A 102,444-nucleotide genomic window follows, 5' to 3' on the forward strand; every position below is an offset into this window, starting at 1 on the left:
TGTTCTAATTTCTTAAGAGGAACACATAATAATTTTTGAGATTATTTTCTTTTCTAACTTAAGTATTTAAGGCTCAAAATTTCCCTCAAATAATCCATTTTGTTTTCTCCCATAAGTTTTTATTGCATTTTTTAAATTGCATTTTTTGAATTACCATTTAGTTTTAGGCATTTCAAAATTTCCCTCATAAGTTCTTCTTAAACCAACAGTTTTTAACAGGAATTTCTTTTTTAAAAAATATTTTATTTATTTATTCATAGAGACACAGAGAGAGACAGAGGCAGAGACACAGGCGGAGGGAGAAGCAGGCTCTATGCAGGAAGCCCAATGTGGGACTTGATCCGGAGACTCCAGGATCGCACCCTGGGCTGAAGGCAGGCGCTAAACTGCTGAGCCACCCAGGGATCCCCCTTAACAGGAATTTCTTAATTTATATTTTTTCCTCTTATGTCTAACTTTATTGGATATCTATTCATTGAAGTTTGTTTAAGTTTTTTTCATGGTCTACTATGTGATCATTTGTAGCTATTCCATGTGTGGTTGAGAAAGATGTATTCTCTCATTGTTCTTCATTTGGTTAAGTTTGTGAATTGTTTCGATCAGGGCTTCTATATATCCTTGTTAATATTTTGTCTGTTTGGCCTATCATTAATGAGAGAGGTGTGTTGAATCACTCAATCATAAGGTGGATTTATCCGTTTTTTTCTGTAGTTCTATAAATTTTTGCTTCATCCATTGTGAGTCTATTTTATCAGGTGTATACCTGTTTTAAATTACTCCATCTAGGGCAGCCCTGGTGGCCCAGTGATTTAGCGCTGCCTTCAGCCTGGGGTGTGATCCTGGAGACCCAGGATTGAGATCCACGTAGAGTTCCCTGCACAGAGCCTGCTTCTCCCTTTGCTTCTGCCTGTGTCTGTGCCTCTCTCTGTGTCTCTCATGAATCAATAAATAAAAATCTTAAAAAAAAAATTATTCCATCTTGGTAAATAGTACCTTTTATCATGGCACTGTGACCCTCTCCATCCCTAACAATGTATCAGCTTTATTTTTGGTTAGAATTTGTCTGACATAATATATACCATTCCTTTATTTTTAATTCTCTATCTGTGTGCTTTGGGCACATGTCTTATGAATGGTACATATCTGGACCTTTAAAATCCAATATATCTTCTGCCTAGTGAGTTTATTCCATTTATCCTTATTGTATTTATTGATATATTTATAAATTGTTCTATCATCTTAATCTGTAATTTCAATTTATCTCATATTTTATTTCCTACTTTTAAAAAAGTACTATAGGGCAGCCTGGGGGGCTCAGCGATTTAGTGCTGCCTTCAGCCCAGGGCGTGATCCTGGAGACCCAGGATCGAGTCCCACGTCGGGCTCCCTGCATGGAGCCTACTCCTCCCTTTGCCTGTGTCTCTGCCTCAATCTCTCTCTCTCTGTCTCTCATAAATAAATAAATAAATAAATAAATAAATAAATAAATAAATAAAATAAAATAAAAATACTATAAAAGCCCCTTATTAGATGAGAATTTTAGTACGTTCTCTTATCCCTTGTTTTCTCTTTACTCTCATCTTCCATATCTTGATCATCTAGAAACTTTCATGCTAGGTTATTGTAAATATATGTTCTCTTTCCTTTGGTTTTAGCAGTTTTTAGACAGGAACAAATACTACTAATGTATTTGTTCATTTTCAAAAATCTATTTTTATATTTCTTTCTGTATCTCCTGGAGATCTTAGTTACCGCTATATAGGAGCAGGCACAGTTTGTCCCAAGAGAATGGTAGCAAAGAAATGAAAACCAAACTTCTAAAATTTCCTGTTTTAATCTCCACTGCCTCCTGCCTCAAGCTATATCCATTTTCCCATAAACACCAGTCCCGAACAGCCACATTGCCCCTTTTTCCTTGGTATTTGGTGTTCACTAGATAACTTGGCATTCTCCTCCCTACCCCCCGACCCCCCAGTAGCTCCTTTGAAGTTGATCTTGGAAGAGGGAGCCAACAATTTTACATTGTCAGCATTTTGGTAGGAAACAGAATTGGAACTAATTTTTCTATTTAATCTTCCCAATATTCCTAAGAGGTAGATAAGGAAATGGAGGGATCCCTGGGTGGCGCAGCGGTTTGGCGCCTGCCTTTGGCCCAGGGCGCGATCCTGGAGACCCGGGATCGAATCCCACGTTGGGCTCCTGGTGCATGGAGCCTGCTTCTCCCTCTGCCTGTGTCTCTGCCTCTCTCTCTCTCTGTGTGACTATCATAAAAAAAAAAAAAAAAAAAAAAAAAAGGAAATGGAGAGACAGAGAAATTGCCCAATGTGAAACTGCAATTAAAAAAAAAAAAAGATTTATTTACTTGAGAAACAGAGAGAATGTGTGCCTGCATGTGTGAACAAGTTGTGGGGGGGGGGGGGGGGACATAGGGAGGAGAGAGAGTCTTAAGTAGACTCTGTGCTGAGCCCAGAGCTTGACACAGGGCTTGATCTCAAATCCCCGAGATCACAACCTAAGCTGAAACCAAGTCAGATGCTTAACCAACTGCACCACCCAGGTGGCCCTAAAGCTGCAGTTAGAAACCCTATCTATTTGACTCCAAAGCCCATGTGCTTTTCCATTCTCAAATCAACATTGAAACAAGCTGTATTTTCAGCCAGGAAGATGAAAATACCTAGGTTTGAGTTCTGGCCTTGCTACTTAATTAGCTGTGGAATCTAATGCAAATCATTAATCTTCAAAGTCCTTTCCCTTCACTAAAAACTTATTTCTTACTTATATCCTCTACCTGTGTTTCAGTAATTCTCAGTGAAGATTTAATTCATTCCAGTATGATTTCTGCTACCATTGTTCAACTGAAATTATTCTCACCAAAGTTGCCAATCTCATCCTTGTTGCTAAATGGATTGAACATGCAATGTTGTGTCCTTCCCAAATACTATACTTTGTTTTATATTTCTTAATGCATTAAAATACTATAGTTTTGGGCAGCCCTGGTGGCTTAGGGGTTTGGTGCCGTCTTTGGCCTGGGGCCTGATCCTGGGGACCTGGGATCAGGTCCCACGTCGGGTTCCTTGCATGGAGCCTGCTTCTCCTTCTGCCTGTGTCTCTGCCTCTCTCTCCTTCTGTGTCTCTCATGAATAAAGAAATGAAATCTTAAAAAAAAAAAAAATACTATAGTTTTAGTTAACTCAGAAAATCACCTGAAAGTTTGCAGAGAGAACTTCCTCACAAATGGCCATACTTACAGATTTCATTTAAATGTGGTGTTGGACCAGTGAGACAAGTGAGAAAAGATTAGAGAAATCACAGACAAATTAATTTGAGACGGATCACATAAGATCCTAAAGATAAGAGCTAATGTTGAATTAGCTTGCATTTCTTGAAGAAAACATGGGAGAATAACTTCCTGACCCTGTGGTAGGCAAGAATTTCTTAAAGAAACAAAACACTAAAGACAGAAGAAAAAATTGATAAATTAGATTCCATCAAACTTGTAACTTTCTACTCACCAATGATGCTATAAATGAAAAGAAAAGGCAACCACCAGAGCCAAGTTTTCTTAAAAAAAAAAAAAAAGATTTTATTTATTTATTTGAGAAAGAAAAAAGAAAGAGCACAAGCAAAGGTACAGAGGGAGAAGCAGACTCCCCGACTGAGCAGGGAACCCAACACAGGGCTTGATCTGATCTCAGGACCCTGAGATCATGACCTGAGCTGAAGGCAGACAACCGACTGAGCCACCCAGGTGCCCCAGAGCCCAGTTTTCTGTTCTTGGTGTGAGAGGTTACACATAAGCAAAGAGAGGAAGATAGGATGATCTCTGTGATAGTGAATTACAATTGGAGACATCAGCGTGAACTCATGATTAATTTAATATAGGTATAGGTGGTTATGTATGGAAATATTTATAGATATGTATATGTATAACTTAGTACAGAAACAGGTATATTTCTTCACTCTGTCAGCTGAAAGACTCTCTAGTAGCAAGGAACACACCTCGTATCCAGATCTTGGTTTCTAGCACCATTCTCCAAAAAAAAGGAACCAGGGCTCCTTGGAGAAATGGCTGGTCCTAGTAGTGGGGCAGTGAAAAAACAAGGTAAGCCCAGAGCATCTTGTAGTGACAGAAAGTAAGGAAGTACTAAAATAAATAAACAAAACAAGCAAAAAAAAAAAAAATAACAAAAAGATCCCTCAATCATGAAGATATGTTACAGTGACAGAGAAACAAACTGAAAAAGCTACCAATGGCCAAAGTTGAAACAATTTGACCAACAAAATAAAATAGTATTACAGTATGACCCAAAGTATAAAATAAATACCCATGGGGTGCCTGGGTGGCAGAGTCCGTTAAGCATTTGACTCTTGGTTTCAGCTAAGGTCATGATCTCAGGGTCGTGAGATCCAGCCCTATGTTGGGCTCTGTATTGGGCATGGAGCCTGCTTTAAGATTCTCTCTCCCTCTCCCTTTGCCCCTCCCACTCGTGCTCTCTTTCTCTCTCTTTCAAATAAATAAATATGTATCTAAAGTAAATATCCATGAGTCCTCATATAAATGAAAAATAAATGATAGAGAAGAGACAAATCTCCCATGCACACCATTCCAAATAGCTTATGTTCATAGTGTTTGTCTTTAAGAAGATAGAACACAACTTCCCACTTTTTTTTAAACATTGATTTTATTTATTTTTTATTTATTTTATTTTATTTTTTTATTTTTTAAATATTTTTTATTTTTTTAAATAATCTATTTATTAATGAGAGACACAGAGAGAGGCAGAGAGAGAAGCAATCTCCACGCAGGAAGCCCAATGCGGGACTCGATCCCGGATCTCCAGGATCACGCCCTGGGCTAAAGGCAGGCACTAAGGCACTGAGCCACCCAGGCACCCAAACTTCCCACTTCTTAATTGTAGGCTGTCCATAATTATTTCCTTCCAAAGGGAATAGTCTGGAAAGGGGGAAAATTAGTAACTTTATAGCAGAGAATCCTGACAAACACTACCTCAACCAAATAGTCAAACTTAACATTAACAGTGAAAAGTCATGTTGATATTATGTTCCCTTGATGTGATATAATAGAATGACTCTTCATCTCTATGGTCTTCCTCCCCAAAACCCATAACCCCAGTATAATTATGGGGAAAATATCAGACAAATTCCAATTGAGGGACATTCTAGAAAATATGTCTGAGGAGTACTCTTCAAAATTGTCAAATTTACAAAAACAAGGAAAGATCTGAGAAACTGTAACGGGGCCATGTAATGGATGTGGGGCTTATGGGAACTCAACTATTTTCATAATTTTTCTGTTAATCTTAAATCACCCTAAAAGTTTATGATTTTTTAAAAGTCAACCAGCCTGGAAAAATATATTCAAAATACATATATATGACAAAGTACCTGTACCCAGAAGAGATAGAACTAATACAAATGAATTCTTAAAAGACAACCAAATTTAAAAAGATAGCCTCCAATTTTAAAAACAGCAAAAGACTTGAGACATTTCACAAGATGTAAAAAGAGTTGATAAGTACATGAAAATATGCTCATCATCACTAGACATTGGGGAACTACAAATTTAAAATTCAGTACCATTTCACACCCACTGGAGGTGTTGTTTCAAGATTTCTTTTCCTTTAGTGCTCATGGTTCTTTGTTACTTCCAAGAATGAAGCGATAGACCAAATGAAGAATGGTGGGTTGCAAAGCAAAGTTTACTGAATGATAATACAAAGCTCCCCAAGAGGGAGTTTACCTGAGAGGGTTGCCCTGGGAGTTTCTAAATCTAGAGGTTTTTATGAGAATGTTGGTGGGCTGTTTTAATCCGATTAACTCTCCATGCACCTGTCACCCAATCAGGTTTCTGTCCATGTGCTCATCTACCTATTAGGTAATTGTTCACGTGGGAAAGGGTGGAGGGCTCCTTCCAGGGAGATGTAAAATCTTTTTAAGGGTAGTTTCCTCTTGGAGGGGGTGCTTTGTTCCTGCCTGCCTTTTTTCCACTATCCTCCATTAGAGAGGTTAAAATTACAGCTTGACTCCAAATGTTAGCAAGCATGTGGAACAACTGGGACTTTTTATACATTACTAGTGGGAGTGTAAAATGGTCCAACCGTTTTTGGAAAACTACTTGTCAATTTCTTATAAAATTAGGCTTACTGGGGTGCCTGGGAGCTCAGTCATTAAGCAACTGCCTTCAGCTAAGGTCATGATCCAGAGTCCTGGGATCAAGCCTGCAACCGCCTCCTTGCTGATTGGGGAGCCTGCCTCTCCCCCTCCACTGCTTGTGCTGTCTCTGTCTCTCTCAAAACAAATAAAATCTTAAAAAAAAAAAAATTAAGCTTACCTACAACGACCCAAAAATTCCATACCTATATTTCCCCCAAGAGAAATAAAACATGCCCACATAAAGACTTGTACAAGAATGTTTATAGCAACTTTATTAATAACTAAAAACTGGGACAATCTAAACGTCCATCAGGAGGTGAATGGATAAGCAAAGTACAGTTGATCCTTGAACTACCAGGGGGTTAGGGGTACCAACTCCCTAACAGCAGAAAATACAAGTACAACTTTTGACTCTCAAATCTTTACTAATTGCCTATTGTTGATAGGAATCCTTACCAATAACAAAAACAGCTGATTAACATATTTCGGTAGGTATTACATATTGCATTCTTACAAGAAAGTAAGCTTGAGAAAATGTTATTACAAAAATCATAAAGAGATAATACATTTAACCGTACCGTATTAAAAAAAAAACCCTACATTATTATCCGACCCACCCAGTTCAAACCCAGTTGTTAAAGGCTGTTATTTACAAGGGAATTCTTCTTGATAATAAAAACAACTAACCGTTGATTCACACAATAGGGATGAATCTTGAAAATAGGAGAGAAAGAAGGCCGATGTGAAAAGAATACCTACCATCTTTGTTTTCGTGATATAGAAATTAGAGTGGCTGTCTAAGCGGTGGAAGATTGGAAGGGGCTTGAGGGAACTCTTGGGTCCTGGTTACACATCTGTTTACATTTAGCAAAACTCATCACATCCATACTAAAAAAAACGAAACAAAACAAAACAAACAAACAAACAAAAAACACAAAAAAAACCCCTGTTTTTCACTATATTTAAATTTTACTTCAACTAAAAATCCGAAGGGGGAAAAATACTGGCGGGGAGCCGGAGTGCCTCAGTCGTTAAGCACCCAGTTTTTTTTTTTTTTTAATTTTATTTGTATTTATTTATGATAGGCACACAGTGAGAGAGAGAGAGAAGCAGAGACACAGGCAGAGGGAGAAGCAGGCTCCATGCACCGGGAGCCCGATGTGGGATTCGATCCCGAGTCTCCAGGATCGCGCCCTGGGCCAAAGGCAGGCGCCAAACCGCTGCGCCACCCAGGGATCCCAAGCACCCAGTTCTTGATCTCATTGAGTTAAAGCCCCAAGGTGGGCAACCCCCTGGGCGTGGAGCCTACTTCAAAACAAAACTAAACAAAAACTGGCACCCTTGAAAAGTTGACACTAAACAATGTAAGGAGAAATTTGATGTGTTTAGTCCTTCCTTTGACAACACTGAGGCAAACAGTCCAATAAACTCTCTGATTTTTGTTAGTAAACAGAGACATCAATAAGCTCTGCAGGGATCCCTGGGTGGCGCAGCGGTTTGGCGCCTGCCTTTGGCCCGGGGCGCGATCCTGGAGACACGGGATCGAATCCCATGTCGGGCTCCCGGTGCTTCTCCCTATGCCTGTGTCTCTGCCTCTCTCCCTCTCTCTCTCTCTTTGTGACTATCATAAATAAATAAAAATTAAAAAAAAAAAAAAAAAAAAAGCTCTGCAAACTCCCAGCTCCCTCTCCTCCAAATCCAGGGTCCTGAAAGCAGCGGTGACGGATCAGGCACGGCGCGGACTCCTACGCCAGTTACGCAGGCCCATCACGCACGCCCACTCCGAGGAACAGCCATTGCTCCGCCCCTCGTCAATTGCAGACACGCCCATTCATTCCACTCACACCGTCCTGTGAACCGTCCGCTCACCTTTCAATCAATTCAAATATCGCAAGGAGCAAACCAATCGCAAGCCTCCTCTACGGGAAGAGGCGGGCATTTCCCCGGAAATGCTGGTTAAAACCCCTCCAATCAGAGGCTTTGTGCGGGATGTTTGAATTTTGCGGCGCTCTGGCTTGTAGGTGTGCCTGCTTCTGCGGCGGCAGCGGGCCTTCAGACCCAGAGGGTTTCTTTATTTTTAGTTCCGTTGAGGTTTTACTCCAAAAGCTGCCTCAGGTAGGTGGGTCCTGGGGAGCTGGCCCGCTTCTTTGTAGAAGGTCTGGAAGGGTCGGAGGATGGGGGCGGTGGGCTGGACGCAGCTCCGGGGAGCCTCCTCTAGGACCGGGCTACCGGTCCTTCCCGTGGTTGGTGACGCAGCCCTCCACAGGAGCAAAGGTTTGTTGCCCCGACCTGTGTAGCGGTCAGCATTTCGCCACCGGGGCGTAATTAATCTTTGGGGCGGGACAGTATTTAGTAGGTACTGCGAAGTATTGTTGCTCCCGACATTGAATTCCAGCAGCTCTTCTCAGATCCCGTGACAACTGAAAACACCCCAGTTGAGAACTCGGCAAGCAAGACTAAGGCATTTCTATAGATTTTCAAGCTGGGAGAAAGTCCAGTAAGCCAAAGAAGAGTTTAGATGCATGCGAAAAGCCATGCTGCCTGGCTTGGGATGCCAGTTTCACCACCTTTTAGCTGTGCTAACGGGAGCAGTTAATTTACCGCATCTGTATAGGGGTGGTAATACTATCTTTTAGGGTTTAGGTGATTATTAAATATTCCTTTATTGTTAGTTCTCTTTCTCCCTCTCCTTTTCTCTGCTGTATGTCATGTGTATGCTGTATTTTAAAAGAACTAATACGTTTTATTTTTCTTTAATATTTAGCAAATTAATAGATGGAGGGAGGGGCACCTGGGTGGCTCAGTGGTTGAGCGTCTGCCTTTGGCTCCGGTTGTGATCGGTTGTGATCTCGGGGTTCTGGGTTAGAGACCCGCATCCGGCTCCGTAAGGGGAGCCCGTTTCTCCCTCTGCCTATATCTGCCTCTCTCTGTGTGTCTCTCATAAATAAATAAAATCGTAAAAAAAAAAACCCAAAAAAACAAAAAAAAAAACCTTGGCGGGAGGTGACAAATCAAGTAGTAGAGGAGGATTCTTGATGAAAAGCACAGTCCTTGGGTGTCTGCTGGCTCAATCCATAGAATATGGCACTCTTAATTTCCTGGTGGCTAAGTGGAGGCCCAGGTGTAGATTTTACTTAAAAACAAAACAAAACACCGTCCTTTGTCACTTCCCCTGGCCTCTTGAAGGAGAATCTTATAGACATCCAGAGCATATGGATTCTCATTTTTTAGACTGTTGATTGCTTTAAATCATCTAACATGTTAATTCATTGCATTTCTTGTGCAGATTTTCCTTTTATTTGGAGTTGTCTAGCAGACTTTCTTAGTTATTCCTGTTGAAGAGTGTAGTGTATTTATAATTTTTTAAGCTTCCTAATGCCTCTTGTTTATATTCTAGACCATAGTTTCCTGGGTTTCACTTCATCTGTCAAGCAGGTACCTATTTAGAACTCCAAAATGTGTTTTATCTTTTGATAATCTCCTTCTCTCTCTTCAGTGTCACATACTTATTCCTTTTTAAATTTTATTTTAATGTTTTTGTTTTCAAAGTCTCTAGGTTAGGACAGGAGTTGAATTGAAATCTTAATATTTTTTTTGAAATCTTAATTTTTTAAATAATAAAAATCCATGGAAGTTGGTCTCTCTTTTCTCTGATAGGATGTCTTCACATTTTGTCAGTCGGCACAGAAAGGACTTAAGTGTCAACATGATTAGAACTAAAATTGCTCATAGGAAATCACTATCTCAAAAAGAAAGCAGATATAAGGAATATGAACGAAATAGACACTTTGGTTTGAAAGATGTCAACATTCCAACCTTGGAAAGTAAAATTCTTCTTGAATTAGATGAGACATCTCAAAATCTTGTTCCAGAAAAGGCCAAAGTCAAGCCAAGTAAGTAAAGATCTATTGTGACTTCAAATGCTTTGAAGAGTGAATAAAATTTGGTTTAGTACCTGAGGTTAAAAATCCCTGAACAGAAGCATGGAGTTTTGAAACATCATTCCAGGTAATTTGGTATTTTCTACACAACTAAATACTATTTGTTTAAGGTAAAGGCTGTGCAAGTTCCTGGCTAAGCTAAAGCCATTCATCTATGGAGTATTATAACACTGTATTACCTATATTGCCTAATAGGAATCCTAAAGTTCTTACTCTTGGAGCTTAGTAAGGTAACTATTGACAAGAGAAATTGATAAGGGACATTAAAAATAGAACTCATTGAAAAATCCATGAAATAAGGATGTCTTATGGGAATATTTCTTAGAAGAGCAAAGAATTTGCCCAAAAGAATTTGGAGTCATTAGGAAGGAAAAAACCAATTAAAGGACAAAGGAATGATCTCGGGAAAAGATAAAAATAATGAAAGTAGAGTGTCTTAGAAGGCAAGGGATGCTACAGACCAAAAGGAAGAGAACTGGGAAATGACTTTCACATTTTGTCAGGAGTCATTGGACTCCTTTTTAGTTGCATTTATACAGCAGGCACTAGGAGCTGGATTGCAGTGAAATAAAGCAAGGATAGATGCTGAGTAAATGACAGATAGTCTTTTTAGAAGTTTTCTAGAGAATGAAATGGGATGCTAAGTTGTTTAACTGTTCACTGCTTCATTTTTATGATATCCAGGACCATTGTAATATGTGGCACTTAGAAGACACTCTACATATTCAAGTTTAATAGATTCTGTAAAAGAGTGTTGGGCTAAAAGATTTCTTCTGGATTTATCATGTTTGTGATTCTAAAGGAAAGTGAGAGAAAAGAATTGGATACAAGTGTTGCAGGGTTTTGTTTTTGTTTTTGAGATGAAGTGATCCATGCATGTTTGAGGGTCAGAGGAAATGGACTGGTAGTCAAAAAGGGAGAAACTAAAAAACAACATCTCTTACTTGTTGGGAGGAAATGAAAACGGGGTCATAGACTGGTAGAGGATGGCTTCCCAGACATTTTTTGTCTGGGAAGCAGTGATGTTCTGACTTCAAGTCCTCTCCTGCCTCTACTCTTGCCCATTCAAATGCTCCATTCCTTGACCAAAAATCTCAAGTCAAAGTCTAACCTTGTCAGTACTATTAAAATATCTGATTTATTTTCCATTTGCAAAGGACTAGGGGTGGGAGTGAGCCTGGCATGTTCCAGAGAAAGCAAGTAGGCAAGCATGGCTAGAGAAGAATGAATAAGGGGTATCTCCCATGGCTAGAGAAGAATGAATAAGGGGTATCTCCCATCCCTGTGGAGCCCTGAAGGTACATGATACTCTCAGGTATTCTGGCTTTTACTGAGTGAAATGAGAAGCCAATAAGGGATTAGTGGGTGTTTATGTAAATCTGATTTTTGTTTTTAGAAGCATTACTTTGGCTGCTGTGTTAAGAATAGATTGTAGGGTGGCAAGCATGGCCTCAGGAAAACCAAATAGGAGACTATTGCAATAATTTAGTTGGTAGTTGATGGCTGATCAAAGTGGTAGCATTAAAGATAAGTGGTTACATCCTGGATATACTTAAATAATTGAACCAATAGGATTTTCTAATGGATTGGATGTGGGGTTGATAAAGAAGAGTCAGGATGATTCCAAGGTTTTTGGCTTAAGCACCTGAAAGTAGGGAGTGGCCATTTACTAAAAAAGACCCAGGGAGGAACAGTTTGGGGGGCATGATAAGATTAAGAGTTCAGTTTGGGACATGTTCGATTTGAGAAACCTATAAGACATGTAAGTAGAGATGATGATAAGGTAGTTGGATATAAAAGATGAGTTCAGGCTAGAAGTCTGAGCTGAGAGATAAATTTAGGAATTGTCAGCTAATAGATGGTGTTGGAGGATACTAGACTAGATGTGATTATCCAGAGTTTTGGTGTGGAACAAGGAGAGAAGAGGGGTAAGCACTCCAAAATTTAGAGGGTGAAGACCCTGAGGAGAAACTAGCAAAGAACTAAGGAGCAGTACAAACTAAACCAGGAGGACAGCAAGAAGATTGTGGTATTCTGGAAACCAAGTGAAGCAAGCATATCAAGGAGGAGAGACTAACTGTATCAATGCTGCTTGTTAAGTCAAGCAATAGTAGAAGTGAGAATTTGAACTTTACCACTGTGAAGGTCATTAATCTTGATGGGTAGTTTTGATGGAGTGAAAGCCAAATTGGAAATGGGTTCAGAGAATCAGGAGATAGTCTTGCCCCAAAAGTTGAACTTGAGTCTAATCAAAACCTTAGATATAATTTCCAGTTTATAGAAAACATGAAGGCTAGAAGAATGAGTTAAAAAAAACAAAACAAGAAAGCAGACAAATACAGTGCAGGGCATTCTGTAGAACAACTAACTAGCTTTTTTTTTTTTTTTTTTTTTTTTTAATTTAAATAGGACCATGGCATGAGAAGTAGGGTGCCAATTGTGTCACCAATGAATATAAGTGTGACAATGTTGATGTTTCTGGAAGGGCCTGGTTGGTCAGAGGTCTCTCTTTGGCTGGTTGTGTTTGGTCATGAGCAAATCTCTCTGTTTGCTCCAGTGTGGTGTGTAAATGTTATTTTTTATGTGTGTCATGACACGAGAAAGATTGAAATACTGGCATGGATGTGATCACCAGAGGATAAAAAGCCTAAGAAATGAGAAGCCAGAGCATTAGAGAGGTCATCAAGATTTGTACAATGATAGTGATGGAGACAGTGACAGTGAGCTAGGAGCTAAAGCCTTAAAAGAACAAGAGGAAACCTGGAGGGCCTATAGATGACAAACTGGGGTACTGGATAATGTGACCCGATGACATGAAATGTAAAGGCGGGATCTTTTAGTGAGAGGAGGAAATCACTGGGAAGCAACAATGAGGACATCTCCCCCTTTTGGATCCAGTGATAGGGCCAGTGTGGGAGAAAAAAAAACAGTCAATCATGTGAGAGGACAGCTGGGGAAACTGTCTTCAGGGAGAGCCAGGTTTCAGTTAGATCAAGAGATGAAGGGAACATTTAGAGAAGAAAAACAGAGGTTTTGTCGGTTAACCATTTCAGCATCTGTGCTTTTGCTTGTTCTGTTCTCTGGCTTATTTTTTAAAAAACAACTTTATTGAGGTGTAATTTACATGGCATAAAAAAATCTACCCATTTTAAGTGCATACTTTTTTAGTAAATGTACTTAGTTGGGGCATCATCTTCCTAAATTATTTTTGACCCTTACCCAGTGGGCCAACATAGATTCATTCTTTGGAACCTTTTTCAGATACTCTCTTTTCTGAGAAGCCTTTCCTGATCTTCCCAGACAGAGGTTTATTCTGATTCTCTATTGTGTGCATTCTCCAATTTGTTTCATGCTAAACCAGACTGAAAGTGTTCATTTCTCCAGGATGCTGTGAGCCCTTCGAGGGCAGAAATTCTCATACTTATTCATACTGCCTAAGCATGTCTTGCACATAGACCCTTGTATTTCCCAAGCCAGGTAAAACAAAGTATGTAGATGGAAACCTAAGTCGAACTAAAGAAACTGATAAGTAGCCCAAATATGGATGGGGATATTCGTTAACCTAAAACTTGGTGACTTAACACAATAAACATTTATTATTTCGCACAACTGTTGTGGGTCAGAAGTTTGGGTTCAGCTTAAGTGGGTGGTTCTGGAGTTTGCAGCCAGGATGTCTTCCAGGGACACATCTGCAGGCTTGAGTGAGACTGATGATCTGCTTCCAAGATGACTCACTGACATGACTGGCAAGCTGATGCTGGCTTTTGGCAGGAGGCCTTAGAATTTATCATGTAAACACCTCCGTAGGGCCACTAGAGTCCCCTTGAGATTCTACAAGGCCACTGGCTTCCTCCAGAGCAAGTGATCCAAGAGGGGCAAGGCAAACTCTTTCGTGTCTTTAATGACCGAGTCTCGGGAGCCACACTCCATCATTTCACAGTACTTTGTTGCTTATCCAGGTCAGCCCTATTCAGGGTAGGAAGAGATGACACACATATCATTACCAGGAGGTGAGAAGCCTTGGGGTCAGCTTGGAGGTTGGTTATCCTACAAGTTCATTAATTCAAAAGTAAGATAATACATGCCTAGTGTGTTGCAAGCAGTTAATAAATATTTGAAAAGACAAAGGCAAAAGAAATAAAAATTTTAAAAGAATAGGGGTTGAAATAGCTTGTGACTGGAGTGCTAAGGAATTAAAAGCATTTCTCAATAGCAGTTGAAGTTAGAAATTAGACTTTTGCCTAACTTTTTTCTGAAATGTTTTATACACTGTGGGTTTTTTCTGCCTAGGGTCAAAGAAAACCATTCTAGGTGATCAACGAAAGCAAATGCTCCAAAAATACAAAGAAGAAAAGCAACTTCAGAAATTGAAAGAGCAGAGAGAGAAAGCTAAGCGAGGAGTATTTAAAGTGGGTCTTTATAGACCTGATATGCCTTGTTTTCTGTTATCAAACCAGAGCACTGTGAAAGCTGAGCCAAAAAAGGTAATTTTACTATCCTAATTTGGTATCAAGGGGTAGTTCGTTTTAACTGGAATTTTCTTTAAGAGGTTAAATAACTAGAATGACCATTTCCCTGTAATCTCTATATTCATTTAACTACTTGGTAGGAGGTGGGAATGACATAATAGCAGCTCAGAAGATGAAAATCAGATCTCTTGATGTACTTTATAGGTTTTTGAGATAGGAAAAACAGTGGGCAGAAGTCAGGTTCCTGGTTGAATGAGGAGGACTGGCCTGAGTGCCTAGAGCACTGAAACAGGATGAAATGAGGAACGATCGAAAAATATTTTGGTCACTGAGTCAAAGAGAATGAAGTTTGAACGGGGGCAGTGGGATTTGTAAATTAGGTAGTCACTGGTGATTATTTTAAAGATATGTATAAAAGATCTTAGACTGTATACTCATTCCTGATTTAAATATGAATTGAGTAATACAAAGGCCTATTGAATACTGCACATTTTAGAGTAGGGAGAGATTATTTATGTTTGGAGGAATATCAAAGAAGACCTTTTGGAAGGGGTTAGATTTTCGAGATATACAGGTTACCAATCATTGGTCTAAACTATAGACAACTATTTAAAAATGTTAAAAATATATGTGGGTGATGGGCACTGGTTCTTACATGTTGGCAAATTGAATTTAAATAAAAAAAATACGTAGTGAGAAACAAATGAACAAAGGAAAAAAAGCGAGACAAACCGAGAAACAGACTATTATCTCTAGAGAACAAACTGATGGTTACCCAAGGGGGGGTCAGTAGGGGTAGGTGAAATAAGTGATGGGGATTAATGAATACACTTGTGATGAGTACTGGGTGATGTATGTAATTGTTGAATCACTGTATTATACACCTGAAACTAATATAACACTATATGTTAACTATGCTGGAATTAAGAATAATATAAATATTATATGTATGTATGTATATGTATGTATGTATATGTATGTATAGGGGGAACAAGAGACCCATCATGGTGTTAAATAATAAAATTCACTAATTGTTTTTTTATTTTATTTAGATAGCCATTGTTGAATTCTGCTCATCCTGCAGTCTAGAGAAAAGACTAATTTCTTTAGGATTAGATTTTCATGGAGATTTGGAGAAGAAAATGCCTTCTCCTTTAGGGGAGAAATCTGATTATGCTTCTAAGAAATTTTACAGAATTGATAAATATCTTATCATTTTTTAATCAGTGTCATGCTAGATTTTTGCCACATTTTGTGATCAGGTCTCCATTTTCTCATTGACAGTGGAGAAATGCATAATCATGAGACTTGAAGGCAAACTGTCAAAGCTTGGAGAGTAAGCTATACAGTATTTTTTCATTAAACTGAAAACAGAAGATCCTAATCTATACCCCCCCCCCTTTTTTTTTTTGAAATGAGATCTCTTACCAAGAGACCCTTTTTTTTTAAAATTTATTTTTAATTTTTAATTTTTATTTATTTATGATAGTCACAGAGAGAGAAAGAGAGAGGCAGAGACACAGGCAGAGGGAGAAGCAGGCTCCATGCACCGGGAGCCCGATGTGGTACTCGATCCCGGGTCTCTAGGATCGCGCCCTGGGCCAAAGGCAGGCGCCAAACCGCTGCGCCACCCAGGGATCCCCCAAGAGACCCTTTTTTAATTTATTCAGAGGCAGAGAGAGAGGCAGGCAGAAAGGCAGAGACGCAGGCAGAAGGAGAAGCAGGCTCCATGCAGGGAGCCCGATGTGGGACTTGATCCCGGGTCTCCAGGATCACACCCCAGGCTGCAGGCGGCGCTAAACCACTGCACCACCGGGGCTCCCCTCTATACTCCTTTTGAATATGTCCAGCTGTCATATTAATGGTGATTCAAATACCTGGAAAATATGGTTTGAAATTTCTTCCTTCACCTCATTGAGAAATGTTTTGAAGCTACTAATGTAAATGTAATTTAAGTTAAGCCAGAACCAGAAAACAAGAATTCAAGTTGGCAAGTATCTTTTTGCCATAAATGATTAAGGATAAAATATAACTTTAAAATGAGAACTTTGGGCAGCCCAGGTGGTTCAGCGGTTTAGCGCCGCCTTCAGTCCAGGGCTAGATCCTGGGGACCCGGGATCGAGTCCCACATTGGGCTCCCTGCATGGAGCCTGCTTCTCCCTCTGCCTGTGTCTCTGCCTCTCTCTCTCTCTCTCTCTGTCTCTCATGAATAAATAAATAAAATCTTTAAAAAAGGGGGGGGGGGTTTATTTCAGAAAAAGACATGAAATTAAACTTTTGTCAATTCATTTTTTGTAACTTTATTTTCTTTGACTGTTTTAAGGCTGTTTCATCTTTTGTACGGATTACAAGGTCAAAGGCCAAAGACCAAATGGAGCATACTAAGGTATAGTTAATAGTAGATAATTGTTACTGAGATGACAAACTGTACTTTTTTCCTAGGGTAAATTCATTTTTAATCTAATACCAGCTTTAAGCATAGTGATTAATTTGCTAGAGTTAATAGTACCAGAATCAGTATTATTGGTATGCTGACATAAAACCATCTTGGCTAGATACTAAGGAAATATTCACCTAAAATACATCCCTTATGAGATGTATGCCAAACTTTGTGTCATACTCTTGTTTACTGGGCTTCTGCTATGCTTTCTGTGTCATCACAAAATGTAGATAAGGATATAAAGCACACAGGGTGGGTGTTGTAAATTTATGGGTCTTCAAAATACCCCATATGATTAAAATTATTAGGAAGATTACTAAAATAAAGTGATGTGAGCTAGGAGGAAAATAGTATCCCTCTTCATCAGGTGAGGGAGCTGAATTTCACGTATTCAATAAAGTTTATGTCCCTACCATGTTTCTCTCTAGGGTATAGTAGTGAACAAAATAAAATTCCTTGTTTTCATTGAGTTTATATATCAAATAGGCAATAAAAAATTAAGTATATAATATGTTAGATGGTCGTAAGTATTATAGGGGAGGAAAAAAAAGAGTGAAGGGAGAAGGGGAGTAGTGGAGTAAGTGTTAGGTGGAATTTTGATTGGGGTTGTCAAACAGAGCCTTGCTGAGATGGTGGCATCTTGAGTGAAGTGAGTGAACTACTAAAAAGAGCTTTCTATCCAGGAAAAGAGGTCTCTAGACATAATTCAAAGGTCTGGAAGTAAAAACATGCTTCGTATGTGTAAGGATTCTCAAATTATGGTCACCTATTTTTAAGAGCTTAGGTTATCAGCATTTTCTAAAGTCTAGGATTCTAAAGCAGCTTAAGGCAGTTTATATAACGGAAAACTTCTTTCTTCATCTCATTTTATTTGGAGAAGTAGATTTTTTGCCAGGTCATTTACAATAGTCAGATTTCAGATGAGGGGTCAATTTATAGATAAAAATGTAGAATTTGAGTGCTTGCTTTGGCAGCATATATATTAAAATTGGAATGATACAGAGAAGATTAGCATGGCCCCTACACAAGGATACCATGCAGAGTCATGAAGTGTTCCACATCCTCCTTGCCCTCTATCCCTGCCTCAGCTTTGTGTTGTGTTTGTGGTTCTATTGCCCCTCTTTTATCCGTTGCTATTTTTGTGATGTCTCCCCACCTCCCATCTCCACCTTTTCTAAGTGGCTCCTTGGGGAAGGGATCTGCTCATTCCTTCTCTCCCTCTCACTCCACCACAGCTTGGAAGAAAGTAGGGGTGGCAGAAATATGGTAGTGGGAGTCTTTGTACCTTGAATGAATAAAATGACTTGAAAACTGCTCCCCCGAGTGGCGATTTGATGCAGTATGCAATTAAATCACATACCACCTAATCTTTTATATAGATTAGTAATGGAAGTGATGTTCGAGCAATCCAACCTGGTCAAAGACAAACTTCTGAAAGAAAAGTGTTGGACAAAGAGGAAAAAGGTAGGAATTTAGCCATTATTATAAAGTATATTCATTATAAGCTCTGGTGTTGCCACAACAGTAATTTAATAATTACAAAAAGCATTTGATTTGATTCTTTCTTCCACAGTTGTACAGCCTGTAATGACCACATCAGTGAGACTGACTCGATCGGCCACTCAAGCAGCAAAGCAGATTGCCAGAACAGTCTCATCTACTACAGCAGGAAAGCCAATCATAAGAGCTACTAATGGTAAAAATTATTTCTTGACCAGTGACTGATCTAGAATGTTTTGGTCTTTGAGGTTTTTTGTGTTCAATATTAAAAATCATCACGTATGGGATCCCTGGGTGGCGCAGCGGTTTAGCGCCTGCCTTTGGCCCAGGGCGCGATCCTGGAGACCCGGGATCGAATCCCACATCAGGCTCCCGGTGCATGGAGCCTGCTTCTCCCTCTGCCTGTGTCTCTGCCTCTCTCTCTCTCTGTGACTATCATAAATAAATAAAAAATTAAAAAAAAAAATTAAAAAAAAAAATAAAATAAAAATCATCACGTATGACTCTGAGCAAGAAACAAGGAAATGGGAGATTCCAGTTCCTAGGGGTAGATTCCATGCCTCAACATTCAGTTAGCACACAGTGGATGCTCAAAGGTGGAAGTACCTGAATTGGTGTGAGGAGCACTTCAAAGAGAAAAATTAAAAAAAAAAAAAAAAAAAAAAGAAAAAAAAAAAGAAAAAGAAAAAGAAAAAGAAAAATTAATCACCCAAATAAATTACAGCCCATCCAGCCATGCATTTGGTGGAATACAGTGTAAACATTTCAGAAAAATGTTGTAAAAGCACATGATGTATTGAGCAAAGAATAACAGATCAAATTCTGAACAGTATGATCACAATCCTAAAATATGTATATGAATATGTGAACATAGAATAAAACTGGAGGGGTGCCTGGGTGGCTCAGTGGTTGAGTGTCTGCCTTTAGCTCAGGTAGTGATCCCAGGGTCCTGGGATCGAGTTCCACCTCAGGCTCCCCACAGGGAGCTTGCTTCTCCCTCTGCCTATGTGTCTGCCTCTGTGTGTCTCATGAATAAATACATAAAATCTTTAAAAAAAAATGAATAAAACTGGAAAAACATACTCTAAAGTGTCAATAGTAATTGTTACTGAGTAATGTGATCTTGGATTATTTTTAAAGATTTGGTCATTTTTGTGCTCTACTTTATTTTCCTAATTTTCTGTAACTGATAACCAGAGGCAAAAAGTAAAATACCTTAACATCGTGCTTTTGTTTTGAAAACAGATGGCTTATACTTGGCAGGAAATTTCATGTTTTTATAATATGATTTTTAATCAAAAAGTGGTTTAAGATATGCATTCCTGTTTTTGCCTTTTTTCCTTTTCCAAATTACCTCGTACCTGTAAAGCAGCATTTTCTATCTAGTCAAAATGATCATCTTATTTCACTTTTTAGATCATGAAATGGAAAGACAGAGACCAAATCAAAGAAGACCTACCAAAAAGACAGAAACAAAACCTGATAAGGTAGAGTATAAACATCTATTTCTGGACACTTTGAAAATCTCACTGCTACTTTCATAAAGTTGAAATTAAGCGTAATACAGAACTACTTCAAGAGGGTTAAGCTACATATGTGTTAAAACCCCTTGAGCCATAAAGAAGCATCAAGAGGATTTATTGTTGTTGTTGTCTTTCAGGTATTATACCCTCAGAGCTTTATAGCTAGAGAAAGCATAATTTGGTTAACGAGACATAGAGAAATACAATAACACAGCCAACAGGAGTCTTCACATGGGAATTTACTTAAGAGATAAGATGGAGTAGGGCAAAATGTATTGACTTTGGATTCATTTAGGCATGAATTATCTGCTTCCAATTAGCCAGATAACCTTGGGCAAGTTGTAAGTTTGTTTTCCCATCTCTAACATGCAATACTTAAAGTAGTTTTAAGAATGAAATAACCTAGGGGAGCCTGGGTGGCGCAGTCAGCTAAGCATCTGACTCTTGGTTTCAGCTCAGGTCATGCTCTCAGGGTCCTGGGATTGAGCCCCCACATCAGGCTTCACACACTCAACATGGAGTCTGCTTGAGATTCTCTCTCACCCTCTGCCCCTCGTGCTCATGCTGTCTCTCTCTCTCAAATAAATAAATAAAATCTTTTTTAAAAAAAAGTATGAAATAACCTAACATTTCTAATGGCATTTAGCATAGGGCCTAGTAGAGTCTTTAAAAAAAAGTCACCGGGATCCCTGGGTGGCGCAGCAGTTTGGCGCCTGCCTTTGGCCCAGGGCGCGATCCTGGAGACCCAGGATCGAATCCCACGTCGGGCTCCCGGTGCGTGGAGCCTGCTTCTCCCTCTGCCTGTGTCTCTGCCTCTCTCTCTCTCTCTCTCTCTCTGTGACTATCATAAATAAAAATAAATAAAAAATAAAAATAAAAAAAAGTCACCAATTTGAGGGTCCAATTCCTTGGCTTATGATTCACATTATAATTCCTTAACCTTAAAAATACGTTTTTCCAAAGTGTAAGAAACCTGGCTAGTTCTTACTAAAAATCAAACCTATTTCCTCCAAGGAAGGCAGTATAGGATAAATCGTCATAAGCAAGCAGCTGGCTCTCATAGTTCTTCCCTTAAGATTGATTTCCTCCTTAAGGATTAATGCTAGGTTTTTACTTTCCCTGCTATGTTGGCCTCAGGGACAGCGTCACCCTTAAATTCTTGTCCAGGTTGAAATACTCTGGTTTCTGTTTATATCTCATTGAAAATCCGAAACAGAGACTTCTAAAAATTACGTGTAAATGAGTATGTGAGGGCAGCCCTGGTGTGGTTCAGCAGTTTAGTGCCCCCTTCAGTCCAGGGCTTGATCCTGGAGACCCGGGATCGAGTCCCGCGTGGGGCTCACTGCATGGAGCCTGCTTGTCCCTCTGTTTGTGTCTCTGCCTCTCTCTCTCTCTCTCTGTCTCTCTCATGAATAAATAAATAGAATCTTAAATAAATGGATGAATGAATGTGTGAAATGGCTATGGGGGGTCAACAGGTACCAACTTCCAATTACAAAATAAATAAGTCCTGGGGCTGTAATATATCACGTAGTGACTATAATTAACAATACTGTATTGCATATTTGAAAGTTGCTAAAAGAGTAGATCTTAAAAGTTCTCATCACAAGAAAAAAATCCTATTTATATGGTGATGGTTGTTAACTAGATTTATTGTGATCATTTCACAATATATACAAATACTGAATCATGTTATACACTTAAAACTAATGTTATATGTTAATTATATCGCAAGTGAAAAAAAACCAAGTAATTAAATTGACTTAAAGAGAAAATAGGCTTCACTTTTCACTAACATTGAAAAACAATTTTGTTCCTATGGTGGTTATTTATAATAATCCAAGATTATGGGCAGCCCCGGTGGATCAGCGGTGTAGCGCCGCCTTTGGCTTGGGGTGTGATCCTGGAGACTGGGGATCGAGTCCTGCGTTGGGCTCCCTGCATTCATGGAGCCTGCTTCTCCCTCTGCATGAGTCTCTGCCTTTCTCTTTCTCTTTGTCTGTCATGAATAAATAAATAAAATCTTAAAAAAAAATGTTTTAATAATCCAAGATTATTTACAAAAAGGATTTCGGACATGACAGTAGTGGTATCTAATAAACATTGGATTTCTGATTCTGAAACTATTGTAATTATCAGCATAATCTAAAAAGAGATCTGTATTAGGTGAGTAAATTTTTCCACCTTAGTTTTTTCTTCTTCTTTTTTTTTTTTTTTTTAAAGATTTTATTTATTTATTCATGAGAGACACAGAGAGAGAGAGGGAGAGGCAGAGACACAGGCAGAGGGAGATGCAGGGAACCTGACGTGGGACTCCATCCTGGGACTCCAGGATCATGCCCTAGGCCGAACGCAGACGCTAAACCACTGAGCCACCCAGGTGTCCCTCCACCTTAGTTTTCATGTATTTTAATTTGTTGTAACACCTAAAACATGTTACTTATTCCTGTGAGGATTGGTTCTCTCTCCTGGATCATAGCAATGATTTAGTGTAGCTGGTCTTCTAGTTCCTTGTATACATTTCATTGTATTTGATTTTGTCCCTTTACGTACATGGGACATATATATCAACTTCCACATTTTCAGGCCTGTAAAAATTGGTCGAATATATCCCCAGAAAAGGAATTCTCACTCTATTCTGTTTACTCATGACTAGGTTGTTTCTTTTAAAGTCGATAGTGAAGATAATACTTTGGATTTACAAATCAGTGCAACAAATGGAATGGATCCAGATGGAGTCTTACCAAAAATGGAGAATTTACCTAAGAATACTGCAAAAACAAAGGGGAAGAATTCCTTTGCACCTCAAGATTTTGTGTTTCAGCCACTGGATGGTCTGAAGACCTATCAAGTAAAACCTATGACTCCCAGAAGTGCCAATGCTTTCTTGACACCCAGTTATACCTGGACCCCTTTAAAAACAGAAGTGTAAGAATATAATGTTAATAATGAATTCCTTGCTAAGATGAGTAACAAATATCTTTCTTAGATTTGGCTTGTGTTTTTTAAAGTTCTTATTTATTTAATTTAACTACAAATCATGAAAATTTAGTTTTTAAAAAAAAATTCAGAAGGCTGCAATAATCCATCTGACAGTTTTGATAGTTCCTGTGCATTGTTATTAACATTATTTTCATAGTACAATTTGTGTTATATTGCTTTTAGTAAGTGACTTTATTGTAACACTTAGAAATAAATTTTTAGAAAGAAATTGCTCTAATACTGTAGCTCAGATATGGGTGTTTGTGGTTTTTTTGCTGAGTATTTAGAAAAATTACCTCTAAAGGCAAAAATGATTAACTTGCAAAGTAGAGGGAGGAGTGTATGGGTAGGGATCATATGGAATCTTTAAAAGGCAAGATTCTTTTGCAGACTGGCTGTGGCAAATTTACTAGAAACTGTTCAGCAACAGCAAGACTATTAAGTGTTTATTCCATTAAGAGATTGTCAAAATCTTTAGATCACATGAACGATTACTAAAGATGGACATCCCCACTGCATAGGTGCTTACATTTTTCTGCTCCAGCATAGATATGTTGTTTTTAAAATGGACATATTTCTAGGGCACTGACTGGCTCAGTCAGAAGAGCATGCAACTCTTGATCTTGGGGTCATGAGTTCGAGCCCCACAATGGGTATAGAGATTAAATTTAAAAATAATAAAATTTCTGTTTTATCCCAGATTTTTAAAAAACAATGTAATTTTGAAATCCTTCAGTTATATGTATAGGGTTCATACTTCATGAAGTATATTTTTTGCTATTGTTTTTAGTGATAAGACTCAAGAAGTGACAAAAGAAATTTTGACCCAAGAATGTAAAACTTACTCTGCAAAGATGATACATCAAGATTCAGATAAACTACAATGTCCTTTGGGTTCTTTAACAGTTTGGAATAAAGGTATGGTATTTTAATTAAATTTTTACTTGCCTTCTGGATTGTGATTTATCAGAGTTTTGTTCACAGCCCCACAGGGTCAGAAGAGATGGGAAACCTGGGGAAAGATATCTGGACAGAGTTGGAATGAGGAATGCAGACTGAAAAAAGGCAGGAAATAAATGTAAATTGGAAGAGATTAAATTATTGAAACACTTTAGAGATGTGGTGAATGAAATCATTGAAGCAGAAATAAAATGTTAAATTCAACAATGAAAGAATGGAAGGATTTTTAAAATTTGTCTTTTGTAGGGGATGTCATTTTAAAAATTGCTGCTTTGAAAGTTATATGTAGTGTTTTCTTTGTAGAACATGTCTTAAATAAAGATGAGACTACTACTAAAAATTCAAATGGCCTTACAATAAAAGAAGTCCCATCACTTGAAATAATTGAAGATCAGATATCTCAGCCCCACCATGATGTGCTGTATTTCAGGTTTGTCCATTTGTTCCTAGTGTAAGATTTTGTATTAATGTGTAGATATTTAAAACCAAAGTTAAACTATTTTAACCTTAATATAATAGATGAATTAGACTCTGGGTGATTTTTAAAAAATTTAATTATTTTTCAGTAGCTAGTACTTTCATTTATGTGGTTTCTAATTTGAAAGATAGAAAAAGGTACAAGCAAGAAGCCCTTTCTCAATTGTCTCCCAGCCCCACAGTTCAAACCTTCCATGGAGGCAAGTGTTAATTCATGTTTTGTGAAAACTTTCAGAGAGATAGATAACATGTAGACAAACATTTTTTTCTTTTTTTATACAAACAGTAGCTCACTATTCTGTTTTCATTTAATGTTCAATGTGGGAGACATTCCATTTTAATACTTAGAGCTTTTTCATGTTTTTTTTTGTTTATGTGTGGGTATGTGGGTGTGTGTGTGTTAGTGACCATATAGTATCCAATTATGTGGATGTGCCACAATTTATTTAGTAGTAAATTGCTGTTGCTGGCTATCTACATTGAGTTTGGTCTTTTACTAACTCACTCAAGACTGCAAAGAACAACCTTGTGTACTTTCCAGTTGTCTCATGTGAAAATATGTAATGGCCTCAATTTACATTCCCTTAAACAAGGTATAGGGAGTTTCTGTTTTCTCATACCTTTTTTTCCCCCCAGAAAGAAACCAAATTAACCTTTATTTTACAAGGAAGTATAGTGGAAGATGGTAGGAGCTCTTTGGCCTACTTAATCATTAGATAGGATTACTTTTCTCTAATGGTTAAGGGTGAAAATTAACATCCTGTTTGGGGAACTTCAACCATGTCACCTAAGGCCTTGGAAACAAATCAGAGGACTGTATTTGGAGAAAGGTCCCAACATTCCATATCACATAGGAAATAATTACATGCTGCTATTCTATTTTTTTTTAAGCTTTTTATTGTGGAAAATTTAAAACATATATGAAAGTGCAGGGACTTATACACTGAACCCCCATATACCCATCATTCATGGTCAGTCTCATTTCATATTTATTCCCATATACTTCTGACTCAGGATATTTTAAGAAAATCCCAGGTAATCATATCACTTCATCCATAAGTATTTCTGTAGGTATTTTTCAAAGTTAGACTCCTATTAACCATAATACTTATTGTTAACATAATCATAATAATTAATGTCATAAAATATCCAGTCAGTATTCACATTTTCTAAATTATAGTCCACGTGCAGGCATGCACACATACACGTTTATGCACATTTTGTTTATTTTTGAGAGAGAGAAAGTGTGTGTGAGCAGGAGGCAGAGAGAAAGAGAGAATCCACACTGGGTGCCTCAGTCAGGGCTCATGTCACAACCCTGAGATCATGACCTGAGCCAAAATCAAGAGTTGGACGCTTAACTGACTGAGCCACCCAGGTTCCCCCATGCTATTTTTGAGTGAATGTATTAAGAACATTCTCATACCTTTTCCAATACAATGTTAACATTTTTTTTGAGCTTTGCCAATAAAGTAGATAAGAAATACTATCTTGCCTATAGTCAATATTTATTGTATTATGAACGAGTATCTTTATACGTTTGAAAGCCACTTCAATTATTTTTAAAGCATGAAATTTTAGAATTGTAGAAGATTTTAGAGATTAGCTAATCTGTTATGTTCTCAACTATGAGACATTGCAATAATAAGCAATTTACCCAAATAAATAATGTCAGATCTAAATCAGGTCTCATTTCTCATAACTTAAGTCATCCTTTGTCATGCCACTAGATATTAAAAGGTAAAATTTTCTTCTAAGAAACAATTATCCTGTTTCTCCTATGAGGATGCTTTCTCTAAAGAAACAGATTACGTTTACTTTGGGCCAGCATTTCTTAACCTTGGTGCTATTGACCTCTTAGACAAAGTAATTGTGTGGACCATCCTTCTGCATTGTAGGTTGTTTGGTAACATCCCTGGCCAGTAGCATTCCTCTAGTTCATGACACAGAAATGTCTCTAGACATTGTCAAATGTGTCCTAGGGAACAAAATTAGACCTCTGTTGAGAACCATTGCCTTTGGAGTGACAAGCAAAGCCTAATAATTATAGAGAATCTGTAAGGCTCTGTCACTGTAATTCCATAGTTAGAGTTTTTAGCTTCAAACTTACTTTTGAGGGATCCCTGGGTGGCGCAGCGGTTTGGCGCCTGCCTTTGGCCCAGGGCGCGATCCTGGAGACCCGGGATCGAATCCCACGTCGGGCTCCTGGTGCATGGAGCCTGCTTCTCCCTCTACCTATGTCTCTGCCTCTCTCTCTCTCTCTCTCTCTCTGTGACTATCATAAAATAAAAAATAAATAAAAATTTTTTTAAAAAGTCTAAAAAAAAAAATTACTTTTGAGAGTTGAGTTGATGTTAGTTCCATGGACAAGAGCAGAACTAATAACAAGAGAAGTAGGGAATATCTGATTCTGTAAAGTCTCTAAAAAATAAGAATGGAAGAAATTGGAAATATTAGCATGAAAAGTGGGCTCTTGGTATTAGTCATTTGTGTAAGTTTTAGATGTAAAAAGAGAAACATAGGGTATTGACTTGTATTTATGGCTTTTAATGTATCACCGTACATAAAATCACCATCAACTCTAAAAAATTAACATTGTACCCAGCTTTTATACCTTCCTAATATCATGTGTGTCATAATGCTAATACTTAGATATTAGTATGAGAAGCATTTGTAAAACTGAAATGTATGTCATAATTTTAGAAATATTCTTCGGTTAGAAACTGAGAAATTAACTTCGCACTGCCTTGAGTGGGACAGGAAGCTTGAATTGGACATTCCAGATGATGGTGAGGGAACATTTATATTTTTATTTTAGTTTTGGTTTTTAAAATATGGTTATAGTTATATTTATCTAAAACATAAAGATCTAGAATTGTCCAACTGAATGGTTACATTGTTATTTAAAGCAGCAAGAATTTTTCGTATCTCAACATACGTTTGCTAGTATCTCTGTGCTAAGATGGCACATGACTTAAAAGTTTAAGTAATTAGAATATTGATTGCTTTTCCTGAAAATTAGACATTTGCCTATTATTAAATTGACATGAGTGACATCTGTAACTGGTATTATCTAATTAAACAAAAATATTTTTCTGAATGAATATTATTACCTGAATCAATATGGAACAGATTTTCAGAAAAGTTCCTTAATCTTTCTTATCTGAGAAGCTGTTTAGAAAAGAATCATTTGTGTATTGTCAATGTGAAGTCCTTTGTAGATACTGATGTGTGATGAGTTGTTTGCAGTTGAAATCTTATTAAACACAAGGAGAGGTAGAGTGCTGCTGTTTGTGCAGCAATATGTATGAGAATGAATAATGCTAATTTTTAGCAGGAATTAAAGCAGATAGTGAAAGCTCGATGTTTGTAAAACAAAATTTTGTAATGGTATTTTTTTGTTTTGCATTAAGGTAAGAATTTGATTCTTCCCTAGGATATTTATGGTGAGATCTTCTTATCAGCTGGGGGCTGGCAATAAAGGTCCAGTTTTGTCCTTTAACTTTTAAAAACCTCATATTTCCTTTAGCTAAAGATCTTATTCGTACAGCTGTTGGGCAAACAAGACTCCTTATGAAAGAAAGGTTCAAGCAGTTTGAAGGGCTGGTGGACAATTGTGAATATAAGCGCGGTGAAAAGGAGACTACCTGTACAGATCTGGATGGATTTTGGGATATGGTTAATTTTCAGGTATGTGGTCAAGCATTTTCAGTGTATTCACTCTGAGATAGTCTTTTTGAAAATGAAGTTAACAAAAATAAACTATGAATAATGGAAGCTGATTTTTAGGTACTTGTAATACTAAACGAGATATTAGATATTATAAACTGTAAAGCACTATCTAAATTTTAAAGATTTTTTTTTAAGATTTTATTTATTTTTTCATGAGAGACAGAGAGGTAGAGACATAGGCAGAGGGAGAAGCAGGGTCCATGCAGGAAGCCCAATGCGGGACTCGATCCCGGGACTCCAGGATCATGCCCCAAGCCGAAGGCAGACGTCTAACCTCTGAGACACCCAGGCGTCCCTGATTTATTTATTTTAGAGAGAGAGCATGGCGGGGCAGGGGGGCATGGGTAGAGGGGGAAGAATCTCAAGCAGACTCCTCACTGAGCATGGACCCTGTCATGGGGCTTGATCTCACAACCCTGAGATCATGACCTGAGCTGAAGAGTTGGACGCTTAACTGACTGAGTCACTCAGGTGCCCCCAGCACTGTCTAAATTTTATAAGTGATGTCCACTTCTTCTCCACTTCAGGATGATTTCTATATGGTTTGGAAATTGAGATTATATTCAACTGTTGCATAGACTATAATGACTCTACATTTGAGAAAAATGAACAAAGTTAGTCTTTACTAGTTCAGATCATCTAGCAGTTACTGAGTTCTTACTACGTGCCTGGCATTGTACCAGAAATTTAAAACCAAGGCACATTCTCTCTCCCAGAGAAGTTCGTAGCTTATTAGTGAGTTAGACACAACATATAATTCTACTCTAATGTACAAAGTGCTGTGATAGAGGGAATCACTAGGGAGATCAAAAAAGGTATGGGAGGAGATGATACTTGTACCTTTTTGACCTTATTTTAGAGATGAACATATAAAATACTTATAAAGGAACCAGTAGCCAATAATCATTAGATGTTTGAGGAAAGCCTTAAACCTGGGAGAGGTGGAGGGAGACAAAGAAGTCAAAGCAAACCCGGGAAGAAAGCTTTTTGGATGGAGGAAATGAGGATAATAAAAGAGAAAAGAACTTTTATTTATTTATTTTTTTAAAGATTTTATTTATTCATGAAAGACGCAGAGACATGTGGGACTCAATCCCAGAACTCCCGAATCACACCCTGAGCTGAAGGTAGATGCTCAACCACTGAGCCACACAAGCGTCCCAAGAACTATTAATGCGAGTGTTAATATTCTCAAAGAGACTCGAGTGTTAATTTCTCATCTGCCAAATAAGAACAGCTATTAAGAAAAGAACTGTTCGAGACCAACAAAAGAATAGTCTTTGAAGATAAAAACTATGAGATTAGAAATATAAGGTTCAATAGAAACGTAGATTGTAAAGTTAAGATCTTCCATAATATGGGGGAGATGTAAAATAGGAGAGACTGAATAAGCTAAGAAACAGATAAGAAGATAAAGTGGACCAACCTAGAAGGTATAACATCCAAATAATAGGAATTTCAGAAAAAGAGAATAGAAAAGATAATGAAGAGGAATTGATCAATGAAATAGTTTAAATTTTCCCCCAGAACTGGAGGACCAGATTCGAAGGAGCCCATTGAGTGCCCAGCTTTATGGGTCAGAGTAGACCCACAGCAATGCACATGATTAAATATGATTGTACTACTTTGGGGATGAAGAGAAAAATCTAGGGACGCCTGGGTGGCTCAGTGGTTGAGCATCTGCCTTTGGCTCAGGGTGTGATCCCGGGGTCCTGGGATTGAGTCCCACATTGGGCTCCCTGCATGGAGCCTGCTTCTGCCTCTGCCTGTGTCTCTGCCTCTCTCTTGTGTGTCTCTCATGAATAAATAAATAGAATCTTAAAAAAAAAAAAAAAAAAAAAGGAAAAAGAAAAATCTAGAAGTTCCAGGGTGAAAAAACAAGTTTTACACAAAAGGTCAAGAATCAAAATAGCCTTGGATTTCTCAACAGAAACACTGAAAGCTGAGAGAAAAATGCCCTCAAATTTCTGAGGGAAAATAACTTCCAACCTGGAGGCTTGTACCCAGCCAATTACATGTGAGAGTGAAAAGGCACTCTTTAGACACCCAAAGTCTCAAATTTTACCTCCCAAGTTTTCTTTCTTAGGAAACCAAGTAAGAATGTATCTCATAAAAGTAAAGGAATAAACCAAGAATCAGGTGGAGGTGGGACTGATCCTCAAGAGTGGGCTAAGGGAGTTGGGGCTGAGGAGACGTGAGGTGAGGTGAGGTGTGCAGGTAGGAAGCAGTAGTTGAGATTGGAGCAGGAGGATGCATTGTTCTGTGAGATTGGTCTCTGCAAAGCTTAGCTAAATACACTACCTGCTTTGTTTGCTTTTTAAATTGTGTTTAATAGATGTATGCAGACTTTAGAGATGAATTGATGATAGATACATAAAAACTAAGCAAATGAAAAGCAAAAACAATGATTCAGTAAAGAAGAAGTGAAGAAAACAATTTCAATCCCTATACAGCCCAGATGTGATTAGTGTTTAGGTAGTCATGATGATGTAAGTGTTGATTTATGACTGGTTTTCTTGTATATTTACCAGTTTTCATAATAATGAGTTGGCTCACTACCATCTTTCAGTAGTTACCAATTAATTTTGTGTTTTTTAGTAGTACTAATTGATAGATTTGAAGGTTTTTGATGTGTTTGTATTGTTTACATTTATCATCTATTGATATTCATTTCCCAACTTTGGCTGATAGGAGCCTCTTCAAGTTGGCTCCTGGAAGCTCTTTTTTTCCTTCTTTTTTTTCTTTAAGAGCTGTTTGAGATTTAATCTAATACCTAATTAGAATTTTTTCAGCATAAAAACATCTTGCGTATGTGCAAGTCAATCCCCATGCCCACTCCAGCCCCAAGCAACTGACTATGGATTTGCCTTTTCTGGACATTTCATGTTAGATACAATAATACAATATGTCATCTTTTGTATGTGGCTTCTTTCACTTAGCATGATGTTTTCCAGTTTCCTCCAGGTTGTAGCATGTATCTGTATTTTGTTGCTTTTCTTTGCTGAGCAGTATTTCATCATATAAATACATCACTCTCTAGTCACCAGTTGAGGGACACTTGAATTGTTTCCACTTTAGTGATTATGAATAGTCTTCCATGAATATTCACATACAAATCTTAGTGTGGACATTTGTTTTCATTATTCTTAGGGTATATATCTCGATATTGCTGGGACATATAGTAAATTGATATTTAACTTTTTAAGAAACTGCCAAGCTATTTTCCAAAGTGATTGTAACGTTTTACTTTCCCATCAACAATGTACTAGTTTTCCTATGACTCCACACCCTCACCAGTACTTGTTATTGTCTGTCTTAGGGAGCCATCCTAGTGGGTGCAAAAATGTTTGCTAAAGTAGTTTTGATTTGTGTTTATCTAGTGAACAGTAATGTTAATGATCTTTTCATGTGTTATTAGCCATTTATATGTCTTCTTTGGTGAAATTTCTGTTTAAATCTTTTGGCCATTTTTAAATTGGTTTTGTCTTTTTATTATTGAGTTGTAAGTGTTCTTTATTCTGGATACAGGTCTTTTATCAAAAACATTATTTGCAAATATTTTTTTTCCCAGTTTGTGGCTTGTCTTAATTTTCTGAGTGGTGTCTTCTGAAGTATAAACCTTTTTAATTTTGATGGTGTTCAGTTTATCAATTTTTTTCTTCTCTATTATGACTTGGCATCATGTCTAGGAATTCTTTTTTGCCTGATGTCAGCTCACAAAGATTTTCCTATGTTTTCTTCTAAAAGTGTTGTAGTTGCACAGTTGGGTATCTGATTTATTTGGAGTTCATTTTTTTGTGTATGATATAGATAAGAGTCTAAGAGTTCATCTTTTCTCTTGTGGATATCCAATTTTCCCAGCACTGTTGTTGAAAAGACTTTCATTTCCTTGTTGTATTACATTGACACATTTGTTGAACATCAGTTGGTCATAAGTGTAATCCGGAATCTTTTTGGAATTTACATTTTATTCAGGAGAGAGAAACTGAGAGTACATATATGTATAAATACATAATAGGGGGATGTGAAGCATGTTTGCTAAACTATTGACAGTGGTTACTTCTTTGGAGGAGATTTGGAAATACCAGAATGATGAGGATCATATGCTGACAACACTGACTCCATCTTTGGCCCTCTATCTTGTTTATGCCTGAACAATGACCTCTCTTGGGCTACGTGTTCTAGGTCCCGTGGAGATTAACATAAGCCCTTACTGGAATGTGGGAAGGCTTGTTCTGATCTTCCCTAAAGTGGCACACAGAAGGCTCCACTTCAGATAACTAGTAGAGATGAGGATCATACCAGGATAAGGATCATACATTCTCATCCTGCTAGTAGATATAGTACTTGAATCTTTTAAGATGACAGTGTGTCAAGAGAATGAGAAGTCAAGCCACAGACTGAGAGAAAGTATTTGCAAAAGACATTTTGTTTAAAAAGCGGTGGGGGATCCCTGGGTGGCGCAGCGGTTTGGCGCCTGCCTTTGGCCCAGGGCGCGATCCTGGAGACCCGGGATCGAATCCCACGTCGGGCTGTGCATGGAGCCTGCTTCTCCCTCTGCCTATGTCTCTGCCTCTCTCTCTCTCTCTCTCTCTCTCTGTGACTATCATAAATTAAAAAGGGGGGGGGGGCATATTGTTCACATTGTATAATTTAGGAAACAAAAGCATCTAGTGTATCTTTCCTACATTTTAATGGTCAAAAATAAATTAGGACAGTTCTATCCTCTCTATGTAGATTCTGGAGCCTGTAAAACCAAAAATAACAGCAATTTTACTATAAGAATGCTTGATTTGAACACTAAATTGAGAATGACTTAGTCTAATTTTATATGACACGAGTCCAAGTCACCATTCTCAATTGTTTTTGAAGCTTCAGTTCATTAGTTTCTCATTTTAATATGGTTAGCATTAATCTGATAAACTTGTGCTTTATTTACTAACAGATAGAAGATGTAAACCAAAAATTCAACAATTTGACCAAACTCGAGGAATCTGGATGGCAGAACAATAATAATGTAAGCAAAAAAGTCCCTCAGGTAAGTTTGTGGTTTTATATCCAAATTTCTAATATAGATTCTTCTACTTTAATGAGTTTTTACTTTTAAGCTATAAAAACATTTAGCTTCAAATTTTTCATCTTTTTACAAATAAAGTGCCATATATCACTTAACAATGTCCCAATTGCCTTTGAAGAAAGAATAAGGAAATGGTCAACACTAAATTCAGTATTAATTCTGGACAGAAGTAGGTAGGTAGGGGCTATAATTGAATTGGGACACCCAGAGGGCTTCTAAGTTACTAAACAGTGGGTATATGTATGTTTGTTTTATACTTCAAACTGGGCATATCCATTTTGTTTTAATAATAGTAGTAGTACATAATTTATATAATACTTTATCTGTGCCAAATATTGTTCCATGTATTTTACACATATAAACTCATTTAGTCATCACAACAGTCCTGTGAAGTCGGTTCTGTTCTCCCCATTTTACAGTTGAGAAACCTGACATCCAGAAATCGCTTGCCAAAAGTGGAGCTGGATTTCAAGGCCAGACTTTCTCATTCCAAAATCTGTGTTCTTAATCAGGACACTGCTTCTTCTGTGTTTTATATGCTCTTTTGAGTGATCTATTTCAACGTGAAAGAATTTTTTTTTTTTTAATTTTTATTTATTTATGATAGTCACAGAGAGATAGAGAGAGGCAGAGATAAAGGCAGAGGGAGAAGCAGGCTCCATGCACCGGGAGCCCGACGTGGGATTCGATCCCGGGTCTCCAGGATCGCGCCCTGGGCCAAAGGCAGGCGCCAAACCGCTGCGCCACCCAGGGATCCCAACGTGAAAGAATTTTTAAATAGCAAAGAGGAACAATGGCACTTTAGAGCATCTATCTTCTTCCCTATGTGTTCTCTAAATTTTCTTATTTTCTCTGTAAAATTTGCTTTGTTAACATGATAGATTACATTCTTGTCTACTTGTTGCCAGTAATGTTTTGAACTCAAAGTTTGTGACCAGATGGATGCTTCTCAAACTACCTTAGAGCGTTGCCAGTTATTCTTTATATTTTAGAAGAACACCTTTGGTTGTAGAATCGGGTTTCTAAATTAGCACTTTATTATTGTGTAATGTAATCCAAATAAAATCTCTGTTTTAAATCCTATCGTAGGAGTTTTAAGATGGTAGAGTATTAAAAGAACCTATTACAAAGTCATTTTACTAATGAAATCTCATGACAATTGACTAAATTAAATGAATGGATTTCAGATCTATTAACAGTAAAGAATACTGGAACATTTTGGAGCCCCTGTGGGTATCTCTTATTGAGTACCTGGTTCCGGGAACATTAATATCCTGAGCGCAGCAGATAAGGGCTATGTCAGTATAGCATTCTATGAGAGCCTTGTAATTCTGTCTTTGATCACCAGGTGTCTCTCTTCTCTTACTTTATTCTACAGGCTACTGTTAAGATTATGGAACAAACTATTACCTATACTTTGATACTTTTCCCTCTCACCTCTTATTCATTGATCTCTCATTCCATTAGTTAGCCTTGTTTTCTCCCTTCCTCTCTTTTACATCAGTTTTTAGACATGTTTAAGGGTCTTTGTTTCCATTAAAGAAGAAAACCACTCGTGATGTTCTCAACTCCCAAGCACAGGCAAGCATCTGGAATAAGTTGTCTATTCTGTTGCTACTATTTTGGTTTCTATCTCTCCAACTCCCTGTGTTTCAGCTTCACCCCTCTCTCTGCCTCTAGAACAGTTATCACTAAGGATATTGATTCTCTAGTTGCAGAGTTATCAGGTATGTACTTATAAAATCCAGTCCCTCTGCAGGATTAAATATGGTTGATTCCTTCCTTCTTGAAATTATGTTCTGATTTTCCTCCTGCCTCTGTGCCCGTTCTTCAATCATGTTTGCAAGTTTGTTTTTCCATTTATCCCTTACATGTTTTGTGAAATTCACATTCCTAACTCAACTCTCTTTTTCCCTTCCACATTCTTCCTGTGCAGCCTTACCCATCCTGTGATGAGTCCCAAATCTTTATTTCAAACTAGACTTACTGCTAAACTCTAGCTCTATATATCTTGACTCCATGTACCTTAAAATCAGGATGTCCCAACTGAAGTCACCCGCACATGCATCCCTGTTTCTTGATCTAAGAGAATGGTATTGACATCCCACTAGGTGTCTAAGGTAGGAACCTGGCTGTCTTCTTTAGTCCTTTCTCTGTTTCACCATCTCCACCCACCACACATCCAGCAGATTGCTAAGTCCTCTCAATTTGTCCCCTTAAATATCTCTTGAAGCCATTCACGTTTTTCCATTTTTCCTCCTCAACCTAACTACTGTCCTCTTTTCCCAGTATCAGTGCAGTGGTGTCGTTTCTAACTGGCTTGTAACCCTCCAATCCATTCTCTGGGCTGTAGACAGAATGACCTTTCTGAAACACAAAGCCAGTAATGTTAATCTCCTGATTAAAAATCATCAGTAAGCTCTACTGTATAAATGTAGCTCCTTAAAAAGAGTTATGTGCAAGGGATTTTTTAATCTAGCTGTTGCTTATCTCCTCCCAGCTCCTCTGTGCTTTCTTTTGCTTCCGGCTTTGCAAACATGCTGTTCTCTGCACCCGCTCCTTTCCTCAGCTCATCTTGAGGTTAGCTTGACTGTGATTCCAGACCAGGGGCTACTTCCTGTCAGCCTTTCTTGATGACTCTGAAGATTGATTTGGGCGATAGTCTTGTGTTCTCTTACAGCTGTTGGATTTTGTCTGAATCATGACATTTATTATTCTTAGTGTGTCCATATCTAGCCCTTCCTTAAGCTGGGAACTCCTTGAGGGCAGGGGACTTTGTCCTTCACCTTTTGACCCCCAGCATTTTTAGCACATATGAGGAACCTGATTAGTATATGATGAGTGTGTTAAATATTTTATGCACGCTTTAATTATTTTTCTTATAAGATGATAATGAGTAGCTTTAAGAAGTGTCATAATTTTTCTTTGCAGAAGAAAGTTGTCTCAGGGGTAGCAAGTAAACCCAAACAGGATGATGATGGAAGAATTGCAGCTAGAAATCGCCTTGCAGCCATAAAACATGCAATGAGAGAGAAGATGAAGCAGAAAGAACCTGTGGAGGCAGCGGCCTCTGTAATGCCAAAGGAAGTTGATAAAATAGTGTTTGATGCTGGATTTTTCAGAATTGAAAGTCCTATTAAATCCTTCTCAGGTTAGTTTTTCCTCTAAGACTCCTTGAGAGAAATACTCGGGTTGGACAGGAGCTCGTATGAGAGGTCACAAATAGTGTTCACATGAAGGCCTACAAACTCTCTGAGTCTGGAAAATAGACTACATGCTCACTCACACAGGCAAGGTATGTTTTGATGCATATGATTAGATTGCTTTAAGTGTGATGCATCTTCTAAAATGACTTTTATATTTTCTAAGTGATTTCATATCACATATTTCATATGTGAGGTAGGTCCCAGGATCCCAAGAGATAAGAGACATGATGGAAGCATGAGAAGTTAGGTGATTTTCCTCAGGTTAGTTAGTTGGATTAGAATTTAAGATGCAAAGCATCTCAGGCTACCTTAAAATAAGGCTCTTAAAAATAAAATTAAGCCATCCCCCTTCTTTTGTTGGGCTTTAAAATGAAACTTACAGGGACGCCTGGGTGGCTCTGAGGTTGAGCACCTGCCTTCTGCTCAGGACGGGGTCCCCCGAGTCCTGGGATTGAGTCCTGCATCCCTCTGCCTGTGTCTCTGCCTCTCTCTCGGTGTCTCTTATGAATAAATAAAATCTTTAAAAAAGTCAATGAAATGAAACTTAAAGAAAATGGAATTTGATTTAATTTTGTATTTAGAACTTATGCTCAGATTTTATAAAAAACAGTATATGTACTAATTTCCTTTTTTCTTTTTTTAAAAGATTTTATTATTCATGAGAGACACAGAGAGAGAGGCAGAGACACAGGCAGAGGGAGAAGGAGACTCCATACAGGGAGCCCAGCGTGGGACTCGATCCCGGTACTCCAGGATCACGCCCCAGGCCAAAGGCAGTGCTAAACCGCTGAGCCAGTCAGGCGTCCCAATGAACTAATTTCCTAATTTAAAAATATTCCAAAATTGAACACCAATAAAAAATAAATTTATAAAAATAAAAAAATAAAATTAAAATTTTTAAAATTAAAAAATAAAAATATTCCAGTGAAACTGACTTTTAATACTTCAGGAAACCTTTCTTATGATTTATTTCTTATGATTTCTCAATAGCTATTTTTCAAAGGCTGTCTTTATTAGATTGAATTTATATATCTAGATTGAAATTACTTATTTATAAGCCACATAATGAGAGGTCATAGCTGAAGTCATCTCTTTGTTAAATCTTGGTAGGCACTTCTGTCAGTGCTTTAAGTGCTACATGCTTGTTTCCAAGGAAAAAGGGGCCAAATCCTCTTTAGGTACAAATCAGCTAAAGGGACTTTTTTTCCCTATTATTTAACTGTGTCCATGGGGATGTTTTCTGAGCATAAACTTGGGCTGCTATGTAATATTTACATTAAAATGTCAGTTTAGGGCAGCCCCAATGGTTCAGCAGTTTAGCACTGCCTTCAGCCTGGGGCGTGATCCTGGAGTCCCGGGATCGAGTCCCACGCTGGGCTCCCTGTATGGAGCCTGCTTCTCCTTCTACCTGTGTCTCTGCCTCTCTCTCTCTCTCTCTCTCTCTCTCTCTCATGAATAAATAGATAAAATATTTTTAAAAATAAAATGTCAGATTAGAGGCACTTGGGTGGCTCAGTGATTGAGCGTCTGCCTTTGGCTCAGGTCATGATCCCGGGGTCCTGGGATCAAGTTCTTCATCAGGCTCCCCGCAGGGAGCTTGCTTCTCCCTCTGTCTCTGAAAATAAAATTTAAAAAATAAAGTGTCAATTTATCACCTGATCTAATGTCAATTTAGATGTTACACCTAGTGTGGTCTGGTTTGTATCCTTTAAGCAGCTGCACTTCTTAGGACCCTAGGAATTGCCTCCTTGCTGCTAACTACCCGAGGTACTCATCACTGTGTATTCTTTCATGCACTCAACTTGGCATTTACGACTGGGGAGATTAAGGTTTATGACCCAAATCTATCTTGTTAAAATTGAGTTTTAGTTACAGAGCTCATGGTTTTGTATAAGGCTTATTACAGAAGTCCCCCAGAAAAGCCTCTCTCACTCCATTTGTCACTCCCTAGAGGCAACCACTTTTAGTTCCTGAAGGAGTCTTGAAGTCTTGAGTTATTTGACTATATTTTTTTTTTCTCAAATTGTGTAAATTTTATTTTCGTGAATTGTTCCTGTGATTCACTCTCCTCGGTTCTCCCTGATCTTTCATTCAGAAATACCTATTTTGTTTTTTTCAGGGTAAATAGACTATTTTTATAATTTTTCCTGTATTTGTTTTCTACTTCCTGGATTTCCTCAACTTTCATGTTAGCTCTCGTGGTGGTTTATTATTTTTTGGTTCTGTTCTCATGGTATAAATTCCCAAGTGCTCTTTCTCCTACTCGGAATGTTCCATGTTATAACGTTCTGTTCTTGTTTGCTAAGTGCACTGTCTTACCTTTCTGAGGATGGTAATGTTAGCTTTTATGTTTTCTTTCCCTGTCCAGTCAGTATTTGTTCTAGGATACTTGCATTTGTTTGGTTTGGGTTTCCATCTTTTGTATTAGAGGCTTTTCTTGGACATCTGGTGATCTTCACTACCTACTTGTGAAGAGCAGGTTTCTGCCCAGCAACACATGGGTCACAGAGTCTTTACTCTGGAGTGATGTAGCTGTGCTATAGTGCTAGGCACCTACACATCACTATATTTCATTCTTTTCTCAGGGGCTAGTCAGATTCCCCAGAAAGATTCTTCCAGTCTGCTACCTAGGGGGTAAAATTCTGGCTTGTCAGCCTTTTAGGAGCCAGGTAGGAGGAAAAAACTGAGCATCTCAACAGTTTGTTTCTGATCCCCTTTTTTCCATATAGTACTAATCTTTCAACCTTACCTGGTATCCCCTAGACCAGAGACCTCTTTTTCCCCTTTTTCAGGAAATAATCTTCTAGTTTTCTGGTTTGGGTGATGGTGGAGGCAAGGGGACATGTTGACAGTTGCCTACCTGTGCAAAATGAGGAAAGGGCTCTATTTGTTCTTTAAACTGACTTTGAACTGATCTTCCTGCTTTTAGCTACATTTTCATCTCTGCTTCCAGACATACTTGAGGCCACCAATTCTTTTGAGTGATGCTGTGGTATATATTGGGTTGATTCTCCTCTTCCCTGACTGGGACTAGTGGCTTAGAATTTATTTTCTTGGGTCTACTAAATAATATCCCACTCACTCATCTACATTACAATTTCCAAAGTTTTCTGGTTATTGTTGTCTCTTTTTTTTTAGTTCCCTTTGTCCTTGAAATTGTATTTCAAATTTAAAAAGCTGCTGAGTAGGGGCACCTGGGTGACTCAGTCAGTTATAAGCATCTGGCTTCTGCTCAGGTCAGGGTCCCTGGGTCGGGGATCAAGCCCCACATTGGGCTCCCTGCTCAGGAGTCTGCTTCTCCCTCTGTTCCTCCCCCACCCCCATCTCATTCTGTCTCTCTCTCTCTCTCTCTCTCTCTCAAATAAATAAAATCTTTAAAAAAAAAAAAAGCTAGTGAGTAAAAGGGTGGGGGGATGACTCTATCCTTAGAACACTCTGCATGATCTCTGTTCCTGCTTACAGTAGTGGGATGTTAAGAGGAAACAATCTAATGTGTGTGTTCAGTCCTATATTTAACTAAAAATCTCAGGCATTTGTCTTTAAAAAACATTTTATGGGGGATGCCTTGGTGGCTTAGCAGTTTAGCATCTGCCTTCGGCTCAGGGCAGGATCACAGGATCCGGGATAGAGTCCCGCATCAGGCTCCACAGGGGGCCTGCTTCTCCCTCTGTCTGTGTCTCTGCCTCTCTCTCTCTCTCTCTCTCTCTCTCTCTCTATGTCCCTCATGAATAAATAAATAAAATCTTTTTTTTTAATTTTAAAAGGGCAGCCCCAGTGGCTCAGCGGTTTAGCACCACCTTTGGCTGGGGGGTGGGATCCTGGGGACCTGGGATCAAGTCCCATGTCGGGCTCCCTGCGTGGAGCCTGCTTCTCCCTCTGCCTGTGTCTCTGCCTCTCTCTCTTTCTGTGTGTGTGTGTGTGTGTGTGTGTGTGTGTGTGTGTGTCTCATGCATAAATGAATGGAATCTTTAAAAAAAAAAGTTAAATAAAATAAAACATTATAAAATGTTTTAAAAATGGGAAAAAGAAACTGGTTGGTGGTAGGCTAATAGGACTTGGACTATCTTCCTGGATATAATGAAAAGTGAATGAAAGAGCTTTTTGATACAGAGATGATTTCTCTCCTCTTCTAGGACTTTCTATCTCTTCTGAATGTCTTTCTCAAAGACTTAGGACACCGAAGTCTGTCAGCAAATCTGTGTCTGAGAGCAGGGCTGAGATGGACCATCTAAGGCAGACTATGTCACCACAGAATCCTGATCCTCAAAGCACCAAAAGTGAGCATGTTGATAAGGAGACTTTGCTTTCAACTATTCCTAAAACCAGGTATTTCTTTCATGTGCTATTATTAAGAGTGTAACAGATGCTGGAGGGGTGCCTGGGTGGCTCACTTGGTCAAATGTCCAACTCTTGGTTTAAGCTCAGATCATGATCTTATTGGTGGTGGGATTGAGCCCTGCTTCAGGCTCTCTGCTAAGCAGGGAGCCTGCTTGAGGATTCTCTCCCTGAGCACCCTGCCACTCATACACATGCATGCTTTTGCACATTCTCTCTCTCTCTAAAAAAGGGAGCCTGACATGAGACTCGATCCTGGGTCTCCAGGACCAGGCCCTGGGCCGAAGGCGGTGCTAAATCGCTGAGCCACCCAGGCTGCCCTTCTGTTTTCTAAATGAGGGAACTAAGGCTTATAATTTCAGATCGAAAATTGGTTATATTTAGATATGCAAAGTAAATTCTGCAGATCTGAGAAGAAAAGTAATACAGTGTTGTTTGGTGCTAAACACACTGCAACTTTGGTGCTTAACAGATCTGAGCTCAAAACCAGTTCTGTGGCATAATAGCTGTGAAACTTTGGGACAAATTTAATTAAACTCACTTAGCTTCAGTTTTATCATTTATGAAACAGCAGTGTGAATACTTCCCTGCAGGGTCCTTGAGAGGTAGGCGCTTTTGTACCAACATCTCCTGAAAGTGCCTTACAGGGCACCTGGGTGACTCAGTTGGTTAAGCATGTCCTTGGACTCAGGTCACGATCCCGGGGCCCTGGGATCAAGCCCTGCATTGGGCTCCCTACTCAGCGGGGAGTTGGCTTCTCCCATTTTTCCCTGCTCATGCTCTCTCACACAAATCTTAAAAAAAAAAAAAAAAAAATGGGATCCCTGGGTGGCGCAGCGGTTTGGCGCCTGCCTTTGGCCCAGGGCGCGATCCTGGAGACCCGGGATCGAATCCCACGTCGGGCTCCCGATGCATGGAGCCTGCTTCTCCCTCTGCCTGTGTCTCTGCCTCTCTCTCTATCTCTCTGTGACTATCATAAATAAATAAAAATTAAAAAAAAAAAAAAAAAGTGCCTCGCAATTGCTATCTTGACAGATAGCAGAGCATAAATAAGAGCTAATCTGTACTAATGAATTATGTGCTAGACATGGTTCTAGGTTATTAACATGTATTATCACATGTAATCTTCAAAACAGCCCTATGAGGTACTAGATCAACATTTTTCAAGTGAGATAACTTGAAAAATGAGTAACTTGCCCATATTCAGCTTATAATTAGTAAAACTGAATGCTGCCTCTCTTCTCTCTGCTGTAGAGTACTGCCTCTGCACAAATGCATCAAAATTACCTATATAGTCCTTGTTCATGGAACATAAATGTACCAGAAATCTGATAGGAAAGACATACTTGAGAGTAAATGGAAAATAAAATTATAGTCTGGAGCCAAGAGACAACTGTTCTATCATTAATTTGGAGATGGAACAGCATTAAATACTCAGCCATTACAGCAAAGAAGGTTGTAAAAAAAAAAAAAAAAAAAACACCCTGTGAATTGAAATAGAGGAAACAAATGAAAGTTTTTGCTCTTAAATGTTTCATGGAACAAATTTTAAAATTTCAAATTGTATAAACCAAGGTATAATTAGCCTTTGTGGAGACTAAATATTTTAGATGTTCTGGAAATCTGTGGATTATAAAATACCAGTTTGTCATTTCTTAAATGTAAGTTGCTTTACTTTATATATATACTCTAGTTCATTATCTTGTGCTAAGAAGATCCATAGTTGTATTTAAGAGATATTACCAAAAAAAAGATATTACAAGTATTCTTTTTTTCATATATTACAAGTATTCTTTAAATTTTTTTTTTACTTAATTCCAAAAAATAGTCCTGAAAGAGCATCTTACACATAAACAACTTTGTGCAGTAAAGGCAAAGTGGAGCTGGAAACTAGAAATTTAGGATATGTTTTTTTAAATGTCTTGCAAGAGTTTGAGACATATTTCTAACTAAATACAAGATAAGAACTTTGAGATTGGAATATATTAAGCTATAACAAGTAAATCTTGCCAACCCCAGCTATATAATAACCTAGTTGCTTTGACTCCCAGGAGTTGACTTTATTCTAACCTTTCTCTAGTATGTATGTAGCTCTAGATTTGGCTGAGGTTCAAAAGATTGTTGTTAAACTGAGCAATAATGGTAACGGGCTGTGGGCTATCTGGTGAAGAGTACATCCAGTCTGTGTGGCCAACCTGCTATAACTGTAGTCTAAAACTAACCTATTTGGACCAGGCTCCATCTTTGACCCATGAAGGATAATATCAAAATACAAGTAGAAGACGTTGGGCTCCCGGCATGGAGCCTGCTTCTCCCTCTGCCTGTGTCTCTGCCTCTCTCTCTCTCTCCCTCTCTCTATCATAAATAAATAAAATCTTAAAAAAAAAAATACAAGTAGAAGGATAGCCATATGTTTAATTATCTGATTATCTCCTTTTTTTCTTCTATAGGAACAGCATAGAAGATGCTCAGTGTCCTGGGTTACAGGGTTTAATTGAAGTAAATGATGTAAGTCCTGGGACACCCGGGTGGCTCAGTGGTTGAACATCTGCCTTCAGCTCAGGGTGTGATCCCAGGTCCAGGGATCAAGTCCCTCATCAGGCTCCCTCCTCTCAGGGAGCCTGCTTCTCCCTCTGCCTGTGTCTCTGCCTCTCTCTGTGTGTCTTCCATGAGTGAATGAATAAAATCTTTTTTTAAAAAAATAATGTAAGTCCTATTCCAGTAGAGTAGATAGCCATTTATGTTATTAGTAGTAACTCCATAAGCAACTCCCAGAATGTCCACTGGAACTCTCAACCAGTCATATAAAATGATAATTCTTGTTTTAAAGGCCTTTTGGCTTGTTTGAAACCATTGTTTCATTTTGTGTTCTTTAACTCACATCAAGATTATTTTTTTAAATAGTTTTATTATAACAGCCACCCTTAAGTATTATATCTGGCTGCTTTTACAATACAGTAGTAGAATTGAGTAATTGTGGCAGAGATTCTGTGGTTCGCAGAGCCTAAAACATTTAACATCTGGCCCTTCACAAAGAAAAGATGTTTGCCATTTGGGCTCAGGTCATGATCCCGGGGTCCTGAACTGGAATATCATAAGCACTTGCTGAAGAAGCTTTCCTTCAATCATATTATTGCTATAATATTCTTTGAATTAATGGTTTAAGATGCAAGGTAGTAGAATTTATACTGTTCAGAATGTCATTCTTCTATTTTTAATAGCAATAAGACTTTTATTATTTGTTCTAATTTTTGGTAATTAAAAACATTTTTTACTTACAGAATGCAAACAAGATAAACTTTGAGATGGCTTGTTTACCCAGTGAAAGAATGAATTTGCCCTGTCTTGCTGGTGAAGTGGCTAATGATATTAATAAAAAGAAAGAAATTCCAGATGTTATAGAAGGACTGGAACTACATTCTTCAGTTACAGCACAGGATGTTTTGATGAGCAGCCCTGAAAAAAATATACCATCACAAAATAACATCTTACAGGAAGAGAAAACCAAAATTTCTCAGTCAGGTGAGGCCTTTTAAATATATTTGGATGAGACTTTGTTCAATAAATGAACTTAGACTAATACATAGATTATCATGACCAATTCTGGGTACCAGTTTGTAAGTGTAAAGGTTGAAAAATTGGGCATCACAATAAATACCTTAAAAGAATTAGTATGTGTTGTAGTATCCCACTGTACATCTCAAACCTTTTGAAGTATACCTATTAAAAACAATGGCTACTACTCCATGTTGGAGATAAGTAGTATTGTAACTTAGACTTATATGGATTCTTATTGTTGTGAAGACTCAGAGAAATTCCCCAAAATTAATTTTTTTTAGTTTACCTCCTTGTGAACACATATCCTCAAACTTTTCTTTAAAATGCCCTATTTTTCTTTCATAATGCCTTTTCTTATCTACTTTATTGTGATTGTTCTGCAATAGGAAATGGCTCTTGTACTTTTGTTATGGTACAATGTATGATAGTTTCACCTATTTTTATCTGCTACTCAGTGGTGCTGTTCTGGTTGGGGCCTACAGCAAAATAAACATAACCTTGGCCAGACACCTAAGGTACTCCAGCTGTGTTCTTTACAGAGATGCACCAGGCAAGGTATGGGCAAAGGGTACAGAGCTTCCATGCCTTCCAAATGCACAGCTCTCCCCAAATCTCCACATATTCACCAACCTGGATGTCCAGTGGTACCTTTAATATTACAAGCATGCGATTTGTTTATAGATAACTCTTTATGCTGAATTTAAGGATGAGAATTTTACTAAAAAATTTAAGTACATCTAAAAAAATGCTGTAGCATAAGATGACCAAGATGACCTCTTTTTGTCTTAGCATTTCATATATGGAGCTTTTCATCATTTTTGTCCATTTCTAACAACACTTGACTGTAAGGATATCCTTAAAAAGTTAAGTTGGGGTTTTCAGGTTTTTGTTTTGTTTTTTTCAGTATTTGATACTAGAAGCCTCACGACTGAATGCCATCTTCTTGATTCGGTAAGTTTTCCAACTTAATTTGAAAAATTCCTTTATATTCTAGATGTGTTTTATAAAATGGTGTTACTTTTCAATTTGTGTACAAAGTTGGTTTAGAATTTGCATGTTGTCTCATTTACTGTGAAATCCATTTGATACTCATTTTTCTCAAAATGGGGAAAAATGTCATGTTTTTAACTTTAAAATATAGCATGTTTTAATACTGAATTCTGAAGATTTTCCCTATATAATTTATATATCAAATTTGTTATGACATATTGGTTGAATGCTTAAATATCTAATTGTAGCTGGGGTTATGCTAGGTATTTCTAAGTGATACAAGAAAAAATAAGGCAAGGTTTCTGCCTTTAGAAACGCGCAGTTCAGAAGATAATGTCTTACCTTTAGTCATCATTATTTTCATTTTAATTATTTTATTTATTTTTTTTTTTAGATTTTATTTTTATATATACCAGAGAGAGAGGAGAGAGCAGGGTTGGGCAGGGGGGTGGGCAGGCCAGAGGGAAAAAGAGAAGCAGACTCCCCACTAAGCAGAGAGCCCAATATGAGGCTCATCCCAGGACCCTGGGATCATGACCTGAGTCAAAGGCAGATGCTTAACTGACTGAGCCACCCAGATGCCCCCATCTTAATTCTTTTATATATATATATATCCTGCTATTTTATTTGGAGGCTCCCCAGCCTATACTTTTGGTGACCTCTTGCTTCTGCATCTAGTTCAAACATTAGCTCTTCTATGAAGACTTCCTGGAAAATCTTTCATCTCTCATTAATTTATATATAGGTATAGGCGCACAATGCACATGCTTTAATCTCTTAAGAGTATAATTTGGGGGAGCCTACTTCTCCTACTCGCTTGTGTTCTCTTCACGATCCCTGTCTCTCTCAAATAAATAAATCTTTAAAAAAAAGTAAAATATGAATACTATATTCCCAAAATATATTATAATTTTAGGAATCCATTTCCCTTATAGGCTGGAAATTCCTCTTTAGGCCGAGCTGATTCATATGGCACTGTGGATGCTGGCACTGTGGCATGAATGAAATAGTGCTCTCTGGCCTACTGAGTGTTTACAGCAGTGCTTTTCAGCCCTACCCCCCAGATATTTTTATTTCAACAGTCTGGAGTAGGACCTTTATCAGGTGATTCTAATGTTAATGAGGTTGACAACCCTGATTCATAGCCTTACCTTGAAAATTTCCAGGGCTGGTTCCTAAAATGGGTCAGGAAATGGCCTTGGTTTGTTAATCTTTGATCTCAGAATATAAACAATTCATTAAGGCAAAAGTAGGATAAGGCTAAAAGAACAATAATCTGTGTTAACCTCATGAATCCTGGCAAATACTTGACTTCCTTAAGCCACTGATTCCTTAAGGACCTCTGTATATGTTGGCTTTCATTATTTTCAAACCTGCCTTGTTTATGTGCAGGCTTCTGGGCTGCCCTGTGTCTCAGGAGCAGAATGAAGTGTGTCACTGTGACCTGTACTGTGTACTTTCTTGATCTTGGAGTCAGGGATTTCAGCATAAGGTCAATTGATATAAATCTGATTTAAGCCTGTTTCCAGATCTGAACTCTGAATGCTTGGTTCTGATAATGTAGGATAGTACAAATAAATTTGGAATTTAGTGTATCATAATATTTTGTTTTATACTAATACTATGATTAAAAAGTGCTTTATAGTTATCTCTTATGCATTATCTGGTTGCCAAATCTTAGTACTTTATAATCTCCCTATGAATTCTTTTCTACTTTCATAAATATTAGAACTTAGACTTTTTAATTTTATTTTTCATAGGCCCACCTGTCTATTTTGGACCCAAATTATTACTTGCTTCTGTAACATCACTTGAACCAGATATAGGGCCCCAGAAGAACAAAGAAAAGGATCCTAGCAGGGTCACATTAGTAAAAAGCCTATTAAATGCAGTTATATGGATTAGGATTTGTGGAATCTGTGTCAGTGGCTTAAGATACGGCCTTAATTTTATTCATCCTACATCTATCACTGAAGTCCATTTACATTTACTAGTCACCCTTAAGACATATTTTTTTTAAAAAAGTATGTGAAATTAGATCCACTGGTAAGTAGCAAAATCATTGTGCTATTGATTTATTACTATATACAGAAAATGTTATTTGTTATTAATTAACCTACTATTAACTTGCAATGTCGAAGGCTCAATTGGTGAAACCCTTGATGTAATGACTTCTCTGAATTCACTCTCTAGCCAGACCTAAACTGCAGTACTACATTCACTTGGGTGGAGAGGAAACATCAAGATCATGTCAGACACGTTTCCTTTGGTGGTAACTTGATTGCCTTTTCACCTCTAAGGCCCTTCAGTGATGAACAACCAGAAGAATTTTGAATTTAAAAATAAGTCCAAACATTTTTTTCATATTATCAATGTGATATATTGTTAGCATATTGAAAATTAAAGAGCGTGCATTTGTATTCACTTCTAGTCAATCAATTTACATAGTGTCATAAAATGTTTTAATATTCAGTGTTCATTGAAGTGTGTTTTAGATATGATAGTGTTTCTCGAGGGAAGTGGGGAATATTTTGTACATTAACTATGCAGAATAAAAGATGTACTTTACCCTGCCTCTCTTGTTTAAAATATATAAGCTTGGGATGCTTGAGTGGCTCAGTGGTTAAGTGTCTGGCTTCTGCTCAGGGCGTGATCCTGGAGTACCGAGATCAAATCCCACATTGGACTCCCTGCATGCAGCCTACTTCTCTCTCTGCCTCTGCCTCTGTCTCTGCCTCTCTCTCTCTGTCTCTTATGAATAAATAAAATCTTTAAAAGAATAAAATGTATAAGCTTAAAGTTAAGTGTACTTACTCAGAGCTTATGAACATTCAACTATTATAGGGGCCCACTCAATCTTTGCCTTTTCTTTACATTTTCCCCTTGATATAACTGACAGCCTTAGAAGGAAATGCCTTCTTCTCTTGAAAAGAATTATATCAATCATTGAATGTGTTTGAAGTATTTTCTCTTTTGTAAAGCTCTCAATTACAGGATTGTAGAAGGCAGGGCCATAACAGCACCAAGACTCATAGGGGCTAGAGCTTGTAACCAGACCCGAGTCCAATTATTTCTACCTCTAAATGAGTTAGGGTTGGAGGGAGTCACCAAACAAGCAGCACCTTTAGAAACTCATTAAGGGTTTTCAAAAAGAAAAGAAAACCCATGCACTTTGGTTGTCAGTGAAAGGTATGTTATTCTTGTGGGAGAGGTAGTATTATCAAGACCATGTGAGCCCTCACCCAAGGCTATTTGAGGTGCTGGCTTAGAAGAGTTCTCAGGGCAGCCTGGGTGGCTCAGTGGTTGAGCACCTGTGTCCTTTAGATTTTATTTATTCATGAGAGACATACAGAGAGAGGCATAGACACAGGCAGAGGGAGAAGCAGGCTCCATGCAGGGAGCCTGACGCGGGACTCGATCCCAGGACTTCAGGATCGCGCCCTGGGCCAAAGGCAGGAACTAAACCGCTGAGCCACCCAGGAATCCCCCCAAATAAAATCTTTAGGCATTCTGAGAACTTTTTTTTTTTTTTAATCTTACCAAAAGATAAAAAGCAGCTTTAACAGTCCATTAATGAATAATTCAAGCAAGACATGAAGAACAAAGAAACATATAAAGGTTAGGGTTTTCTAAGGGCCCAAGCATATGACCATGCAAAAGAAGTTGGTGCAAAGTAACCCAAAGACTTAGAATCTGTATAAAGCAATAGGAAGGGACACCTGGGTGGGTCAGCAGTTGAGTGTCTGCCTTCAGCCCAGGGAGTGATCCTGGAGTCCCCGGATCAAGGTCCACATCGGATCAAGGTCCACATCGGATCGGGCTCCCTGCATGGAGCCTGCTGTGTCTCTGCCTCTCTCTCTCTCTCTGTCTCTCTCTCTCTCATGAATGGATAAATAAAATCTTTCTTTTTTAAATAAGCATTATTATTTTTTTTAATTTATTGATTCAGAGAGAGAGAGAGACTGAGAGGCAGAGACACAGGCAGAGGGAGAAGCAGGCTCCATGCAGGGAGTCTGACGCAGGGACTCAATCCTGGGTCTCCAGGATCAGACCCCGAGCTGCAGGTGGTGCTAAACCGCTGCGCCACCGGGGGTGCCCTAAAATCTTTAAAAAAAAAAAAAAAAGCACTATGCAACATAATAAAATAATATATGCCCTCAACAATAAAGCAGATGAGAGTAAAAAGTGTGATCTTTTTTGTGTATGTGGGTTTAATAAGATGTACTATTGTTCAGAGAACTTTTGGCTGTTTAGTAATAGTAACATGAACTGAAACTGGCTTAATAACAGGGAAGTTTATTTTTACAAGTTGTCAGGATGATTCCAGGCACTTTATAATCAACAGCCCAATGATTGCATCAAGGTCCATCATTATGTTCATAGTTCCTTCTGTCATCCTTTTGTATGGGATGACATACAAAAGGACATGCTGGGTCCTTTTGGGGTCACATATATGGCTAGCATATTGAAAATCGAAGAGTATGTATTTATGTTCACTTGTATTAATTTATATAGTATCATAAAAGGTTTTAATATTCAGCGTTCATAAAAGTATGTTTTAGATAGGATAGTGCTTCTTGGGAAGTGGGAATATTTTGACAATCCCTTTGGGATTGTCTTTAATCAGGATTCCTGGGATCCCTGGGTGGCGCAGTGGTTTAGCGCCTGCCTTTGGCCCAGGGCGCGATCCTGGAGACCCGGGATCGAATCCCACGTCGGGCTCCCAGTGCATGGAGCCTGCTTCTCCCTCTGCCTATGTCTCTGCCTCTCTCTCTCTCTCTCTGTGACTATCATAAATAAATAAAAGTTAACAAAAAAATTTAAAAAAAATCAGGATTCCTTATTTTGTCTAGGATTATACTTAAATAAAACCATGACTATTAGGAAACAGGGAATGAATGGGTAAGCAGCCATCAGTGTGCCCTACAACTAAAGTGTTCTTAGTTAGGCTATTGGACTGTAGAATTATGAGGTATTAGAAAAACCTTTAAAGATACAATGAAAGTGGGCAGCCTGGGTGGCTCACAGGTTTAGCGCTGCCTTTGGGCCACAGCGAGATCCTGGAGACCCTGGATCGAGTCCTGTGTCGGGCTCCCTGCATGGAACCTGCTTCTCCCTCTGCCTCTCTCTCTCTCTGTGTCTCTCATGAATAAATAAGTAAAATCTTAAAAAAAAAAAAAAAAATACAATGAAAGAATATTGCTTCAGTAGAACAAATGCCTTTCCAAAAATGAAGGGAAAAAAAAGTATTTCCATTTATTGAAGATCTATATGGCAACCCTTTTGTGAACAATATTTTTTCAACAATCATAGTAACCCTACGAAAGATGTATTATGCCACCATTTTATAGACAAAGGAGCCAACGATCAGGATTTAAGTAATTTTGTGTAAACCGAGTCCCCTCTTTTCTGTAGCTTATGTTTTTCCACTTAATTATAGGTGTGGAACAGTCAAGGCCAGAATGTTAGAGTAAGGAATTAACAGTTCTTGAAATAAGCTGTGATGTGCCACTCACATTCCCTCTTTAGGACTAAAAGACTTTCCTTTAATTGCCGAAAGTGCTACCAGACAACTTTCAGGCGCCATCCCCACGTGAGAACTACCTCAGGTAAAGGCAGCCACTTCACCCAAGATCATCCTGTTTCTCAGGTGGCTTGTATTTCGTTGACTTATAGAAGTGAGGATATAAAGGACTGTCCCCCCTCCTTGACAGTTCCAAAGGGTCATCCCAGCTTCAGAACCCTTGTAGGATGGCCTGAGGCATCAATACCCCCTTCTCCCTCTGCCCACTCATATGCCTTCTTGTCCCCAAAGCTGTTGATGGCAAGACTCTTCCCCCATAAGCCTCTCTGGGTTCTCGTTTCTGCTTCCTGGGGAACCCAACTTGTGACTGTATCTGAGAAGATGGTGTTATAGAAACAATAAACAGACCAAATAATATTTGGATCTTATAAAGTGAAGTGCTGTGACCACATCCTAGTTTCAAAATTATATATTTGGGCTTGCCAGTAATGAGGAAGAGCAGAAAGGCGCAGTTAAGAATGTTGGCAATAGGAACTATTAAATTTTTCAAGCTGACGATATAGTATCTAATTAAGAGCTTCATTTTTCCTCTACAAATATGGAGATTTCATAAAAACCAAGAGAACTTACAACAAGATTGTCTCATCCTGTTATCAAATACGGATTTGAAAACAGCTAAGTATAATTTAGAAAAAAAAATAGTTAAAAGGAGTGAAAAGAAATATACCAGAATGCTAACAATAACTGTAGGTCAGGGATCCCTGGGTGGCGCAGCGGTTTGGCGCCTGCCTTTGGCCCAGGGCGCGATCCTGGAGACCCGGGATCGAATCCCACGTCGGGCTCTCGGTGCATGGAGCCTGCTTCTCCCTCTGCCTGTGTCTCTGCCTCTCTCTCTCTCTCCCTCTGTGTGACTATCATAAATAAATAAATAAAAATTTAAAAAAAAATAAAAATAAAAAATAAAAATAAAAAAATAAAAAATAACTGTAGGTCATTAACAGCCATACTTTGTGTTTTTCTCATTTCCTGAATATAAACTTAAGAAAATGGGAGAATGATTTTCTTGTAGCATCTTCAGGGTTGTATGAAACTCTGAAAGACAGAGATTAAAATATTTTCTTTAAAAAAATTAAAATATATTTTTTTAATTTTTTAAAATTTATTTATTCATGATAGACAGAGAGAGAGAGAGAGGCAGAGACACAGGCAGAGGGAGAAGCAGGCTCCTTGCCGGGAGTCTGACGTGGACTCAATCCCAGGACTCTAGGATCGTGCCCTGGGCCAAAGGCAGGTGCTAAACCCCTGAGCCACCCAGGAATCCCCCCATATTTTCTTTAAGATTTTATTTATTCATTCATGAGAGACAGAGAGAGGCAGAGACATAGGCAGAGGGAGAAGCAGGGTCCATGCAGGGAGCCCGATGTGGGACTTGATCCGGCGGATCACGTCCTGGGCTGAAGGCAGATGCTCAACCACTAAGCCACCCAGGCATCCCTAAAATATTTTCTTTAAATGTTTTAGTAAGTATAGAAAACTCTGGGAGACTCTAATGTGATATTAATATTGCTACATATTCCTTTTCCACTGAGTCCATTGTGCTTTATCAAGAATAAATTGCCCCAATTAAATGGCACATAAAGACAGGGAACTCTTAGAATGTTTATTAAATGGATGATTTACAAGAAGGATAGTGATGAATAAAGGTAAAATTTTTCAGTTGAAACATGAAGTTTACAATGTGTAAGTTTAAATGAATATTCGATTTCTCTTTTTTTAAAATCTTCTCCTTTAAGATTATATCATAGCATATGAAGCACTGGTGAGATCTATGTCACCAGAAATTCCCAGTTTGCTAATTTCCGGGAGATTTTTCAGCCGATGATTGTACTGCAACAAATGGGCAACCTTGAAGTGGTCAGATTCAACCAGCACTTGTATCTGAAATGGCACATACATAAAACTGTTAGAAATGCTCATTAATTTCAAAACCAGTCTGGCCTAAGCTCAGAATGTCCCACGTTTCATCTTTCTGATCATCCGTGGAACTGACTGAAGTCCAAAAAAGGAACTTTACAGCAAAAATAAATTCCACAGATTATCCAAAGATTCAAGCAAAATAAAATGAAAAAAAAGATGATAAAGATAAGGTAAAGCTATTAAAGGTAAAGATTAATAATGTATCTACACAAAAACAAAGTTTTTGTATGGCCAACACCTAAAAGTAAAAAATAAACACACCAAGTGCTGGCGAAGATATGGAGAAAAAGGAGCATTCATGCACTGTTAGTGGGAATGTAAATTGGTGCAGCCACTGTGGAAAACAGTATGGAGGTTCCTCAAAAAATTAAAGATAGAAATACTATTATGATTCAGTAAGTCCACTATTGGGTATTTACCCAAAGAAAATGAAAACACTAGTTTGAGAAGATAAATGCACCCCTATGTTTACTGCAGCATTATTTATAATAGCCAAGATACGAAAGCAATGTTAAGTATGGATCCATAGATGAATAGATGAAGATGTGAGATCGATCTATCTGTATATATTATATAATACATATTATATGGAATATTTCTTGGCCATAAGAAAGAATGAGATCTTGCCATTTGTGATACCATAGATAGACCTAGGGGATATTATGCTAAATAAGTCAGAGAAGGACAAATACCATGATTTTACTTACATGTGGAATATAAAAAATCAAAGGAAGAAATAAATGCACAAAAAGCAGAAACTGACCCATGAATACAAAAAACAAACTGATGGTTGCCAGAGGAGAGGGGTACCTACAAGGACAGGCAAGATGGTTGAAGGGGAGTGGGAGGTACAGGTTTCCAGTTATGGGATGAGTGAGTCATGGGGTACAAGGTACAGCATAGGGAATACAGTCAGTGGTACTGTAATAGTGTTGTATGGTGACAGATGGTAGCTACACTTGTAAGCACAGCATAGCATATAGAGATGTTGATCACTATGTTGTACACCTGAAACTAATGTAATTTTGTCAGCTATACTTCAATAAATAAATGAAAAATACTGAAGTAGAAATTCTCTAAGAGGGTGGCATATGTTGTGAGAATTGATAATAACCAGTTGGGGCAAGAGTAGGGGAAACACTCTTCCAATAGTAGTGAACATGTTTATCCTTACAGCCTTTTGAAAGCAGCACTTTGGCAATATCTTATCTAAATTTTAGATATGTACATTCTTGGGCACCTGGGTAGTCCTGTCAGTTAAGAGGCTGCCTTCAGCTCAGGTCACGATCTCAGAGTCCTGGGATGAAGCCCCATGTCGGGCTTCCTCTCCTGCCCCTCCCCCCCCCGTCCCCTGCTTGTGCTTCTCTCTCTCTCTGTCTCAAATAAATAAATAAAATCTTTCTAAAAAATTATGTACATTCTTGGAATAAAATTCTAGGAAGCAAAGATTTATAAGGACCAATATTATATTGTTTTAGTAAAATAAATTTTTCCAGGTTTCATTTATTTGGAATATTTCCATGCTCCAAATTATCATCCATAGGGCACTCATAGAATTAGCACATATCTAAGCAATGAAATGTTATTAAATAATGATGTTCTAATATGAAGAGATGTCCACCAAATATAGAACATGGTCCCTATTAGTCCCTGCCTTTTTTTTTTTTTTTTTTAAGATTTTATTTATTGATGAGAGACACAGAGAGAGAGGCAGAGACACAGGCAGAGGGAGAAGCAGGCTCCATGCAGGGAGCCTGACATGGGACTCGATCCCGGGACTCCAGGATCACACCCTGGGCTGAAGGTGGCACTAAACTGCTGAGCCACCCAGGGATCCCTAGTCCCTGCCTTTGAGGAACTTATAGTCTAGTTGTTTTATTGGCCACTCTACTGTCAACCACCTCAGAGTCATGAGTTCAGGGGTAGAGATTACTTAATAAAGTTTTTTTTTAAGATTTTATTTATTCATGAGAAACACAGAGAGGGGAGAGAGAGAGAGAGAGAGGCAGAGACACAAGCAGAGGGAGAAGCAGGCTCATGCAGGGAGCCCGATGTGGGACTTGATCCCGGGTCTCCAGGATCACGTCCTGAGCTGAAGGCGGCACTAAACCACTGAGCCACCTGGGCTGCCCAATAAATAAAGTTTTTAAAATAAATAGCGTTGTATGTCATAGAAAATACTGGAAGGATATTAACCAAGTTGCAACCCTTGTGAGGTTGGGAGAAAGGGGAAAAGATGGAAGTTTTCTAATTTGAAAATCTGTAAAATTTCTTTTTAATAAAACAAACATTAATTTCAGAATTTAAAAAAAAATTAGTTTTGGTTGCCATGCCAGCTACGTTGCATTAATATATTGAGTCTCAGCCCAACTGTACCATCAAGACTTTCTGCCTTTTTTTTCTTTTTTAAGTAAGCTCCAAGTCCAGTGTGGAGCCCAACATGGAGCTGGAACTAATGACCCTGAGATTAAGACCTGAGCAGAGATCAAGAGTCAGTTAACCAATTTAGCCACACAGGTGCCCCCTTCTTCCTTTTTTATTAAAGATGCTATTTTTCTCATTTTCAGAAAAGCTTTAAAAACTCAAAAGGTGTAGTAACAGGGACAATGGTGAAATGCCGACATGGAGCTGGAGAGTGTGCCAGTCCTGTTGAGCCTGGTCCCTCAGGATGAGGAGCAGAGGTACTGGCTAGGTGTCCCAGGATAGCTGATAATTCATTTCAAGTGTATCATGGTTGTAGAGTGAGTGATTCCCCATGAGAAATATATATTATCAATATATAATAGTAGCAATAACTTACTTTGGTTTTTTTTATTTGTTTTTTTTTTAATTTGTTTTGATTTTGGGTTTTTTTGGTGGGCAGCAAAGTTTATTGAGCGATAGTATAAAGCTCCCAAAGAGGGAGGGGACCCAAGAGAGAGTTGCCCAGCAATAACTTACTTTGAATGGTTTACCACTTTCGAATGGGAAAGCCGCCTGCCTTTCTTCCTTTCCCCAGATATTATCCAGCTTGGTATTGCAAACAATGACTCTCTTGTCTTCATTGAAGCGTGGGTTAAAGTGGAAGGCAACATCATTCCCTCTCTTGAAATCTAGAGCAAGTCTGTTTTAAACCAAAGACCAGAGTTAGTAAAGTGATTCAAGTTGTACATTTGTATCAAAGGAAGAATTCATCATTTTCTAAAGATCAAATCATTTTATAAAATACACAACATTTTCTAAAGGGAAGCAAATAAACCAGAGTATGGGTTCAAACTGGAAAGTAAACAAAGCCACGGTTTGATGCGCTCTTGTAGTACTGGAAAGTAAGCAAGGCAGTTACGTGTTCACTTTTTTTGCCTCCTTGTCTTTGGTCACATCATTCCATTTAGCTGTCATTCCCTCTTTACTGCCTACTATGAAAACTCTTCAAATCATAATGGTTACCTCTTTCCTGCCCTGCCAGTTACTTTTAATACCTATCAAATACCTGGCTTCCTTCTACTTAACCAAAAACTTAGTCCTAAAATACCAAGAATGAGAGAACATAATGTTCAGAATCCTGTTGCTAAGTTGTGAAGTCATGGAGAGATAAATGTGTTAAACATTCCAAGATGGGAAGTGGAATTAATGGAAGTGCTGGCTTAACTTTTTGACCTTGTTCCTTCTTCTTGGATGTTAATGCAAACACAAGTCCTCAGACTGTTCAAGAATTAACCCTACCCTCAGCTTCTCAAAGTCTGCTCCCTGGAGCACTAATGTCAGAATCAGCAGGTGTTCTCGTCTTAAAGCAAGGTCTACACTAAACCTATTAACAATTATTTCTTGGGCATTTTCATTTCCCCAGTAACACACATACAACCACAAATGTATCTTTCAATGACTGAATGCACAGGGAGAGGATCAATATAATCAGATAGCAATGGCATTTGTATTTGACTTAGAAAAAAATCCGATAGCTATATTTTCTCTACAGTGAAAAGGAAGACCTTGCCATCTCTACCACCTTAAGCATTCTTTTCTTCATGTAACTCATCACATAAATTTTGCAGAATGAAGCAACTGTTTTTTCAGTTTACTACCATCTTAACCATTTCTACCAAAATTAATATTAATCTGCCACAGTCTGTCTGCATCTCTAGTATTACTGGGGCTAAGGTTTATAGTGCAAAAACCCTGAATAAGACAAACATCCAGTGTGGTTCTGTGTGATAGTGGCTGAGGAAGGAGAGTACAAATCGTGAGTGCTGAATGCATAGGATCAGATGTGCTGGGTTCTGTGTTATTTGGGGAAGCAAGATGGATAAGGACATTGTAACTGGCTGTGAGGCCAGCTTTATCGTGCAGGTAAGCACTGTGTTTAGAGAGAAGCTGTACAGGCTGTGTGGAAAGAAGAGTGGGCTTAGGGTCCTGGCTACCACCCAGAACCAGAGAAGGCTGGCTGGATGTAAAATGATTATATCAGAGGCTGAGTCCATTTCCTGGTAACAGAAAAGGGGGTTCCCACTGATCCACGAGGAGCAAAGTGAAAGACACAAAGTTGTTTATGGATTCACAAGAATCCTGTGTACCTGTGTACATAGCTTGAACTTGTACCTTTTGTGCACTGTCGGTAAGACCCAGAAACACAGATCAATTTATGGCTGCAGGAGCTTTAATGGTACTACTACCTCAGGACAGGCATCCTGGATGTCTTCAGGGTATCCTTAACCTGCTTGTATTACATGTAAATACACTGGCAGTGGTGATAGCCACAGCCAGGCATCCCAGGGCAGCCATAAATCAGCACGGATTTTCCTAGATGAGCTCAGGGGCTTACTCCATCCTAGCTCACCTCCATCAAAACCAGTTCCAATAGCCAAGGTTGACTTCTATTGAAGCAGTCTTTAACTTGTAGGGTCTTTTCAAATCTTTTTTTTTTTTTTTTTAAGATTTTATTTATTTATTTATTCATGGGAGACACAGAGAGAGAGAGGCAGAGACACAGGCAGAGAGAGAAGCAGGCTCCATGCAGGGAACCCAATGTGGGACTCGATCCCAAACTCCAGGATCATGCCCTGAGCCAAAGGCAGATGCACTTAACTGCTAAGCCACTCAGGCGCCCCTTTTCAAATCTTTACATAAGTAGTGTCTACTCAGAAGACTGGGGTTCCACCATCCTGCCATTTAACATCTGTAGACCTGGCTGACAGCTTGGGAATCTATGACTCTGCTTTGTGCCCAGGAGAAAGGCAGAAAGGACAGTCAAGCCCACTAAGACTGCACTGGGACCTGCATGGCTGCAGGATGATCTGTCCAAATATGAGGGGAGAGAGGTATGATGTGTAAGCTCTCAGATGAACTCAAAATTACATCCAGTGCAATCTTTGTGTTTTTGACCCTAATCTTTAATGGGTATCTAGATATAAAATGCATGCTTGGTTTTTTAGACAATACATGGCTCAGCGGTAGAGAGATGGCCAAGTATTACATTACATAAGACTGTACTTCCCTTAAATTCTAAGGCTCTCACTGCCAGGAATAACTTAGGTTTTTCTGAATGGATTGTCTGCTCTTGCCCTTTATCCTCACAAAGTAAACTTTTTCGGGGTGCCTGGGTGGGTCAGTCAGTTAAGCATCTGCCTTCAGCTCCAGATCGAAGTCTGCTTCTCCTTCTCCTTCTGCCCCTCCCCCTGCTCATGCTTGTCCTTGCTCTCTCAAATTAATAAATAAAATCTTAAAAAAAAAAAAAGTAAAACTGTTCCATTGTAGTTCTGGGAGAAAAAACAAGATTTAAGTGAGGGACATTTTGTCTTCTTGGTGGGAACACACACATGATTTATGGGATAATCCCATTCTGTGGTATAGAATTCTCAATGTAAAATTTAAAAAATTTTATTAAAATTTGAAACAGATCATCCTTTATTCAAAAACCAATTGACAAATATGTTAGAGTTGCTAATTTTGCTCTTTACCTGTTTGCACTGGGCCTTACTGTGCCCAGAATTGTTATCAGCATGCGAGGCTTGACTCCTCCAGGCAAAGGCAGGTCATAAGGCACAGTCTGGGAATAAAAAACATACATGTATCAATAGAGTCATGTGTTCTTGGGGAAAGAAAGGAAAATATTTTGCTAATGTGACTAATACATAACCCTAATTTAAGCCATTTTTCCAGATTCTCAGGCCACCCTGTCCAAGGCCTGAAGGGATAAGGCTTCCTACATGTACAAGTAAGTAATAATCATGAATAAAACCATCAGGGGGCTCCTGGGTGGCTCAGTGAAGTGTCTGCCTTTGGCTCAGGTCATGATCCCAGGGTCCTGGGATAGAGTCTCTTGTCAGGCTCCCCACTGAGCAGGGAGCTTCTTCCTCTCCCTCTGCCTCTCCCTTGGCTTGGTGTCTCTCTCTCTCTTTCTCTCTCTCTCAAATAAATAAATAAATAAATAAATAAATAAATAAATAAATTTTTTTATTTTATTTTTTACCTTTGTTTTTATTTAAGCTCGATTTGCCAACATATAGTATAACACCCAGTGCTCACCTCATCAAGTGCCCTCCTGAATGCTCATCACCCAGTTACCCCATCCCCCAACCCACCTCCCCTTCTGCAACCCTTTGTTTGTTTCCCAGAGTTAAGGGTCTCTCATGGTTTGTCTCCCTCTCTCATTTTTCCCACTCAGTTCCCCTCTTTCCTTTATAATCCCTTTCACTATTTCTTATATTCCACGTATGAGTGAAATCATACGATGATTGTCCTTCTCCGATTGACTAAATAAATAAATCTTTAAAAAAAAAAAAAAGGAATAGAGCCATCAGTTAATTGGTGCCAAAGACAGAACATATTCCCTTTTGGAGCACTGTATCTCTCACTAGTAAGGCCATCCTAATCTATGATTCATTCACGTGGACTATTTTTTAGAAAGGCTTAGGCTTGTCCTTGCAATCAACATTAATATTTTTGTGCCACTTTTCTTTTTTAAAAATTACTTTTACTGAGATATAATCATATCAGTTTTAGTTATACATCCTTGTGCCACTCTTAAGAACCCTGTCACATAACATACTTCATCATGGTCATTTGCTCCCTGAGAGCAGGCATTGTGTCACATCTGGGGACTTGTGAGTTCTCATAAACTCTACTTACATGGAATCAACAGGGTGCTTTGAGTGTGGCAGATCCTAAATATTTCTGAAATGAAGAACACTCTTCATCTAATACATTCCCTAGTTCTTCCACAAAAATTTATTAACCATCTATGTTCAAGGTGCTGTAAATATTCCCAAACTCCCTTTGGCCTTTTCTCTTTTCCCTTCATAATTTCTTACCCCGGCCCCCACCCCCACCCCAGTTCAACCACCACCCAAGTCTTTTCTCTCTAGACCTATACTTCCTCCTATTTGCATTTCCTACAGATGCTTCAAGTCCAACAGGTGTGAACTGGAGTTTGTTTCTTCCTCCCCATGTCCCAACAGATCTCCTTCCTGAGTTCCTGGTTTGGGCTGACCCTTAGCTGCTGCTCTAATTGTCTGGCCTTGAAAACCCAGTCATCCCTGACTAAGACCTAACCACTAGTTCCTGGGGTTCTTCCTCTGCAACCCCTCTCACATCTGCCTCTTCCTTTTCACAGCTTCCATGTCCCCATCTGTCTACAAAAGACTAACTGTGGTCAACCAAGGCCTGCTCAATGCTGCCCATGCTCCCAACGCCTTCTCTGTACTCTCCTCTAGGCAGACCTAAAGGCAGGTCAGATGCTACCTATGCCAATGTCCACACAGTACGGAGAGGGTCTGATCCCACACTGCTACTAAATGCTTTCCCAACATCTGTATGTTATCTCCCAACTAGATTATACATCTGGAAGTGAAGGATCTATTTTTGAGATGTGTCTAGGGTCTCCATAGAGTTAGGTTTTATACTTAGAATTCATATACTAAAATGGGTTTTAATACAAATGAAAATTCAATCCTAAAATCACAAAATTATCTTTAGAAGGTTTTTTCAAAACCACATTACCTTGGTATTTCCCTACACATTCCCTCTATGAGCCTAGACAAATTGTGTAACTAATTCTCTACTGTCTCATTTCCTCGTGTGTAAAAGTAGGACTAGTAACAGTATCTTTCAGGGCAGTTATGGGGTTAAATGATATCACCCATGTAGAAGCACACTGCTAGTATGAGTTATGTACTGTTTATTGATAATATTAACTAAAATGTACCCTCATTACTATGATCTTAACTTCATTTATATTAAAGCTGCCTTACAGATGTCTTGAAAAGATACACTGACTTCTCTTCATACTAATAGTACACATACTAATCTCAATACAAACAATGAGTTTTTCTAATGGGCTGACATACATCATGGTTGGTCCTTGAAAAGTGGCTCTATGCAACGAGTTTAAAGCTTCAGGTCTCTCTGAAGCTCTTTGCAGGTTGGTGCTCAGAGCCAGCTCCCAGCCAGAGCACAGCAAAGTAATGGCACCGACTTGAGAAAATTGCTCTGTTCGTTCGTCATTAGCTTTGTCCTGATCACACTCAAGTATATGAAATGGCTAGTTCCATCTTACCAGTGGTCCAGCAGGGATGCCAAAGGGACCAGCAGCAGGGTAGGCTCCCGCAGCACTTGGTTGTCCAGGAGGCGGGGAGGCACCAGGCCCACTTGGTTGCCCGGGTTGCGCTCCTGGTGCTGTTGGGCCAGGATAAGCAGGTGCTGTGGGGCCAGGGTAGGTGCCAGGAAGTGCCTGGCCAGGGTAGCCGCCGGGAGGCGCCTGGCCAGGGTAGCCGCCGGGAGGCGCCTGGCCGGGGTAGCCGCCGGGAGGTGCCTGGCCGGGGTAGCCGCCGGGAGGTGCCTGGCCGGGGTAGCCGCCGGGAGGTGCCTGGCCAGGGTAGGCACCAGGATAGGAGGCCCCTGGGTATCCCCCTGCTCCAGCAGGCTGGTTTCCCCATGGACCAGGCCATCCTTGAGGGTTTGGGTTTCCAGACCCAGATAAAGCATCATTAAGCTAGACAGAAAGATATCAATAATTACAGGATGAAAAACATTTACAAAAACAGAACTTTCAGGAAAACAGGAATATGGGATCTAAGAAGTAGAGGGATATAGTAAGGGTATGAAATTCACATCAACAAAATTTTCCTGCCTATTAAACAGTTTGCAGTTCATAAGACTAAAATTAGACTTTGGGGTTATATATGCTTCATCACTTTCTTTTTCTTTTTTAGTAATAATGTATCAGTACTGGTTTATTAATAGTAAAAAATGTACCATACTAATGTAATACATTAATATTAGAGGAAAGTGGACATAGGGTAAATGGGAACTCTTTGTACTATCTATGCAATTTTTCTATAAATCTAAAACTAGTTTAAAATTTTTAAGTTGTTTTTTTTTTTTTAAAGACAGATCATGCCATTAAGTGGGATTCCAGATTAATTACTGTTTGTATGGGGATGAGGAGAGCCATATAGAAAATGGAAAACAAAGCAAAGCAATTTATAGTTCTTAACATGAATTGTCTTTCCATAAAGAATGTGTTTTATTGATGCACTATAATTCTAATAGCGATTGCCATATTTTCTTGGCCGTATAGTGTCAACATATTAACTACATGGTAAAGTTCATACAACTATCCAATGGCATAAGGCTTTTCCTTGGAAAGAACAAGGATGGCTTAATAGAAGCCTCCATACCAGTTTCACAAGACCATTCCAGAGAAGGATTTCTAAGAGGTGTGGTCCCCTTCTTAGCAGCTCTCAAAGGGCTTCCAGTCCCATTTCCAATCTCTAGCAGAACCACAAGACTGTCCCTGGCAGCCACAATAGGTACATGGCCATGCACAGTGGTTTCTGATATAAGCAGGTACTTGCTTTATCTGTGTTTTGATGATTATTTAGTCAAACAACTACATGGTTCAGATGAAGAGAAGCCCTACAGTAGGTGGTCAGAATGATGGGCTTGAGTTCTCATAGTTCAATGAGTTCCATGTCTGACAGCAGAGTCAGTCCTGCCACATTCCCAATGTGGCAATGTGCTGGTCAAATCCATCCCTCTCTTTGCCCTGGGCTGATCACAGGAGAACTGACCCCTGAAGATGGACTTCTTTTTTTTTTTTTTTTTTTTCCCAGATGAGTCTGGCTAAGGAGAAGCATCGGCCAGAAATTAAAGAATAGGAAGAAGAGAGAAGCCTGGGTAGCTCCCCTGTCCTTTTTGCCTCATGGGGCATCCAGGCAGCTGTGGCCTCTCCTGCATCCCTTTATTCTTTCTTCCCATCATCTCGGATCATGGAGGGTTGCCTTTTTTAACCTGCCAAAGTCAGGAGCTAGCCTTCCTCTATGTAAAAGTACATCATCTCTAACTGACACAAAAAGAAAAATCGTAGAAATCAGGATGCTGAGACAGCACCATTGCACCATCCTTCCCTTTGCTCATATTATTTCTCAGCTTCTGCCCATGAAGTCAAACTGTTTCTATCCCAGGCTTTTTAGTAAAGGAGTTATGGTTAGTGAGTCCCAGGCATCAATCTCCCTGGCTTTCTTCCTGAACCTACTGCTGGTAAAACAAGACTTCAGCTAACCAGCCCTCATTGGACAGTTAAGGCCAGAGGAAGCCACATGGTGAGAGAATTAGAAGCGAATGTCTGGTGGTAAAAAAAAGCCCTCAACCTACGTGGAATGGATATTACAGTAAGAAAACAGACATAAAACACTTACTGAAAAACTGTCTGCCATTTTCCTGAAAAGGGGGGAAAAAAGATAGGTTATCATTTGATCCTAGACAATTTCACCAGTTTCCATATTAATATAACATCACAAACAGTACATTGGGCAGTTCTAGATTATCTACAGGCATTCTTCTAAACCAAGCCAGTATATTCCCCAAATACACCTAAATCAATAGTGTGGAACTACAAGGAAAAAAAAAAGCTCTAGCAGGGATGCACTCCAGCTAGATCACCAAGCCCTATTTAACTCGTAATTCTCAAGTCTAATCAGACCAACCTATGTTCTGAAGGAACGAGGAAGCAAATGTCCTGCCCCTTTCTTTGGTAAGGACAGAAACAGTCCTGGTTCATCTGTGGTCCTCCTCACCTATCCTCCTGGGTGCTTTTTCCACCACCTCTTACAAAGAGTTGAGCCTCTTAATATCACCCACCTTCCCTCCCACTCCCAAGATCAACCCCCATGCCTTCTTCTGGGTTTTAGGAGGAAAGCAGAGTTGACAGATTCCTACTGAGATTTGAAAACCAATGCCCCAGATGGAGTGGCTACCAATGATTTATTCCTTCATTTGCACGTATTTATGTCTGCTCTGGGCCAGGCACCATGCTGGCTCTTGCTTGGGTCCGAAGACAGATAGGCTAAGATCTGTATGGTCAAAGGGCTCACAGGCCATCAGGAATCACGAGGGATCAATGCTGTGAGCCAGACCGTGCGATGGGGCATCGCAACTAGAACTATGACTTCTAAAATGGGAAGAGGTGGTGTTGTTTGAACTAAGCCTTAAAGGAGAGGTGGAGGTGAGATCCGGATGTGGAGCAATGAAGAAAAAAAAGGCAGGTACAGGATACTTTTTTTTTTTTTTTAATTCATGATATTTGTTACTCCAAACGAAACTCAGGCAGTATAACAAACTAGGGTGAAAAGAAAAGAAGTCAGGCAATGTAGAGTAAAATATTTTTGGGTAGGATGCTAACCAAAAAGAGTTGGCTTTGCCCAGAGCTGACTCGAGGGGTGGCCTTGACACAACCTTCCTGCTTTCTCCTGCTCCTCTCCCTATGCCAAGTCTCTAACCATTTAAGATGTTTTATACCTGCTCCCACTGCAGGTGCTCTGGCAGTGAGGGGAAGAGGGAAGCTTTGGACTCCTAAGGCCTGGGTGAGTTTTCTTGAGTCAGGATCACCTGAACTATGGCCAAAGTGATCTAGATCTTAAACAATCAGAATCTCTTTTCCCTTGAGTTGCCCACTGTGATATGTACTAATTTATTTTAAGAAATGACATTACCCCTAAAGAATAATAATTGATAGGTCCTAAACAGTTAAAATATCAGACTTTTTGGTAAAAAAAAAAATAATAAGACTTAACAACTTAATGTCCTCCTAGGACTGAATGTCCTCCATTTGTACATATCAGATAGTTTATCATACTCTGCTGTTATTTATGTCACAGTTGAATATTACCTTCTAAGTTTTTTTGCACATCTCTTTTTAAAATCTGGACATTCTCAAACATATTTGGAAGCAGTTTATGGTATCACCATATCATCCATCTTCAAATGTGGGAAACTGCTAGCAATTTGAGTAGGAAGTCACAGTGACTCTCCCAGGGCTTACATTCATGTATTTCCTGTAGCATTTAATCTTTTTTTTTTTAAGACTTTTTATTTATTTATTCATGATAGACACACAGAGAGAGAGAGAAAGAGAGAGGCAGAGACACAGGCAGAGGGAGAAGCAGGCTCCATGCAGGGAGCCCAACAGGGACTCAATCCCGGGACTCCCGGATCGCGCCCTAGGCTGAAGGCGACGCTAAACTGCTGAGCCACCCAGGGATCCCCAGCATTTAATCTTTTAAAGCAGAAGTCACCTGCTTCTCCACTTGAGCTTCCTTCCCCAAAAGGCTACTGCTGCTTAGAAAAGTGTGCAGCCACCACAGGAGGAACTTGAGACAAGTGTTATTACAGTAAAGGAAAAGAAAGGAAGTCTTTTTTTTCTTTTAAGATTTTATTTTTAAGTAATCTCTACACACAACATGGGGTTCAAACTCACAATCCTGAGATCGAGAGTTGCATGTTCTACGGACTGAGCCAGCCAGGTGCACCAGAAAGGACTTTTCTTTTTTCTTCTTTTTTCTTTCTTTCTTTCTTTTCTTTCTTTCTTTCTCTGTCTTTCTGTCTTCTTTCTTTTTCTTTCTTTCTCCTTCCTTCCTTCCTTCCTTCCTTCCTTCCTTCCTTCCTTCCTTCCTTCCTTTCCTTCCTTCTTCCTTCTTTCTTTCTAAAAGATATTTATGGGCAGCCCTGGTAGCTCAGCAGTTTAGCGCCACCTTCAGCCGGGGGTGTGATCCTGGAGACCTGGGATCGAGTCCCACGTCAGGCTCCTGGCATGGAGCCTGCTTCTCCCTCTGCCTGTGTCTCTGCCTCTCTCTCTCTCTCTCTCTCTCTCTGATGAATAAATAAATAAATATCTTTTTTTTAAAAAAAAAAGATATTTATTTATTTATTTATTTTAGAAAGAGAACAAGAAAGAGAGAGAGAACACGAGCAGGAGGAGGGTCAGAGGGAGAGAGTGAAGCAGACTCCCTGTTCAGCAGAGAGCCTGATGTGGGGCCTGATCCCAGGATGCCCAGGATCATGACCTGAGCTGAAGACAGATGCTTAACTGACTGAGCCACCCAGGCGCACCCAGAAAGGACACTTCTTAAGAAAACAAAGCCTCTCTTATTTTGGATGCTGGAAGGAAACAATCTTGAACTTCACTATGGGCAGAAAGTTCAGTTCCTTTGATTACACAAACTTCTTCCATTCCTGCATAACATACTAAAGACCCAGACTTACAACTTCATAAGTGTTTTTTGGCTTCTCTTAGATATTCCTATTCTGTAAAGGCTTTTTCTCAACCTCAGCACCACTGACATTTCAGGTTGGATTCTTTGTTGGAGTTGGAAATGTCTCCAACTAGCATCTATGGCTTCAATATATAAGATTCTAGTAGCACAATACCCCACCTCCCAATTATGACAACCAAAAATGTCTTCAGACATTGCCACACATCTTGGAAGCTGGGGCAAAAGGGCAAAGTTGTGCCTGGTTGAGATACACCTGTCTAGGCTGATTAACATGTGTATCCCTATAGAAGTAGAGATACACAGGTCAATAAAAATCAAAAAGTTAGTTTCAATAGTTAAAACTAGCTAAATCTGTACCATTGGCCTAATAAGGTGTCATATTAACATAACTCCAATCAAACTAAAATGTGTTTAAAGGCTGATTACAACTAGAAACTAAAGCAGCATTTCCAAAATGTAACATTTCTTCTTAAAGTCTCTGCTCAAGCATATTCAACTTATTTTCAGCTCCAACTAAAACAATTTGAGAAACAAAGCAGATTTCACTTTCTTTCCACTGTGTTTCATATAAAGCCTTGGTTGACAGTTTGTATCATGCTGTGATACATTAGACAAGCTCATTAGAATAATGACACCCCACATTAATGTGTTGCTTTTCAGTTTATAAAGCACTTTCCCATACTTTCCCTATTTTCATTCTGATAATAATCTTACAAGATTTTCAGGGGAAAGTTAATATTCCCATTCTAGATGTAAGGAAACTGGGCAGCCCTGGTGGCGCAGCAGTTTGGTGCCGCCTGCAGCCTGGGGTGTGATCCTGGAGACCCGGGATCGAGTCCCACATCGGGCTCCCTGCATGGAGCCTGCTTCTCCCTCTGCCTGTGTCTCTGCCTCTCTCTCTGTGTGTCTATGAATAAATAAAATCTTTAAAAAAAAAAATAGATGTAAAGAAACTGAGGCTCAGAGAGGTGGCCCAAAGTCATTCTGTTCTTGGCAGGCCAACAACCAGGGTCCAAGCATCCTCACTCACACTTCAGGTTCATTTTATACTGAATGTCAAACCTCACTCTTTGAAATTTTAAAGTATCATCCTTTAAAAGTGTTAATTACTTCACTTAGAAATTAATTCTCTGGCCTATTCATTCAGACCTACATAACATGTTGAAATTGTAAACAAATTAAAAAAAGAAACCATGTTTTTGTCAGAAAACTAGCTGAGTGACTCATTCAGTGAGCTTTGATACACACAGTATTGAATATAACGATGCCATTTTGCATAGTCACTTTGCTAATTATAACCACATTTAAACCAATAAAGTGTACTTCTCCAAAAATTGGATATGCAGTTTCGATATGTTTATTCTCTACCATCAGATCTGTATCTATTTTTCAAAAAAGGTTATAACCAATGTTTTTTTGAAATAAAGGTTAGCAACCTTAGAACTTAAAAAAAAATAAAACAATTTAGATAAATATCTTTCTTACTTGCCTGGAAATTTCCTCTCTCTCTCTCTGTCTCTCTGTCCCTCTGTCTCTTTCTTTTAGATGAACTATTTATATAGAGACACAATCAAATGTAAAGAAAAAATCTTCTCACCCTATAGATACTACACATACGTGAACTCCATCCTGCCATTCCCAGCAGCAGAAAATTTAGAAGCACCAGGAAAGAAACCCTACATTAAAGCAAAACAAAACAAACAAAACATGAGGAAATACTATGTAGGTCTTCACATTTGGAAAAACCTACAGAAAGTAGTTCAATGTTGCTTTGGAATAAAGAATTTAAACATGAGTCAGAATGTAGATCATTTTAATTGGCTGTTAATTGTAGCTTTTCCCTCTAATAAAGAGGGGCTATTTACTGTACTCTGCTATTCTAGATCCACCTAGCAATTAGTCCAGTAGCCAGGGTTCCTGGGAGCACTTCTGAAATTTCTGCTCACACAGGGCCCTGACCTTTATACAAGCTGAAAGAGAAGTAGATCACGAACGTATTTCCTCAGAACCCCAAGGCACTGCCCACACCTCCTCTCCAAAGACCACAGGAGAGGCAGTCTACTTCCTGCTCTTGCTGAAAAAAGGAGCAGGGCGTGAGGAAAGTACTTTCCAAAGCCAAATTCAGTGATGCTGAGTTGGGAACAAAGGAAACTGGTCTTTTACTAGGATTTCCTTCTTATCATAGTTCCTCAGCATCAAGGAAGGTAAAGTTACTTTGTGCCTCTCAGTTACTGATTTTTTCCCCCTATGGAAAAGCTGAACATCAGTCAAGAGAGAAAGAACACATGATACTTAGTCAGCAGCAAATTGGAAGTTTACAGCAAGCACTGCCCTGGCAGGCTTAGCACTCAGAATTTAATTACCCAGTTCAGGCTCTAGACACCCAATGTCAACCCAGCTGTCCTCAGTGGGAGCCTCTTTCCCAAACCATCACAGGAGAGGGAGGCCAGGTTTCAGATCAGTTACCATGAGTCTCAAATATGTTAAGCTTACAAGTCAACTGTATCTAAGGTCAACATGAGATGCTCATATAATACATGAATGTAGGCGTCTGCTGCAGTTAAGATTTAGAGTCTGGGTGATGAGGTTCTAAACAAATAGGTAACTATAAACTATAGGTGAGAGGAACACTGGCCTTTTGAGCTCACTGCAATAACTGATATATATAGCAACATAGCAATAACTGAAGTCTTTATAGTAAAAACATTTATGCATATTTGTAGTATAGTGAGACTTCATTAATTAAAGACCCCTGCAAAAAACAGGGTCAATTTATCAGTGTTCCCCTTCTTATATTCCTTAAGTAACCTGGTGAGACATCCTTCTAGCGCTTCAAAGCTCAAAACATTCAAAGACCATCATCAAACTTTCCCCCAGAACATGGAAGAGGTGCTGATTCTAAGTGTAACCCCCAAACGTTACGAATGTAGGAAGCAGTTCCAATCTCCCAAAGGTCACGGAGGAACTGTCTTCCATCCTTTCCCAGAATCCCAGAAACCGACTGGGTCACTGTGGTTCAGCCTTCAGCAACCCAACTCCCAGGAGTCACTTTACAAAGATTCCACCGCATCTGGAATAGGAACCACTCGCTTGAAGGGGTGGGCCTGAAGCCGAAGTCCCTGCCCCTCTGGCGTTACGCTGCTACTCCTCAGAGGGCACGCACGTTACAGTGTTTCTATCTTAGCACCTGACAATTCACAGCACACCTTCAAATCGGTTTTAAAAGCTGGCTCCGCTGGGGCTCTGCTCTTTCTGCCACACCCTACACGTCCTCGCCGCGCGGACCTGGGTTCATTAATGCCCACATTAGCCAATGGCAGGGATGAGTCACTGATTTGCAAAAGCTTAGGATGTGCAGTGTTCGCCAGGCCAGGCTCATGCCCACTCAGGCCCTGGGGCATCACCACTTTCTGTGGGATCAGCACCCAGCGAGCCGCAGCCCCTGCCCCTGCCGGGCGTGGTACCCGAGCTCCCGCGCGGCCCCACAGCCATGGGGCGCGGGAGCCCCCTGGGACGGGGGACCCCATGGGACGGGGGACCCCCTCCCGAATCCCAAGCCCGGAGGGCCGCTGGGGTGGCCGAGCGCGCGCCCCCGCCACCCGCTCGCCGGCGGACGCACCCGCGCGCTCCAGGATGGGCACGTGAGTCCCGGTAACGCGCCGCCAACTTTCCCTAAGTCGCGCAGCGCTCCCTGGGGAGACGAAGGCTGCGGCCCCGCAAGCGACCGCCGTCCCCCCGCGCCCCCCGCCCCCGCAGACCGCCGACCCCCGCTCCCCGGGCCCGGGCGCGCTCCCCCCGCCGGGTCCCGGCCGCCAGCAGGCTCGGTCCGCGGGCCCCCGCGCCCCCGTGCCCCCCGCCGCGCCCCCGCGCCCCCGCGCCCCCTCCGCGCCCCCCGTGCCCCCGCGCCCCCTCCGCGCCCCCCGTGCCACTGCGCCCCCGCCGCTCACCCCGCGCCCCCGCCGCTCACCCCGCGCCCCCTCCGCGCCCCCGCTCACCCCGTGCCCCCCCCCCGCTCACCCCGCGCCCCCGCCGCGTCCCGCTCACCCCGCGCCCCCGCGCGCCCCCCGCGCCCCCGCCGCTCACCCCACGCCTGGGCGCTAGCTCGCTCGCTCGCTACGGGGACGGCTTCGGGGACGGCTTCGGGGAGGCGGTGCGATCCCTGACCGGGCGGCGGCCCCGCGCCTCAAATAGACCCGGCCCGCCCGCCTCTAGGGGGCGGGGCCCCCCGCCGGGCCCTGCCCCGCCCGGCCCCTCCCCGCGGGCGAGGCCCCAGCGCACACCCGGCGGGCGGGTCCGGGGCGCCGCTGAGAAGCTCCCGGCCCCAGGGCGGCGGGCGGGACGCTGGGGGGGCGGCCTGCAGCCCTGCAGCCCCGCAACCCGCAACCCGCAGCCTCGCAGCCCCCAGCCCCGCAGCCCCCAGCCGCCCGAGACCTGGCGTGTGGCCACGTTCCCCGCCCTCTCTCCAGATTCACCTGGTGCCTCCCTCGACCGGGACCGAGAGCCTGCGAAGCCTTCCCAGTGCGCTTCTTTTTAAAGAGTTTTGCTTGCTGGCTGGCTTTCACCGAGTTTGCTTGTTTTCGGCCTGAATTGCAGGCCCTCTCGTCCTTTCTGCATTTATTTTACCTAAACCCTCTCCGGTAGCAAAGCGTTCCCAAGAAGTGCATGGTGACTTGTGTCCCTGGGAGGGCCCTGCCAAGTTTTCTGAGGTGCTGGGTGAGAGAGAGCTATGCCCCCATCTTCTTGACCTTGCACTCATTCCCTTTCTGAGCTGCCGTGCGAGAGCCCTAAATCCTTTCTGCTTGTTTGCTCCCCACTGCCTCCCTTCCTAGGATGCCTATTTGTTTTCTCAAAGACTGGGGAGAGTCCTGATGAAGGACGGAGGGAACCGTTAAACACAAAGTGGCTTTGGTAAAGGCAGAAATAGGATAAAGCTACCACTCTAAGATGGATTTTTTTAAAGACTATTTATTCATGCGAGACACACAGAGAGAGGCAGAGACACAGGCAGAGGGAGAAGCAGGCCCCATGCTGGGAGCCTGATGTGGGACTCGACCCGACCCCGGGTCTCCAGGATCAGGCCCTGGGCTGAAGGCGGCGCTAAACCGCTGAGCCACCGGAACTGCCCTTTAAGAAATGTTCTTATAGCAAATAGTGATTCTTGCAGGAGAGAAGGCGTTTATATGGTATCATTTCCGTGGATAATCACTGAGTGAAATGGTTAAGGATGTCCAAGATGGATTTTTTTAAGTTCAGGTATCCACTCACAAGAATTAACTCACAGTGGATCAAAGGCTTAATTGTAAGACCTCAAAACATAAAACTCCTAGAAGAAAACAGGGTGAAAGCTCCTTGATATTGGTCTTGGCAATAATTTTTCAGATATGACTCCAAAGTACAAGCACCAAAGACAAAAATAAACAAGTGAGACTACATCAAACTAAAAAGCTGCATGGCAAAAGAAATAATCAACAAATTAAAAAACAGCCTATGGAATGGGAGAAGCTATTTGTGAACTATGTATCTGATAAAAGAGCTTAATCTCCAAAATATATAAGGAACTCATAGAACTTAATAGCAAAAAAACCCCAAATAATCTTATCTAACCAATGGGAAAGACCTGAATAGACATTTTCCCAAAGAAGACATATGACCAACAGGTAATGAAAAGACATTCAGGGCAGCCCGGGTGGCTCAGTGGTTTAGCGCCGCCTTCAGCCCAGGGCGTGATCCCGGAGCCGGGATCTGTCCGCGTGGGTCTCCCTGCGTGGTGCTTCTCCCTCTGCCTGTGTCTCTGCCTCTCTCTCTCTCTCTCTCTCTCTATCTCTATCTCTATCTATCTCTCTATCTCTCGAATAAATAAATAAATAAAATCTTTTTAAAAAGAAAAGGCATTCAACATCACTAATCATCAGGGATATGCAACTCCAAACCAAAGTAAGATATCACTTCACATCTGTTAGAATGGCCATCATCAAAAAGACAAGAGGTGTCGGCAAGGATGTGAACAAGGGAATCCTTTGTGTACTGTAGGTGAGAATGTAAATTGGTATAGCCATTATGGAAAATGGTATGGAGGTTCCTCAAGAAAGTAAAAATAGAACTACCATATGACTTAGCAATCCTACTTCTTGGTATATATCTAAAGGAAATGAAATCACATCTTGAAGAGATATCTGCATCCCTGTGTCTATTGCAGCATTGTTCACAATAGCCAAGACATGGAAACAACCTAAGTGTCTGTTGATGGATGAATGGATTTAAAAAAAAAAAAATGTCACACACACAGAGGAAAATCCAGGCCATGAGAAAGAAGGATATCCTGCTATTTGCAACAACATGGATGTACCTTCAGGGTATTATGGTAAGTGAAATAAGTCAAGCAGAGAAAGACAAATATCATATGGAATCTAAAAGAACTCACAGAAACAGAGTAGAATGATGTTTACCAGAGCCTGGGGATATGAGAGAAAATGGGGAGATGTTGGTCAAAGGGTAAAAATGTTCAGTTACAGGATAAATAAGTTCTGGGAACCTAATGTACAGCATGATGACTATTATTAACAATACTATATCATATATTTGACAGAGAGTAGCCTTAAATGTAGTCACACACACAAAAAAATGGTAGTGTGTGGTGGTGAATGTGTTAACTGATTTTACTGTGGTGAACATTTCATAGTATATACGTATATCAAAAAAATGTTAGGAATAATAAGAGCTAATATTCATTAAGCATTTATCATGTGCCTTGTACTAAGTTTGGTATACATATGGGGGACGGTATTTTTACCTCCATTTTATTTTCTTTCCAAGTTTTCTTTTTAATCACCCTGTGCTCAGCACAAGTGTACTCTTTAATCTCTATCCTCTATTTTACCCTTTCCCCCACCCACCTTCCCTCTGGCAACCATCAGATTGTTCTGTATAGTTAAAGTGTGTTTCATGGTTTGTCGCTCTTTTTTTCCCTTTGTTCATTTGGGTTTTTTTCTGAAATTCCACATATGAGTGGAATTCATATGGTATTTGTCATATGGTATTTGACTGACTTATTTCACTTAATATGATACCATCTAGCTCCATGCATGTCATTGCAAATGGCAAGATTTCACGCTTTTTTATGGCTGAATATTCCACTGTGTATATATACCACATCTTCTTTATCCATTCATCAGCCATATCTTGGCTATTGTAAATAGTGCTGCTATAAACATTGGGGTGCATGTATCCCTTTTAATTTGTGTTTTTGTATTTTTTTTTAAGATTTTATTTATTTATTCATGAGAGACAAACACGGAGAAGGCAGAGACACAGCAGAGGGAGAAGCAGGCTCCATGCAGGGAGCCCGATAAGGGACTCGATCCCTGGACTCCAGGATCACACCCTGAACCGAAGGCAGACGCTCAACAGCTGAGCCACCCAGGGTCCCTGTGTTTTTGTATTCTTTGGGTAACTAGCCAGTAGTGTGATTGCTGGATCATAGGGTAGTTATTTTAGCTTTTTGTGGAACCTCTACACTGTGTTTCAGAGTGGCCACACCAGTTTGTATTCCCACCAATAAAGCAAGACAGTTCCCGTTTTCTCCAAATCCTCACCAATACCTATTATTTCTTGTGGTTTTTATTTTAGCCATTCTGACAGATGTGAGGTGAAATCACATTGTAGTTTTGATTTGCATTTCCCTGATAAATGATGAACATCTTTTCATGTGTCTCTTAGCCATCTGTATGTCTTCTTTGGAAAAATGTCTATTCATTCTTCTGCCCGTTTTTTAATGGGATTATTTGTTTTTTGGGCATTGAATTTTATAAATTCTTTATATATTTTGAATATTAACTCTATATTGGATATGTCATTTGGACATAACTTCTCTCATTCTGTAGGTTGCCTTTTAGTTTTGTTGATTGTTTCTTTGGCTGTGCAGAAGCTTTTTATTTTGATTAGTCTCAATAGTTTATTTTTGCTTTTGCTTCAATTTCCTCAGAAGACATATATATAAAGAAGTTACTACAACCAATTCAAAGAAGTTACTGCCTGTGTTCTCTTCTAGGAGCTTTATGGTTTCAAGTCTCACACTTAGGTCTTTAATCCATTTTGAGTTTATTTTGGTATATGGTGTAAGAATGTGGTCCAGTTTCATTCTTTTGTATGTTGCTGTCGGTTTTCCCAATGTTGTTTGTTAAAGTGCTATTCTCTTTCCCATTGGATATTCTTTCCTGCTTTGTCGAAGATTAATTGACCATATAATTGCAAGGGTTTTTTTTTCTGTTTTCTATTCTATTTCATTAATCTATGTGTCTGTTTTTGTGCCAGTACCATACTGTTTTGATCCCTTTAGCTTTGTAACATAATTTAAAGATTAGGTTGAGCGTCGGCCTTCAGCCCAAGGTGTGATCCTAGAGTCCTGTGGTGGGCTCCCTGCATGGAGCCCGTTTCTCCCTCTGCCCGTGTCTCTGCCTCTCTCTGTGTCTCTCATGAATAAATAAATAAAATCTTAAAAAAAAAAAAAAAACTTAAAGATTAGGATTGTAAAAAAATAAATAAATAAAAAATAGAAAAAAAAAGATTAGGATTGTAATGCCTTCACCTTTGTTTTGGTTTTTCAAGTTTGCTTTGGCTCTTTGGGTTTTTTGTGACTCCATTCAAACTTTAGGATTGTTTGTCCTAGCTCTATGATAGGGATTACATTAAGTGCATAGATTGCTTAAGGTAGTATACACATTTTAGCAATATTTGCTTTTCCACTCTGTGAGCATGAAATATCTTTCCATTTCTTTGTGTCATCTTCAATTTCTTTTCTCAGTGTTTTATAGTTTTCAGAGTACAGGTCTTTCACTACTTTGATTAGGTTATTCTTAGGTATCTTATTATTTTTGGTGCAATTATAAATAGGATTTTTTTTTATTTTTCTTTTTGCTGCTTCATTATTGGTTATAGAAATGCAACAGATTTCTGTAGATTGATTTTGTATCCTGAGACTTTACTGAATATGTTTATTAATTCTAGCAGTTCTGGGCAGCCCGGGTGGCTCAGCGGTTTAGCGCCGCCTTCAGTCCAGGGCCTGATCCTGGAGACCTGGGATCGAGTCCCACGTTAGGCTCCCTGCGTGGAGCCTGCTTCTCCCTCTGCCTGTGTCTCTGCCTCTCTCTCTCTCTCTCTGTGTCTCTCATGAATAAATAAAATCTTTAAAAAAAATTCTAAGCAGTTATTTGCTGGAGTCTTTCAGGTTTTCTATATATGGTATCATTTCATTTGCAAATAGTGAAAATTTTACTTCTTCCTTACTGATTTAGATGCCTTTTATTTCTTTTTGTTGTCTGATTGTTGTGGCTAGGACTTCCAGTACAATGTTGAATAAAAGTGTTAAGAGCGGACATCCTTGTCTTGTTCCTGACATTAGGGAAAAGGCTCTCAGTTTTTCCCCATTGAAGATGATGTTAGGGATCCCTGGGTGGCGCAGAGGTTTAGCGCCTGCCTTTGGCCCAGGGCACGATCCTGGAGACCCGGATCGAATCCCACATCGGGCTCCCGGTGCATGGAGCCTGCTTCTCCCTCTGCCTATGTCTCTGCCTCTCTCTCTGTCTGTGTGTGTGTGACTATCATAAATAAATAAAAAATTAAAAAAAAAAAAAGAAGAAGATGATGTTAGTTCTGGGTTTGTTCAGATATGCCTTAGTATGTTGAGGTATGTTCCCCCTAAACCTACTTTGTTGAGGGTTTTTTTTAATCATGAATGGATGTTGTACTTTGTCAAATACTTTCTTTGCGTCTATTGAAAAGATTAGATGACTCTTGTGCTTTCTCTTATTGATGTGATGTATCACGTTGATTGATTCATGACATTGAATCTCCCTTGCAACCCAGAAATAAATCCTTCATTGTGATGAATGATTTTTTTACTGTATTGTTGGATTCAGTTCTCTAGTATTTTGTGAGGATTTTTGCATCCATATTCATCGGGGATATTGGCCTGGAGTTCTCTTTTTTTGTGATGTCTTTATTTGGTTTTGGCATCAGGGTAATCCTGACCTCATAGAATGAATTTGGAAGTTTTCCTTCCTTTTCTACTTTTTGGAATAGTTCGAGAAGAATAGGTATTAATTCTTTTTTTTTTTTTTAAGGTAGACTCTATGCCCAACATGGGGCTTGAACTCATAACCCTGAAATCAGGAGTTGCATGTTTTACCGAGCCAGTTAGGTACCCCAGTACTAACTCTTCTTTAAATGTTTGGTAGAGGGAACTCTGGGTGGCTCAATGGTTTGGTGCCTGCCTTTGGCCCAGGGCATGATCCTGGAGTCCCAGGATCAAGTCCCATATCGGGCTTCCTGGATAGAGCCTGCTTCTCCTCTGTCTGTGTCTCTGCCTCTCTCTCTCTCTCTCTCTCTCTCTCTCTTTCTCTCTATGTCTCTCATGAATAAGTAAATAAAATCCTTAGGTAAGTTGGTGGGGACAGGTGACTTGGGGACCTACTCTTCTGCAATCTTGACCCGCCCCCTATAATTAAAATCTTAAAAAAAAAATAAATGTTTGGTAGAATTTGCCTGTGAAGCCATTTGGTCCTGGACTTTTGTTTGTTGGGAGTTTTTTGATTACTGATTTGATTTTTTTTTTTTTTTTTTTTTTTTTAGTAATTTTGCCCCCATTTTACAGATGAGAGAGCTCAGGCACAGAGCACTAAATATGACCAAGATCACAACATAGATCAAGTGGAAAGTACATCAGGGTCTGAGAAACAAGTGTTTGGAAATGGTATATTAACCATTCAATAGACTGAGGCAAAGAACACAACAGAAAGAAAAAAGGAAAAAAGGAAAGAAAGAAAGAGAGAAGGAAAAGAAGAAAGAGAGGGGTAAGGGAGAGAGTTATGGAAGGAAGAAAAAAAAAAAAACCCACTACCAAGAACAGGTCACCAGAAGTTGAGAGATTTTGAAGTTGGAAGGGATCATTGACCATAAAATAACTCTTTAAATACATTTTGCAAAGGAAACTGATAACTACTTCATAATGAACTTGCTTTCAGACTAGGTCTATTTATCCAAAATAAGTGGTCAATCCTTAATCAGTTCCCTGGGGAATAGATATAATTTCCTTTTGTATTTTACAAACATAGCAACTTATTAATTGAATCTTTCACTCTTAAATTTTTAAAAATCATTTTTAAGGAACATTAGATAGTGAACTAGGGGAAGCAGCATTGAAAATGATAAAATAGGGGATCCCTGGGTGGCGCAGCGGTTTAGCGCCTGCCTTTGGCCTAGGACGCGATCCTGGAGACCCAGGATCGAATCCCACATCGGGCTCCCAGTGCATGGAGCCTGCTTCTCCCTCTGCCTGTGTCTCTGCCCCAATCTCTCTCTCTCTCTCTGTGACTATCATAAATAAATAAAATTTTAAAAAATGATAAAATAAAACAGCCAGAGGCTTTTTCTCTACAGCCCACACTTTGAATTTATTCACTTAGCAAATATTGAGTGCCTACTATATGCCACTTGGGTCCATCAGTGAATCACATGGCATACAGCAAATAACATTGCAATTAGGGAGGAAATGAAAGAATGGCCCAGAGAATCAACAATAAATAGTAGATCTAAGGAATAAGCAAATTGTATAGCATGCTGGAAATTAATAAATACTATGAAAAAAAAAATGAGAGTAGAGTGAAGGGGGGATCAGCATCATGAAGGACTAGGGAAAGCTCAAGTTGCAATTTAAATAGTAGACTTGGATAAGGTAACATCTGAGCAAAGACTTGAAAAAAATGAGTGAGTTAGTAGATAATGACAGAAGATAATTCCAGACATAGGGAACTACCTGTGCAAGGATGCTAAATTGGAGTGAGTCTTGTGATCAAGGAGGAAGAGCTAGGGGGCCCTTGTAGTCAGGGTTGGGTAAATGGGGGAGAGACCCAGGAGGGATGGTCCAAGTAAAACTCCAAGTTAATTGTGTGCTTCTACCAATTTTCTTTGTAGCAATACAGCTTTATATACATCACATGTCCATTGTTCTCAGACATCATAGGATTCCAAGTAGCACACACTGTAAGGCTACTTGGGTCAGTTTATATAATTTCCAAGTTCATAAGAACACTGCAACCCATTCTGAATCATAAATTTTAAAAACATGGATTTAAAACATTTAAGAATAAATTCTTTTTAGAGTTATTTATAGATGGATAGATAGATATACCATATATCTAAATGTATCTATGTATCTGTATCCATACTTTTTTGTGAAATGTAAATTGGACTTTTCATTAATTTCCACCCTTCAATCACATTGTATTCATGGGATTCTACACAACACCACATTTCCAATTTTCTACTTTGGTTGACTAAATGAAGTCAGTGCCCAAAATGGAACATGTGTGATTGTATCACCAAATTACATCACAGCCACCATTGGCCAGTTCTAGCCAGGCCTCCTTTGTCCCACTGAGGAACTATTTATAAGTTCCCCATAGTCCTTACATGAGCAGTGTCTCTCTTGCTCTGTGCTTCTTCTAACAAAACTAGTGCACCAGCCTGGTCAGCTACAGTAAATGCTCCATCCCTTGAGAAATGTCCGTTATCTCCTTGAGGGAACTCCCAGTGACAGTGCTAGTGGTTCTCCCTACTGAGAACCCTAATGTCTGTCCCCAAAATCTGCTCTGGAAATCTGCAAAATTTGAAGAGTTATTTTAAATACATTTTGCAAAGGAAATTCAAATTATGTATACTCTCCTTTTAACGTTGTCGTATCTTTCTCTTGGAAGACATAGATAAGTATTATTGTCTCATTTTTATTGTCAGGGAAAGTAATTTGCCTATCTAAGCTCGTCCGTGTCTAGGAAGAGAATCCAGAAGTCATGGCTTTCACAATTCCTCTAGAAAAACACTGACCAAAGAATCCTTGCAGGGCCTGGCTTGTGTAAACTAAGGAGAAAACTAGGTATAACCTGGCTCCTAAAGAATTCCTTCACTCCTTAAAGTAACCAACCAATTAATGACTTGTGTAAAGATAAATTATTTCATCCAGTTTTCCACCATAGGAGGAAAAAGTCCACATGAGGGACTCATTTGTTGGAGTTGAGATGGTGTCTTGGTATCCTCTAGGATAAATCTGAAAGTGCTTTAGTGGCTGGCACCGTTCTTGCATCATTGTCTCCTCTAGGCTTGCACATAGAAGTTACTGTGTGCTGGGGATGAATCACTGTGTGGGTAGAAATTAGTTACAAAAATATAATCCCTTCTCTGAAGAGCACCTGGCAACCAATTGAATGGGTCATCCATAGTAAATGACTAACCTATGGATATTAGAAAGGAGTTACCCACAGGAATGGTCTTTGTCTCTTAAGAAAATGAGTAAACACTTAAATCTTAAGACTTTGAGTCATGAGGCCACATGGACTGGCAAGGCATCGCTTCCCTTAGGGGGTTAGCTGCTGGTACTAAGAAAAAGGGTAGCCAAATGGGTTGTTATGGAGACCAGGGATGAGTCACCCTCTTGCCTTTCTTTCTGGTAATCTTGAGTCATTTCAGAGATTGATAAAGCTCATGCCCTTGCTACTTAGCAGACTTAGACCTAATCATGAGATCAGACATTTTTTGGCCTCACTTCCTTATTCACACATCCCTATGCACCCCCTTTTGATGCCAATGTCATGCCCCTTGAAGCTAACAAAAGGATTTTGCTATGATCAGGATGTGCCCAGGAATCTATCATTCCTACCTATGTAGTAAAAAGGGCTCATTAGTACCCTACCTAAAACCTACATAAACCCTTCCAAGATAAGTGTAAAAAGCAATCTAATAATCAAAAATATTATTGAGTAGCTCCTATGTGCAGATCACTGTGCTGTTTTGAATAAGGAAAAAGCCCAGTACTATTCCTCCAGCAGTAGGCTGGCTGATTTCTACAGATGCAGAGATTTTATTAGAACCATGATACAAAAGCAAGAACTCTATAAGAAGCATCTCTCTAGGACAGGGAGGCTCAAACAATAGACTCATCTTCTCAGTTTTAGAGCCTGGGAGTCTGAGATCAAGTGGTCAGCAGGGTTGGTTTCTTCTGAAGAAAGAAGACTCCTTGGCTTCCAGATGGCCATCTCCTCCCTGTGTCCTCACGTGTCCTCACATGTCCTCTGTACACGTCTTTGTCCAGATTTCCTCTTTTTTTTTTTAAGATTTTATTTATTTATTCATGAGAGACACAGAGAGAGAGAGGCAGAGACACAGGCAGAGGGAGAAGCGGGCCCCATGCAGGGAGCCTGATGCAGGATCACAACCTCAGCCAAAGGCAGATGCTCAACTGCTGAGCCACCCAGACATCCCCAGATTTCCTCTTCTTATAAGGATACCACTCATATTGGATTAAGGCCCACCTTAATGACCTAATTTTAATGTAATTCTCTCTTTAAATAATTTTATTTATTTTGAGAAAGAGTGAGAGAGAACATATGACAAGGGAGGAGGGGCAGGGAGTGGGAGAAGTAGACTCCCCTCTGAGCAGCAAGTCTGATGAAGGGCTCAATCCCAGGACCCTGAGATCTGCCTTCTGTCATGAAGGCAGACACTTAATCCACTGGGCCATCCAGGCACCCCTTAAATACCTCTTTAAAGACGCTACCTCCAACTATAGTCATTCTGAAGTACTGAGGGTTAGGACTTCAACATACAGAGATTGGGGGAACACAACTCAGCCTACAACAGGGAGAGAAGGGGAAGGAGTGGAGAGAGGATAATTATTATTTTAGCGAGTGTGGTCAGGAAACATTCCTCCAAGGAAGTCATATTTAGGCTGAGACCTAAATAATGAGGAGGGGCAGCCATGAAAAAATGTGAGGAAAGGAGCACCTGGATGGCACAGTCAGTTAAGCATCCCTCTCTTGGTTTCAGCTCAGGTCATGATCTCAAAATTGTGAGATTGAGCCTCAAGTTGGACTCTGCGCTGAGCACGGAGTCTGCTTAAGACTCTCTCTCTCAAATAAATAAATCCTTAAAAAAGAAAAAAAAAAGATTTGAGGAAAGGAGACAGCAAGCTGAACGACACAGAGAGTGGTAACAGAGACAAGTGCCAGAAGCCCTCTGGCACAGAGTGGACATCTCCTGCCCCAGAAGCCCTCTCCTTACAATCCTCACAGGGTGGCTCCCAGCAGTTACCTTAGTACCTCATGACCTCTCACCTCAGCTGGAGTTGATAGAATCAGGAGGGAACTCTTGAAATAAGCTGAGCACTTGGATTCTCTCACCTGGGAGCTGGGATTTGGGCCCCTGAAAGATCATCGGTCACTTGGTATGTGTGGCTGTGAGACAAGACACATGGAGAGATCTGAAGTATTTAAACTCCTGGTTCTGGGCTTTTTCAGAGGCCTAGTCTTTTTTCTGCATTTGGATTTTATGTATCACTCTTGCCACCACTCTTCCACCCTCTAGCTTTTAAAAATTCTGTTTTCTTCTTAGGCTTGCTGGAACTGGTTTCTGCCACTTGCCACCAAGTGACACCCTAACACAGAGTATAGGCCTTCAGGGGCCTCCCTGGAGTCTGCTTGATTGTGAAAGGCTGGATCCTCCATGTGTGCTGCTCTAGAATTGCACTAGAGAAAACTGGTTTTCGGTAATGTCACCATAGCTACTGCTGTTTGACTCCTGTTCCAGAATCTCCCCCACTGAATCTCACACTGCCCACCCAAGGGCAGAGGAGACACCCTGCTACTGGGCTATCTTTTCTGGGAACTTGGTCTTGGGCTGCACTTTCTCTGCTAGGCAGCCTGTCCACTGTCAGCTCAGGCATGCTCAGATCCAAGGTTTTTTGGTCTTTATCCCTAACCAATCCCCAGAAGTCTGGCCTCCATCATGCTGTATTTTGCTTCCCACCTATCCCTCAGCAGATTCTTTCCTCTTCTCTCCCACCCAGATCATACTCTCCCTCGCAAAAAAATACACTGCTTGCTTTATATAGACTTCCCTCGGCCTTTACTAAAACTGAAACAGTCTAAACACTCTGCAACCTGCCCAACTCATCCATCTGCTAGATTGGGGAAAGAAGAGGTGAGGAGGCCAGCTGGAAAGTGCACCTGACCCTACTGATAAGCATCACCTCCCTGGGCCCGCAGAGCTCTCAATGCAAATAGAACTATGAGCATTTGCTGGGTTGTGGCAAGGTGGGTCATAGCAGGATTGACAGGCTCTTGCAGAGATCCTTCCAGATCTGTACATTGGCAACATGCTATGCATATTTTCAATGCATCTGCTAGTCAGCAACCATAAATATCTCTGTGGGGGATCCCTGGGTGGCTCAGCGGTTTGGTGCCTGCCTTCGGCCCAGGGTGTAATCTTGCAGTCCCGGCATCGAGTCCTACATTGTTGGGCTCCCTACAGGGAACCTGCTTCTCCCTCTGCCTGTGTCTCTGCCTCTCTCTCTCTGTCTTTCATGAATAAGCAAATAAATAAATAAATAAATCTTTAAAAAAATATCTCTGGGGAATGAACTGGGGAGATCTGGTTTGTGCAAAAAATAGGAGAATGTGAAGGAGGATTTTCCCCTCTCTGAAACTTTGAAGGGCATGCCATGTGCTCTGAATGCAGAAGGGCAGGATCAAGGTCATAAGCCTTGAAGAGAAGCTAAGAGGCATGTACTTATGGGTGGCTGTTTACTGTAAACTGTCCATTGCCCACAAAAGCACATTCTAAATCATACCCAGAGCATGAGGCAGCAAATGGTGATGGGTATTTTTCAGAAGAAGGCTAATTCTTTCTAATCCAAGTTGTAAGTCAAAGCTCTCCAAATCCTTTTTTATCATTAGCTGCAATGATAATTATGATCCTGGGACACTCAGAGCTACTTACCCATGGTCCTATCAAGAGTAAATGTCAAGGGTGTTACAATTAAATAGGAAGCTTCTGTTTGTTTGTTCTAAATCTAGCATTAAATTGGAAGTGGGGTAGGAATTAGGCCATGAAGAGTGAGCTTCGTGTTTATAGAGATGAGAATGGACATCATAACCTTGAAGTTAATTAAAAACAAACAAACAAAAAGCCGTTCCTGGGGGCAAAGAAAAATCAGAGCTGAGAGACTGATTCCTGGTAATATACTGGTAGAAGAGCAAGAAAAATTTACCACCTACTGGTGTGGTATTCCAGGAGATTAACTGTTATTTATTATCTCCCTCACAGATAAACAGTAGTTCCAACTATAACCATTATCACTACCCACTGCTCATCCTGCCTCTGCTGCCAACTTGTTCATCACGTCATCATTCAATTCAGGCATAACATGTCTATTGTAGAGCGCATGAAGATAAGACACGCTCTCTGCCCTTAGGGAACTCCCGACTCTTGGATCAGACACCCACATACATAAGCAACTAAGTACAGTACAGTGTAGTAACTGCTGGGCCAGAGGAATATGACACATGCGTTGGGAGGACAGGGCAAGGCCCTAGGTACTTCCCTTGGGAGTACAGAAAGGTGGGGCAGGGCCATGGCAACAGCCTGACCAAAGCCAACGAGGGCTAAGTGTGCCAACGTGGTAGCGACAAGAGGAGACAACGTTTACATTGGGTCTCTTTCATGGCAGGAGTTCTGCAGGACATTTTCTATAACTCATTTAATCCTCACAACAAACCTGTGAGCTAGGTACAATTATTTTCCTCATTTTGCTGATAAGGAAACTGAGGTTCAGAGAGTCAAGTAGCTTGCTGGGAGTCACACAACTGGTAAGTGGCAGAGTTGGGGTTTGGAAGCAGGAAGCAAGGCCTTAAGTCGTGCTGTAAACCGTGATGCTATTCTGTGCCTCCCATGAAGGCTCATGGGGCATGTGGTGGTGGGTAGGTGTGACACAGTCAAGATTCTGAAATGTCCCTAATGCCATATGCTTTATCCTAGTAGGAGAGAGCCTTTTTTTTTTCTTTCCATGAGAGACACAGAAAGAGAGAGGCAGAAACACATGCAGAGGGAGAAACGGCCCCCTGTGGGAAGCCTGTTGTGAGACTTGATCCCAGGACCCCGGGATCACAACCTGAACCGAAGGCAGATGCTAAACCACTGAGCTACCCAGGTGCCCCTGAGGGAGCCTTTTTAAACAGACATGATTAGATAGATCTTAACTTTAGAGGGATAAAGCACAGGCTGGATGAATGATGAATTGCGGAAAAGAGAAGTGGAGAAGAGACAAGGGGGCATAAGGGACTATACCCCGAAAGTGTACCCAGAGCAGTGGCGATGGGAGCAGGAAGAGGTTATCTCCATTTGTTCATCAAAGAAGGCTTGGAGCTAGGTACTGGATCGCGAATACCTGGCATGTGTACCACCACCCAGTGCAACACTGGTAACTAAGCACTGTACTTGTCCTTGATGACGTCAGATACTGCCTCAGAATCCTTCTCAGCACAGTGCTCTCAACATAGCAATAGCAACTACTAATCGATCAGAGTCAGGACATTAAATGAAACCTATTTGCCATCCCGTGTTGGGACAGATATTTCAGGCATAAATTCTGATAGGACCCAGTGGTGGATAGAGTGCCTGGATGATGGAAAGAGGATGGTCACAAATAACTTGGAGGCTTCTGACTTGGGTGTCTGACTGGAAAGTGAGGTTATTGATTCTCATAGGAAACAAAGGAGAAACGGGGTTGAAGGGGAAACCATGAGCTTTGTTTTGCAGATACCCAGATCGCAAATTCAACAGGGCATCCAGGAGTAAAGCTTGAGGTGGAAATTTGGATCTGAGCTCAGGAGAATACACTGAGGCTCTGATCAGAAGGAGTATCATTAAGGCATGGAAAGTGAACACCATCTCCCAGGATAGAATGGAGGAGGACTCAGGTTGGAATCCTGGAAACTCCAGCCCTTCAGCACTGTAAGGAGAAAGAAGACAGCACTGTCTGGCAGGGAAAGAACATTAGCAGATGGAGGTGGTCAGGGGTGTTAGACCTGCAGAGAGAGTCAAGAGCAATGATGAGGTTGCAGGGTGGATTGGGTAATGGGGAGATCCTTGTCCTCAGGCTTGAGAGAGCATTTTTGAAAGTATGGGTTGGGTGGGAACCAACTTACGTAGTTTGGTGGCTTAAAAGAAGGTGAGGTAGGGGATCCCTGGGTGGTGCAGCGGTTTGGCGCCTGCCTTTGGCCCAGGGAGCGATCCTGGAGACCCGGGATCGAATCCCACATCGGGCTCCCGGTGCATGGAGCCTGCTTCTCCCTCCGCCTGTGTCTCTGCCTTTCTCTCTCTCTCTCTGTGACTATCATAAATAAAAAAAAATTAAAAAAACAATAAAACAGATCATTAAAAAAAAAAAAAAGAAGGTGAGGTATATAGACCTACTCTGGCAAGGGTTTGGATGCAGGGTGAAGGGAGCAAACCAAAGCATGTTGCTGATGGACGGGAAAGATCAGGGGAACAGGAGATGGAAGCTGGGGAGGGGAGGCAGCAGGTATGCCCCGGAAGCAAGAAGAGATGTATTAAGAACAAAGAGGAGTCCTTGGAAAGAACAGACACTTATTCCAGACTGTAATTTCACGTTTATTGGTGTGATTCTTTCCGCTAGTCCAAGGCTTTTTTGGTCACTATTTTATCCCCAGTACCTAGTAAAACACCAGGCACTGAATAAATACACAATAAATCAAGTGAATGAATGGCTGAATGACATTGCTTTTTCTTAGACGTGAAGGAAGGGGTCACTAGGGCTACTGTTCTTGGTGGTAGGGGATGGAGAAAATCATTTTTAGCTGGCAATCAATGAATTCACCACAATTCATATAAAAGTTCTACAAAAAAAAAAAAAACGTTCTACCAGAATTTTCACTCTTATAGGCAAAGAAAGAGAAGTCATGATTTCCTTTAGAGATACACACTAAAAGTCATATGAGGATTTCTGAAGGCCAATCATGAGTGATGGATTGTTACTTCCTTTATAATTTTCTCTTCCTTCAAGGACTAACACCCAAGATAATTACAAAGTAACCATCTCTGTTTTGTTTTCTAGCATTGATATGGTCTGCAGAAGCTTTCTAGAATAAGTACGCTTTAGAGGTGCACTGCTTTTTAAAACATAAGTGTGATCAGGTCTGGGCAAAAAGTATTCCTTCCACTGTGTCTTTTCCTTCCCCTTGAGATTAAAACAATTTTTAAAAATGTTTTCCCTTTGCCATAGCCTATGAGGAAACAAAATTATATAGCTGTTTGCCAAAAAAGAGTCGTGACAGCAACATCATCATTTGTGCCTCTTTATAATTAAGATGAGATTGATATGAAGAAATATTTTTATTCCTTTCATGATATTATAAATTCTATGTTATTCCCTCTGCTCTTTCTCATCTGCTTATCTGCTTTTTCTGAAGTGTAGGCACTTTTACACATCAGTAATTCACAGGCTGCTGAGTTTTGTAGGCAGTTCTCTCTGTGTCACTCCCCATTTCTCACCACCTCTTTATATTTCAAACATCAGTGAACTCTGGGGTAGGAATTAGCATCTCAGGGACACGAAACAGGCCCTAGGACTTCCGATTTCCCACTTCAAGAAGGGATGGAACCCCTGTTCTTTATGGGGATTGTATGGTCGAGGCTAAGTCCTTTAATCTTTTGAAACAGGTATGAAATTCTTAGAGGAAAAATCTGAGTAAGGAAAACCCAGCAAGGTTTTGACTCATAAATCAATTGGCTTTGCAGAAGCTTCCAGTGTCAGTCCCCCTAAAGCTGAAGAAGAAGCAGAGTCCAAAAAAATGGGTCCCTTGACCCTTGTTCCCTAAAGCTGGTATCCTGTAAAGCATATGCCCTAATGTTTTGGGTTAGGTCTCTTTGGCTGTTTTTTAAAAGAGGGTGCTGGCAGTTCCCCATATTATCACAGTGGAAATCAAATCATGTGCTTTTGTGTTTGGACATCAGGGCACCTCCTAGTCCTGGCTCAGTGGGTTTAGAGTTGTTTCTTATGTGCCCAAGCAAACGAGTCTCTCTGGGGAAATCCCTTCCTTTCCTGCTGCTACAGGTAAGCATGTCCCAGCATTTAGAAATAGGGCGTTCTCACAATTTTAGTGCATGTGGGGAAATCATAGATGGAACTGAAGCCAAGAAGCACAGTTTATTGGCTGAGTTGGCAGTAGAGGCTCTCACCACCCAGGCGACTTGCTTCAGACAAGTATGGAGTCTTGAATCTGGGTGTAGCCCCTCAGGTAGATCAAAGCTCCAGTCTCAATTTGAAGTCAGAGGGAGCCTCTGTAGTTGAAGGGAAGCAGTGGATAGTGTGGCTTTGGTCAAAGCCAGGAGGACTTGCAATTCAGTCCTCTGCACATTAGGGCCTGGTAGGGGACGAAGGGGCACTCGAGGGTGGGATTGAGGGCAAGAGATCCAGGTCCCATATTCATAAAGAGCCTTCAATTTGACCTTTTGTGCTGTCTGCAAGTGAAGTTATTTTTTTTTTTTTTTGCAAGTGAAGTTATGAATTCAGACACAAAGTTGTGCTTTCAAGAGAGAAAAAAAAAGACAGTGTTCTTTATATAACTCTAATTTTAAAAGAACAAACAAGTAAATAAATACACAAACTATAAAATATACTATGATTTTTTAAAATCTTGTTTAGTCACGTGCCCATTTTTAAAGTACACCTAGAGCCTCAAAAATGCCATGGATCTGCCTTCCCTCTGCTTTCCTGCTAGCAAAGGGGCTTTAGGTAAGTGTGGACTGAATAAGTAGGAGCTGTATATTCTGAATAATACAAGTTTATGGAGAGCTTACCAAGAGAAATCGTTCTACAGCCTCTTCCTGGCAGGCACACATAGCCCTGTTTGCCCCCAGGAGCGCAGTGATCACAGGCAGCTTCTCCCACCTGTGCTGGGGCTGCCAGAAAGACAGTGGGGTCCATACAGATCCAGCAGCATGAGACTCAGCTTCCTCCTAACACCCGGGGCTCTTTGAATGGTTCCACCCATCTGCAGAGCACCTTGGGTGGTGGTGGGGAGACCAAGATGTTTATGACGTATCTGGAAGAGAGCACATGAAAAAAGAAATAATAATAGTCCTGGTTTCTCCGTCTGTGTGTGTGGGAAACAAATCTCATAAGGATTTATAGTTTATGTTTGGCCACAAAGCTGAGCTTTCACTATCCCCAAGGCCTTTGGGATGAAAGACAATAGTAGCCCTCATTTCTCCCTTGGCTGTTTACACATCATCAGTCACTGAAGCTGCACCTCAAGCCTTTCATCTAGAAATACACTGAGGTTAATGAATTCAAAGTATCAATATAGTTAGCCCCCGAGCTTTGGTATACAGGCATTCAGGTAAACAGTGTAAGGCCCAGAACACCAAGAATCCCCAGTGAAGACAGACAAGCAAGCAGTGATATCTTAGGGGGTGATAGGAACAAATAATCCCTTTTTAATTCAAACGAACGAATATTTATCTAGACTTAGTGAGCATTGCACTAGGTCCCCAGAGAAGAAAGTATTTGCTTCTTGTCCTCAGAGACTTTGACAACAGTTTGATGTCTTTCAGACTTCAAGCTTTGGAGTCACAGAGACCAGTGTGTGAAGGTGCTTGACAGAGGAACGGTCACAAACAGGACCTGAGTAAAGGGTGGTTCCTTTTCTTTTATGCCAGAAGCTTTGCTGTCACCAGCCCTCTCAGGGACTGGCCACCTGCCCCTGAGTCCCAGTCCCTGGCTGTGTCTCTGCAGTGTGCTACCAGAGCCAGCAGAAGCTAGGTACCTTCTTGGCCCTTTCCTCAGTCTGCTCCTTGTACCTAGACACTCTATGTTCCTTCTGCTCTCCAGGATGCTTATCTGTGGCCAAAGCTGAATATCCTAGATGCTGTCTGTCTGGATTTCTCAGATCCATCCCTGGTCTATCCCATCCTGATACCACCTGTCCTATCCTAATACATCCAGGCTATGTCAGTTTTACTATTGAAATAATCTCTTAGGGCACCTGGGTGGCTCAGCAGTTGAGCGTCTGCCTTTGGCCCGGGGTGTGATCCTGGAGTCCTGGGATCGAGTCCCACGTCGGGCTCCTTGCATGGAGCCTGCTTCTCCCTCTGCCTGTGTCTCTGCCTCTCTCTCTCTCTCTCTGTGACTATCATAAATAAATTTTTAAAAAAATTTAAAAAAAAAAAAAGAAATAATCTCTTACCTTTGATCATGTCACACCTACTCTGAAATCATTAATGACTTCCATCGCCTCTAAATTCAGATAAGACCTCAGCCTGATGTGGGATAGGTTACTGGATGATAGAGTTTAAGAGGGCATATGTTATAATGAGCACTGGGTGTTATATACGACTGATGAATCACTGAACTCTACCTTTGAAACTAATAATGCAAAAAAAAAAAAACTAATAATGCACTATATGTTAATACATCAAATTTAAATTTAAAAAAGTCTAAAACAAAAACAAATCTCAGCCTGAAGATCTCAGCTTGGCATGGGCTAGCCTTGGCCACTGTATTAGTTTTATCCTTCTTCCCACCAGTGTATAACATAGCAGCCTTAGTGGCTCCACCCTTAGCGGACTAATTGCATTCCTTGAATATGTTCTGGCCTTTCTTTTTTGTGTCCTTTGCTCTTGCTGAACTTTGATGGGATTTCAGCAGAGGGAGGCAGAGAGAGATGGAGAAAGATGACTGAAGGGAACAACATAAACAAAGACATATGCAGAGATGGAAGAGTGGAGACCAGAGAGGAGGCATATCTGGTTACTGGCTACTGTGCACTTACAATCCAGACTCAGCTCTTAGAGAGGAAACTGAATGGGTCATCTGGTTTGACCCCTGGCCGTCAGGCTGGGAAGACATTTTTGTTTCCATTCTATATATTAGACTATCAAGGACCAGAAAGGTTAAGTGACATAAATGGAGGTAGAGTGAGAAATGTTTAGACAGACAAATTGAGGTCACCTATAGCATTGCTTAATGCCAGGTTAAAACTTACAGTAAATTCAGTCAATGATGGGGACTATTGAAAGCTTTCACTGGGATAATGACAAAATTGAAACTGTTTGGGCTGTGTTTTCAAACTGTGGGGTATGACCCATTAGTGGGTCACAAAGTCAATTTCTTGGGTCATAAATTAAAAAATGTTGGAGTGTAGTATTGCTTTGTAAGTTTTGTATGTGGGTACTGGGTTATGAAGTAAAATATATTTCTTATTGTGTGTCATACCCAAAAAAGTTTGAAAGCCCTAGTTTTAAGATTTATCTGGGGACAAATCATAGGCTGAATTATGGATGCAGGGGAGGAGCCTGGAGGCTGGGAATCTAGTTGGGATGCTCTTGTCATAGTCCAAGCGGGCAGTAAGAAGGATCTAACTAGGAAGAGAAAGAAGAGGAAAGCATGAAAGATTTTGTAGGGTAAGAGTCTCAGGATGTGGAGACTAGCATTGGGGGGGCTCAGAGGGAGGGAAAAATCAGTCAGGGTTGAGTGAAAGTCACAAAGTCACACTCAGGTTCTTGGAGAAATGCTGTTAAGGGGGGAAGTTGGGTGAGGGGGCTGGTTTGAGGACCACCACAAAAGACAGATGGAAATACAACCACCATCAGCTACAGGATCAGTCAGGGTCCCAGCAGGAAAAAGAATCCACTGAGATGGCTCCGGTGCAAAGAAGACCTGAAGGAAGGGAGGACTTCCAAAGCTGTCGGTGAGCTTACGGGAACCGACTTGCATGGTGAGGAGCCCAGAGATTAACCACGGTAGGAAGCTCTTCCTGTCAGATTCCGTTGGCACCCAAGCTTGCAGGGCACGACCTCCCTATCTTCTACTCACCCACCCCTAAGATGAGTCCATGACTGCTGCTTGGTTTGTCCTGTTGCTATATTTCCACTCTCACCATCACCCCAGCCAAATATCTATTGAACCCCCTATTGAACCCCCATCTTATGCCAAGGGATTTCTTGACAGTGTGATTTTATGCAATCATATTTACCTCATGAAGGTCCTATCATTATTCCAACATCACAGATAAAGTATTAGAAACTTGAGGACACTTAAAAACCAAGTTCACGGGATCCCTGGGTGGCGCAGTGGTTTGGCGCCTGCCTTTGGCCCAGGGCGCGATCCTGGAGACCCGGGATCGAATCCCACATCAGGCTCTCGGCACATGGAGCCTGCTTCTCCCTCTGCCTGTGTCTCTGCCTCTCTCTCTCTCTCTGTGACTATCATAAATAAAAAAACAAAAACAAAAAAAACCAAGTTCACACAATTAGTAAGTGGTAAAGTTGTAGTATGAAGCCAGGCAGTCTGATTTCTTGATCACTCTTAATCACGGCAATGTGCTGCTAATTACTGAGAAATAGGAAATAAGAAAGTTTGCAAATGACGGGGCAGTTAACCACAACGAAACTTAGAGTAAGTCGCTGGTGATGTCATCCTTTGGGATGAGTGGGACCAGGCATCTCACATCCCCACATCCCTAATTCCTTTCTAGAAGTTCTGGTGAGACTTGTTGGTCTAGGTTTTATCTAGAAAATCATCCTCCTACTCATCCACTGCCTCAGGGTTGGATGCTAGAGTCGTAATCTCCAATTTTTTGAAAGATTTTATTTATTTTTTTATGAGGCAGAGAGAGAGAGAGAGGGAGGGAGGCAGAGACACAGGAGAGGGAGAAGCAGGCTCTACGCAGGGAGCCCAATGTGGGACTCCATTCCGGGACTCTGGATCACACCCTGAGCCAAAGGCAGACGTCCAACTGCTGAGCTGCCCCGGCTCCCAATAATCTCCAATTTTAGACAAGAGCAGAATTGGGTTGCTCTAGATGCCTGATTGTGGGCTGTGCAACCTCTTCAAGAAACTACTCAGTTTTTGCTCTGATTAGGGCTTCTTGGTTGCCCTTCGGCTGTCTGCTCTGCAGTTGTTTGAAACTAGCTCACATTGAGACCCCAGGGATTCTTCTCAAAGGCTCAGGCCCCCATGCCAACCAGAGTTGCCCTTCTTTGCATGGACCAGGTCCCGTCCCTGTGCCATATGCCTGTGGTGTGTGTTACCCAAGTTGGTCCTGCCTTAAGTTCAACTTCAGACAGTCCAAGTAACTTTCTGGACCTCACTTTTCTAGCAGCTAAGTGGTCCCAGCCAATGTCCTAGGACCTGTTTGCCTTCTACCTGTACCTCTAACAGCCCCCAGCTGACCACCATCCCAGACCTCCACTGGGTCTGGACCTCTCACTAGGTCCTTTTCTCTGGTTGGAAGGGCCTGACATACCATTCTGCTCACTTATGTGAGTCCTGTGAGGATTAAGCAAGGCTTCAGCTCACGCCCACAGGCCCATGTTCTCTCCAAGCTGCCTTCTAATGACTCATTGCCCTCACGCCGCGGCCTTCCTACCCCCACTTTTTCTCAGGAAATGATTTTTGAAAATGGTCTTTTTCTTGAACAATAGAAAAGTAATTTTTACCCACAGGGAGCAAGAATTACAATCCTCATCACTGTTAATAATACACGCACGCACGTGCACACACACACATACTAAAAAAAGGAGCTTTCTAAAACCAGTTTTACAAAGGAAGGGAACAGGTGGGCCTCTCTTGGGGAAGGTGGTGGAGTGTTAACCACTTTGTTTCCATTGCTTTCACAAACAAAGAAAGTGCTTCCAAGTGAATAGAAAAAAACCCAGGCAGTCCAGAAGAATGTAGGCCTGAAGTAAATCGTATACAAGGAAGAAAAAAATATAACTTCTCCAAGGGCCAACTCCCTATACCCAGGCAAATTATGTCCTAGGATGTGGATTGCAAACATTTTATTAATATAACTTCCTCAGACAAATGTTATATGAACCATAACTTAAAAATATTTATAAAATAATTCATTTGTATACATTTTTAAATTTATTTTTTGTATACATTTTTTAAAAGATTTCATTTCATTATATTTTTTAAAGTAGGTTCCAGCTCAACATGGGGCTCAAACTTAGGACCCTGAGATCAAGACTCACATGCTCTACTGACTGAGCCAACCATGCACCCCATTTTTTTAAATTTAAAAATGGCACCCCCAATTTTTTTAAAATTTTTTATTTATTTATGATAGTCACAGAGAGAGAGAGAGAGAGAGAGGCAGAGACACAGGCAGAGGGAGAAGCAGGCTCCCTGCACCGGGAGCCCGACGTGGGATTCGATCCCGGTCTCCAGGATCGCGCCCTGGGCCAAAGGCAGGCGCCAAACCGCTGCGCCACCCAGGGTTCCCGGCACCCCCAATTTTAAGTTAAAATTTATTTAGCACTTACTTATAAAGTTAATATATGAGAGAAAATTACTGTTTTGATGGATACCAAAATTTAGAATAATTAGTATAGGTATAACCATTGCAATCTTGAGATCAAGCTTGGCATTTGTCTATGTCTGTATTTTAGTTGCAGAGGGTAAACAAATACATATATATTTTTTAAATCAGCTTACTTTGTCACCTACTGTATAAACAAATCCAGAGGTTTGAGAAAGGAATACCAGAACATTTTTAAATTTCTAAATCAAATTATCAAGATTGTTGAATTTATTGTCCTAGATGTGAAAGTCAGACATGAAATACCCAACACTTTTTATAAGCAGTAGAACCATCTAACAGGTTATGTATTCACTTATGAAAGCCTACTGAGGTCTAACAGGGACATGTTTCTGAGCCTCGTGTTGACTGAGCACTGCATTCTTGGAACAGATATAAAAGGCCAGTACACTCCCATAAACTTCCTAATCAATGGCCTATGACTAACTAGGGTATGGTAATAGAGTCCGATTAGTGATGGGTGGCAAGGGCTCATGACTTGAAAGGGGCAAAGAGAACTTTCTGGAGTGCTGGACATTGTGTAAACCTTGATATGCTTAGTGATCTTATGGAATACATATGTGCAAAAATTTAGGAGCTGTACACTTAAGAATTGTGCATTTTACTGTAGGCAAATTATACTTCAAATCTCTATTAGCCAAAAGAGAAAGAGAAAGAGAGAGAAAAGAAAGGAAGACTCGATTAGTTCAAAAACCTGTCAGCAGAAATTTATGTGCCATTGTTTCTACTGTGTTATGTGTTAGAATTTGCTAGCTAGCTAACATGTTTTTTGTTTGTTTGTTTGTTCGTTTGTTTTAACATAGGCTCCACACCCAATGTGGGGCTTGAATTCACAACCCTGAAATCAAGAGTTGCAGGCTGTACCAACTGAGTCTCACAGGTACCCTGCATATATTTATGTGTTTGTTTGTTACTCTAAAAAAAAAAAAAGGATTTATGGGACACCTAAGTGGCTCAGTGGTTGAATGCCTGTCTTCGGCCCAGGGCGTGATCCTGCAGTCCCAGGATTGAGTCTGCATCAGGCTCCCTCCCTGCATGGAGCCTGCTTCTGTCTCTGCCTATGTCTCTGCCTCTCTGTGTCTCTCATGAATAAATAAATAAAATCATTTTTAAAAGGATTTATTTATTTATTTGAGAGAGAGAAAGAGTGCATGTGAGCAGGGGGAGGTACAGAGGGAGAGGGAGTGAGAGAATCCCAAGTAGACTCCTCACTGATCATAGAGCCAGAAGCAGGACTTGATCTCATGACCTAAACCAAAATCGAGTTGGATGCTTAACTGAGCCACCCAGGTGCCATCTGTTGTGTTTTTCATTATAGTTTTTAAAAATAGTTTAAATGTATTTTTATTTTTATAAGATTTTATTTATTCATGAGAAACACAGAGAGAGGCATATACACAGGCAGGGGGAGAAGCAGGCTCCATGCAGGGAGCCCAATGTGGGACTTGATCCCAGGACTCCAGGATCATGCCCTGGGCCAAAGGTAGGTGCTCAACCACTGAGCCACCCAGGCATCCCTAAATGTATTTTTAAAATGAAATCCATAGTCATTGACCTGCACACAGTCCAAAATCTGACCACAAGTTTGACTCCTAAAAACTTAACCACTAATAGCTTACTGTTGACTGAAAGCCTTACTGATAATATCAACAGTTAACATATTTAGTGTGTTATATATATATTATGTACTGTATTCTTACCATAAAGTATGCTAGAGAAAAGAAAATGTCACTAAAATCATAAGGAAAATGCATTTATAGTACTGTACTGTACTTCTTGGGGAAAAAAATCTGTGAATAAGTGGACCTGCACAGCACAAGCCCATGTTGTTCAAAGACCAACTATATTTTATTTTAATTTTATTTATTTAGACCAACTATATTTTAAAAATAAAATTCAAATAAAATATATTTAAAAGACGGAAGCTAAATCATGGCCTGACAATCATTCCTGGAAGTCTCTGACAAATCATGAAAGATTTAAGAAGCACGGGGGAACAAGGGATGACAGAGGACAGTACGCACGATGGAAAGTATTTGGGCATTTGTACATACCAACCTGGGCTTCAATCGTAACTCCGCCACTTACCTAAAGTCTGGTAGCTAGTACGCTATCAAAGTCACGGCCCCAGTTTCCTCATCTGTAAAATGGGTATTATGTCACCTGCCTCAGAGCTGTTGGGAGAACATAACAAAAGTGTCAGCACATGTAGCCAGCCCCCAATAAATGCTAGTTCTCATCTCTTCTGTGTCCCATAATGTGGTAAAATATACTGGACTGAGAGGGGGTGTGATTGCCTTGAGAAAGGGGCACCTCTTAACTTGTTCTTCCAGAGGCAAAGATGGACTTGGATCTGTCTGTCCACACCCACACCTGCCCTCCTTGCTGCCAGTGACACATGTGCAAGCCTGCACACAGGCCCCAGACAGAGACATTTAACACAATGGAGGTGCTGGCTGTGCTCGTTTTATTTTATTTACTTTTTAAAGATTTTATTTATTTATTTATTTATTCATGAGAGACACAGAGAGAGAGAGGCAGAGACATAGGCAGAGGGACTCCCCTGTAGGGAGCCTAATGCAGAACTCAATCCCAGGACCCCGGGATCACGACCTGAGCCAACGGCAGATGCTCAACCACTGAACCACCCAGACGTCCCTGGCTATCCTTAGAGAGACAATGACCGGAGTGTGAGGCCCAGGCCCCCCTAAGCACAGGAGCAGAACAGAACTTTGTCAAAGAATGGATATTTCATCTTCCTGGGTTTCTCCTTTCTTTTCTTCTCTGTCTCCCCTCAGCACAGCTCAGGAAGCAGGAGAAAAACAGCCAAAGGCAAAAAGGCAGAAAGCGTCTGTCTCCCAATACTTTGATGGTGAGAGTGAAAACAAATGTCTCATAGCTCATTAAATGTCAGGTTTAAGATGCCCGCTTGGGAATGTAGGGTGTGGCCACCACCCCAGTGCATCCGTCTGGGCATTCTTTGCTCCTTGCCGGCTCCCACCATTTGGTCTATCAGAAACATTTACTCCTAAGGTTGAACATGTAGTTTGGTCTCAGGGCCAGGTGTCTGCCTTTGGACCACTGCCTGGAAGAAATGGTCTGAGCGACGAGGAGAATTAAGGTAAACCTGCCTCAGCTTGTCAGCGTGAGCCTTCCCGTTCCAGCACACCTGCCTCTCCGCTGCTGTCGACCCCTAAGAAGATGGAACTTCGTCTCCCAGTTCAGAGCCCTGAAGCGATTATGCCCTGCAAACTGATCTCAGTTTCAAAGCACTCCTCCTCTCTGCCTGGTTTTCAGGGGTATGAAGGGCTCCGTTTGGCTTTGGTAAAGATTCTATCCAGCTAGGAGTGCAAGACGAGGAGTAGTTAAACCTGAAGACCAGAGGCTCGCAAGAGACTTGGCTCAGGTTCGAGCCCTCCATCTGCCAGGACCTGCAGGCCCCGGAAGAGGCCTCTTCCTCTGCTGTCCCCGCCAGTCACTGACTAACCTGACTAACCTGACTTGGTGTAGTTCTAACTAGCCTGCATTTGGGGCTCTGGTTCTGCTCGCCTTTTATTTCTTTTTTTTTTCTCTCTCTCTCTTTTCGCCTTTTATTTCACACTCACAGAGCTACTGAATGCCTTTGTGAACTGGCCTTGAAAAAGTTTTACAGAATCCACAATCTAGATGTTCCCTGCCTGTACTCTGTTTGTTATGTTGCAAGAATGCGGCCCAACAGCCTCCACACCCTGATGACTCAGCCTAGCTCTAGTGAGTCGTGCTTTCCAGGCCTTCCTGGGGCGGGAGGAGGGGGGCAGCGCCTCCTCTAATTTTGGCCAGGTACTGCTCCCCAGCCGTCTGGAGTGAGCCAGGATGGGAGTTAGAAACACTGCCCACAGGTGGGCAAAAGGAGAGGGAAGGTGAATTATGGTTTGTTCCACTCCACCAAACTGCTGTCACTCTTGGCCTCTTTCCAGGCACAGCTGAGGACATAGAAATGAGAAGTTAGGAAGAACTTAGAGGGATCGATTTTGAAGGGAGCGCAGAGTGGCTACCTGTTACTTTGAGAAAAGGCAGTGGATATCCACCTATGGAGCCTGTCTTACTTTCAGAGAATTGGTCTTTGATTTGTGGGGCATTTGCTGGGGGTTTGGGGGTGGGGAGCTCTGACTGTTAGGCTTCCGGGGACAAACCAGAGGAAATCCTATAATTAGCAATTTGGAGATTCTTAGAATCTTCCACCAAAAAAAGAAATGACAGAAAAATCACTGTGCTCTAGAGCCATGGCAAAGGCCAAGCATTGAATAATGGCTGTGTAAAAGAGATATAAATGAATTATGTTTAAATGTATGTTTCTCTTTGGAAAGGAATTGGGTAAGTTTATGCCTTAATTACTACTCTTAGTAAATGGGAAAACCTTGATTTTAACTTAAAATCCTTGAACCTTAAACTCTTTTACCAGATTTTAAAAACTCAGGCCTCCTTACAAAAATGCAAACACATCTCTATTTCTTGATGGGCTGTAACAAAAGTAGGAGACTTGAACAACAATTCTTTTTATGAAAAGATGAAATCCGAGCACAGTTCACACATTTGCCAATGATTCTTCTCTGTTGCATGTTATCTATGAATCATCTGACACAAAACAGCTGTAAGGCCTCTCTGCTGTAAGGACAGGGTGGCCCTGCCAGGAACTGCACCCCAGCTTGTGGTCTAGTCGCTGACAGAATTTACATAATACTTTTTCCAGCTAGCTAAGCCTACTCTGCAGAGTGGCTACCCCTTACCTCCTGCAGGCCCTGGAATGGCCATTCTTGGGGCTGGCTCTTGCTCCAGCAGGAAGCACAGGCCTCCTGGCTGCCCACCACACCCATAGGTTTGTTTGCTTTGTTTTGCTTTGGGGAGGATTTTTTTATTTTGATATAACTTCAATTTTACAGAAAAATTACAAGAACAGTACAAGAACTTCTACAGCCTTTGATTCATTTGTTTGCATTTTTGCCTTATTTGCTGTATTATTCTCTCTCCCACTCTCCTCTCGCATTTAAGATGGAGATGTAATGCCCCTATTTGTTCCAATATTCATTTTCCAAAAAGGCATTCTCTTAATAACAACAATATAGTTACACAATCAGGCAATTAAGCATTAATACAATACTACTATCTCTTTCATTGATTGCCCCCAAAGCATCCTTATTTTCTTTCCTCCCCTGAGTCCAGGATCAAATCCAAGATCGTGCACAGCACTTCGTTGTCAGGTCTGTTTATTTTCCTTTATTCTGGGACATGTTTCAGCCTTTCTTTGTGTTTCTTGACCCTAACATTTTAAAAAAGTATAGGCCAGTTATTTTGTAGAATGTCTTCCAATTTAGATTTGTCTCATATTTCCTCCTGATTAGATTCAGGTTATGCATTTTTGGCAGAAATATCACAGGTTTGAGAGTGTGCTCTTCTCCAGGCACCCTAATTGGGGGCACACAATATGGGATATTGGTTTGTACCAAGATAGTGATGTTTGGTCTGATGACTTGACATAGTGGTATCTGAAACTGTGGAGTTATGATAGTTCCCATTCAATAACTAATTGGGGGGAGGCATACTTTACATCCCTGTAATTATTTAAATTTCAGTTAGTTAACATACAGTGTTATTTTAGTTTCAGGTGTATAATACAGTGATTCCATATATACCTGGTGCTCACCACAAGTGCATTCTTAAACCCGATCAACTGTTTCACCCATCCCCCACCCACTTCCCCTCTGGTCACCATCAGTTTGTTCCCTAGAGTTAAGAGTCTGTTTTTTGGTTTGCCTCTCTCTTTTTTCCCCCCTATCACTGTTTGTTCTGTTTCTTAAATTCCACATAGGAGTGAAATCACTTGGTATTTGTCTTTCTCTGACTAACTTATTTTGTTTAGGGTAATGCACTCTAGCTCCATCCATGTTGTTGAAAATGACAAGATTTCATTCTTTTTAATGGCTGAGTATATTCCTTTATATACACCCAAACACACACACACATACATAATACATCTTCTTTATCCATTCATCAGTCGATGGACATTTAGGCTCATTCTGTAACTTAGCTATTGTAGATAATGCTGCTATAAGCATCAGAGTTCATGTATCCCTTCTAACTAGTTTTTTTTTTTTTTTTTAATTATTTATGTATCGGGAGCAGCCCGGCTGGCTCAGCAGTTTAGCGCTGCCTTCAGCCCAGGATGTGATCCTGGAGACCCGGGATCGAGTCCCACCTCAGGCTCCCTGCATGGAGCTTGCTTCTCCCTCTGCCTGTGTCTCTGCCTCTCTCTCTCTCTCTGTGTCTCTCATGAATAAATAAATAAAATCTTTTAAAAAAATAAATAAATAAGTTATTTATTTTGAGAGAGAGTTGGTGGAGAGAGGGGAAGCGCAGTGGAACAGAATCTTCAAGCAGACACCCCACCGAGCTTGGAGTCCAATACAGGGCTTAATCTCACATCCCATGAGATCATGATCTGAACTGAAATCATGAATTGGATGCTCAACCGAGCAACCCAGGTACTCAAATTAGTATTTTTGTAATCTTTGGGTAAACACCTAGTAGTGCAATTGCATATCCTTTTATTTTTTTTTTTAAGTAGGCTCCATGTCCAACATGGAGCTTGAACTCACAACCCTGAGGTCAAGGTTCACGTGCTCCACCTCCTAAGCCAGCCAGGCACCCCAGCAATTATCCTATTTTTCCTTTTTTTTTTTTTTTGTTTACATAATTATCCTATTTTTAATGAAACTTTTACCCATCAATTTTAGCATCTAATGATGATTTTCTATGTCTCTCATTTTGGGATTCCACTGTAATGAAGAGGTTTCCCTTCATCTCATTAATTGGTTCCCCTGCTTCTGAACACCCATCTTCAACTTGGACCCTACTCTGTGCTCTCCCCCTCAAGGTTTGTGCCACCTCAGTGCCTGGCCTTAGATTTTGTTTTGTCTGCTCTTCCTTAGCAATTCCAGATTTGATTTCCAGTTCTGCTTCCAGTCTTTCCTAATCCCTGGTGCCAATGAGTCTGCCCCTCTTCTGGGCTAGATACTGATTTGTTCTTGCATTAGTCTACATTCCTTATTCTTCCTTGTCTTTTGATCTAGCCCCAGAGGACCTCTACTTGGAATGTGCTTCCAGGATAACACAATTTACCAGATTGTTTCATAAAAAGATGCATAATTACATGAAAAGGATCCTTAAGACTTGGTGATATCAACCCTGTCAGATCTTGCCTGGATTCTTAGCCACACTTATTCTCCTGTTTCTTTCTTTCTTTCTTTCTGTTTACTTAAATATTTATTTTGAGAGAGAGAGAAAATCTTAAGCAGGCACCACGCCCAGGGTGGAACCCAACATGGGGGTCGATATATCACAACCCTGAGTCAAAATCAAGAGTTGGATACTTAACTGCCTGAGCCACCTAGGCACCTCTGTTCTTCTGTTTCTAAATCTTGCTTCCTTACCCTACTTGGATGTCTGTCACAATCCTCCCTTTCCTAAGACAGCTGGAGCCAGAAGCTGGTGAGTCTTTTCTCACAAGGATGCCTTGTGAGCATGACTATGATAAATAGAAACCATGCAACTTGTGGGCATTTAGTACATGTGAAACCACTCAGCCCACCACCAAGATATGGCAAATGGCCAGAATTGGGGACATAGAGAAGGTGGGTGGATACCTATGCACCCTGTCAATGCTTAATGAATAACTCCCTTTCAGTAGTGCCCAGCCTAGCCAGATCTATAGCGTGTAGGGTAGAAACTAAGGTGAGGTCTCAGAACCAGGAAGTCACACCCTTGTTAATATTTAGAAAACAGTGGGATTATAATAGCTTCTTTTCTAGGCTCCCTAATGAAAAGGGGGTAGTGTGGTTCAATCATGAAAGCTTCTGAAAAGACTCTTTGACATGAAGGCTCTTAGCTCCACTCTTCATATTGGCCCTTGATTATATCAGTGGTTTAATAAGTAATTGCTTGTTCTTCTGCCTGTTGTGTGCTTGTCCACCCCCTCACCCCCCTGCAAGGCTAAGGGCTCCTTGAGGGAAGTGACAGCCTTGTACATTTTTTTGTTTTCCTCCTGTCTCAGCACCAGCTCCCTGTCAGGTGACAGGAAGTGTTCAGTAGATACTTCTGAATTGAACGGAGTCTCCTTAGTCACTTTAATGGGGTCATCCCTCCATAGTATCCCAATTTCTACTGCAATTCCAAGCACAGAGTATGTACTCTAATTGGATGAGTAAATCATGAACCAATTCCAGGAAATTGTTGAATCAAAGTGTGATTCCTTTCAGGAGTCTGTGTTTTAGAAAGGGCAGCAATGAATGGACAATGCTTAATAACCCAAGTGGAATTGACCCAACTAGTGGAATTACAGGCAACAGAGAGCCAGATGAGGACATTTATGAGCAGGGGGCTCTGCGGTGCCCCATCAATCATGCCACATCATGATGTTACTCTGAGGCTCTCAGAATGTCAGGCCATACACAGATCATCATAGTCTGCTGTTGGACCCCCTGTTGCTGCTTGCTTTGGCCCAATAGCAAATCAGCTGTAGCACCTTCTTCTAAAGAACCTGGTAGACACAGAATCTCCTAGCGGCAAACCTTTTAGGCTTTTATTGCTGCCAGCAAGACTGTAGAGATTGACAGTGGCAGGCCTGCAACCAGGGGCTCTGGAGGGCTGGATCACCTCCTCAACAGGCCACATACATTCTGGGGTTTGGCTTCAACTTTAGCTTCTCTTATTTGTTCAGGTGTCCAGTTGTATACAATCCGCCTCTGCATGCCGCCCACTACTGGGCTGACCCAGTTCAAGCCCTTGCTTGCC

At 40.5% G+C, this 102,444-nt stretch overlaps 2 protein-coding genes and 1 non-coding gene across 6 annotated transcripts; 2 read left to right on the forward strand and 1 right to left on the reverse strand.

The window, feature by feature from the left end:
• Positions 1-8,165: 8,165 nt before the first annotated feature.
• Positions 8,166-47,988, forward strand: DLGAP5 (DLG associated protein 5). Of its 2 annotated transcripts, none has more exons than XM_041759285.1 (19): positions 8,166-8,289; positions 9,832-10,067; positions 14,406-14,599; positions 16,908-16,970; positions 18,404-18,488; positions 18,598-18,720; positions 19,941-20,011; positions 22,704-22,975; positions 23,820-23,947; positions 24,293-24,419; positions 27,170-27,255; positions 27,996-28,156; positions 33,144-33,236; positions 36,207-36,426; positions 40,615-40,807; positions 43,267-43,324; positions 44,098-44,338; positions 45,279-45,325; positions 47,558-47,988. In XM_041759285.1, the coding sequence occupies exons 2-19, from the start codon at positions 9,833-9,835 to the stop codon at positions 47,696-47,698; spliced, it is 2,538 nt and encodes an 845-aa protein (XP_041615219.1). In that variant the 5' UTR covers positions 8,166-8,289; position 9,832; the 3' UTR covers positions 47,699-47,988. The 2 variants fall into 2 exon arrangements, with proteins under 2 accessions (XP_041615219.1, XP_041615220.1); XM_041759286.1 differs by having other exon boundaries at positions 47,562-47,658.
• On the forward strand, positions 17,983-18,089 carry LOC121493982. The gene has a single exon (XR_005988631.1). It is a non-coding gene; the product is annotated as a U6 spliceosomal RNA (small nuclear RNA).
• On the reverse strand, positions 44,228-70,613 carry LGALS3 (galectin 3). 3 transcript variants are annotated; one of them, XM_041759288.1, is made up of 7 exons: positions 70,475-70,536; positions 67,989-68,067; positions 63,539-63,560; positions 61,396-61,830; positions 58,799-58,887; positions 55,806-55,968; positions 52,535-52,826 (listed from the first exon to the last, which is right to left on the reverse strand). In XM_041759288.1, exons 3-7 carry the CDS (start codon positions 63,554-63,556, stop codon positions 52,683-52,685), a joined length of 849 nt encoding a protein of 282 aa, XP_041615222.1. In that variant the 5' UTR covers positions 63,557-63,560; positions 67,989-68,067; positions 70,475-70,536; the 3' UTR covers positions 52,535-52,682. The 3 variants fall into 3 exon arrangements, with proteins under 3 accessions (XP_041615223.1, XP_041615222.1, XP_041615221.1); XM_041759289.1 differs by lacking the exons at positions 52,535-52,826; positions 67,989-68,067 and adding an exon at positions 44,228-44,272 and having other exon boundaries at positions 70,475-70,613; XM_041759287.1 differs by lacking the exon at positions 67,989-68,067 and having other exon boundaries at positions 70,475-70,613.
• Positions 70,614-102,444: the final 31,831 nt, after the last annotated feature.

This window comes from Vulpes lagopus, chromosome 6, assembly GCF_018345385.1.
Source record: "Vulpes lagopus strain Blue_001 chromosome 6, ASM1834538v1, whole genome shotgun sequence".
NCBI classification, from domain to species: Eukaryota; Metazoa; Chordata; class Mammalia; order Carnivora; family Canidae; genus Vulpes; species Vulpes lagopus.

Excerpts from the sequence above, each read along its gene's own strand:
- LGALS3 (XM_041759287.1), bottom strand. Across the intron at positions 58,888-61,395 it reads GCATCCCTGCTGGACCACTG|ACTGTGCCTTATGACCTGCC; the intron begins GTAAGATGGAAC and ends TTTTATTCCCAG. Across the intron at positions 52,827-55,805 it reads AAAGTGGTAAACCATTCAAA|ATACAAGTGCTGGTTGAATC; the intron begins GTAAGTTATTGC and ends GTGCCATTTCAG.
- DLGAP5 (XM_041759285.1), top strand. The coding sequence starts at position 9,833 with ATGTCTTCACATTTTGTCAGTCGGCACAGAAAGGACTTAAGTGTCAAC. Across the intron at positions 23,948-24,292 it reads TTTAACAGTTTGGAATAAAG|AACATGTCTTAAATAAAGAT; the intron begins GTATGGTATTTT and ends TTTTCTTTGTAG. Across the intron at positions 45,326-47,557 it reads AATGCCATCTTCTTGATTCG|CCAGACCTAAACTGCAGTAC; the intron begins GTAAGTTTTCCA and ends TTCACTCTCTAG.